The 144,179-nt window shown below is 39.4% G+C and overlaps 3 protein-coding genes across 7 annotated transcripts in view; 1 reads left to right on the top strand and 2 right to left on the bottom strand.

Moving 5' to 3' along the window:
• Positions 1 to 29,002, top strand: part of REV3L (REV3 like, DNA directed polymerase zeta catalytic subunit) — a 128,037-nt gene extending 99,035 nt beyond the window's left edge. For 3 of the 4 annotated variants that reach the window (XM_068938052.1, XM_068938055.1, XM_068938054.1), the window contains exons 19-32: positions 3,398 to 3,513; positions 9,139 to 9,257; positions 10,090 to 10,208; positions 11,272 to 11,413; positions 14,242 to 14,486; positions 15,540 to 15,648; positions 16,475 to 16,681; positions 17,333 to 17,442; positions 19,412 to 19,526; positions 21,253 to 21,390; positions 22,365 to 22,555; positions 23,454 to 23,700; positions 25,153 to 25,362; positions 27,843 to 29,002. In XM_068938052.1, coding sequence (XP_068794153.1) covers positions 3,398 to 3,513; positions 9,139 to 9,257; positions 10,090 to 10,208; positions 11,272 to 11,413; positions 14,242 to 14,486; positions 15,540 to 15,648; positions 16,475 to 16,681; positions 17,333 to 17,442; positions 19,412 to 19,526; positions 21,253 to 21,390; positions 22,365 to 22,555; positions 23,454 to 23,700; positions 25,153 to 25,362; positions 27,843 to 27,983 — 2,209 coding nt within the window. In that variant the 3' untranslated portion in view covers positions 27,984 to 29,002. Of the gene's footprint in view, positions 1 to 3,397; positions 3,514 to 9,138; positions 9,258 to 10,089; positions 10,209 to 11,271; positions 11,414 to 14,241; positions 14,487 to 15,539; positions 15,649 to 16,474; positions 16,682 to 17,332; positions 17,443 to 19,411; positions 19,527 to 19,661; positions 20,080 to 21,252; positions 21,391 to 22,364; positions 22,556 to 23,453; positions 23,701 to 25,152; positions 25,363 to 27,842 lie in introns of those variants that run through there. The other variant, XM_068938056.1, reaches the window with a different exon arrangement.
• Positions 29,003 to 29,262: 260 nt separating this feature from the next.
• MFSD4B (major facilitator superfamily domain containing 4B) lies at positions 29,263 to 41,387 on the bottom strand. Its single transcript, XM_068938057.1, has 4 exons — positions 41,112 to 41,387; positions 40,478 to 40,646; positions 37,229 to 37,345; positions 29,263 to 34,683 (listed from the first exon to the last, which is right to left on the bottom strand). The coding sequence occupies exons 1-4, from the start codon at positions 41,328 to 41,330 to the stop codon at positions 33,449 to 33,451; spliced, it is 1,740 nt and encodes a 579-aa protein (XP_068794158.1). The 5' UTR covers positions 41,331 to 41,387; the 3' UTR covers positions 29,263 to 33,448.
• Positions 41,388 to 45,628: 4,241 nt separating this feature from the next.
• On the bottom strand, positions 45,629 to 129,568 carry SLC16A10 (solute carrier family 16 member 10). 2 transcript variants are annotated; one of them, XM_068938065.1, is made up of 9 exons: positions 129,355 to 129,568; positions 128,711 to 128,789; positions 86,655 to 86,696; positions 84,233 to 84,257; positions 83,366 to 83,510; positions 77,889 to 78,327; positions 55,100 to 55,243; positions 51,833 to 52,061; positions 47,720 to 50,650 (listed from the first exon to the last, which is right to left on the bottom strand). In XM_068938065.1, the coding sequence occupies exons 1-9, from the start codon at positions 129,429 to 129,431 to the stop codon at positions 50,415 to 50,417; spliced, it is 1,416 nt and encodes a 471-aa protein (XP_068794166.1). In that variant the 5' UTR covers positions 129,432 to 129,568; the 3' UTR covers positions 47,720 to 50,414. The 2 variants fall into 2 exon arrangements, with proteins under 2 accessions (XP_068794165.1, XP_068794166.1); XM_068938064.1 differs by lacking the exons at positions 84,233 to 84,257; positions 86,655 to 86,696; positions 129,355 to 129,568 and having other exon boundaries at positions 45,629 to 50,650; positions 128,711 to 129,101.
• Positions 129,569 to 144,179: the final 14,611 nt, after the last annotated feature.

Below are 144,179 nucleotides of genomic sequence, written 5' to 3'. Positions count from 1 at the left end.
TGAGAGAGTTGTCTGACTGAAATTTAGACATCTGCCTTTCATTGTCTAGTAAACCTGATCTCTGTTTATATTAAATGGAAAGACTAGCATCTCATTCTGCAAAAGGAGGCTAGCGAATATGAACGGTTCATCCGGAAGGGTCTTTTTTTTTCCTCCATTGACAATAAAGAAACTGGCTTATAAAACTTGAAATGCCTAAATTAGTTGAAATCAAACCCTTCCCTTTAATGTACATGCAGTTGGGAAGGAAAAGCAGAGTAAGTAATGCACTGTAAAGTGATGCGGTATGACTCAGTAACTTGCCATTTTAGGCAGTCCTTAAATGACCTGTACAAGCAGTATTCTGAGTTCAAAATTAGCATACATTTTTTTTCCATCTTTTGAAAGGTAAACTTTGAAACCTAAATGTGGATTTGCATAAGAACTGTTTAAAATATGTAATTTAAGTTAATAGTTAATAGTAGCTCAATAGTTAATTCTCACAAAAAAATGCATGCGTCTGAGAACATCATAAAAAATTAGTGTTGGCTTGGCTTGCCTTGTCTTCTAAAACTTCTCATCTGAAGCAGACCAGAGGAACAAGTCTTAAGATTATACGCAGATGATATAGAGGTCTTTTTATCCATTAGCTTAAAAGTGAATAGAAATACTAACTTGAAGTGATGAAGTGTTGTATTCAGGTGCAGTACAAACAGGAATATTTGCAAGAATAACACAATAGCCCACTAAAATTTGGTTAAGTAGGGCGTGAGGTAGGTAATGCTCCTCTTCTGCAAGTTAAAAAATACAAAGCAACTTTCCTTCACCGCAGATGGTAATTGCTAGTGTACTTCTGGCAACTTGCTGCCTCCAACAGTATGATGGGGTCTGGTAATGACTTAAAAGACCAAGCCACCCGTGGCATAATGAATACAGTTTTCTGTACCATGTAAGCAGTTATTCACAAGTTTCTCATTCAAGTACACATCTGTCATGGAACCCGTCTGCATAATGTCTTGCTCTGCATAAAATCTACAAGTATTTTCTGTTTTGGACAACATGAAACCAGTTTTCAAGTACGATCATAAATTACTGTTTCTGTAATGTTTTCCTTCATTTTGAATAATCAGTAACATTTTGCAATATGCTAGTACCAGAATAGTCTAGTTGCAAGAATTAATGTGAAAATGTGTTAATTTTTCAAGTTTACTTTATGACTGTTTAAACCATTACATAATTCCTTTTTATTTCAAAGCTTAGATGGAGACTATTCATAATTTTGGAATCTTAATTGGCAATCATTTTGTATTCTCCGGAGCAGCAAGTGGTGATAACTCTTTTTGACATCGTGATTCCGTTGCTGGAAGGAGCTGCAGGCTAGCTTTATTCATTTGTTCGTAAGAAGTTCCAAGTAGCTTTGTTTTTGTACGGCTTGCTCTGGGTAGAATAGAGTTCAGAAATGAGTACTATATTTCCTTCACTCCTGATCATTGTTTGCTCTGTCCAGAGGCAAAGAACTGTTCATTTGACGTGAACAGCAAATAGCAAAATAGCCCCCAAATTCAAAGGTCTAGTCTTTAAATATCTCTATAATGCTGTAAACTTAAAATGTACTTTAAAATCTTTTGCTTTAGCCAAAAAATGTATTAAAGCTTTTCCTTCACGGGTGGAAATAGGTGGTAATACAGATTTTGTAATTTATGCTGGCTGATGCAGAATCCCAAATTCTAATAAAAACAGCCCCACTGAATCAAAAGTCAGATCATACTTTTTTCCGTTATTATTAACAAAGATTTCGTGTCCATGGCAGAAGTGCAGAGAACCTCTTTTTTGAAACTAGTCTTAGAGTAGTTGCTACTTTAAAGTAAGTTGTCGTATACCTTTGGTTGGGACACACAGCCAAGGAAGACGCTTTCCCATTAAATGGAAGTCTGTAGCATCGTTTGTCACCTCTATGATATAACTTTAACTTAGGATTTGGGGATAGGGTATTCTCCTATATCTTACAGTCAGCAAATGTTGGCATTTTTTGGTCTGTTTAAGGATGCAAGAGGTACAGCAATCTTGCCCATAAGCTGAGGCCCTTGCCTGCTTTTCCCAAAACCCAAGGTCTACAAGCCTGCATCTTGTTGCGGGGTTAGACGTAGCCTGTGGCACAAGACCCTCAGGTTATTTTCTTCTGCCTCCTGAGGGCATGCCATTTGCTCACTCAGTGGCATTGAATCCTGCCTGCTGTAACTCAAAATGCCTTGACTGAGCTGCATTGAAAGATGCAGCTATCCTTCCCAGTAAAGCCACTTTTCTTTTTGTGGTATAAAAATAATAGAAATACGATGTTGCTTTGGCCAATCCCTTTCTGCACAGCCCCGGAAAATTATTTGTAGCTTCTTATCCTGCAAGGGACCAGCTTTCCAGGTCATGACTTCTGTTTTTAGTAATGCCTACTTGAAGGGCAGGTGATACAGGCTCCTCTAAGCTAACTCCTACCTGAGCATTGACTTCAAAGTCGCCTTGATTGTCCTTCTGTCTGGCCAACTCTTCCCTGAGCCCTGAGTGGGAAGATGGGCAGTGCTTATGTCAGAAAACTCTGCCTTTTCTGTGTCTCGTACCTCAGCCAAGCAAATTTTGCATGAGGTGCAGCCTAAAATGAGCTGCTCTTGTGCCTCTTACAGAAAGAAGTTATTTATCTTAAAACTAGAGGGGTTTAAATAGAACTGGTGATTATGGTTGCTTTTCTCCATGTTTCAGTTTTGACAGCTCACTCAACTGCGAATTGTAACTTTCTCAATAAGAAAAGTTACCATTTAGGACCAGAAGTGTCCTCTGGTTATTATAAACTACATTGCAGTATGCATGATGCACTGACATTTGCAAAGCATTCAGTTATCCTAGTAGCGAGTTGTGTCTTTTCTCAAAAGGCTGTTGCTCAGGCAGCAACAGTAAAAGCATGAAAACGCTTTCCTCAAAGGTGGACTTTTCTATTTTATAAGCGAAAGTAGTACAACAAAGTTGGAAGCTACTAGGCTGTATTTTATTGCAAATCTGTCTCATGCCAGTAGTCAGGTTGTGGTTATGATCAATGTAGTATATCTAAAAGCTGATTAGATTCAGATAATCTTCTTTATTTCTAAAGACAGAAGTAATGATATAAAAAAATCAATTGCTTTCCCAATGACAATACTCTTTCTAAAGAATGTTTCAGTTGCACGCTAAAGAAAATCATGCAAGTTTGCAGGAGGGTTGTCTGTATTTCAAATGTTGTCTCCTAGAGTAGATGCTGCTCTAACAGAAATCCACCGTGGCTTGCTTTTTTTGGTTAAAATCGTCATGACTAGAATGAAATCCTGTTTATACTCTACTCATGGAAAATATTTTCTTAAATAATATGAAGATCATTTTCCTTTTTCCCCCTCTCCAGATATGACCCAGACATTTTGCTAGGCTATGAAGTCCAGATGCATTCCTGGGGTTATCTCTTGCAGAGGGCTGCTGCACTAAATATTGATTTGTGCCAGATGATTTCGCGTGTACCAGGTAAGTTACTGTGTAGGACTTCAGTTCAGTTCCACGGAAATGCGTTGAAATATGTGAGTAAATTTAAAATAAATGCAGGTTAATTTTTGATCTGGAACTCTGTTATTGTTGCTGTTACATAGTTTTAGGTATAATTACAAAAAAATAAAAAATTGAAATACTAGTGTGGTACTGGTTGTCACTGTTTTTTTGAATTTTGAAATTCCTTGTGTATTCCACTTCTGGGTATGTCCTGTATCCATGAATCTAGACTCATTTTGAATAGTTGTGTGTGTGTGTGTGTTTCTTCCAGGCCTCCATCTTGCATGCCAACATCTCGAAATAGAAAGCTTAAGCAGAGCTACTGAAACTCCTCCCCAGTGCTGTCTTGTTACCATCACTGATGAACAATCCTGTTTTCTGTGCGTTGTGTTTTTTTCTCAGTCTTAGTTCTAATTGTAATTCCAGAGAACAAATAAATTACAGAAAGCTTTGAATTCTTGGAGGTTCTCCTGCTACAAAACCTTCTCTTCCTTCTCCTTGGCTTCAGTCATGTGCAGATGTCTTATTCAAGGTACACCGACCATAATCATGATACAGTTTCTGTGACTGGGACAGAAGGACATAAAAATGTTCCTGAGCAGTGTTCTTCCCAGGCAGCAGCCCTGCAATAAAACCTCTGCCTAGATAGCTGTTCTGGTACTGCGGGGAAACATTCTTGACCTGACTATTGAATTCTTTCCTCCAGCATTCAGGAAAAGAACTGTTTTTCCTTGCAAATTGGAGGAAAGTTATCCAGGAGAATGGCAAGATGATGTCTGTACTTAGCAAGTTAATAGAAACTATAATTCTGAAGAGTGGAATTAGTGAACTGCTGTATAAATACAATACACTTGAGAAGAATCAACATCGCTTTTGTGGAGTGCAGAACTGTCTTCTCAGAATTGTTGCATCTCTTTGCAGCTATCCAAAAAGATGTGTATGAGGGAGATTTGATTTTAAAAAACAAAATCCCCTCTGCCCAAGCAGCTCTTGACGGGGCTCTTGCTGAAGATCTGTACAGAAACTACGTCGCCACAGCATATGAAGCGCTTGCCTGTGATTGTCCTATTAAAAACTTGATCCTGTTGTTCAGTAATGATTGAAAAATCAAATGAAATGTTAGGAATTATGGAGAAAGGAAGAGAGAAAACAGAATGTATATGTAGGAATCTGTAATATGTCGGCACCTTAAATACTGCAGTTCTGGCCTCTTCTTCACTTCTCCCCGTTCAAAATGGTTATGAGAGAACTGGGAAAGATGGAAAGGATAATCCAGAGGTGGCTAGTGACGAAATAAGGTAGGATTACAACAAAAATGAGGAAGGAAGGTAGAAGCCTATAAAATCTTGAGAGGTATGAAGGGAAACAGTGATTGATTGTTCATGCTCTTTTCCAATACAAGAAACAGAGGGCATCCAGTGGAACTAGCAAATGGCAGATTCAGAACCGGAGTTGATCCTTCCCCTCTGGGTTATTGAACTGTTGAGCTCATTGCCACAAGGGAGTATGAATGCTTAAAGTGCACATGGCTGCAAGAAGAGGTAAAGTCTTGGAAGAAACAGACATTGGGAATTGCTAAGTATGAGAGAGCAACGTCTGGCCCAGGAAGCTACAGATAGTTAGATCGTGGGAGAGTTCTCAGGAGGTTATAAATATATGCTTCCCCTATTTCTTAGGCACCTTGTTTTGACTATTGATAGAACATGACAGTGGGCTACATGCATCTTTTGGGGCTGACCCAATAGAGCATCTTTCGTGTTTGCACCCTATCTGTCTGACTAGGAGGGCATGGTGTTTTAGAGAAGTTGGATATCAAATACATTCTGTAAGTGATTCCATCTTACTCCAGCTCTTTTTGTTTTACGAAGTTTTACAACTTCCTGGTTTTCTGTGAACTCTTAATAATAATTTTGGAAATCCCTGTCAAGTTAGAGTAGAAGTATTCTCACAAAGTGCATACAATTCTCCAGTCATTCATTGATTTCTGGTAGCTTCAGGGTTGGAAATTAAGGTTTTAGACTCATCTAGAGCTGCGGCAAGACCTTTACCTTCGTGACTTGAACATTCTGCCGAGTTCACTTGCTCATTCCATGAGGTTTAAATATTTTTTCAATTTTTTGATACCTTCAAAATCTTTCGATACCGTTGACACCTGTAATCTGTTTAGGAAGGGTCTAAGTAATAGATACCATCCAAACCAACATGCAGGAACAAGAAAACCTATTGAAAAATATCTCTTCAGTTGAAAGTTATCAGCCACTGGATGTCAGTGAATTTCTAAATGCTTGATTTATAGAAGCCAGAACATGTTATAGTTTAATTACAGATTGGCTAACCAAGGTCACAAATTTCCCTCTTCAGCACAAAGATCTCAAATTTATTCTGCTAGAAGAGTAGCTGCTTGCATGAACCTTGTCATTAAATTCCCTTGATAGGTCAAATTGAGGCAGTAATAATGCCCTTGGGTATAGTCTTCAGATGAAGGAGGTTAAGAAGAACTTCTGACCTCTTCCTCTTCAAGATGTGCGGTCGTTGGTTAGAGGAATGGTAAGTATTATACTCAAAGGTTTGCTAAACCTCTGAAGATCACAAAGGTCTACTGCCCTACTGAAGAAGTCTCACTCAACAGATCATCTTTCCAGTTTGGGACAGGTAACTAGTGTAGATCACAAAGGTCTACTGCCCTACTGAAGAAGTCTCACTCAACAGATAATCTTTCCAGTTTGGGACAGGTAACTAGTGTCTTTTTACCTTCGTTTCCAAGGTGGAGTTACAGCTCTTGACTTGCAGGACAGCTATGTCTGCATTGCAGTTAGTGCAGAACCAGCAACGAAGCTCTCAGTGCCCACCTCCGTGATCAGAGCTGTTATTTGAGTTACTGGAAGTGGGATACACATGGGCAGTTCCTCGAAGAAGAAAAGTTACCTCTCTCTCTCACAACTTCATGGTTCTTACAGGTGTCGTCCCCATGTGTTTCACAGTCAGTCATCTTTCCCTACAAACACAGAGTCCCACGCAACCTGGATTCTGTTTAGTGAAGGAATGGAGGATTGTAACCCTTCATGTCTTTGGCCGTAAAGTTTCAGAGGGCATGCAGGACGTAGGCATGGTCTCCACAATACGTAGGTTCTTGTGCCAGGTGGTAGATACACACCCAGAAGTGGAATACATAACAATCACATGTTTCCAAGAACTAATGTTATTGTAAGGTAAGTTACTATTCTTTTTTGACTGAACGGCATAGGAAAGCTAAGGAGATGTTCACACTGACAGGATCCTTCTGAAAAAGCCGTGCCATAAGTGTGGGCTTGCGTGCATGACCGTAAACATACAAATGTTGTGTTCTCTGTTGCTTTGTGGCCTCCTTGTCCACGGTTTTGATCCCATCTGTGTTCCTCTTGCTTTTCCTGTGGTTCATGTTTCCCTCCCTTCTTCACATGCTGTATTTTCAGAACAGGAAACTTCTGCTCATTCAAGCAGTGTGCTCCTCTTTACTCCTATTGAAATAAAGATGGAAGGTACTTTTCCTTCCCTTTCCTTTCCCTTTGTTAGGTTTCAACCTAACAAAGGAAAGTTGGACTTCTCTCTGGTTTTGCTTTATTGGCTGAGTCTAGTGCTGCCTCTGCCGTTTAGAAGTGAACCATTCATAAGTCATTAGGACGCACTACGAGAGAAGTGAGTAGTATGCCTGTGCATAGTGGCACTTTTTTGTGTGTGCACTGTGGCCTCCAGTTTCCTCCTTTGCATCACAGCTCAAAGTTAGGGAGTGGGTAACCGAGGATGAGAGGATACTTTTTTTTTTTTTTTTTATTTCATCTCTCACACCAAGAAGATAGGAAGAATGTCCAATTCTGCTTCTCAGTGCTTTGTTTCCAAAGAGACTCTGGACATATGTCCCGCATCAGTCGCAGAACGTTGTTGACTTTTGTAACTCATTGTATGCAGAGTCTCTTGTTCATCAGGGCAGCAGTTCTCTTTTGTGACTCCTATACGCTTAACTTTAGCAAGACATGAAGTGGGCTAAAGAAATGTAAGGAATCTCGTAGACAAATCAAAAGAGGAGAACCAGGATGCCGTTGGGGAAAATGAGTGGATGTGAACAAAATAGGACGATTTCTGCTACTGGTAGAAAAAATTTTTTAAGGGGAGGGGAATCAAAAGCGTCTCACTTTCGCAGGAGGTCGAGCATATAAAATAAGCAAAAGAAAAACTGTTGCTGCTTGTGCGGTTCTTCTCCATTCAGACCCACAGAGAGGATTTTTTTTTTCCTGTTTAAAAATCTGAAACAATAAGGAAGTTAAAAAGATGGCATGCATTTTGATAAAGTGTATGAAAGGCCTGTTAAATTTTGTCATGGCTCTGATTTATTGATAAGGTCAGTCAATAAGGAATAGGAATTTTTAACTGTATTTTGATATGATACACATTTGAAAGATCAAAACGAAGATGCTGGTCTCTATTACGTTGTGTCATAGCAGCCTTGCAGAATTTCAGAGAACATTCACTTTTGTCATCAAGGGTAACTATGCTTCGTGGCCATCCGAGGAACTGGTTGCCCAGTTCTAATCGTTATTGCACAGCGTTGTGTATCGACGCTTTTATACTCTGCCCAAAATGCTATCTGTTTTTTGTTAGTAGGATGCTGTACAGGGATATCTGATAAATGATTTCAGACAGAGAACACAACAAATGTTTGAAAAATTGGGGTATGAATTTAGATTTATGGGAAAGTTGTCTCAAGATGCCTTCTTTTCTCCTAGATTAATAAGAAGGAACAAGACTGGAGGTGACAGTTTGTGGAGGTAGCCCTAAAAGCGCCTTGATAACTATATGAAAACATGCTATTTTTTTGCTACTGAATTTTAAACTGTGCTATGCACTTTGAAAATAGTTGTCTAAACTCAGGAGAGAACTCCAGAGCCGCAGGTTCACTGAAAAAAAGACAGTTTTAAGAACCATACAGCAAAAAGACCGTCTTCTCTTGTGCTGTTGTAGTATTTCAAAACATTAAAAAAAAATAAAGCGCCAAAGAGCGTGTCTTTCCTGTGCTGTAGTCACCAGTGTCTTGCAGAAAGAATGAGACATCTACTTCTGTCTCTGCATTTGTTGCTTCCTGTTTCTTTCTCTCCTTCTTGCAGTATCCAGATCTGTGTCTACCTGCTCCCAGTGTGGTGGTTTCACAATATAAAAGGCGCTGAATTTTCTCTCCCATGAGCTGATTCTGATTGTGCAAGGTCTCTCTGGGGCAGAGATCGCTTCTTATTTTTTTCCTGTGTGTTGTGCACTAACGTGCATGCAGCTAGCTCTCAAGTAACGTTCAGCATCGCTTAACCAGTATGTTCCCTGTGGGAATATATTGCCGTGGACCGCGCTTCAGCAAAACCAGAGTAAGAGTTATCTTCAGAGGGATCTGCAAGAGAGTAAAAACGTGGAGTTTTATTTAGAGATTTTGTGGGGAGTGGTAAATAAATAATCTTGAACGATCAGTAATAGCCCTTAGGAATTCTTATTTTTCTAGAGAATTCGAATTGTCAGAGGGATAGCTTGATCTGATGTTGACTGTGCTATAACTTGTCTAAATATATTCTCTTTTAATGTCTTTAGATGATAAGAAAGAGAACAGATTTGCAGCTGAGCTAGATGAATACGGGTCGGATACAATGAGTGAAATACATATTGTCGGGAGAATTGTCCTAAATATTTGGAGGATGATGAGACATGAGGTAAAGTTTAAAAACAGTTTAATGTGCCTGATTTTTTTTTTCTTTAATTATCGTAGACTTTCGGTTGAACTTTTCTTGTAATTTATGTTAGGTTTTTTCTTTGTTTGTACACTCTTATTTTCCAAACAGAGCTGCCTATTACTTTGTGAGACATGGATTTTATATATCACCAAAACGTAAAACACTGAAGCACTTGTCTTTCAGCAGTGTTTCTTAATAGCAGTCCTTTTCGCTTCTGTGTTGGTCTTGAGAACAGCTTACATGTTTCAGCAAGCCGGCTAGTATGATGCTTTTACTAATTAAACACATGAACTTATTTTGAGCTGTCAGACCTACTCATTATTTTGCGGTTCATGACCTTAGGTTTAATCTTTAACTGATTCGGTCTTAACAAACTTTGTTCTGACCAAATTCAGATTTGGTCTTGGTAACCTATCACAAAGTAGTTGGAGTTGGAAGGGGCCTGTGGAGATCACCTGGTCCAATCGCTCCACTCAAGCAGGATCAGCTAGAGCAGGTTGCCCCGGGCTGTGTTCAGTCAGGTTTTGAATATTTCCAGAGATGGGAGACTCTTACCACCTCCCTGGGCAACCTGTTCCAGTGTTCAGGCACTCTGGCAGTGAAGAAGAACCTGCTTACTTAATTCCATGTACTCTTTTCAGCTGGTGAGGGATATTCTTTCCCGACTTGTAAATAGTTATGGACTTATGAACTTCAAAAAAAGAGTAATAATTTCAAGTCATAAATTAGTTGTTAAAATTGTTCAAAAGCATTAACTTTCCTTGACTGTGAAAGATTACAGATTTTTACCACATCCTTTGTTTTTTTCTAGGTGGATCTAACGAACTATACTTTTGAAAATGTGGGCTTTCATGTTCTTCATCAGCGTTTTCCTTTATTTACTTTTCGAGTTCTGTCTGATTGGTTTGATAACAAGACAGATGTCTATAGGTAATGATCTGTTGATCCATTCTTAAGGGAGTTTGGGATTTTTTTTTGTTTTGTTTTTGTTTTTTTAAAGGCAAGATTCTTAATATTGGATAGATATAGGCTAAAATCAACATAGAAATAATTTAGCTCAGGCACTGGAAGAGTCTAGATGCAGCAGTCTAGATGAGCTTATCTGTTCTGCTGCTTTCTATTGTATAGTTACATGCTCAACATTGTATCGTTTTTCTATTTTCCCATTTAAAATACACAAAAACAAATCAGTTTTTGTGTTACAGTTTCAAGGTATTCAAATAGAACTACTATTTTTGAGTTCTATAAGGTCATTATTTTGTATATAATTCATCAGAAGGGCTTCTAATGAATTGACAGGTTTCCATTTTATTTCCTACCAAGGAACAAAGCTAAGCTTTAAGTATAGTACAAAACAAAATACAAGATTTTATACATACGTGTGTGTGTGTATACACATATATACACAAATATGTATATGTACACATATATAGGTATATAAAAATACGTATCGCATGTATCACACTGAGCTTTAGTCTTCCATGGAGCATTTTGGTATTGTGGGGTATGAACAGTTCATAGTACTGTGAGAGTATTGATCATGGCATACACACAATAATTTCTTTAAAACTTAAATACATATGGAATAGATGGAAACTTAACTGAGATTATGAATTTACATTCAGCTGTTTTTTATATATATATAATTTTTATATATATATATATATAATTTTTTTTAAAATATGGAAGATTATTTCCACAAAAGTCTGCTCAATTAAAGAAACATTTAATCAGATGAAGAAGAACTCCAGATTCTGTTTTGCTAATCCTTTAGGGCAGTAAGGAAAACAGTGTATAGCATGTCACATTTTGTGGGTGTCTTAGAGTATGTAAGCCTGTGTTTGTGTATGTCTCATTTTTGAAAAAAGCATGAAAATGTCCTATGGAAAATTATATTTGCTGATCTGTCACAAGCTATCATAAAAATATATTTTTCTTAGGAGAAAGAGCAGCACTCTTCTGACTGTTTATAACTACGTGTTTGCTTTCACAGGTGGAAAATGGTTGATCATTATATTAGCCGGGTCCGCGGGAATCTCCAGTTGTTAGAAACACTGGATTTGATTGGCAGAACAAGTGAAATGGCAAGGCTTTTTGGCATTCAGTTCTTACATGTGTTAACAAGAGGCTCCCAGGTAAAATTTTGTTTTCCGTACACTTCCCAAAAGCAAAATAGTCTTTACAAAATGTTTTAGTCCTTCAGTATCTTTTCAGTCAGTATATGTATTTTCATAAGGTCACAGAGGACAGTTCTGCATAACATGAAATTGAAATGTCAATAAAGTCACACATTTCAAAAGCGGTAATAATGGATTGAATAATTTGTCTCAGAGGTGCGTCAGTTAAAAAGAGCTAAAAGTGCCCCAAAAGTAGTGATTCTAGTAAGTCTCTTCAGGAGCACTGAATTTTCCTTTTGGGTTGATATTTTTCACACTTCATCAGAGGTTGTAAATGAACTTTTTTTTTTAAAAAAAAAAACATTGAGAAATATAATGGAGCTTGTTTGAGAAAGATGAGGCTATTTTCTTCAATGATAGGCAAAACTGTATAGGATATGTGCTAACTGACGCTTCTCGTGAAGCAGACATCTCAGATTTTACCCTAAGACAAGAAGGGCCCTGGCTTTGTAATGTGCATGTGTTAAGTGTTCTGTTAAAGCCGAGGAAATGTCTCTGGGGGACCACACTGCATCTTCCACAGTAGCTTGTTCAGCTTGGCGTGTCACATAATAATTCTTTATGCAAGTCAGCAAAGACAAACAAAAAGCCTTGTTGATGTTACCGCAGGACTCTGCCCAAATACATCTTTGGTGCGAAAGGAAAAGGATGGGCCAGAACTAACGCACCAGAAATAAAGGCAGCCTTGCTCTGCAAGGCAACGAGGAAGTGTGGTATTTCTCTGACACCCGTTTTAGATTCTTATAGCATCAGAAGACAAGGGGACAGGGCGGAGTGAGGTTTGTGCTGCTCTTTCTTTGGGACCCCAGGAGACTCCCGTGATTGCAAAAGGCTTGTCTTGCCCCGGTTCTGAAAGACCAGACTAGCTAAGCCCTGTCTGTCTTCTAAGGGGGTGACGGGGTGGGGGGTTGAATAGCTTTGGGCCAGGTTAGCTTCCTGGACTGACTTAGCATGTGACCAGAAAAAGATTGGAACGAGGGAAGAGAAATTCTCGATTAGGGACAGGGGGAGGGTGGGACTGGCATCCTGCCAGCGTAGATACGCTTCAAGTGTGGTGACTGCAGCCTAGGAAGACTCTCCTCTGCCTGTCGTTTTCTCAAACGGCTGTGAGTGGGAGTGAGCGACAGAAACAAGCTGCGTTTCTCTCCTGACTGTTCTTTTCCCTTCTGTGCGCGAATGTTTTGTTTTCATTGAAACTTTTAAAGACCACAAAAATGGCAGTTGCAACAACTGCCAGTCACCTCAAATCATTTTTTTGCACACAGAAGAATGATCACTGCCTTTTTGAAGACATTCCTGTTCTCCTTTGCTGAAAAAGATGTTAAAGTGGAATAATACCAAGAAAGGTTTTCAGATATTTTAACTGATTATCTTTCCATTTTTTATATCTTCTATTACGTTTTCCAAAACTTTTTTTAACGTGATTTTTCCGTGACTTGATTACGCCGTCTTGGGATGCAACTCCATAGCAGCCTAAACCCCTCTAACGCGGGGTAGTCATAGCCACTTGGATTCTTAGTCGCGTGGTTGAGGAACTTGATGTTGCTGAAAACGAGGGAAAAGAAATGAGCTCTTGCCCAGATCCACTCCCTGATGAGCTCACCGCGCTCCTGAGCTCGTCCCCGGCACGCAGGGCTGGCAAGGCAGGGGAGCGGGCGTCAAGGAGGCAGCGGCAGCTTACGGGACTGCACAACCGTGCTTCCAGTGTGCCGGTGTTCGCGCCCTGGCCTGCGTGAAATGTTTGTGAGGTGACAGGGGCTTGTTATGACTTTTGGTTCTGTAAGTTCAATTGTAACGTCCAAGTTAATGAGGCCTAACCCTTTTGGTGCCGTGACTTGAATATATAGTGCATCAGGCAGAAGGCTTTTGAATAGCGACTGACTTGCTATACTAAGTGTATTTTAGGATTACGTAGGGTCGTTCTTTGGTGTTTCAGGATTTTGAGTCCTTTGCCATCCATATATATATATCATTTTCAGCTATTGTGTTTTTCGTTCCGAGTAGGAACAGTGGGTCTCTGGCTGTAAGTGCTTTTAGAGCCTGACTAGAAACATTTGAGTAATACGTAAATAACTGCAGATGATGTGGCCACCTCCCTATGTGACATTTTGTGATGTCTTGAGCAAGATAAAGTACTTACCTTTTTTGATATTTTATCCTTCCTGTACTCCTTGTGGCATCATCAGGGAGTGAGCACGATACCCAATGGAGTGAATTAGACTTCGGAAACAGACTTAAATTCTTCCTTCTGTTCTGTTGCTGCCGAGGACATTCTAGTACCCTCACGTGACCAAAAACTTGGAGGGCACAATTATTTGCTTAAGCGACTCACATGTCATGTCTCTGTTTCCTTGAATGTTGACATAAAATTTCAGTGCAAATTCCTATGGAAAATGGTAAGCAAAGTATCTGTACTATACCTTGTTTTTTTCGCTCTTCTGCAAAACCTTGGTTCAGAATACTCACTCGCTGGGTGTAGTGTAGCAATATGTCTCGTTGCACATTTTATACTGACCTGGATGTTTGTTTATATTATAAAGCAGAAGTACTGGATTTAGCCCATAATTAGGGCTAAACGATGCAGAAAGGCAAGGAACAGTTCCATTGTATGTGATGGAGAGTATACCTTAAGAGTATGGCTATATACTTTGGAAAACCAGTTGTCTGCGCTTTAAGTTCAGGAAAATATAAGTGCATATTCCTTGGGTTTTAATACACCACCAGCATGCATTCTGCATTTTTTAAATGGTAATTAGAATGACTATTATCCAAACTGTGTTTTGCAGTATCGCGTGGAGTCTATGATGCTGCGTATTGCAAAGCCAATGAACTTTATTCCTGTGACACCCAGTATCCAGCAGCGAGCTCAAATGAAAGCCCCGCAATGTATTCCCTTAATAATGGAGCCAGAATCGCGTTTTTACAGCAATGCCGTACTTGTACTAGATTTCCAGTCGTTATATCCTTCTATAGTGATAGCATACAACTACTGTTTTTCAACCTGCCTGGGACATGTGGAAAACTTGGGAAAGTAAGTTACTTTTCTTTCTCTTGCAAGCTTTGATTCTGCAGAGACTTGAGCATCTTTTGTTAAGACACTGAGAAACCCCCAGCTGATGTTGGAAACAATGGACATAGACAAATAGTGCCATTTTTTGGTTACAAAACAGGGATGCTAAAGATCTGCCTTGTGCACGCTCACACATATATATGTATATGTATGTATACATGCCAATATATGTATATTTTTAATTAAATACAGTGTTAGGATTCCCATGTTCTGTTCTGTTAAAAACTGGAACTCTGTATGCATGTACCTTGTGTGTATGCATCTTCCATCAGTGTAGTGATGTTAATTTTTGATATTACTTCCAACTAAGTTGGAAGTTGTATAAATCCACTACACATTTTTCAAGATGGACTAGTACTATTCCACTACATGTTAAAAAAATTGTTGTTTTTCTCTTCCAAGAGTTTTGGTTCATTCTTGTCTTAACTATTCAAAACGAAAAGCTAGAATGAGTTATTCTGTGTAGCATATCTTATTAAGCGCAATGATTTTTTTTTTAATTGGAAAAAAGAACTAAAATCTCACTGCTTATTATAATTATGTTTATAAACGATATGTGGAAGAATTGGAAGATACATGCAACAGTTGCTAGGTGTCGCCATCAGATTTTCAACTTTCTGGCTTGAAATTCTGAATGTGTAGGAAGAGATTATATGTAATGGGTTACTCAGTAAACATGCCAGGTTTCCGTGTTGGATTATGGTATGACTGTGTGCTGCACTACCCACTCAGCATTTGGAAATAATGCATAGAGCAGAACAGAACTGATAATTTACTTTATGTGGAGTTTAGCCGTGTATTACTGCTTTACTCGCTACTGCTTTACTGCTTTACTAGAGCATTTTGCACCTAGCTAAGAAATTGTAAGTGACAGTATGTTTATTTCTACTGGAGACAGTAGTTTTGATTCCGTTCTTGTTGGCATTATCTGTATTTTAATGTGAGCTGACGCTTTTGCTTGATCGGGCCGTAAGTGAATGAATCATCTCCATATTTAATTCTTCCCTTTGTTAGATATGATGAGTTCAAATTTGGCTGTACATCTCTGAGAGTACCTCCAGACTTACTGTACCAGATAAGGCACGATATCACAGTGTCACCCAGTGGAGTGGCTTTCGTCAAGGTAATGATGTTAGTGCACTGTGAGATTTTGCTGCATTAAGAACAAGCAGAAGGGTTGGGAAGAAGTTCAGTCTCTCTTTTCCCAGTGTTTGTTTGTTATTCTTCAGAGTGCTGAACTTCTGTCAGTTCAGGAAATAAAATGTCATCTTTATGCTTTCGTTTATAGTGAGGGCTCATTTCATCTACAATTAAACTATATTTTACTTGTACGGTTTGGAGGTCTGGCAGGTAATTATCTGTGTGTAACACTTCATTCTTCTGCAGCTGATTAGCAGAATGCTTTCCTAGAAAAAGAGCCGTGGTTTGGGAGAGGAAACTCCCTGACTTGAATGTTCTCGTTTTAAGTTGTGAGTACTGCTGGCTGATTTATAATGACTTAATAAACATGGCCTGGATCTCTTACGAGTAATTAGCCAGTCACTAGCATTCATATATTTAATGTAAAACAAAAACTTTAGGTAAAGGATGCTTGCATAATTTTTAAAAGATAGTATTCCTTCGGAATTTAACGTGGAGAATCAAGAGTGTTAAATTATTGAAGTCCCATTGTAATTAATGTGGTTATCTAAACATATTGCATTGGCAGGGCTGATTAAAGCAAACAACAAAAAATTCTTTACCCTGTCCTTAGGAGCTTTGCCTGTATTGCAGGTTGCTTTTATTATTTTTGTGAAGAGCCAAAACATTGGTGCCTAGGGCACCTTGCTAATTAATTTATGTTCTTATCAGTGATTATCATCTAACAGTTCTGGGTTTTACTTCTACTCTTAACTGTTTAGGTCGGGCTTTCTAACCTAGTTCTTTTCTTTGTTCCTTTATTTTGGCAGCCTTCAGTAAGAAAGGGTGTGCTGCCAAGAATGCTAGAAGAAATCTTGAAGACAAGGATAATGGTGAAGCAGTCAATGAAAGCTTATAAGCATGACAAAGCTATAACTCGAATGCTCGAGGCTCGTCAGTTGGGTCTTAAATTTATAGCTAATGTTACATTTGGTTATACTGCTGCTAATTTTTCTGGAAGAATGCCATGCATTGAGGTACGTGTTGCAGATAAAAGTGTAGAAAAAAAGTGTGGAAATGACGCTATTAATTAAGTATAATCAGATAACATAGTATTATTATTTGAAATGTATTTCATAAAAGTGGGGGGGAGGATTATTTGTAGTACTGAAAATCGGCAATTTGGGATTTATTTGTGGCCTTTTTTAAAAAAAAAAAAAAAAAAAGTCACTTTTCTTCTTCCCATAGAAGAGTATTTAGAGTTAGCGGTTTTTTAGACCTCTCTCCAGAGATTGGATTAGAGTTCTAATAGTCGAAGTCAAATAAAATATTGTAACTGTTTCCTGCTTGTTACAAAAGAAGGAATGAGCAGAATCCAAAAACTAGAGAAAACAATCCTAAGCAGTCTTCTCTTACTGCTTGTGTTTTTGGTGTATCTGAAGAAGTGTAAATCAAGGTTTTGTTTTTTTTTTTGATTTTCATAATTTTTGATTGCTCTTTCCTTAATTCTTGACTTTTTTGGATAATGTAAACAAACTTTTTTTAATTCTTTTACACCATGAAATAGATTACATTGTCTCAGTATAGTGATTTTCATAGCTCAAGCGAGGGTTAGGCCATGTTTACTAAGAGCAAGTAGTGATTTTAGCAATAGAATAAAAATCTACAGTTTATCTTTATCTTTGCAGCTCGGAGATAGCATTGTCCACAAAGCCAGAGAAACGTTGGAGCGTGCTATAAAACTGGTGAATGACACAAAAAAATGGGGTGCTCACGTTGTGTATGGTGATACTGACAGGTAATCGACAGTCTGCTTCTTGTGATGCTTTAAAACTATAGTAGGTCGTCATAGGTGTATTTTTCTGTTGTCTTCCAAGGTGGGAAGGGGGATTTCCTCTTGTGATAAATGCGTAGCCAAGACCTATTTTGAAGTTGCCCAAGTTATCCAGGCTGGATCTAGACTTCCTCTTTTTGGTTTGTGAAGCTGTTCTCTCGGGAAAGTGTGAGTGGGACGGCAGCTCTCCTGTTGTTGATGCTGGGCTCAAGGGGCCGTTTCCAGTCCCTGCCGTCCCTCCAGGCCCTCAAAACGCAGCTCTGCTGCTGGGAGGGGTCAGAGCTCTGCTGGCACGTTCCCCGTGTGACGGTGGTCAGATCGGATCTGTGATCTGCACGTAATACTGCTCCCATGTGGAATATTGCTGTGTTACTTTAAAACAGAGTGCGCTTCATAATTATTTTGCAGTCAAGGAACATCATCATTGTACATATCCTTAATAAATTTAGTATGTCTCTGATTGATTGGCTTACAGTAAGGAAAATCTTACAATGTGGAAACAGATTTACCAGTCAGAAGCACAGTGATAATTTAGAGCAAGTAGGAAGAGGATTTCTCTTATGTGAAGTTTTGACAGCACTTAACTCAGCGTTTTTATCTAATTACTCTCCTCTTGTTCATAGGGTACTGAGGATCAGCACATTAATATTAACCATTCTGCTTTGCCTAATGCAGTATTAGCTTTTCAGCTTCCTTTCTAAGAAATCAGATTGCTGCTCTTTCCGTCTGTTTAATAATGTATCTTCTCATTTGGCACTATACTGCTGTGTTGTTCACGTAAGACGCATTTTAGCTTGTCAGTTGTCTTGAAAGATGTATATTCCTTTCCAGTCATCAGGAATTGAGTTGTATGGTTTTCATTACCCTGGAATTATTAGTCGTAGGTTTTTGAAACCAGACAAGTGATATTGAACAGAGTACAAGGTCCTTCTTTGGGATGCTGCTTACTGTCTTGCAGAATAATGCAAAGTAAATTACCTGTATTTTCCTGGAGCTTCTTTCAGGACTCTGAAAAAGCCCTTTGAGGGTTTTCTTTCTTTCTGAGTTATGAGAAATAGGAAGGAGAGAAAAAAATCACGTTCTTTTCATGTGTGAAACAATATAAGGCTCTTTACTGAACAACAATTTTTGCGCCCATTTTTGATACCGTTTTTATTTTGCAAAGCAGAATATTTATGATTTAGTAGGCATTGCATGTTAATACTTAGAGGAATGCAGTATTTTTGACTTCAAAAGTGGATCAATTCAGAAGCAGCCACCAAAGGATATGAAGATGGGATTTGGAGGCCTAAAATACATTATATTGATATATCTCCCCTTTCTTAGTCAATCACTGATCTTGGTAATAGCCATGCTCTATGCATATGCATCTGTGGTACTAGACTTGCCTCATTTTCAGTCGTGGAAAACAAAGCTGATGAAGGAATATGATTTCTCTGTCTGCTTGACCCTCCTTAATAACTTGTGAATCCAGTGGCCAAATTTAGACAAATCTGATGAGGCACTTAAAGTTTCAAAGATTTACAGCAGTTTCATATATTTAAAAAAAAAAAAAAAAACACCTGATGGAGAAAGCAAGAAAAATCCTCTCTCTGCCCTTACTGGAAGAAAGAAGCAGCATACCCAGATGTGTGTGCAGTTCTCTCCTGAGCAAGGTCTTGTTCTAGTAAGATGCAAACCCTGAAGTTTTTCAGTGACTAGAAAGGTCACGTTTCCTGCCTTGCCTGAGAGCCACAGCATTCACTGGGCCGTTGGCACTCCTGATCTCATGTTGAACATGGTCGTTTCTCAGGTTGTTGGCCTTTCATATAGGGTGGGAAGAGAACTGATAACAGTGTGTGTCTTTTCCTTGTCACCAGGAAACTGTGGCTTAAAATGTCAAGAGCTATGCTGAACGGATTTGTTCTTATTTCTTATGTCTAATTTCTTTTAGCATGTTTGTACTGTTGAAAGGAGCCACTAAGGAGCAATCTTTTAAGATTGGTCAAGAAATTGCTGAAGCTGTAACAGCAACAAACCCCAAACCTGTAAAACTTAAGTTTGAAAAGGTAAAAGGAACATATTTTACTTTGTTTGTTGGGTGAACGCATTGTTGTCCTAAACAAATGTGAAGATGAAGGGTTTTTCTGGACGCTGACTTAGTAAATGATCCACAACAGTCATGTGCTTTACTCTTTCTGCAGGCGTATTGCCAAGCTCCTCCTCGTGCCTTAACGGCCTTGTCAGAGGAGTGCCGCAGAAGGAACGAAAAAGAAGTATTCTCCCTTCCACAGCAGGGTGCCTGGTGGGCCATTGCCCTGGCAGCACCGGGCAATTCAAAGTTCCCTACTCATCGAGCTTTGGATCTGTCTCCCTCAGTTTTGTATTGTATATATGCAAATCAAACAAATGTCTGCCATTTTGTAGAGAAAATAAACACCCATCTCTTGGAGGGGTGTCAATGCATTAATCGCTAGCCTGTTGTTTATTCTTCAGCAACCTTTAGCACGCTTCAGGATGTGTCCATGTGACACTTGCACATATGAAATGAAAAATCGGAAACATTCCTCCAGTAGGTTTTTGGAACAAGTACAAATGACATCAAGACTTTTATAGAAGAGCAAGGCGATGTGGTAATAATTTTGATGGAAGCGTATCATTGGAAAATCATTAGCAACCAGTTCAGAGGCTGTAGGCATTGCAAAGTACGTGTCTGACTCAGCCGACTGAATCAGAATTCATGAGCAATCTGCCCGTTGTCACTGAGAGAACACAGGAGAAAAATAATAGCAGGAAAGGTCAGGATGCTTGTGGAAGACACAGCTGCCTTTCCTCACTGGCTAATGCCCAGGGACCCTTCCCACTTCTCTGAGGTAATTGTGTCATTAAGCTGAGGAGTTATTAGTCAGAAAAAATACTAGACTACAACGATACACTTCAGTAAATGTCTGAGTGCTTCCTTTCAACTGCCCTTATCCACCTGTGGTCAGAATATTGGGTCCTCTCCTAGGATGACTTCCTAACACAGGAAGAGGAAACCGCTTTGTATATGCGGCCTCATAGCTGCAGCTCTGAAGAAGCACTACACCTACGTTCAGGGCCCTCTTCCACCTGAGGGAACCTGACCTTGCTGCCTCCCCTTCCCGTGAGAGCCAGGAAGCTGTGGCATTATCCCAGTAATACTGGGAAGGGACTGTTGCCCATTCTTGCTTTTAAAGCTGTTGAGGAATGCTGACGCAACCAAGAATGAAATAAGAGGTTGGAGAGAACAAACGAGAGCGTGGCTCTAACGGCCGTTCGTGAGGAAACAGTTCTCCAAGCACAGGCATCTGAAGAACGTGCTTTCCCCAAATCAAGATACTGATTTCAGGCACCCCATAATTAGATGGTTTGAAAATAGGAAGTTCAAAAGCTGCTGCTCCTGCTAAGAAAGGTTTTTTTGTCTGATGCTTAAAATTAACTTTTAAGAGGGAGAGACTGCTGACATTAAAAATGCTCGCAGTTGCAATCCAGAAACGTCAGAATACTCACAGTGAATTACACTGCGTGTCACTTTTAATCTGAGCTTTGAGTTGCTTATCCTTTACAGCTAAGTAGAATGAAGTGATTTCAGAATGGAACACTGCTGAATCCCCACTTCCCCAGCCATCCTTTAACATTACTTTGAATTATTTTCTTGATTTTAATGGTTTAAAAAACAAAACAAAGTATTGTTTATAAAACCCTCCATGTGCAGAGCCACCTTATATTCCCAGCACATGTTAGATTGGGCTGTCTTCTTTTTAAATGTTGCAGGTCTACTTGCCATGTGTCCTGCAAACTAAAAAGCGGTATGTGGGTTACATGTATGAAACACTGGACCAAAAGGACCCAGTATTTGACGCAAAAGGCATAGAGACAGTCCGAAGAGACTCCTGTCCTGCTGTGTCCAAGGTAACATACTCATGCATTTCTTCCTGAGTATGCTGTTATTTCATTGTATATTTGCACTTGCTCAAAGTTTCTAGCCCTTGAGAGTTGTCTGAGATTTTGTCTGTTTTTTTCTGGCAATAAGTAGTTTGAAAGACACATCTGCAGATCGTGTGCAGCATTTCAGGGGGCCTTGCAGTTTTCACCTTATCAGCTTATCTTTCAGCCTCTAAAAACGGGCAGAAATCATATCAGAGTGCACACAGCCCTTATCTGAGCCCCACCTAAGTTCTTGAGAAGACTATCCTGTATCAGGTCCACTTTACATAGTAGTAAGTACAAAAAGTGAGGCACACTAAAAAGGCTCTTGTTAATCAAATCAAAACAAATATGTATCCTAGTAAGAAAAGTACCCACTTGGGAGGATTAACTGCTTCTTTTTAATCCCCTTTTTTTGTTGACATGGCCAGAAAATCATGGCAAAACACTTGAAATGACAGGAAAAACTGTTTTCTTTCTTACTCTAGAGATAAAGTGAAACAATCTCAGCTTGGGCAGGGATAATGTCATGAAAGATGTGAAATATCAGAAAGCTGATTTGAATGAAAGTGGGATTACATTAATTTATTTAATATTGTCCAGTGTCCCAGGAATATTATTCTTAATCCTTAACATTTCTAAATGTAAGTTACTGTTAGTAATGCATAACTCTTCCTTAGAAAAAGAGCTAGTGTGAGAAGAGAATATGTGAACTGGAGAGTCGTATGTGTGTCAAATAATAAGTTGTTGTCAAAGAATAAGTTGTTCCAGTGATGGGTTTATGAATGTCTTTGAGTGGAAGACAATTGAGTGGTGTCATGTTAACATTCTAGTTCAAATTTGATAATTTTTTCTAAACAGCATATAAATATTTCCATGTAATTCAGCAAATTATATGGAATAACTGATTTTGAGTTAAACGCACACGTTTTGCTCACCTTTCTCCTTTGGTTTTCAAGATACTTGAGTGTTCTATCAAGCTGCTATTTGAAACTCGTGACATAAGTCAGATCAAACAGTACGTTCAGAATCAATGCATGAAGTTACTAGAAGGAAAAGCCAGCATACAAGACTTCATCTTTGCAAAAGAGTACAGAGGGAGTTCTGCTTACAAACCTGGGTCCTGCGTGCCAGCCCTGGAAATCACAAGGTATTGAGAGCAAGAAGTGCTGACTGTAGGTTTTTCTCTCGACCTTTGTACTGCCGAGTTAGAGGTACCAGTGCAACGTCATCTTCAGAAATTGCTGCAGCAGTTAGTGAAGAGAAATCAGGCAAATGGAATAGTCCTGGAATCAGTTTCTTAGTGCTGGAGAGAGCTACACATGATCCAGAGTAAGGCCTCTTGTCAGGACAGCGTAACCAAGCGTTCACTGCTGTTGTCTGCAGTTTTGGTTATGTACAAGGGCTTGACTCTCCATGGTTACCTGTTGCTCGTGGGTATTAGACATTTTACGGAACAAATAATAATAGTGATGTGTGTCATAGTGCTGTCAAATATGTTATGAGGCATAACTTTTCGTTTTCAAGAAAGTAACTTAAATATTTCATCCTGTTAGTATTTTTTGTTTTTGTTTATCGGTAACAGATATTACGAGCTGGCACATTTTACCAGTTTCACCTTGCTTGATACAAAACATCTTCAAATTAAGCTGTATTTTTTTTTCCTAATAAAATAAAAGTGATGTCATAGATTGATTCCTGCTTCTAACTGAACTGAGCCCTTTGCTTTTTGGGGACCTGAGCTCACTTTAGTACTGCAGCTGCTCTTTATCAAGATACCCTTTTAAGGAAGAGGTAACCAGAAAGCAGCCTGCATGCAAAGCCACGTGACCTGAAATGGGATGTAGCTTTAGGGCTCATATTCCAGGTTCTAAAATCTGGGTCTGATCATGAGCCAGATTAAAACAACTTGATCCTGTGCTTCATAACAGGGGCCAACTTCGCTCTTGTGGAGATCTGCTAGTATGATCAGATACCAGAAATTTCACAGATGTTTCACTTGCTTGTAATTTATCTCTGGATGCATTATAAAGGCTGTTTTTAAACAGGAGAATGCTTGCCTATGACCGTCGCTCTGAACCACGAGTTGGGGAGCGAGTACCCTATGTCATTGTGTATGGGATGCCCGGACTGCCTCTGATCCAGCTGGTGCGACGGCCCGTTGAAGTCCTGCAGGATCCCAACCTGCGGCTGAATGCCACTTACTATATTACCAAACAAATCCTGCCACCGCTGGCTAGGGTATTCTCGCTTATTGGCATAGATGTCTTCAGCTGGTATCACGAATTGCCAAGGGTAAGTGTGTTTAAAAACAGATAAATTACAAACACAATGTATCTCTATAGGGTTTAGTTGTATCATACCTTTTAATAGAATGAGATTTATGTGAGGTAACAGCAAAGATTTATTTGTTTTTCAAAGCACTGATTTGACGCCCAGACACGCAGACGTAGAGCATTAGATCTTTGGGGTGATTTCTTTGTTTAATAAATTTTTTTTTTCCTGCTAACCAGTCTGCTCAGGGTTTGGTCTTGGCCACATTGTCATTTTCTATCTTCTGACCCCTCCCACAGCTCAAAAGAGTATTTTGCTGTGATTGCTTATTTTTAGCAATACTCCTGTATGCATCCATCTAGCCATGTCACCTTTTAACTCTATCTATTAGTAGACATGGGAACTCTTGTTTTTCCAAGATATCCCAGAGATATTTCATCTTCACAGAAAAGGTAGCAGTGCCCAAGCAGCTTGGAACACTTTTGTTTCTTAATTATTATTACTGGGAACTTTAAACTAGTTATTTCCAAAAGTTAAGAAAATCATTGATGAGATACAGGAGGAATGTTAACTGGATTTTAGCTTACAGCCCCACTGCCAAAAGGACATGGAAAAATCAGTGTATTTTGTAGTTTGGTTAATGTGTTTAGCGTAGACTTCGGCAGCAGGGTAGTGCATCACGTTTCCCACTGCAGGCTTTTAATATAGCCCCAATTTATTTCAATTCTGCTTCTTTCCTGTACCTTTCTGATTGCACTGTGGACAGCCGCTTTTAAGTATCTCCAACAAACTGCTTGAACGAGGCAAAAACGGTCGTGACTTGCAAGGCCAGGGGGCTTTGAGGGGGCCATACAGAGTACCGCAACCGAGTGTTGGAATGGGAGACCAGGAGGAAGGGGAGCGAGGGGCAGCATAAAACAAAAATCACGCAGGACCAGCAGTGAGTGTGGAGGAAGAATCACGCTGGGCGAGGGGGCAGCTGTGGAGCTTGGTCCCTGGAGATCAGGGGAGCAGCGAAGCGACGGGCGGCAGCTCTGTGACCACGGAAACTCCAGGAGGGGAGGCAGCATTCGGAAGGCAGCTGGGGAGCTGCAGCCAGGGGCGTCTTCAGATGTGAAGTAGATCGGCACCTACCAAAAAAACAACAGCGAGAAGCAGATCTTGTGAGATGAGATCAGGACTTTAGCACGTGCCTTCCAGTTGCTTCAGTTGTTCCGTTGCTTCTGTCTCCTGGTGAGCTTCGCTATGAAATAGGTTGCGAGACGTGGGTGGGCTCGGTTCAGCACGTCAGGTCAGGGCAAGCGCTGCGCTCTTCAGACTGATGCAATTCATATTAATGATTCATGTGTGAACCCCATGCCCTGCAGGCTGCGTTACCCTTTCATATTCCTTTAAAGAAATCAGCTATGTAATCCAGGAATAAAGCAAGGTGCTGTCTTGTAAAGTTCCTCACCTCTTAATTTTTTTCAACAGATTCAAAAAACTGCCTCTACTGCCCACAGTGAGCTGGAAGGCCGAAAAGGCACAATCTCCCAGTATTTCACCACCTTACACTGTCCCGTGTGTGATGAACTGACCCAGCATGGGATCTGTAATAAATGCAGAAGCCAGCCGCAGCATGTGGCAGTGATTCTCAACCAAGAAATCCGAGAGCTGGAGCGTAAGCAAGAACAGCTGGTCAAGGTATGATGAAAGCACTGGCAGATGTCTGTCAGCCAAGGATACAGAGAGAGGCTGGAATTTCAAAGCAGCCTGTTACTGAATACCCTCCACAGAAATAGGAAGCACAGTCCCAGTGTGAAGCCCGTTATAACTCGTTCGTTTTTCTCATACCTGTGTTGCTGTTAAAGGCAGCATAGCAGCTGTTATCGACCTTAGCTTTGCGTAACAGTGAAGCCAAAGGGAGGAAAAAAATCAGAACAAAAGAAGCTTTTCTCTCTCTCTCTTTTTTTTTTTTTTCCTTTAAAAGTATCTTATAGGCTTTTTAGGTTCCTTTTTTTAGTGACAATGATGGAGAGTAATAAAACTACATTGAAAAAATCCACCTTTGCTGCTAACTACTGATGCTACAGTTTAGTAGTAACGAAAAATATTTGTTCCAGGAAATTAGCTGTTTTTTGTTCCGCTTCCTCTTGATAGGGAATTTTCCAAATTGTTTTTTTTTTGCCCCTTGAGCTAGAAGTCAATTAAGAGGGAAGCCAACTGTACTCGTGAATATATTATAGCAAGGCACAAAGCCTCACCTTGCAGAAGCATATGCACACCCTCACCTAGTTTTTGTGCTGTAGTATTTTATAATTAATAAGTATTTTTGTTAGAATTAATTTTACCACTAGCGCCGAAACATTTTGAAGACTTGCCGGAATTGCAGGAATATAAATGTTCATGTAGTCTGGGCATTGATTAGCTATGTTCCCATGGGGCTCTGTTGCTAGAAAACCGCTGTAATTCACAATTCATAAATATTATATTACTGAGAATTGGACTTTATTTTCTTGCTATATTTCATTATATTTGTTCTCACCTCCACTGCAAATGGCAGTAGCGAACAGTGATGCATGCTCTGCCGTTTTCCTGCGGTACTCTATACTTTTTACATTGTTTTTGTTTTGGAATTTAGCAGAATTTGGCAGATTGATCCAGCACCATGAAAGGATTAATAGTTTTGATCACAGCATTCTCTTGTCTCTTCAAAACGCAACAGAGCAGCAAGGTCCGGGATCCAGTTATAGTCAGCATATGATTACTCAGCCTCTCCGTAAGAGCATGTGAAGATCTATATATCCTTCGTAGCTTAAATTCTTGGCTCTCTTAAATTATAAACATGCTAGAGCCAGCAGAAAACTGATATGCCAGTTGAGTGCCACTGAATCATACAGTATTTTAAAACTTGGCTTAAAAACTATTTGCCCTATCTTAAGGCTATAGAGTTCCTCACTTTACATGAACTGAACTTAGAAAATGTCTTGAGTACTATATAGTTTGCATTCAAACCAGCCACAGCCTCTTTGGAAAGAACTAGGGTGGACTGTCATTTCTGGCGTGGTTCTAGTGGTTACAGATCTAGAACAAAGGCCAATTTAAATCCCGTTCCTCTTGTTACAGTTTCAAGTCAGAGGGCTGGTATCAGTGCAGCCAGAGTGGCTGTTCCTCTACAGCTAGCATTAGTTTGCATTTCAGTTCTTCAGTGGTTTAATCCTGATACAGTTCTGGCTGAGAGTTGCTGGTGCCTTTAACAAGGAGAAAGAAATGGAATTAATTCTAAAGGAACTCTAGGGGATTCTTTGATACAATTTTGACTTGGAGTTGCTGAAACTGTGCAAATGAAGAAACAGGAACGTGGCTGGAAGCAGAGTTATGAGTTCTTGAAAAAACTGTTGGGATAGGCAGATACTGGAAAAGAGTAGAAATAAAAGAACAAAGCAGGGACTCCCGTTAACTAATTGGACTGTATAGCCACATTTGGAGAAACTGTGACTGCTGTTGTTTTTTTCAGTCCTGTATCTCATATCACAAATATTTTCAACTAGATAGAGAGTCAATAACAAGTAGTTCCGTGAACAAGAAAACCAGTGTAACCTGTTTGCCTATATATTTCTGTCTTGGGATTGATTAGTTTACTTTGACTGGGGAAGTGCAAGCTCTAGTTGAAGCTTTTACTGAAACTGGAGCATTACGTCTCTATCTGACACGGAGGGTAAGTGCAGAATAACGGACTACCTCTTTTTTCACTAGTGAACATTTATATGGGATCACTTTTATCATAAGTGTAAAAACTGTCCCACTTACTTAAATCCAACCATTTATTTAGCTTTTTTCCCCAAGTGCCACCACACGTGAGTAGAACCTAAGTGGTAGGACTGAAAACAAGCCCGGCAGTCAAGCTGTTGTTGATCTCTGCCCAGTTCACAGTAGGTGACGTCAGCCTGCCAGGTGCTGGCGTTGGCAGGAGAGAGGCTGGAGCGGAGAAGTGAGCTGCCCGGGGTTAGGGAGAAGCTTGGTTGGCTGCCTGTAGGGCCGCACCTCTTCTGTTGGTTAAACCTTCAAGGACGTAGTAGTCCTGAGTGAGTGATTTATTTATGTTAACATAACTAAATTATGTTAGCCTTATTTATGTTAAATTTAAAAATAACATGTTTTGCTTTTTTTTATATATGCTCTAGATATGCAAGAACTGTACAGGCTGTTTTGATCGACAGATCCAGTGTGTCTCTCTGAACTGTCCAGTACTTTTCAAGCTAACCAGAGTAAGCAGAGAATTATCAAAGGCACCGTATCTCCGCCAGCTACTTGACCAGTTTTAAATGAACTGTGTTACAGGATTCCAGGTGCTATTTTTTTTTTTTTTCCAGTGTTTACCACACTAAGACGATTGTGCATGGTGCTTTTTCAAGTTTCATCTAGTCCAGGATTTCCATGTTAACTGTTGGGTTTATTATCTGAAGAATAACGAACATTTAGCCTAACTAAATTAAAAACCGCGTTTGTTGATCTATGAATAGCTCACTTTTTAAGATGTAAAAATTCCTTCTTTCTTTCTTGTTTCTAACATACTGTTTTATAATGCTGATGTTGAAATAGCTATGTGTAACATCTTGTAAATCCATTTCAAAGTAGAAGTCAAGTTTACTTCCCAGAGGAAGGAGCACTGAAAAACCTCTTGAAACGATAAAACCATTAGTGTGTGTTCTTGGACTGTCAGTATCAAGACGTGTTACTTATATATTATCCATTCACTTTATAATTTTGTCTGCGAAATATTTTGTAAATACACTTTTTTACTTTTCAAACAACTGAGTAAAATAATGTGCAATGACTTTTATACAGATAATTTTAAAGTTGGTTGGTATATCTCCTCCTAAGTTTTGCTTGATTCCAAGTAGATTGTTATTTTGATCAGACTGTGCAAACAGTAGTATCATGTGTAGCATTTTGAAACATTATTTTCTAAAAATTGCTGTCTTGCTTTAGCTATTAATGGGGCATTGTGAGGAACTGTGCAAAGACATTTTTTTGTTACAAACCTGTGGGACTGTTGCAATACTTTAAATATAAAATTTTATTCCATTTTTGCTTGTTTTGTATAGACATTTCTATTGCTTCTAAATATGCTTAAAATATTTTCTTTCCTTATGTACTGTACAGTTAAATCTTATTTGCCACCATCTTGACAAAATGTGTATTTACAATATTTGTATAACTGTATAAAATGGAAAAGGAATTATGTGGTCAGTGCATTGTTTTCTAAACTGGAAATCATTTTGTTTTAGAAGTTAATAATGGAAACCATATTAAAGTTGAATAAAACGATATGGTGAAAATCTGTATGCTTTTTTTTTTGCACTCGCATTTGCGGTCAGTCTTTGTCGCCCTCATTTGGCACACCAGCAGTAGTAGCATAAACAAGAGGAGTCTAATAAAGATTTAAGAATTCACAGTTCAGTTTCCAGCGTAAGCTTCATGATCTAAAGCCTAGGTATCAGTTCTTGGAGGCCTCCCCAAACGGAACAGAAAGGAATTATTTTGTACTACCATTAGTCTAAGCAGCAGTAAGTGTTATATTTAGAAGTCCAGAAGAGCCTTCAAAAATAGAACAAAACTTTATTTAGAAAAAGGAACCAAAGTGTTTTTTTTCCAATTAAGAATTTATTACATTCAAGAAACAAGTCAGTCTATTAAATTTCACATTATACAGTACAACCCACACCAAGCAGAATAAAAACTATTAATATACAACAGGACACATAACCAATTGCTATGAGCTTTATGCAAAGTAATTAAAACCCATCAAGGCACCAAATGCTGCCAACTTCTGCATTCTAGCATTGTATGGTCATTTATAGAATAAAAGTGCAAGTGTCAGGACTACTTCCTCAGTGCTTGCAGTACAATCCAGCGTTTGACAGTGCTTCAGGGATTTAAAAAAAAAAAAAAAAGACACTTAACTGTAAAAGGTTACCATTCAAATTAGAGTAAATGGGCATGTTAAAAACCTATTTCTGTTTTTTTAGAGCTAACAACATGAATCTTTCTTACTAAATTCAGGTCTCGACCCCATTGATCACAACACATAGATGACTTCTTGTCCTCAACACATAGATGACTTCTTGTATTTGTGTTTTGCTAGCATAATCAAGGCAATGGGCCAGTAATAGTTTACTTGAGTAATTCCAACTCTAAACACATAGTTTAAACTACGTATTTTAAGTTTTATAGAGGATCTTTAACATAAAAGGCACTGTAAACAGATCCTCACTGTAACTGTATATGCCAAGAAGCACGTTACTTTCAAAAGTTTAACATTAAAACTAACATACATTTTCGACACGATGCCTCGAGCAACAGCCAAATGCAGTAACTCTAGCAGCTGCAGCCTTATTTTGACCATCAAGCCTGTCTAACTGCTGTGAACTAGACTCTTCATGGGAAATGTCTTACAGATCTGTTTTTAAATCTTAAATTGCTTACAATACATAATTTTCATTAAGGGACAGCCTCCCCCCCCCCCCCCCGGACACTAAAAGCATGCTTTAAGGGTAAGGAAAACAAAGGATAAAAGTTTTGAGTTTCAAGTCTCAAAGTTTCCAGTTTGAGACCAGAAATGCTTAAGACATTATGGCTTCAAGCATGCTGGCCAAGACAAATCAAAATTTAGATGTCATCCGGACAACAGCTTCTGCGTATCGTTCAAATATGAGTCTATATGACACTGGTCAAGATAATTATGAAATTAAATTCTACTGTGTCTTCCTGGCACTATTTTTTAGATCTTTCATTTAATTGCTGTAAAAGAGAACTTTTACCTTAGCATTCGAGACAGTTGCTTCATTTCTACTACTCCTGGTTTTAAGGAAAAAGAACAATAATGTTCCAGTTAGTTAGTTAGTTGTTTTTAACTTTAAGTAAGTAAGTGGCTCATACAGCAATTAATACACCCTGCAAAGTCCATTTTGCACAGTAGTGTTTTTTTTTTTTTTTTTAATAGCTGTTGCGAAGACATTAGTCAAACACAAATAAGCACATTCTAGTTAGAGGTTAGCGCACATTTCTCGACAGGGCTTTCATTTCATTTCCCATTTTACTACTTGATTGATTATGCAACACTTCCTAGCTATCCCTGAGAATACTTAACTTGCACTACATTCCCATTCTGAATGAAATGCCGAAGAATTAGAGTAGAAACTGGAGAGTTGTTTAAAAAAACACCACCACCACCACCACCACCACCACCACACACCCACACAAAAAAAACAAAAGACTTCCTGGTCACCAGGTGGATTTCTTAAACTAATTTTCTTTTGGTAACATGATCTCAAGTATAAGGGAACTTTAATAAAATAAAATAAAATAAAATTATTCAATAGTTTCTCCAACAAAAGTCACAGTAGCTCTACTTTGAAATTGCTAGTTCCAATTCCTTCTACTTTAAAGAACAATCCAACCAAAGCTTTTACAAGTGTAAGTATTTTGGTAAATACTCCAGCTAGGAAATTGTTGGTGTCTTGTAATAACTTCTCAACCACATCGTTAGGCCTCTCGCTGTTCAGATAAAGCATATGGATTGTAATTACAGCAGCAGAGCTAGGTCAGAACCATTTCTATATTTTTTTTGTTTGTCCTGCACTGAACTCAAGTTTTTGCCGAAGGATAATCTGTGACATCCCTGGGGTAGAGGGAAATCCCACAGAAGCAGAGTAAAAGTGCTTGTCACTTCCCCTCTCCCTTCCCTGCAGGATTTGTCCATACCATCAGAGACCACTCCGTATTTTCTAAAGGTAAAGCATTTTACAGAGTGGAGAAAAGAGAAAAGAGAAAAGGAAAAAAAAAAAAAAAATCAAGCAAGGCAATCAGTTTTACTCTACCCTCATTTAAGTCAGTATCTCAGCCATGCCATTTCATTTATGATTATCCAAGACTAAGTTAAACACCTAAGTCCGTACAGACTTACTCCTGTTGCTTAAATGCAGCCACATGTAGCTAAAACAGGATTTGGTTTGATATGTAAAAGCATTACTTTAAGCAAAGAGAACTCTCATGTAGCAAGTGAAACAAAACAGTACTTTTAAGTGCAGTGTCATGCATGAGACTGGAAAAGATGCCACAGAAGTGCATATATGCATGCACACATGCACACACCAAAAAAAAAGAAAAGAAAAAAGAAATATACAAGGAAATATACAATGATATTTAAATACAATGACAGCAGAGAGAGAGGGAGGTCCTTAAATATATTCTAAGATGCAAAAAACAAAGAAGTATGAAACTTTTCACTGCAAGTTGATTCCTGCTTATCAGCTTCTCAGAAGACAGTAAGTCACTGTATTCTAGGTTGAACACTCAGAGGACAAGAGAGAGAACAAAAACAAACAAACAAACAGACCTCAAAATACACTAAACAACTAAGATCCCGTGTTGTTACATTTAAAGCTATTTTGTTAGTAAATTAAAGCTCTTTGCAAGAAAAATACTAAGAAAAGTAAGTGCAAAGCAAAAGATACTAATATATTTTGATCACATAGCCATTAAGAATACTAACCTAAACGTTTTGGTTTCCAAGTAGACAAATTGCAACACTATTGTTTCAAACGCAGATTTTGCCATTAGCTACTTCATTTACTCTTGCTCAGAAAGGCTGACAGGCTTGGTCCTTCTGAGCTCCTCCTGGTTAGTAGCAATCAATCCACAAATATAAACCACTGCTTCTCCTCCGGGAAGAATCTGCCTATGAGTCATTATCCAAAGAAACAAAAAGGAAATGGCACCAATCCAACTCGTACAGGTACAGTACGGTCTGAAAGGATTGTCTCATCAATAGTTCTATCTCATTTTCAAATTTTAATACATCCATATATGAAAGTCTTGGCACAGGAAGCCAGAAAAGTTATTCTAATTTGTGCAACTTGCTTAAAAATATTAAGTTCCTAGGTCAATACCAGAGATTATCTAATTATATATAATTTTATCATCTTAATACATTTGGTGATTTCAGTGGTAGTGCAGTAATTAAAACAATCACAGATATTTTAGACTAGTTAGATTTGTCATCACTGGTTAACAAGCAAATCAGAGTTAAGCATTATAGTAGATTAATATGACCAATTTTGTCCCCCTTCCCCTACACTGCTTTTAAATGACCCTTAGGACAGGTTCTACTCTTAAGAATTAATCTTTAATACTTTTTGTCTTAGTAACAGAACCAGAAATTCTGCAGTTTGCCAATAGGATATCTAATTTACAGCCACTGGACATCACCGGACATTTAACTTGATTTCCTGGTTTGTCACGCAAACTTTCAGTGCAGTAAGAACATTCTTCCGTCGTGAAGTAAGAAAGTGCAGAATCCCAGATCACAGATTTTTCTCATTTCTGATGAGAATGTTTTGTAACTTAACACCTCAGAATTGTACCCTTCATCCACGCCCAAAAAAGCAAGTGGTCTGAACAGTCCTCTTTTTTCCAAGTTAGTTCACATTACTCAAAGATCATCAATTATTTAAATGCATGCCTCACATTTAGAAAAAATCTCTTACGTTTTAACATTTTCAGTATTTGTCTATAAATTTTATCACATTACCCCAATCACATCACCATGGACTTTCCCACTCGAGAATACATAGCTGCAGACTGAAAATAAGAGGAGAAAGGACTGGACAAACAGAAGTGGAAACACGTAACTCTGCGCCACTGTAAGAAGATTCTTGAACCACTTTACAAGAACAGCTACAATCCCATTGCATTTCCCTTTTTAGAAAAAAGTCATTTTTCTACTTCAATCATTCTTCTCCCGTTCAACATTCACCTTTTTTAACCCCGGGGAGCTACCAGCAACCACTGGAGAACTACCCAGTACATCATCTGAACGTGGCTGGAGGGAGGCTTTGGCTGGAGAATCCCCTGGTACCTTACGGGAGGTCTCTATCACAGAGTTTCTCAGTGTATCATTCATTTCTATTACCTCAAAGTCTGCTTCATTCCATTCACCTGCGTCCTCCTCGTCCTCTTCATCTTCATTAAGTCCAGAGTTTGACAATAAAGCTTTCCGGTCTTCGCTCTCACTCATTTCTTTCAAATCACTCTCATCAAGAGAGTTGGCTAATTTGTACATCACAGGAAACAGTATGACTGTCATTGCAGAAGTTCCCAGTGCAGTATACATAATCACAGGAATATGGTGAAATTTTCCTTGAAGATATCCAACCACTGCAGGAATACACATCTCGCCCAGAGCAGCACCAACCACAAATAAAGAAGCAGATTTTCCTTGTATGACAGTGTACTGTTCTATCCAGGAAATGCCACTGGGAAAGATGGTAGCCATTGAAGCTCCATATACAGCAGTTCCAGCCCAAAGTGAAACTGGGTATTTCGCAAAGAACGTCAGGCACAAGGAGGAGACAGAAGAGCCTATGATACTCAACACAATCAGAGTACCGGGGTATAAGCAAGCAGCACAACATATTGCTACTCCTCTGCAAGCAGCAAATGCACCCCAGAAGAGAGAATTCAAAGCAGCCGCTTCATTTTCCTTCATCTCAGCAAAGACCTTTGCGTAAGTAAATATGTAAGAGCCATAAGTGACCTCTGCTCCCACGTAGCAGAAGAAGAATACGAACAGGAGAAAAATAAGGGCATAGTGGTATTTGGCAGTTACGTGTTTCTGCAAAGAAGCCTTCGATTTGTCTCGAGCTGAGCTGCTCCTTGAATACAAGATAAAAAAGAAGAAAGAAACAAACAGAAGACAAGTCCCTATAACAACATAGGACCACAAAAAATCTGCACCAAGATGGCGTTTCAGCGCTGACAAAGTTGATGCTGTTGGCACAGACTTCAAGATAGACTGGTTTGTCTTTTCATCTACTGGAAGGTCTTTAGATACAGAGCCTCCCAATGCCATTTTAGCCAGAAGTGGCGCCACAAACGCACCTACTGCAAAACTGAAGTGTAAGGCCTGCATATGAGGTCCGGCTTCTGTTCCCCATGTATTCAGTGCAAGTATATTGCCACCTGTGGATTGGAGAGAGGAAGATTCAGTCATTTCAGGCTGAAACCAGATACTGGTTTAAAAAAATAACCAAAAACAACAACAAAAAATACACAACATTAATATGCTGCTAATCAGTCTGCCAGCACCACCTTTTGCGACCCAGTTTGTATGTATTCAGTTTGCAATAACGGCAGCTTTAGCAAATACAATGTGCAAAAATTACAGTTAACTAAAATTCTGCATATAAGCACCTTAAATCTGCATGCATAGTTGAGTTTTAGGAGGGTATTCACAGCAGTCAAAATAAAAGAGCCAGAAAGCAGCTCAGTCCAGTAACAATGGCTGTACTTAATTATCCTGTTTGACAATTCCGCTGTTTATGTCCCAGTATAGCCGTATCTGGCTTGGCCAGCCATTCCCAGCTCTCTCCATTTTCCTCTTCCAGAGGGTTTAAACTGAAGATTCCTCAGCACATCAAGCAGTCTCTAGTAGCGCTACTCCTGTCTTCCCAGATCATCAGTCACGCTCACATGTAATTTGTAGCATTTTTCAACTTTTTTTCAAAACAGCAAAGCTAACTGCTTCTCATTTCTATAAGTTTTAGAGACAACAATGCAGCATCCTACAAATCAGAGCTCTCGTTAAACAACATCTGAGGAAATATCAAGAATCACTTGCTTCTGATGGGCAGAGACTACCCCAGCTGTGTTCAAATGACCTGTGGCATTCCCAAAAGCAGAAAGGAGTACCATAATATTGCTGCAGAGGCCAAACTACAATACCTTCATCTCAACAACAATGCTAGACAATAGGATCCAAGATCATTTTTAAATAGCTTGAGAGTAATGTGGGAAAATAAGAACAGGAATCAAATTCCTAGGCTACACTACAGCAACCCTTGTCACTCATGACTAATATTCTTCCAGATTCCTTTCCATTCTGCTGCCTTGCCTTTAGCTTCTCCCACTACTGCTGCTCGGGCTAGGAAGTATCTCTGTCTAAAAGGTCTGGCTCTGAGGCAGAACTTACTCAAGGAATTTTTACAATAAACCCATAAGATTTTCCCATATGAAGAATTTTTAAACCAAGTGCCAGCTATGCTGATCCTACCAGGGGCAGCAAGTACACCTCTGCATTCAGATTACTTAGCATAGCCTGTGCCACAGCCATCCATCTTTTCCACTACTGGATCCGATGTCATGCTCTCTTTAATGTTACAGAGCTCTCTCAGATGCCACAGAATTATGACAGACGGTTCATATGCAAAGCCATCATTTCACTATGTCGCCTACCAGCCAAGCCGCTGAAACAAAGCCCTGCCGTGGATTCTTTCACAGGGGTTTGGATAGGGAGGCCAGCACATTAGCCAACGATTACTCAGAAATAAGCTTTCCCCAAAGCAGGTCAGCCAGATACAGAAGTATCATGCTCACTAGTAAGCAAACATGAGCTTCCTCAGCAAGCCAGAAAAGTTGGCACGCTGCTGGCACAGCGCAGAAAGGGCACCTGGGGACTGGCCTCCTGTTGCAGCTTTACCACCACCTCCTGCTTAAACTCCAGGACACTCCACCACTGGGCTATTTCTGGTTGTATCTTGACCCCCCCATCTGCATATAGCAGTACTATCCGGGCATCTCCTATTCATGCTTTTACCTCTTGCCATGGCCTCACCTCCTGACCCAAACTGCCTGCTATAGCCCTACCACTAGCTCATCTTTTCTTAGCCACACCCAACGAACTAACACCTAATTTCTGTGAGAATTGTTCATACCTCTAACATAACTGACCTTCCTGACTGCACCTATAGGACATTTGCTTTGTATCTTCATCAATATATGTTCCTCCAAAAAGGAACCGGTTTTGAACAGGTTTTGAAGAAAAGTGTTTCTTCAGGGCTGTCTCTAGTGTGCACGCACCACTGACTTGCAATTTGGGGTCAAAGAATAAATTTGGACTCCCAAACACCTAGGTGATGCTGGCCAAAGGCATCCAGCACCCGTAATTCAAAAAGACCAAAGACATGGCGCTGTCAGTGATCTATAGTAGTAAACGTCCGGTGTGAATCTCAAAGTGCTGCCTGGCCAGGCTGAGGTTGCCAACTCTCTCATACAGCAACTGCCAGCATCTTCCTCTCAAACATCAGGGCTTACTCAGGACAAACTTTGTTCCATCTAGCACTAATGAGCAGGTACCCAACCAGCTTGCTGTAGATGAGTAATTCTAAGAAAACACTGTTTTAAGAGCAACAGCACGTGGCACTTCCCTTAAGCTTATAACTGTCGTGTGAGGCGCATGTTGGTCTTCTACAGGAGGAAGCAAGAGATACCCAGCTTCCCAAGCCAACTTGCCCCAAGCCCCAAAACCAAGCAGGTCTGTTACAGAGACACAAACTCTGGAAGTCTCAAGAGCAGAATAAACCACCAAGAATCCTGGCCAGATACAACAGCTCCCCTCTTTTACTTCAAGATGTGTCAAATGCAATACTTCAAGCAATACATCAAAATTGTTACTTGTAAGTTTTCACTCAGTTCAGTGAAGGAACTAATGGATCAAGAGATCACTTACCTGTGTCTAGAATCCCCATGGAACCTCCAATAACTGACATCAAGACAGTCAACAGCAGGGATTTCTTACACCAAGGTATGCCATAAAGACCAATTGTTGTTCCAAGCATGGATAATGCTATAAAATTAAAAAAAAAAAAAAAACAACAACAAATAAACAAGAAAACCCTAATATTACAGCTTCAATTTTAAACACAAAACATACAGTAAACCACAACATACAAATACATTGATAATTCTTAAAGCTGCAGATGATCCTATTAGGTGATGTAACCTAATTACCTTAATCAATTATCAGCAGAAGTAATCAGAAAAAAAAATATATATATATATATATGTATGTTCTCAACAGAACCATTTTTCACTTGGAAAACTGGAGTTTTATCAAAACATAAATACTTCATAAAGCTGCACTACTTTGCTAAAGCTTTACTTGCAAGGAGAGTAACATCTACAACATTTTGATTTAGAAGTGTGCTTTGTGACAGAAGCATAAGTGTTTTTGGACAATATAAAATTTTACTTCTGAAAACTGCAAAGCATTAAATTTGACTCCATTTAAAAGGAAGACAAATTATTAAACTCTTAAAACCCTCTAAAGTGGCTGCCCCGTGGTCAATAAGCAACTTCCATATAAAAATGTCAGTGTTCCTTGATATTCTGTTCCCACATGAGGAATGTATTCCAAACGATTTCTAGAATATCAGGAGACATAACTACAGTATTTCAAACCACAAGGTTAGTTGACACGGATTAACTATATCAGTTTTGCTTTATTTACTAAACAGACAATACACCCATTTGAAAAATATTTTAGAACTGATGGAAATTATTATTATTATAAAAAAATTGGGAAGAAATTCAGCAGTTGACTTCTCTGCTTATGATCACCTTCAAGTAAAATATTCTGCAAGTAATATCTTGAATATATAGTATTAGATTTTTAGAAAGCTTATATTAGTTTAGACTATTATTTTTCAGATCAATGCTTAATCATAATTCTGGCAGATACTAAAAATCAATGGGGATAGATGCAATTAAGAATTTAGGTTAATTCCGCCTCCTCCCCCCAAAAAGAAAAGAGCAACCCAGAACCCTAGTGAGGTACTTGAAATACATGCCTCAAAACAATTTTAAAGGCTAGCATGCTGAGCTGCACAGGGAACAGCTAAAGATGGGGTGCATGCAATCCACGTTCTCAGATGCCTCACACAGAGCTGAAAAATAACTTTGCAACAAGTTCCCAGGTGTCCACTTCAGATCTTCACCTGAAGATCAGTACTTATAAGCTTCCTGACAAAGAAAGATTATGTTTTCAACTTTTTCTCTGTGCAGTAGCAGAATTTCAACAATTGAAAAGTGGGAGGTACGTTAACCACATGAGCAAGAGCATCCCTTACAGGCAGCCCTCAGATGACAGAAACAGGAGAAGATTCTGTAGTTCAAACTGTATTTTTGCCATAGGTGCTACCAAATTGGAAGGGGCTGAGAAGATGGAATACATTCTCCAAGCACTGTTGACAGACAGCTACCCTATGTGATAGATCAAGAAAGCAATACTAAACTGCTTCACATTAATACTCATTTCCACAGGTGAATTAATGCCATTATTCAAGGTAAAGTCTCAAATGTCAGAGACAGACAATTCTGACCTTGATGTGCAAAAAAGATCAGAAAACTAAAGAGAACATTCTTTGTAAGTATTCTGAATCAAGGCAATAAAAAACAGGTGGGAAAACAAATAAAGCTGGAGGACATCTTAGAACGAGAACAAGTGAGAAGGTGAGAAGAGGAAAAAGAAAAAAACAAAAAAAGAGACAGACATTATATGACGTGACTGTTCATGATAAAAGAAGGCAGGCGTATGGGATAAGAAGAGATTTAAGTTCACATGCTAGCAATGGAAAATGAACCTTCCCATATTCTCCAAACCAACCTTGCGATTACAGCACTGTCCTTAAGGGAGGCAGTTAAGGGAGGGAGAGTTATGTTTGAATATCCCCAAGGAAAGATATGGGAGGAGAAGGAAAAGGAAGAACCCCAGGATCTTCATCAGCCACTAACTTCCAGCACAAATGGACACACTGCCATCGTTAGGTATATTTTAAAAGAAACCGGTTGCCATTATTGCCCTTGAAAGGAAAAAGACAGGCTTCCAGAATTTCAGCTGTGCTCTGAGAACCCCTACCTGGAAAAGCCCCTTAACGTGACTCCGTGAAAGGAGCATCTAGTTTCTAGATTAGAAGTGTGGCAGTTTGCAATTTAACAGCTTAGTAGCCCAGCTTCACCAGAACTGAGACAGTCCTATGCTCATACAGGAAAAAAAACTTACACGTGGCGAGAAAAACATTAAGATCACAAACCATAGTTCCTATAAATATTTGCATGGCTAGGCAGCAATGGAGCAGCAAGCTTTCAAGATCACAAATAATATTTAAAGTCTTTCTCTTTAAATAAGTCCTAATTCGACTCAATCAAAATCTCTGTACTTTTGCCAGGTACACAAAGGTGAACCCTTCTGCTGAGCTTTAACAAAGGAGAAGAGTTTTACAGTAGAGCTTTCCCTACAGAACAGCACCTCAACATGACTGTAGTAGCCTTCAGCTTTGTACAGGCGAAAGCCAAAATAGTTTTTCCCCCATTTTGTTTATACATGTCACAGAGTGACATTATCAAATATTTTATGCTCCAAGATGATCTAACATATGATCAAGTGATCTATATCATTTGATAAAGAGGGGAAAAAATCCCACTTGTGTGCGCGTGCACATGCATGCACGTGTGTGTGCAAACCAAAGGCACCTTTTGGCCAATCCAACCAGTTTCTGTCAACTCAAAAACAGCTACCACTATCAGTACGCCCAGAAGCCCATCTACTTGGAAATAATGCCATGCAGCAGTAATTGCTGGACACGTATGGAGTCAGAAACCAAACAAAGTGTAATTCTGTAAGACTGAATGACAGCTGCAAAAGCACCACGTTTTATGAAGAAGAGTATTACATGCCAACAGGCATCAGATTCCTATTTCTCAACACTGCTGTATAAAACCAACAAGTTTCCATAAAATACTACACAAACCGAAGAGACGCTGACCTGAAAAGTTTCCCATCAAATAGTGTTTCACAGCCAATGATCTCACCATCAAATTGTTGCAGCATAATTTAAAACAGTACTTTAAAATACATCAAGATTCATATGGGGGGGGGGGGAAGGTACTCAGAGACATCTGTTCTTCTCCACACACTTACCTAAGAGAAGATGCGCATTCATGCAGTCAAAGAGAACCCCTCCAAGCACCGACCCGCCAAGGTAGCCCAGAGAGCGACCCACAAAAATATAGTAAATATCACTGACGTTTTTATTCACGTTGTCAGCCAGATTTTGAAAGGTAGGTCCTAGGACAGCAATACTCATACCCTGGAAAATATTTTAAAGGGGGTTATTTCGCACGTGATTTTTAAACCAGCCGGAGGTTTCCTCAGTCCCGTCTACGAATGGTGTGCGAGTGCTTGGGCGACAGGGGCCGGAGCGAGCCCGCCCCGTTTAAGAGCGCGGCGGCGGCGGCGGCCCGGCAGGTGGCTCGCACCGCAGCGGCGGTGAAACGGCCGGGCGGCACAGCCGCGCCACCGCCGGGCACGCGCGCGGCAGTTAAACGGCCGGGCCCGGAGGGGCGGGCCGAGCGCTCCAGGGACAAACCGACGCGACGAGCGTCACGGGCAAGGCGGGGGGGGGGGGGGGGGGGAGGCAACCGGCAGCGGAGACCGAGCGCAGAAGCGCCGGGTGACAGCCGACCCGGCACCCTGGCCCGGCGCGGCAGGCCGCAGCGGCGGTGAACTCGCGGCGCCGGGGCGCGCTTCCCCTCCCGCCGCCCGCCGCGCTCACCAGCCCCAGGAAAGCCGCCCACAGCGCCCCGGAGATGCACCACCGCAGCGCTGCTCCTTCCCCGCGGCGGCCGCCGCGCCAGCTGCCGCCAACCACGGCCACCTCCGCGCGCGACGCGTCGGAGGCGGCGAGGAGGTGCGGCGCCGCCGGCCCCGGGGCAGCGCCCGCCTCCCCCGGGCCGGCGAACCGGACGTGCTTCTTCCGCTCGGCGCCGTCCATGGCTGCTCGCGCCGCAGCGCCGGCACCAGCGGCCGCTCCGGCCGGCGAGGGAAGCCGGAACCGCTAAGCCCGCCCCCTCGCCTCGCGGCGCGGGCGGCGGGAAGACTACAGTTCCCGGCGTGCTTTGCGGCGCAAGGGGGCGGGGAGGCCCCCCCTTCTCCCCGTGCTCCGTGTTAGGCTGTGAGGCGAGGGAGGGCAGAGGGGGCTACGGCGCGTGCGCGCGGGCGGCCCTGCTCGCCGGCGCTCCCGTCACCGTGGAGACGGGCCGCGGCCTCGTGTAGAAAATGGCGGCGCCGCAGCGGAAGGGCGGTTGGGAGCTGGAGGACGGCTTCGTCCGGAGAGCCTGTCCCTCGCCGCCGCCGGGGCCCGCTGCTCGGCCCGGCAGCAGGGCGGTGGCGTGTGCGGGGGCGAGCGGCCCCGGGCGCCATGCCGCCGGCAGCTGCCTTTCGGCCAGCGCCTGCGAGCCGCCGCGGGGCCTGCGGAGTAACGGTAAAGGTGTTGGCGAGCCGGCGGAAAAGCTGCTGTAATCAACCGCTTTCTGATCTGCGGTCGTGACCCCTCTCAGCTAAGCCCAGCGATCCGCTTTCGGTGGTTTGAACAGGTGCGGTCGTTAACTTCACACTCACCTTCACCCGGGCTGTGAGAGAGCTTAGCAAAGAAACGCTTGCGATAACCGTTTTATTTAGCGGTGGTTCCTCAGCGTTCCCCAGCCCTTCATCTGTCACTTGGTGACAGTATGCACCGTGTGACTCAGGAGGACAGGGATTAAGCTAAAAAGGTGTCTGATTCCCTTAAGCAAGTGGCTCAGCCAGCTGTTCCGGGCGGGGCCCTTTCACAGCCTTGGCTTTGGCCTGTGTGTTTCCCAGACTGGTGAGTCAGACTGCAGTCTGCACAGTACCAAAATGACTAGCATCCCTGCCTAGCCATGGCTGTCATCTTCAAGCTGTGATGTCTGTATGTAAATGCATGCTATGTGGCTTCAATACATGTCAGCAATGTAAACACTGAGAATCTGTTGCTTCAGCTAGACTTTTCTGCACTTGCCTCTTACCTACCAGTAAAAGAGGAGGAAGATACATACTCTTCTGAGGGGTACTGCTACTGCATCTTAAAATAGGGGCTCAGTTTCTCCAGGCCTACCAAGACAGCAGACTTTGGCCCATCTATTTGAACAGAATTTTATACTGATTTTACCACTTAAAAATTTTTACATAGCAGTTATCCAAATGATTGCTCTATGTGACAGCCATTCTTTTGGTCCAACAGCTAAGGGCTAATGTGGTTGTCCCCTCCAGATTTTTTTAAATGTATTTTTTTCAACAGTTTTCCAGTTGGCAACCCTTCTTCACTCAATTTGTAACAACTTTTCTAACATTAAGTTAAAGGTAATTAACAGCTAATTCTAAACACATGTATGGCAGCATCCTATAATGGCTACAGGTTGCATCTTTTCTTTGTTTTCACTAGTGCCTGAGAAAAATGTAGCCTTTCCACAGGTGCTATGCAGCAATATCTCCTTCTAATAGATAATGTATCTGCAATCTCAGGCATTTTTTTAAAAAGAGCAATTAACAGTTATTAAAAAAAAACTGCTTAAATAAAAATAAGTGTTATGTGGTGATTAATACATAAGGTTGCATAATGCAAACAGTTAAAGTCCTATGCTGTACTATTTTCCTTATCTTTAGGAGACGATTAAAAGCGAAGCCACATGAGTACCCTTTTCTCCTCTTGGAACTGTTGCAAATTACTTCAATACTGGTCACACTTATGTCCGTGCCAGGGTCAGTGGCAGACAAAGGCGGTTTTTCGCATGTATCAGAACACTTACGAGCTTTCTCAGGGAGGTGGCAATCAATCTGTGTGCCTAGTTTTAAATCCCATACATTCAGCTATTTCAGTTATGAGTACTTAAGCGAGGTGGGCTAGTCCAAGAGCACCCTACCTACATCACTCTACTTTGCTATGTAAAACTGAGCTTTTGCTCAAACTTCAAATGGTATTTATCCTTTGATCAAATTCAAGGGTTGAAAAACTTCAGTCATACAAACTCTAGCAGCTTAAAATAGCCAGAAAAGGGGGATTTATGTGCAGGCCTCACTCATCAACACTTTAACAAAATAAACAATCAGAATAAACAAGTTTTGAGATAGGCCTCAAAATGTAACACTTCAGAAATGTCTTCTACAGCTACTACAAGTGTGTTCAGCCTACCATTTCTGGAAAAACACATCTTAGGTGAACAGCCCCTAGGAGGCCCATAGCTTTTTCTTATTGGTAAAAGGTCTTTGGCATACGGGCCAAAAGCAGGCCTGATTACTACACAGGAAGTTTGGGGAAGCTGCACCTCTTGAGTGTATCCACCCATCAAGTTTTGTGCTCCTTAATACAAAACTAGGTCATTAAAGATTGACATGCCTGGAGGGCACAATGAGCACTCAGTGAACACAGCAGATGATTCTTTCACAGTCTTTTTTTTTTTCGGTCAAAGTATCTATGAATCTAATTTGTTCTCACAGCACTACTGTGTGCACCTTGGATCAGACACAAAACAGTTACTTTTTTAATGCCTTATGACTTGAAAATTGTTTTGGCCTCTTAACTTAGCATAAAAGGTCTTTGTCTTCTATATTGCATGTGTCACATTGTGCTTATAAATATTGCCAAGATGAGCATACTTGTGGGCTCTCCTTTTAGCCTGTCTTACAGCTAAATTAAAACACTCTTATCATATAAACTTCTACTACTTGCCAAGAGTCGTTAACAGGCTTTTAAAAACTGTCCTATAATAACTAACTGTTTCACGTCATTGTTACTGTTCAGCAGTGAGGTGCTACTGCCTGGAAGAAAGGCTTTAGGGATTTGCCTTTCAGAGAACGTTATTTTCAATCTCCCAAGCAGCTCTCTGAAACATAATTCCCTGAGCTGGATATATGTATATTTAATTCTCCAAGCTGTTCAGAACAGAAATGTATACTAGAGCATAACAGCCACTGTATGTAGATTCTGGCAGCCTGATCGTGTTTCTGCTGGCCCTGGTTAGCACGTTGCAGGTACAACTCCAGTTCTTACCTGAGAGAAAGGACAAAGGCAAATTAAAAAAAAAAAATCTAGCTACAACAACAAACCATGCAAGAGGTCATTTAAGCGTGGTTGTTCATAGCCGTGTTAATATCTGTGCAACTAGCGCAAAGTCTTAGTATCAGATTTCTGCAGCACACTTCTAAACTTTCATAGGTGGAGAATATTTCATACAAAAAATTTTAAGTATAAAATGCAGCATAAAATATTTATTTTCTGAAAACCATGCACAAATTTAAATCATATTCACATATGGTGGCATTTTCCCTTTTTAATTAGCCTTCATGATACACTCTGGTATAAAAATAACTTGCTGGAAAATGTACAGAAGTATTTGAGAGGTACTCCATAGGCTTCTTTCGAAGAACAATTCCCCCCCCTTTTAGGTTTCACATCTTACAATAAGGTTTTGTACCTTAGGACTATACAAACAGCAACAGCACTTAGGCTTTTGTAAAGCTTTCGGGCACCTTTTTCAAATTTTAATTTCAAATATTAACGGACCAGATAACGCCAAGATTAATGGGAATGTTTACCCTTTATCGTCAAGTATGATTATTAAAGAAAAGGAAATATTTGGCCCTACTACAAAAGGAAAGTTGAATTAACTCCTGTGATTTACTGAAGCTGTCAGTGAGGAAACGTTTCATACTTCATACTGCCAAGGTAAATCAAGGTGAAACTAGTGGTAGGCCAGTAAGTGATCAAAGTTCCCCTGAATTACACTGGCAGTTTATTAAGCAAAACATACTGAATTCTTTTAAAATGCTATTGAGGTTTATTCTACCGTCGTTTCCCTCCCTCCCTCCATTTCACTTCTGCCTTTTGTGAATGCAGCTGTTCTATATATTATCTTTAAGTCAGATATATTTTAAAACAATCTTATTAAACCGCAGAAGGGAAAAATCCAGGGGATAAAATTTGCAGAAGCACGTAAGTAACTCCGGAAGCCAGTAATTTAGGCTTATAAACTGTTGTTTTTAAAATGAATACTCAGTACAATTAGAAAGAAATAGGTTTTACCATATATTAATTCCAGGGTAAATGTAATGGAGATGTTCTAGTCCAAATATAGTTTTAATAAACGGCATAAGGGCTTTTATGTGAGTCTACACATGAGACTCAATAATATATCATAACACAAAATCGCTTTAAAAAAACTGCCAGTTTAACAGGAGAACAAGACCTAGAAAATGATACATGCGATACCAAATGGGGCACTTAAGAACTACAGTTTTATTCTGAATAATTTGAGACTGATCACAGTTATTTTAGCACTATGGAAAACATTACACATTCATTTCTTATGCTTATAACAAAGCAGAATTTTAAAGAATGGAGTTAAGGCTAGCAAAATGTATACCCTTTAATATCAAAAACAACATACAAAATGTGATGTCTATAAAGATACTTTAAATGCGTCAGTGTCATCAACAGTAGCACGCATTTTAGTATAAAATATTATCAGTCTAATCTTAGCATACACAGTTCTGAAATGTTAAAAATGTTGACACAATATATAAGACTAAAAGGCATATTAAAAATATGCAAAAGTTTAATAAAAACCTCACTCACTGTCTGGAATTTTAATGGTGCTATGTTTGTCAATAATGAAACACAGGAATGGAGATTATTACTTTTCCTCATCTATTAATCTCTAAACCTTTTCTCCCACATTCCAGTGCTACAGCTCCTATAGTAAATGTGCAATGTTTGTATGCCACGGTGAAAACATATTGTATATATACATACACACACAAACACAACCTTGTAATATCAGAGGGTCAGTTCCAATAGAAGAGTTAAGATGCCTAAAAGTCAGTTTCTGAAACACTGAATTTTTAGCCTGCAGCTCTCCAGAGTGAGATCCAGACCCCAGGTGTGGCGGCAGCTCCACACTCTGCTCCGAGAGGACTGTTGAGCCCCTCCGCCTGGGCTCCGACAGAACGAGCAGCGAAGCAGAAAGCAGCCTGGTGCCCACACGGCGAGAACACGGCTGCTCAATCTAATCCTTAAGGACAATCCTAAAGATGGCGGCATCTTGAGGGACTTCATTCAGGGCTGCAGGGAAGCATCTCCTGTCCCTTTGGCATGTACTACCTGATGCAAATAACAGAGCAGGGTGTTTTGGCTTTCAGGTGGTAGCATCCACCTTTTACGTAATAAGCATGTGATCTGAGTATTCATCTAACACACATGATAACTGGGTTCAGTTTCTATTGTCTGAGATGACTCAACCTCAGTCTCCCACCTCATGAAAAAGTGCCTTGTCTGGCTCTGGCTATTCAAAGGTTTAATGCAGGGGGGAAGTCTGAGAAAGGAAGGCTGAAAAAGTACTATCTATATTCAATATGGTATGCATCAGCTTTTAAAATCCAGCGCCTCTAAAGGGAATTTAGGAATGTGTATGCCCAGACATGATGCATAAAGAGCCAAAGGAGAAAGATGCCATTATTTACCTCATCTGACACCGAATATACATATACATCTTTTCATATATAACAATGACCATGATTTAAAGATGACCATGATGAAAAATGACATATTAAATTACAGCACATAGAGCAGGATTGTAAATTTCACCACCCTGGCATCTTCAATGAACCTCTTTCTACCCAGTTTCTTCTGAAGGTTACCCTGAAAATATTTAATGGAAAAAGGAGGACAATAATTCTGTTTACAGGACGGGAGAGCAACGTCTATGAAAAGCACTTCATGAACTGCTTGTTTGGTTTTTTTTTAAACTGATGTTTTAATTTTAGAATCAATCTCCAACTAGGTTAAAACTAGCATAAATTAGGTCATCAAAATATGAGCTTAGTAGTTTTCATACAAATGGATTTTCCCACCTAAAATTAAGTTCTGTGATAAAAATGTATTTACATTTACTCAGCCAAAATTAAAATTGAATTTCTGGTGCTTCTCTGTTTCAGTTTTCAGAATAAACACCACCTAAGAGAAAATTCAATGTCATACTATGATTTTTGCATAAATGGACTAAATATTGATTGTTGTATTGGCTTTTTTTTGGCGGGGGGGGAGAGAGACAGCTGATCTCATTTTTAAAACTTCAGGGCATACAGTATGCAGTATATATCTCAATAAGTTTCTTAACAGTTAACTAGCCTCACTACTAACAATTTGAACTTTACTTCAATTCTAAATTAATCTAATTAAACTTTAGGGCACAATCTTGTTACAATTAGGACCAATAATGAGCTTTTCCTAATGGAAACGGACAGTGACAATGCTAACAGAATCATCTCTGAAATACAATTTGCTTTCTAGCTTTTCTGTTTTTTTTTTTTCCTGCAGTGTTTCCAATTTTACTGTTGTAAAACAAGCACTGACATCTGAAATAGGTTCATTATTTCAACATCATCACACAAACGTAACTTCCTTACTCCTAACTCTGCATCCCCCTCCTGTGGCATCCCAAGCAAAACAGCTGTTTTTGACATGAGTCAGCCATCCCTTTCATAGAGTCTTTTTTTTTTTTTTTAAACATTGTCTTTTATCTTGTAAGCATTAACTTACATTTTTAGCTACTCCAGTAAAAGAATTTGCATTTTTCTGTATGTTTTTAAACAGTTCAGCAAGAATTAATCCTTACCAGTGTTACACTATTTCTGTATCATTTATAAAATTTAACAGCAATTATTTTGTATTCTATCCTAGATCATTTATAATAGATACTACAGAGCACCAGGTCAGGAAGATGCCACAGTTAGGTCAAGATGTCTGATAACAACAATTTCAAATTGCATTACTGCTAAAATGCAGCTTAATTTTTGGTTAAAAACCCATAAAGGTAAAACATATGAAAAATAAGAACTATGATAAATATTTATCTTTATGAAACTTTTCATAACAAAGCAATATGAAATAAGAGGCTTTCATCACACATACGAACATCTTTTACATTGCCCAGATAGAAGATAATACTGAATAACACATTCTACAGAAATATGGCAGTCAGGAACAGTGTAGGCTGTTAACCTCATTTCAGTAATGAAGGCAGCATTTTGTAGTTATTTTAATTAACAATACTACTAATATTTTACGGAAATTTTCAGAAGTACTTATGACATTCAGAAGAACAAGTCCCAGTGAAACATAAAGGGACCTCTGTTCTTAATGTGCTTTTTTTCCACTCCCAAATCTCTCTCATACACCTCATTATCATTTCAATTCTTTTAAGCCTCACTCTCTTGGGGCAGGAATCGAAATCCTCCAAGATAAACAAGGTATGAGCTCTGGTCTTCAATAACTAAGATGCCTGCATGATTACGTTGAAAAGATTTTTGAAAATTAATGTATGTAAAGTTTCTAAGTAATAGCATTGCTAACAATGTTTTACATCACAGATGTACATGGGCTTTCTGAGCAAATTAATACAATTCTGGAAGAAGGAAAAATTACAAAAGACGTTGCAGGTTCTAATTTTAAAATAATACACCTCTAGCTTATGTAAAGAAAACTAGTTTTAAGAAAATGCACGTAAATGCACGTTTAGTCTTAGGATCATGTTTAGTTTGCCCTTAGCTAAAGGGCACATCTACGCAGGACAACAAAAACTGTTGCTGTTGAACGGACCTGAAATAAAGCATGTTTAAGTATTCCATTGCAGTGCTGATCCATATCCACAAATAAACAATGCACTTGGAAGTGTTATATGATAAACTGAAAAGCACAGTGTCCTCATCTCGGACAACGTATTATGTTTTCAGATATTTTTCAGAGAAAGAGGTGTTTCAAAAATATGTGCTTGACAAACATTACATAAAATCTAGGAATATTTAAGTAATGGGAATATTTTAGTGCGTTAAGCAAGTAATACGGTATGCAAAGACATTTCTTTATATTTGAATAAAATACGGCGCTGTATCCTACATGCAATTGAACATAGCTGTAAAGACCCACAACAAAGCTGCATGTTCACTTAGTGCAAAAATCTTTTCAATTTTTGAATGTCATTTTAATAGCTCACGTGTATATCTCCACATGTTAAAACAACTCAGTATTATTGCACTTAGAATGTATTCTTTAAAGCTGTCTTGTGTGTAAAAACTAAAAAAAATAAGAACCTAAAGATACAACAGAAGAATTGGAAATTTAGTCTAATTCACAATACTGCTTCAAAGTACTGCTGTCAGTACGATTTCAAAACTATCAGTTATTTTGAAGTTTAGCTGAAAAAAAATACACATATATGTTAATAGTACAGCCTTGGTAGAAAAAATGTGGCAACAATCTATCATTCAGCAGCTTTACTTCTGAACGTATTTGCTTTCTGAGCTTAGTTTGTGCATATTCAAAACCTGTACCTATGACAAATTTCATCCTTAATATTCTTTGTTCATGATACTGTGAAAAGTTGTATCAGTGCAAGAAGAGGTCAATGTTTTAAGCAAACTGAGCATGCTGGAGTAATAAGAGAAAATAAAAGAAATGTTTTGTTTAGTAATTTAGCTTTCTAATGCGAAACGGTATCAGCAAGAGTTAAAGGGAATCAAAAAGATGTATATTCACATTGATGATGTGAACAGAATTTTGAGAGATTTTAAAACAGCACAGGAAACTTTAAAAAATAAATCAGTCATAAGAGCTCCTAAATGTTCCAGTATAAACACTCAAAGGTGTTGCCTGCATTGGATGGACCATATAATTATTGAAGAGTCCTGGATCAGTGAATCAAAAACAGCTTTCACGCTTCCAGAAATATGTTCTGATGAATTAGAAAAATATGCTCTTCACACACAGAATCACTATGCATGTACACACTAATGCTATAAAACTTCAAATACCTTGAAAACGTGGCTTGAAATCAAATGCAAGGACTCGTCCAAAAAAAAAAAAAAAAAGCATTCAATGGTATAAAAGATTCTTGCAATTTGAGCAATAGTTCAAAACTCCCTTAGTATCATTATATTTTCAGCCAAAACCTAGAATCTGATATAGCTTTTGTAGGAGAAGGGTAGCCTAGTAGAGGAAAAGCAAGCATCAAAAACCAGATTCCATTTCTTTAACTGGCTTTTCTGCAGTGTCTGACACCAAAGTGCTTTCATTTTCCAGCATTTTCTCAGTCGTTTCTCCATCAACAGTTTTTGCTCTTTCTTTTAACTTCTGCCGTTCATGGACCCATGGGATAAAACATAATATAGCGCCGCCAATAAGGGGAGGAACTCCAGCCAGGTAGAATGCTACGTCATAGGTACCTAGGTGGTCACGCAGTAAACCTGGAAAGACAGAAAATTATCACTGATACACAATGGAGCCTTGGGAATCCATTAAAAGCGTGTTCATTCTTTGGACTCAAAAAATTGAGGGCTGGCACAGATTACTATAATCACTAATCTGACTACTTGAAGGCCAAATATAGGCATATCTTTTTAGAAAGGTATTCCAGAGTTGATTTAAAGGCTTCAAGTATCGAAAGATTTATGTTACCACTCAACTGCTTAATTACCATGCATTGTTAAAAACATGCATTGTATTTCCTATTTGAATGTTGTTTATTTCAACTTCTCCAGCATCTGAAGCTTGTAATATCACTGACAAATTCTCACTTTTAGTAACACCTGCTTTTGATCAAGGTGCCTCTTATTTTAGATATACTGCACATATTGAAAAACCTGCCTTTTAAGAAGAGTCTACCAGGAAATACAACCTCCTCCAAATAGCCAAATGCTAGTTAGGTAACAAAAGCTGAGATAGCGTATCCAGAAATCATCTGGTTAGTCTATTCTAGCTTTAAAATCTACTCTCTATAATGCTGCATAGTTCAGTTACATCTTACTAAACACCTTTCAGTAGCACTCACAAGACCTTAGGATAAACTATGGTCAAAAATCATCAGTGGTAAAGATTTTAGCTTAAGCAGTCTTCACCTCCCAAGAAACTTTCATCTTTAAAAACCTGTATTTTGTCAAGCAGTCCTCCATTAAGGAATGAAACAAAAGCCAGTGCTTCTGTTTAGAAGAAGCAATTAAAGTGACTGGTGCTTTTATCCTCATAACTGTTTTTACATGAGTTAAGTTTTGGAATCCAGTTAACTTTCAAATTCTAACTCGGAGTCCTGTAACACAATCAAAATCTAGGCTATCCACTCAACAGTACGGAAAATGTCAGCTCCTCAATCCAATCTGGAAGCCTCTATTTCTTTTGAGAGGAATCATTTACCTCTGCATTATTTAATAAAAAAAGATCGAAGCAAACTTTAAACAATAACAGTATATCAATAACTGAGGAGCAGCAGATAAACTCATCATACATTCTAGAGCAAGGCAAGAGAAGACATCCAATTTAAATGCACGGCATATGACGCAGGAACAGAAGAACTGGCAATGAGAAAAAAAAAAAACACCCATACAACTCTAGGAAAATATTTACAGCTATCTACAGACTGGGTCTGCACTTACCTGCAATGGGTGGACCAACTGTCATAGGTATTGACATGAGTCCTAGTAGAAATCCTATGGCTTGGGAGACATCCTGAGCACCAACAAGCTCAAAGGCAATAGGAGCCATAATGCAAATGAAGCATCCATCAAACAGGCCCATGAAGAGACAGACAGCAATGAGACCTCCAAAGACATGGCACAGTGGAATCATCATAGACATCAAGCCAATGAAGAAGAATGAGGTCACCTAAACGTGATCAAGGAAAAATACAAAAACATATTACATCAAATAAGCCAAGATAAGAGAGTAGATGGAGCTTTCTTGCATTTGTAAGCAATTAAACTGCCTGCCCCTATTTCCTTTAGGATAAATATTAGCACCCTCCATGGATAATTACCGTCAGAAGTTACAAACCAAGATAAAACAAAAACCTAGGACTGTCACAGCATACAGTCAAACTCGACCCATTTCACTTTTTTCCAATGTCTTTTTCATTACCTATCCTGCAGTAGACAGATAATGAAGTCATTTCTTGCGCACTGACATTTTTTTTAGAAGTTACTCTTTAGTATTTTTAGAAATAAAAGCTGCAAAGGATCAAAAATTTGACATAGCCAAAATACTCCATAATTAGGCATCTCACAGTTGTCATTAAACACTGTAACCTAAGTAAAAATATCAGTATTACTATGAGTGATTACTTCAGGGTACTTATAGTCAACAGAGGTGGTTTTTGAAAGTCTCATTTCAATTTTTTCACATCAACCCACCTTGCTGTATTTATAGTCTTATCAGCACTGTATTTAAGATTATTCTTTGTAGTAAGTTAAAGGAATCAAACTCCATCTTTCAGCAAAATGAAGCAGAAGTTAATCAAAAGAAAATCAAAAAAAAAAAAAAAAAGAAAGCAAGCTTTGTTTGTGCGTCATCCATAGCACACCACCTAATTGCACAAACAGGTTTTCCAAACAGGGTATCTGCATTATGCATTCGTCACCTGTAGACCATTAAAACAAAAACAAGGTTACTTAAAAACTACACAAGTTTTCAAAGGATAAGTGACATCAAATATATGAGTTCACTAGGAAAAGTCTGCAAGCAGACACCTGGACAAGACTTAATTTTTAGGACAGCATAAAAAATTCTTTTAGGTACTGTATGTTATTCAGCATACTAAAAGAAACTGTTGTGAAATATCTGCAGTATGATATACAGAAACAGAGACAATTAAGGAACTGGGTTGCTTATAGAAATGTAAGGATAAAGGTGAAAGAATTCTTAGTTCTTCTGGGAATTACATTACATAAAATATAGAAGGCTATTTAAGGTGAGTTTATATCTAAGAAATAATGTGGTTATCCGTAGATAAACTGCAGAAAAGATGTCGTTGACCAGATTCATTTTTAGCCTATTATGACAAAAGAAGCACTAAAAACAATCACTAAACTCTTCAGATCAAAAAGAGAGAAAGCATCGTTCTCTTACTAAACGTGATTTATAAAGCAAAATTCAACAAAAGAGCTCCTTAAGAAGGGATTCAGAAAAGGAAGGATAACGGTTAAATTTGCAGAACAGACCTGTTCATTAACCAGTGTAAGCTGTTCAACTATAAGACTCAAATTCTAAGTGGAAATACAATTTCATTTGCATTTGTCAAATTTAATTCTGAACCAATTTTGCAAGGAGAGAGAGTACTAGCTACACTGCATTCAGTGCTGGGAAAGACTGAAGATTAAGAAATACTGACTATACAAATATTCATGTTACTCTTACTTATTCAAAGCAAGATTTACAGACAGATAAAGTTGTCTCTCTAAACCAAAAAGTTATGAAAATAAAAGCTTTTTGGCACAAACTCTCTCTAGGTCCCCTACAAATTCTGCCTTTGTTTTGTCTATAACCATCACGTCTGCAACACCACCATCATTCAGCTTAGAGATACAAATGAAAAGAACGATGATATGAACTGTTGGACAAACCTGAATAACACCCATGAGATGTGGTGAATAGTCATTTTCACTCCTAAAAATGCTGATTTGAAACAAAAGAGCTAAAGATGGAGACAGATGCAGCACATGGCTTAACTATGGGGAATATGCTTTCTTCCTGCCTATAATTAGTTGAAACCAACAATACTCAGAAACAAAAGTGTCAGAATTTATACCCTAAACAGAAAAGTTATCGGTTTTTAGTTTTAGTCATCTGAGGAAAAAAAAAAAAAAACTTTCAAATTTTTTCTGCAAGTTTGACATGTATCACATAGAAAGAACTAAAGGTATTTGTGCCTTGTAAATCATATATATTTCAGTGTTGCCTTTTCACTGTTTGTCCTAATAATAATGAAGTTTCCTAAAAATGCAACAATAGGTAGTGAATCAATCCAAATGAATGAGATATAGTCCCAGTCTTTTACCAAGGAGGCTAAGTATATGTAACTATGGCAACAAATGCTGCATGTTCAGAAAGGTCCTTCTCCAGTTTTTGTTTTCAATGATGTAGTACAGATAATAGCCATTAGATGTCTCCCTTGTTATTTCTCTTTTTAAAACAAACTACCAACAACAACGGTCAAGAACACGTAAGCTATTACAACTAAAGCTTTTTTAAAAATCTGCACTACAGCTAGCACTTTCTCAAAAAATAACGTTTATAAGTGTGGAAGAAAAAACGCCTAGCCTCCTCCATCCCCAAACTTCAGCATTTCTGGAAGCTGGAAGAACAGTAATTTATTTTCCCCATGTGACTATTTCTACTACTCTCATCACTGAAGATGCCAAGTAACCCACTTCATTCAGCAGAATCTTCTCAAGTAAGTATCTCTAATATTCGCATAGCATGCAATATGCGCAGGACATACTTGCCACCTAGTTATCATCCAACCAAGATCAAGAACAAAAAATCCAAAATCCTTAGTAGAGGCACATGAAGAAATCTTTCTGTAAAAAACTTGAAATCATGGGATAAATGGCAAAGCAGAATCTAGAGAATGCCCAAAGGTTTTGTCCCTCCCATGCTAAACATTAGTGTTTCATTCTCAACTGAGAACAGCCAGCAGGCAGTACCTACGTTTTATTAGCATTAAAAAAAAAAAAAAAAAGTCAGCAATAGAGATTCATGAAGTTTACAATGAAGGCCCCTTGTACCAAAAGCCATACATTCAGTTTCTAGAAGTTTGAAATTTTTCAAATTTGAATACCCAGTTAATTCTATTTACTTACAGCACCTGCCAACAAAACCTTCAGAATATTGTTTTTATATTCCTTCACAATTGTGCGAAGACATACCTGTAAATAGACCTTTTTTGCACCAGGAATATAATCTGCAACTCTGCCGAAGATCAATCGGCCAATTCCCGAAGTAATGCCCAGACACAGCAGAAGCACCTCTTCTGGCACGCTGTCACCAAATCTGTCTTTTACATGCTTCATCTGTTTAAAAAGAGGAACGAGAAAATAAATTGGCTTTAGAATGAAAAACAGGAGAAACCTTAGAAAATTTGGTATTAAACAGAAGTAATCCATGAATCTCTGAGACTTAAAGAACGGCTACAAATAATAAACTTCCTTATTCTGCTTTTACAGCTGCTAATATATTTTTCCACTGGCATACGTGTCAAGTGTGATATCAATAACACCAATCTGAAAATATGTTAGTTTATTCACAACTATCGGAGAACTTAGTTCAAGAAAACAACATGGCTACATCTAGCACAGAAATGTTCCCCCAAGCACATACATTTTACTAGCAATAGATGTAACCTAGTGTGGAACCCACAAAAGATGATCTCTACAAGAAGCGGCTGCCCCACTGCCCAGGGCACACCTGGAGGTCTAAAGGCACTGAATGATTAATGATTATCATGGCGGTACTGTTCTGTGCATTAAGACAGAGATACATACTACCAAATTCGTAACAGTTCAGGGCAGAAGCAAGAAGCAGAGGGCCAGAGAGCTGGAGGTCAGACTCTAATCCCTCCAGCCTTCAAAAAGGGCAAGAAAGAGGATGCCGGGAACTACAGGCCTGTCAGCCTCACCTCCATCCCGGGAAAGGAGGTGCAACAGCGCATCCTGGAGGCCATCTCTAAGCACGTGGAGGTCAAGAAGGTGATCAGTAGTCAGCATGGATTCACAAAGGAGAAATCATGCTTCACCAATCTGATAGCCTTCCATGACAGCGTGACTGGCTGGGTAGACGAGGGGAGAGCAGTGGACGTTGTCTACCTCAACTTCAGCAAGGCTTTCAACACCGTCTCCCGTAACATCCTCACAGGCAAGCTCAGAAGCGCAGGCTAGAGGAGTGGACAGTGAGGGTGGACTGAGAACTACGGGCTGAGTGGCAGAGTTAAAAGGGTTGTGACCAGTGGCACAAAGTCTACTTGGAGGCCTGTAGCTAGCAGCATCCCACAGGGGTCAACACTGGGTCCCGTACTGCTCATCAATCAGCTGGATGATGGGACAGAGCACCTCCCCAGCAAGTTTGCTGGGGATACAAAACTGGCAGGAGTGGCTGATAACACATCAGAAGGCTGTGCACCATTCAGAGGGACCTCGACAGGCTGGAGAGACGGGCAGAGGGGAGCCTCGTGAAGTTCAGCGAAGGCAAGTGCAGAGTCCTGCACCTGAGGAGGAATAACCCCACGCACCAGGACAGGCTGGGGGCCACCCTGCTGGAAAGCAGCTCTGCGGAGAAGGACCTGGGGGGTTCTGGTGGACAACAGGGTGATCACGAGCCAGCAACGCGCCCCCGTGGCCGAGAAGCCCAGAGGTATCCTGGGCTGCGTTAGGAAGAACGCTGCCAGCAGGTCGAGGGAGGTGATCCTCCCCCTCCCTCTACTCAGCCCTGGGGAGGCCTCACCTGGAGTCCTCCTTCCAGTTCTGGGCTCCCCAATACAAGCAAGACATGGAGATTCTGGAGTGAGTCCAGCAAAGGGCTACTAAGATGATGAAGGGCCTGGAGCATCTCTCCTATGAGGAAAGGCTGGGAGAGCTGGGCCTGCTTAGCCTGCAGAAGAGAAGACTTGGGGAGGGGGGGGAGGGGGGATCTGATCAATGTGTAGAAGTATCTGAAGGGAGGGCGTAAACAGGATGGGGCCAGGCTCTTCTCCGTGGTGCCCAGCGACAGGACGAGAGGCAACGGGCACAAACTGATGCACAGGAAGCCCCGCCGGAATACGAGGAAAAACTCCTTTCCTGTGAGGGTGACAGAGCCCTGGAACAGGTTGCCCAGAGAGGTGGTGGAGGGAGTCTCCTTCCCTGGAGATGTTCAAAAGCTGTCTGGACGCAATCCTGGGCAACGGGCTCCAGGTGACCCTGCTGGAGCAGGGCAGTTGGACGAGATGATCTCCAGAGGTCCCTTCCAACCTCAACCATTCTGTGATTCTGTGAGACAGTGCATGCAAGAGGGGCACTACAGACTGACTCATCCTGTGGTCACCATGCCAGCCAGAGCAAAGGAAGAGGAGCAGGAACCCCCTTCAGTGCCCACCAGCAGGGCAAGCACTTCCAGGAGACAGTGTAGCAACAGCAGCAAGGAATAAGGCTGACTGGAAGACTGACTTAACAGCTGCTTTGACAAAAAAAAAAAAAAAAAGAAAAAAAAAAAAGAAAAACATGAAAACCCACAAGACTGGTTTGATATATTTAGATTTTTTTTATTATTATTATTATTATTCTTTCTGGTTCCAGAGCCTTGGAAGCACAAGATTTTCAATGTTTTCCTTATCAACCACAAAGAACATAAATTACCTGTATGTAAGATTCTCATGCAATCACTTTTTGAAACACTGCTGGTAATATCAAATAAGCCAATGTGAGCATGAGGAGATAGATAAATGACCTGCATAGTCCTGCAATCTCCCTTTCCTACTTGTAAAAGTACAGACCAACTGGACTGAAAACAGCTTCTGAATAAGAAGCTATAAACATTCAGAGGTGTGAAGAAGCACACTGAGAAAACAGATTTTAAAGAAAGATATGGTAAAAAGATAGCAAAGGCTGCACACTAATTTTTGTTACCAATTCTGATTATGTGCTACTCCCGTATCTATACAATTGAAAACTCCAGTTTTAATAAATACTTACAGAATGAAAGAGTCAGGATTATTTTTTGTCCAGAGTACTAACACACAAGCAGAGCTATTTTTTTTCAAAATAAATAGCATTTGCTGAGTGGTGGTGATTTTCTTAGACATAAATCTTTTTTTTTTTTTTTTTAGTTTACATACCATGGAAAGCCTGTTTAATATTACTTTGCCAAATATTTTTTCTTCCTTTCTGAAAAAAAATCAATTATAAGGGTTTTGTTTTCTGTTTTAAGAATGACTTCTAATTTCAGTTGAAAGACAGATGCTTGCTCTTTGCAGTTTTGAGGGGTTTTTTATTTGCTTTTTGAGACATACTTGGGAAAAGAAATTTCTCTCCTGAAAACATATTTAAACATAAAAGATAAATTGTTTCATTCATTCCCTTTCTGTCAAAGAGGAGAAGAAGAAAAGCTGGTAGTTTTCCCATGCCCATCTCTGTGTGTCTGTCAACACCTGCTGTCCCAACTGACAAGACAAGCATAGGCATCTTCTGTCACTCTTTTCACCTGTTCCACTTTCATATTTCTGCCATTTCTAGCTTGTTTAATTAGCAGATCTGATTCATCCACTCCTCAGAGGCTTTTCAAGAGAGAAGATACAGCTCTACATCTAGGTAACTATGAATGCTCCACTTACAACTGAGTAACTGGATTTCTCAAAGCAAAACTCAGGGGGTGAAATGCTGTGCTCTCTCAGATCAGGCTTAAATGAAATGCCTCCAGAATTCAGACTTCCCTAAATTTCAACTCTAACACAACTGCTCAAAAATCCCTTGATGGGTAATGACTTGTGAACTTCTTCAGCCAAAGTCTCATACAGCAATATTCTTTTTTCATTAGAGAACTTATGCAGCTCTCTATATATGACTAATTGGTCATCTTAGTCTGCAATTTTGAATCCAGACACCCAAAACGATTCTAGACTTGTATTATGCATAAAATTTAGCCAAATAGGTACAGGAATACTGCCTTAATCTATTCATGTAACTGTCTATTGCTATCACGACTTTCACAAAACCATTAGTGTTATCACAATACAAAATGGTCTTGTAATTCCACTACCCACAGATTAAAACATACAGTTTCTTTTCAGGCTGAAGGTGCAAAAAAGTAAAACGGGAAAGACAAACTAAGTGCAAGTCCAAATAAAGATATCAGCAACTGACAGGACATCACTGGATGGGCATATGTAGAAAAATTATACTCGTGCTCATCTACAAGACGACAATTAAACCTTCAAAATTTCAGAAAACTAAAAGCCTGAGTTTATTTCACATACATCCGAGAAAAGAACAGCCTTCCTGATGACGTACATGTCCTTCTATTCTGTTAGTGCCATGGTTTTATCAGACAGTAGCCTTGCTCCAGTGAACAAATCATCTACATGCCTGAACAAATTGATTCCTTCAAAGGCGTGGAGAAACATCCTAACTCTTGCCTTGATAAAGATATAGCAAGAACTTTGAAGAGAACTGTCCTGAAAGGTTGAAAGTTTCAGAATGTCCTGAAAAACAGAGCACGAAATAACCTTGGGTAAGTCAGTGTTTACTCTGTAACAAAAGGACTCAACAAGAAAAAGAGGAAGAAAAAAAAAACAACAGAGGAAAAAACTTGGTTGCCAGACAACTATACAGATATTAGGCACAAGGGAGAGCATTTAATGTAAATTTAATAGAAATACATTTCTGATTCAGACTCTACTGGAGAAAGTTTTACTGATGATCCCAAAACCAGCAAATGAACACCACCAACTCCTGAAATGATCCTGACTCCTAAACATCAACTGCAATCTGATCTTCATGAGAAATTACACTGCCTATAGGTAATGTAGATCCATTTCAAGGGAGTGCTATCATTTTGATATAAAGTAGCCTTTTTTTTTTTAATTAAGGCTTTCCACATGACCATGAAAAATACCTATATATACACATCTTCCAGATAATTCCTGTTTACCTCCTGCCACAAAACAACAGTGATGCTTCCTCTTTCTACCTCTAGTCAATCTTAATCTATGTAATTTGTTTTACAGTCATCACAGTAAGATCTCTGCCTTGGTTGCCATATTTGACTTAAGAGTCCATGAGAATATAATGCAGGCAGATTTCTTGCCAGAGCCAATGGGGTAGTGAACAAAGACAGAATGAAAGAAGTAAGATTATTGTATGAGAATCAGAAAATTTTCTATTCTTCTTTCAAGTAAAGCAGATAAAACAGAATAATCCCTACATCATTAAGATGCAGAGCAAATATAATCTGAAATTCTTCAGTAAAAATGAACAGGTATGAGGTTAACCATTAAGCTCCCTGAATATAAATTAAAAAGGGATAAGAATCCAAAGCTAGATTAAGAAAAATTCAGGTTAACAACTAGGTAGATTCCCCCCTCCCCCCCAACAGACAGTCCTAAACAAATTTACCCCAAACAAAAAGAAATCTCAAAGTTGTTAATATTAAGAGCTTGTGGAGAACGAGTATGATCCCAGAGATCAAAACAGGCAACAGATAGCACAAAACCTAAAAAGGGGAGAAAATCAGACAAGGGCTGTTAACTAATAACCATTTTTTCTATTAGAGTCAAAAATGATAACCAGTTTTAAAATAATTAAACCAGTTCTCAGGTGCTGAGAGGACATATGCCAACTGGGAGGCCTGAAAGATTCTAAGAGAGTGGTGCAAGAAACCATGCTGGAGACTGAGAGGAGCCAGCAACAGGCAGCACAGCCACATTGCAGCATGACAGAGTCCATGCCTTCTGCTCCTTCCCCTCCTCTACTCTACTTGTTTGTCTCTCAGGATATTTCCAGGTCCTTCCTCCACTAATAGCTCCTGGAGATGCCAGAAACTGGATCTCATTGGAGCCGAAAGAGATAGTGGAAACAAACAGGCGCATGGACACCAGGGGATTGCCCTGGCCTGAGCAGAACCAACACATACAGGAAAGAGCACACCTCTATCAGGACAAGCTCACAATGACCGAGAACAAGTTGAGGACTACACCCAGGGATGTGTAAGAACTGAAGCATCACATATACATGAGGGAAGAGAGAGTTAAATCTTCAAATGACTTACCTTTTTGACCATTTTTTTCTATTTTATTATCATTTGCGGTAACAGTCCACAAATTATAATCTTAGTTCTATCAGTTCCTTGTGGCCCTAAAGTAGTGTTTCCTGATCTTATTCTCAAAACTGAACTAGCCCCTGTGTCCAAAATTAACAACTGTTGCTGAGTCCTAGAGAGTTACAGACCTGTCACGTTAACTTGAATTTCCACAGTGACAACAGAATAGTAAACAAAAAAAAACCTATTCATAAACTTCTAACAAATAATATCATAAGCTTAGATGAACATGGATTTGTCAAAAACAAATCCTGTAGAACAAATGTAATTTTTCTTTATTACATGGTGGGTAGCAAATGTTGGCAACAGAGAAAAGGACAGATGTAACATATCTCGACCTTAACTGGCCTTTTAAAATCTCTCAAACGTAACGATTCTCGTGAGTCGGGTTAATACATGATTTAGATAAAATAACTGCAAAGATGGAGGCTCAACTGTTTGGAAAAGCTTTTTTTCAAAGAGCAGCTACTAGTGATTCACTGTAAAAACTGAAGAATATGCCAAAGAGGGCTCTGCAAAAACATGTCCCCAGTCCAGCACTATGTAACATTTTCATTAATAATATGGACAGTGAGATAGAGAATACATTTATTACATTTGCAAATGACACCAAACGATGGGTACTGCAAGCCTTTTGAGGAAAAAGACTAGAATTCAAAATGATCTTGGTAAATCAGTCAAGTAGTGCAAAATAAATAAGATGCATTTCCATAAAAACATTGTATGAGGTAAATAATACTCCAAAAAGCACTGCAAGAGATAAAAATCAGATGCGTAAGTAAAAGATGGGAGAATGACCAGACAACAGCGCTTTCCAAAAGGTTTAGCAAGTTCAGCAGATCAAACTTCAACAAGTTCCAACAATGCCACCATATTGCAAAACCAAAAAACCATAATGGAACACATCAATTCATGAGACGCATGATGCGATATTCCTGTCCCACTCAGTACCAGTAAGGCCTCAGCTGGATTATTATGTCTAATTTTGGACATTAATCATTACAGATGTGGACCAGCTGGACAGAATCCAAAAGGAAGATTTGGCAATAAGCAGAATTTTGATAAGCATAATTTAAGAAAAAAAGATTTAAAAACCCTGATGTCCTTCACTAAAGTCAGTCTGAAAGATACTGAGGTACTCAAAAAATGGGTAGTAAATTGTTCCCGTAATGTCAGTGAGGGCTAGAATGACAAGCAATCAGCTTAAGCTGCAACAAAGGAAATTGTAAGCCAGACATTAGGAAGCGCTTTCTAAACTGCAGGACAACTACAGACTAGCAGTGACTATCTAAAGAGGCTGTGGAGGTTTTTGATACTAGTTAAGGTACAGTTAAAATGAATGAGGTACTGAGATACCTTCAGTTTGATATTCTATCATTCTGTGAAGTGATTTGATCAGTCTACAGTACAGACACAAACTAATACTTAACTGACTGCTTATAACCTGAGGGTGGGTGTTTTTGGTTTTGTTTTTTTAGATCTAGTTTGGTAAAACTCCACTGTACATCTGATTAAAAATAAGCTGAAGGAAGCAATTTCCTGACATCACCTCTTACTCAGTTTAGAAGGGAAAAAAAGAAGTATAACATAAATGACTCTTTTCAACTCATGACACCATTTACTAATGTGATAAAATATGTTCTTTAATCAAGCTATAACATGTAATTAAAAACAAATGTGTTATATGCTATGCCATGATTAAGACATCACGAAGTAGCAAAACAATGGATCAAAGTTTCCTGTAAAAATATGCAAAGTAACAGGAAAATACTCCAATAGTCACTAATGATTAACACTGCATGCACCAGACTTAAAAAATGTATTTGGTTAATTGTTTAAAATACAATTTAACATGGATTCTCAAAGCGGCTAATAGGAGAGCAGCTACTGAAAGATAACAGAGCAAATTCACCCTTTTTATAATGTTAAATTAAAAACTTATATGATGGATTAATTTTTTTCAGCATGCTTAATAACTGAAGTTGCAACATGAGTCTGCTGCTACATGTCCAGTTTAGTCTTTCCCTGACTTAAAAATATATATACATCTATTGTATATTCTGTATCCTGATGATAATGCCTTGGCCTTGACTTCTGAAACAAATACAAGGTCACACTTACCAGCCTAGCTAAATTAATAATACCCCCCACCATCCCCCCCCCCCCCAAAAACAACTGATGAAGAAGACTATAACAGCATATGATATTTGTCCAGAAATAAATGCAAATATGTCTTAATAGGAGTGCTTCTCTAAACAAAGAACTATTAGTTACGGTGCTGTAATTCTTCAGTTAAACACCTTATTTTCTTTATTATTATTGCCTAAATTAGAACAATGCTGAAAATACTACAGAAAGCATATATTTAGTTTCTGACAATTCTGAGACAAGCTCTATCGTAACAGTCTAATTTATACGGCTGACTGACGAACATCATCCGTCCCCGGCAAGTAAAGTTTTCCCTGTCCAGTCACTTCTTGTGACAAAACAAGAAGGAAGTCTGAACTACCCTGAGGCAGCTCAGTCACCGCAGTGAACAGGAAGCTGTAAAGTAAACTTCATAGAACTGTTGGATCAGTTAGGTTCAGAGGAATACTTCAGATACCGGTTCATTTGAATTTTAAGTTCATTCACAAAAATAAAGTTATCTGTTAAGACACAATAATTTATTTTCTCTTCTGCTGTGTTTTTTTCTGGATGAAAATAGAAATGTGTAATAAGTGTGTTGCACATGAACATTACCGAGTGCTAAGTCTTTTTTCCCGACCTTTGGTTCCGTTTCTAGCACAGAGGCAGCTTATCAGGAGAACGTACTTTTCTCAGTTCAAGTAAAATAGAGACATTTATCTAGCAGAACTGTGACGACACCAAGACATCTGCTGGCACAGATATGCTGCAGAAATATATATTCCAGCAGATATTACACTGCCAACAAGTTTTTTAGTGTCGATGTCTACCCATTTATTCAATATTGAAGAAATCAATTGGAATGAATCAATGCTGACTTCCTCTATATCCTCAAAAACATTCTGTCCTCTTTCTCTTTATGCTTTAAATGACTTTTTTTTCAGTTGAGTAGCCATCGTACTTACAAAAAACCCTATTGCTAATATTTCCACTCTTCAAGTGTACTTTTTTCCACAAAACAAAACTTTATCATGTAGACTATATAGCTATAAAGCAGCAACTAGTATTCATTTTTAAAAGGCTATACTGTAAAAGGGATATACAATTTCTGTATTTTTACATCACACATCTTTTGTGGTTATCTCTACATAATAAATGTACTAAATAAAATGGACTCCTAAATTAAACTGAAATCTACTGCTATCCACTTTAAAAATAAACTACATTAGGCCTTTGAGTTCAAAATTCTGCTCCTCAAGTGATGAAGGAAACTGACTGACTGGAAAGACGACTTCTGCCAAAACACACAATAATCTAGGAGAATCCATTTCACATAAAATGCATTGTCATCTTTGCCTACTTCTATTAAATCAACATGAATCTGCCAGTTTTGTTTACACAGCAACACGTATCACCTGCTTCTTGGAGTACCGTCTTATCGCTCAGAGCGTACCCAGACTGGAGATAAAGGCATTTGCCTTGCATATTTCTGTAAGCTTCAAAGCTCAGTTTAATTTCACAAGCTTCTCACAGATCAACCTAACGCAAATTTAATCTTCATTAATTACTGATGAGAATGAAGAACAATCTACACAGCATCATCACAGGTGACCATTTTTATCAAAACCAAATATTTATGCATCAATCAAAACCTTCAAAATACAGAGCATATAGAAAAATACTTTTGGCACAATATTATGCAGTACTTTTGTCAAAGATCTGGAAGAAAGTAAAGGCAAAATTAAAGTTTGAAAAGATCAGAAATTTGAATTTTAGCAATATCAAGGTCAGTTCTAGAGTGATCTTCGTCATATGCTAAGCCAAACTTACCCGACCGTGTGTTTCAATGCCAGTAAACACAAAGCCATATTATCTAGGCACAAGAATACAGGTCACATTTACAGAAGTGTGCACTGTATTTTGAAAAACAAATCATAAACCCATATTTTGGGGCACCATAGGTAGCAAGCTGAATGTAAACTTTCAGTTCGCTTTGTGAGAGAACAAATAGGACTTGCTGTGTATTAACCAAGTAAATGGAGTAGTAAAATGGAAAAAGGGAAGTGTCAATACCATTGTAACAGAACATTAGCAACACCTTTACTGTGCTAGTTGTGGTATTCACACTTCACAGAAGAATGTATTCTCTTAAGATGCCTACATTAGCCAGCTAGTCTTCCTAATCGATGGAAAAAAGGATGCTTTTTGAGATGCGGTTCAGAAGCCTGACCCAGACGCTCCAAAGTGCTCTCTGGATGAGGTTCTCATTCTTCAGACCATAAGGGCTAGTCAGTCAGAAAGGAAGGTGCTTCAAGTCAAGTAACGCAATACCCCTCAAACCGAAAAAGGTGGTTCTGAAGGACAGCTACAAGAGCCTTCAAGGTCTCTGGAATCTGCCCTACTGAAAAACTAAATATGTTCGTTATCTTTATTTCATGAGAGAGCTCAGATAGGAAGCTATCAGATCGGAAGATGACAAAGACAAACACTGGAAGCTGGACAAAAATCAGCATGAAAATAAGTGGGTTTTTTCTATCAGGGAAAGCAATTAGCCTAGGAACAATTAATCAAGAGTTAAATTAAAGCTTTTGTAAAAAGGTCAGTTTCCATTTTACATAATAATGCTGTACTTCAAGATAATTTTTCAAAGCAACAGTAGAATTAGCAATAACATTAGTGGATTTGATTGTATGATTCGTTTGTGTCAGAAAGGAAAGCAGGTGTAGTCGTAGTCCCTTTTAACCTAAAAATCTATGAACACACTTAATTTTTTTTTTGTTATATGTCTTGAGGAACAGCACTAAATACAACTAACCTGGAGCGAGCTCAATGGTGAAAAATATAGGGGTTTATTCATTTACTTACATAACTTTTCAGCCAGAAAATGCTGCAACACTATGGTCAAATCTTCTTAGACAGGTTGACTTCCTTACTCCACAACAGAACTTGTGCTACCTTTATCAACTCTTAGGACTACAAACCACAGGGCTTAGGCAGGTAAATTCAAAATACAGATTTCCCGAGCCTCTATTCGGCTGCCACGTAATTCTGAGGGCATCCATAACGCTTTAACTTTAGAGACCTACTAGTGGACATGTTCATAATCGCTTCAGCTTTGACAGGACTGAGAGAAGTGTCTGTCTTATTCTATTGGGGATACACAGAAAAACCTTCTCTGAAGAGTCTCAATCCTAGAAGGCATTCCCAAATATACCGCTACATGTCTACCAGACCAGGGTTCAGATAAAATGGAGCAGTAGTTATATTTTACTTTAAAACACAACAAAAAGATGATAACGATAGTGCATCCCCCTCCCTCTTTTTCAGAGATCTAGCCCTTTCTCAGGATATAGGGATTTATGTTCAATTCCCTTTTCTGCCTGGAGGGATCCCAAACCACATCTCCCTTTTCCTAGGAAATACTGTACTCAGTAGTAATGACTTAAGTATTAACTCAATCAGCAGAAAGGAGCCTGAATAATAAACCATGGCTTGACGATTAAAGGCAACCAAGTGGAAAGGGAAGAGCTGGGTTCCAGGATTTTGTAAAAGAAAAATGCTCCTGGAGCAGAAATTGAACACGTAAAAACCGGTCTGAATTTGACTGAAAGAAAGTTCTTCACTTAATTCTGTATGAGGATAGTAGGAAAAAGTCAATTGCGATCCGAGGTTTATGAAGACTTGCGAAGGTTGAAGATTTTAGTTCAGTTCAAGCACCCAAAGATACAAGGCTGAGCTCCACCATTAATATAGCATTTTCTAAAAAAACAGGAGAACTCACTTTAGAACTTTATTCTCTAACTTTGAACTGTATACCCTGCTTGCTACTGGAATGGTTTTTTATTATTCAAAAGTATATTACCAAGTGTGCGGTTAGAGACAGATACAAAGGAAATCGTAATACAACTCACATCCCTTTCAAGTCTCCTAATTCTGCATAGACCTGAGGAAGACTGCTATGCTCTTTTCCTTCAACAGCTACTTATTGCATATACCTGCGTATACCTACCACCTAAAATAATACTTTTCCAGTAAACTTTTATTTACTTTTACTTCTGTCAAATAATTTGATTTCTTCTTTCCAGTTTCTACTTTTTCTGTACATGATTTTTATTCTTCTCCAATACTTCTTTGGAAAATACAGCTTACATATACTTTCATAACAATTACAAATATAAAGCAGGAAAATAATTTTCTCCCTTTTTTTTGCCCCACCCCATATCCAAAAATGGACAATCTAGTCAAGAATAAATACTGCCAGATCAACATCGAGGAATACTGGGGAAGAAATGGGTGCACAGGATAATTACAGAAGTGGATAAAGGGGGAAAATTTCACTAACCTGGGCAGTCAAATTGCAGCAGATGTTGAGATCTGAAGGGAGATAAATGCAAAGATTAGAAAAGCAAGTAAAGCACGGGGAGCCACTGAAGATCTGGGGGTCTAAGAAATACCTGCTTAATAGTTACACCGGACCTTTACAAAATCAGTGCCTCGTTAGTTTTTGTGTTGGGGACAGAAATATGGCAGATAAAGTGGAAGAGAAAGACAACAGTGCTAAATTTGACAGTCATGCCTGTAGTTTTAACTTTTTCAGATTATCTACCATCTAGAGAAATATCTATCCTATCATTACAAAACAGACTAACAGCAACTTCTGGGAAATAAAGGACGTAGTAGACTTCAGGAAAATGAATGACGGAAGAAAACTGAGGAAATGAACAGCTTTCTCGAACAGGAGCTGAAGAAAGCAAGTAAACATGGTGATGGAGTTTTTTTTCTGCCTTCCAGTTTTAGAGTAAAAAAAATCTAGACATACTAATTAATTATACATTAAACATTATTTTTAAAGTGGCAAATTTATGAAATAATAGAAGTGGTTCACAAAAGAGAAACCGTACTTACCTTACAAGAACTGAATTTCTTCAATATGTGCTATTTGTATGTATTTCCCACTGTGGATATGCATGTGCTTTATATGTTTAGGTTTAGAGATTTTTGGTTACTAGAGTCCATTCAGTACACATCATACTTTTCCATCATCCTTTGCATTCAGGCATAAAAGAAAGCATTTAAATATATGCTTCTACTGTCTCCACTATGGAATCTTGGGGTATAGGACTTTAAGGCAGAGGGAAGTAGTGCAGGGTTAGGCATGTGCATGCCAAATGCACAGCCTGAAGAGCTGCAGTTATTGCAGGGTACCTAACTTCTTTCTACTATGACTCCTTGAGCATACACACATTGCATTGTGGAGAACACAAAGGAACTGCCGCCATCTATGCAGAGATGACTCTTCCAAGGACAACTGAAACACTGTCTTCTCAAATGAAGAGTCTCATTAGAGATTTCAAAGTTGATAATGGTTAGGGAACGTGACATTTGCAGGTTGGCCTTGAGAAATTATAAAAATATGTGAGCAGTGTTACGGATGACGACTTGGGTCTAGTGGGCAGCACATTACTGCAGTGAGATTCATCCTGACTATCCCACAGCTTGTCCAGACACCTACACATCAGATCAGATCTACTTGGAGAACCTTGGGTGGATATACCCTTCATTTTCCAGTATGGCTATCATTTTTTAAATGACCCAAAAGCTTTTGATTGGGGGGGGGGGGGTGGGAGGGGGAAGGGAGGAGCAGGGAGTTTAAAGGCAGAAAGTGGCCATTTTTCTGAATGCACAGAATGGAGAGACTATTTAGCCCTGAATAAATAAGGCCTTTTAGAATCTGAATAAACTGCAGTGAATATAGTCTTCAAAGTACATAGCAAGAGCTTTGAATAAGTTCCCAGGGAAATTGCAGGTCCAGAGGATCTCTCCTAAGAGCTTCGTTCCTCATTCCCCTCCAACTGAGTTGATGGCACAGGAAGACATTTTTCATTGACAAGCATTCTAGGGGACACAGGCTCCAAAAGGTATGAGGACTACACTGATGGTGCACAGCAGAATCAGACCTCTTGTTAGCAAGAACACGGCATATCAGTACTCCACAGTGAGAAAGAGAAGTCAAAATGGCAGATAAAGAACATAGCTTAAGGACAAAAGCATGCTAGTTCAGTTTAAGACAGCCCAACATGGTAAAACAATTGTTTTGCAGGAAGGCAAGGATCTTACACTGCAGAGGCAAAAGAAAAATCAACTCGACTTGGCAACAGAAACCTGCATCATCTATTATCCACATGAATAAGCCCTCCTGTCCACTGCGCTGTATCTAAAATGACAGAGATGCCAACTTTGCTAAAGCACAGAAACAAAATGGATGTTCCAGCAGAAGATAGGCAATATAGAGCGGTAGACAGTAGCGGTTGCTATCTTTTTGTCTGAGGACAGACTGTCCGGGCATACCAACTAGGCCTTGCAACTTCAAGGTAACAAATGCAGAAGATCTGGAAACAGACTAAGCCACACAGAGGAGAGGAAAAATAAGTCCATCTGAAATGTTATATAGATAAAAAAAAAAGTTCTTGTGACTTACAAAGTATCTGACAGAGATTCCAACTATCTCCATGTCTGTCTCAGGAATAAAAGAGCTGGTCCTCATCAGAATGGTAAAGAGTCAGAACTCCACTTAGGCAATCTTCTCAGATTGAGACTAACCATTTTTATTTATTTTAAAGTTTCTCTAGGACAGGCAAAAATAATTTCTATTTTAAGTGCCTGTCTTCTATTCTGACGAGATATATATGAAATAAACAATCCAGTTCCATATCTTTAAAGCCTTTGAAGTCCTGATCTTCTCCTCTTAATGACAGAGGAGAGGATTTCAGCATTGCCCATAATTATCTTTAAGCACAGAAATAGGCTAGAGAAAGAACACATGAATTCTCAAGACAAGTCTTTTGAGTTCCAGGACACCGTATCTATCACTGAAACCCACAGTTACCTGTGACCTTCCCCCAGTAAGCTCATCATCAGCACCACTGTGCGGACGTCAAAAGAGTCTTCCTCACAGACACTTACTGAACTCTTCCAGAATTTCAAGGAAGACAGAAGCCTAAACCTTATACACTGTGATACCTGCCTATTCACTAGGCCAACTTTCAACAGCCCACACATGTCAGATACAGCCTGGCACACGGCACAATGCATATTTTTATTGTTGCGTGTCAATTAATTTTGACCTGTGAGCTCGAACAGGCTCTGAAACTTACTGGAAGAGAAGTATGCCCTGGCAAATGTGGAGACCAAAGAGGCCACAATTAACTTCATTATGCCAAGAAAAAAGGCTTGACTTCTGAGGTTTAAAAACCTACTCAGCCTTGATGATCTTGATCAGGCCTTTAAATATTTCACCACTGAATATTTTCTGTAGAGCACATCTGTTTTAATTAGTCAGCTACCTCAAAGACCTTGGTTGTAATCCTCAAAGCTGTCAATAATTCAAATGACCAGCACCCTGTATTGCTAATGGCTTTGACTACAATTTAAGAAAACTCACACGTGGTAGTACGATGGAAAGGTGACATCTTGAAAGTTAAGAAGTAAGAACTAATCTCTCCGTTACACAGAACGGATTAAAGCAACTTTAGTTTGGAGAGGAACAGGTTTCCCCAAGTCCCCCAAACCTATTCTTTTTCAGAGCGGAAAGTGAATAATTTCCTATTTCCTAGGAAACTTCCTATTGTAAGAAGATATCATTAGCAGGTCAGCTGAAAGACCACGGAAGGGAGAATGGAAAACAGGTAACGAACTGAACCAAAAGAGGTATCCAGATGAAAGGGAGATCAAGATAAATAGGCATGTTGGGTAACGGAAATCCAAATGCCCAAAGAGGACCAAGCAGTCTCCAAAGGGTAATGTAGCAAGGCATTCTCAATCTCTCACAACCGCCCAAGAACTGAGTGGAGTGGGGATGACCAGGCTGGTAAGAGAATGCTTGTCATCACCGGCACTACTTCTTCCCAGGTGCACAGAATAGTGTCCACTGCTGGCAACCAGGCCTATTTGCCAGCTAACGTCTGCAGTTTCAACTCCTTCACTCTACAATTGCAAAGTTTCCCCAAGAATCTGAAAGGCAGTTTAGCAATAGAGGTAGTGAAGCTCACATATTTTCAAATAATGTAAGCGGCCAGCAGAGCCTGAGCGTCTCTATTGAAGAACTGTCCAGGAGCAGAGATACCATTTTGAAACATTTTTTAGCTGGCCAGCTGCTCTGCAAACTCCCCTTACTTTTCACTCTGTGATACATTGCTTTTCATTCTGTGATACCTTTTTTCAATATAGTTGGTGAAAATCTTAAGAGCAGAGTTCAGGCTGACGCTTTGCATCTCAGTGGCAATTTCTAGAATCCAGAGGCAGTATCTACACATTTATTTCAGGAGGTAAGCCTGTAATCCCACTTCTCTGTTCCTTAAGGGTCCATCTGAACCTATTCCTGGTATGTGAGGATTCACTGAAGCAGTAAACTGAATCTTAGTATCCACCATGGAGGAGAATAAATTTAGTAGTTAAATCTGGCTACCGGCCGAGTGGAAACAAGGGCTTACTCTTCCTCCTTTTTTTTTTTTTTTAAATAAGAAAAAACACAAGTTCCCAAATACGAAGCACACGGAGACAAAGAACACACGCACACCATACTGCTAACCAAAAATCTCTACATATACAAACATGCACCCATCATGGAATATGAATGTGGATAAGCATCAAAAGGAAAAGTCAGATTTACACAGTGAATTAAGAACTAGGCAGCAAAGCACGGTGAACAATACTGAAAGCTACCATTTTCTGAGCTGTTTTGACTTTTTTGTTTTAATGAAGGATACAGGCAATGGCAGGGCAACCTTCACATTGCATATCAATTACATTCTGCAGAAGTTAGGGTGGGTGGCTTTTTATACAACTCCACAAACATATTTAAACAAGAAGCCTATTTTTCCAAATAAAATTCAGGTCATACTTTACAAGTGCTTGTTTTCTTTATAAAAAAATACTTAGATTTGTATAGGACAAAATTAAGATAGAAAGGTAAACCGTATCAGTGTGCATTTTTCATGCACTGCTTACCACTCAGTTTTTAAAAGTAAAATGTGTAACAGCTATTTGAACTGAGTATTTTGTTTAATGGTCTATCAATGGGATTTGTCTAATGCCATCTAGAAATTGGAATGCTTGAACAAGACAAAACTCCTTCGTAAAACAGATAAAATGTTTGCCCCATTGGTATATGGAAAATAGTAGAAATACTAAAATTTTAAGTACACAGCACTGGGAATTCAAGCCCTGATTATTCAACACAACTTTTCATCCTACATTGAAAACATAGGATTAAAAAAAAGGCTGAGCACTCCAAAAAAGGAAAGACCTACCATTAGCAACAAGATCCATTTAACAACAGGAACTGCTAAACTGAACCACATCTTTGCCTGAAACAATGACTCTGCACTGAATTTGTGCAGATACTGTAAATATTCCAAGGCAAATTAGCAAGGAACTAAAACATTGTACAGAAAGTGTTAGAATAGCATTGTAAGTCTTATTAATATTCCTAATACTGGCTGACTACTGCCATCAAAACATGAGATAGTACTGATCCACATTTTGTGTAAACATGTCATAACTGATACCGTCCTAAAATCCCATAGAACCTACCTTAGAAAAGACTGCAGTGACAGCACCTATTTTAAGCAATAATGCTTTTCATCCAGCTAAATAAAGCACAAAAAGCAGGAGCATCTCTTTTAAACTACTTAGCATGCCTTGTGTCTTAAATCACATTTTAACAAAGACGGCCTAACAAGCTCATATGAATTAAGGATGCACGATCCTGAAAAAGGAGGTACTCTTCGCTTTTTTTAAAGGGTAACGAAGAACAGCACTGAAATGGTCAATATTATACTGGCATCCCTGGAAAACAGAAGTCCTCTGTTTATTAACAGAACAAGCACGGCACAAGAAATTACACAGAGCCTTGGTACTTTCAGACCCTTTCAGATACACTTCCATCATCTCCTGTAGTGAAATGATCTGCATTAAAAACTGCTTGGAAAGACGTGTGTCAATCAGAGATTTCTGTTGTGGACACACAATTTAAAACTGAATGGACTAAACCAGCTTTTATTTGGCTCTAGACAGACATTAAAAGAAAAACTTCCTCAATTACTGGATTTAAAATTTAGAGGATTAACAACTATTTGATTTAGTAATCCCATGAATTAGTTCCTTGATATGAAAGCTACCTAGCATACCATATAATCCATTTCTTTAGTTTTAGTTAGGGCTTCATTCACAGACAGGTTCTTTTCTCTTGTTCTACCAGCTTTTACTCTATCTAGCAAATATGGTGAGGCTGGTACATTTTTGAAGACTTGACTAATTCTATTATTCCAAAGCCTGAAACTAACTATTATTTGTTTCTTATAATAAGTTTCACAACATGCATCTTCCTTTTCAACATGCTTCAGAAAATACAAAAGAGACAAAGAAAAATCAGTGGCCTCCAAAGCATTCAGAGGCCCTGCCCGGACCTCGCGGGCTCTTCCACTGTGCCAAGTCACCAGAGAGCAGCAGACGTGCAGCGACCGTAGCGTGCAAAGCCTACACCTTTCCATTACCACGGCCTCTGTGACATACAATAACCCACCACTGGTGCGCTCTGCGGCACCGGTGCTCATTTCACCACATGCTCAAAAGCATCAAACACAGTGGCAGGGACTGCCTTTCTAGGCACGGAAAACAGGACTTGATAAATAAGGGAACCTAGACTGAGGAATAAGTGGGCAGGAGGTGGCTGATGTAGGAGGGAGGAAGAATCAGGCTAGGCATCCTGGTTTGGCTATTTTAATGGAACTCTGGGAGAACTAACGGATGCTGATTTGTTGTTTGGTGATTCATGGAAACACAAAGTCCTGATTTAGAGTGGCATGTGGGTTGAGGAGATGGTTAGGCATAATTTTCTATTTGGATAGGCCCAAGGCAGCCATTCTCAGCTGCAGCCAAGGCTCGTATTTTTACTTTCAGAAGAGTAATTTAAGATTCCATCTCAAAGTCTTTCCTGGAGGGCCACATATACATTTGCTTTCTCAGGATATTTGCAACTAACAGTCTAGTAGCTATTTCCAGACTATTGTAGGCCATCCCTAACGATGGAAACATTTCAGGAGTTTTAGCATAATGAAAGCTGTCACTCACCCAAGCAGCAAATCCCTTTTCCAGTATCACATACAAGTTTAAAAAGATAGTATACAACAGAATAAAAATAACTTTCATTTTCAAAAAAAAAAAAAAAACAGGAGAAAGTAAGCTCTAGTTCAGGAGATGTACCAGCAAAAAGTTTTTTTTTTTCTTTTAGCCTTCCATTTATCCAGGGCTTTTGGAAGTACCATAAAACGTGTTCTTAATCAATAGCAGATAAAACTAGGTTAAAACAGAAAACAAACAAACAAACAAAAAAAAAAAACCAAACAAACCCAGATCTTGAGCTTCCCGCCTGACAAAAGTAGTATCTACTAAAGTTTAAGCATCTGTGTTGAAGGGCAGAATCCATGTTCTTTCTATACTTTATAAAGGTATTCTCCAGCACTGATCTATTCATGCTTTCTCAAATACAGTTCCGCAGAGATTATCTAAAGTTTTAAGCAGTCCTCCTAGCATATATCACTGCCTACAAACTATTAATATTATTCTGAGTGAAGAATTATTATTATTCTGAGTGAAGAATTATTATTATTCTGAGTGAAGAATTATTATTATATCATTTATGTTTTCATAAAAATAAATTCCTCTTTCAAGTGGTCAACTAATAACTTTTTCATTTCTTTTTGGAATGATTAAATTTAAGTTAGAGGGAAGTGTGTGTGCTTAGTTCTAAAAGCAAAGTTGTGAAGGAGTTAAGGTTTACTTAGAAATAATTACAGAAAAGGTATTTTTAGCTGTGAGAATACCTCCTTTTTTAATCCCAGCAGCACTCAGTAGGTTTACTGCCAATGATACTACCTCATTCTCTAACCCAACGATTCCAACTCCTGCACTCTGTCACAAAGATTTCTGCTACAGGGGACAGAGCAGTTCTTGATACATACAAAATAATTATCAAGTAATTTCTTTAACAAATATTATGACCTGCAGGTATTAAACCCCTTTCTTTCTGATCACTGATTCAAGACTGAGGATTAGAAAATCTTAGTTACTTATACTGTCTGGCAGTTGAAATAACACTGCTGTTTACGAAATACAACACCTAGTTTTTCATTCTTACTGGTGATTTACTTCTAACATATGTACTTGCTTTGATTTCAAGATCAGTAGAGCTAGAGATCATTTTGTTAAAGTATTTGTATGTCAAGCTTTCTGAAAGATTAGTGTACACTTATCTACTGGCCCACACACATAAACCAACAGAAATCTGGACCTTGATAGCATAGGTCTACATAGGTCCTTAATCAGTTTAAAAAAACAAAAGAAATGTTATTTGAATTCATCTTGCTTCTTACTATCTCTGTCATATTCGGTGATCAAAGTTTGGTTTAGAGTTCAAGTATTTCATAGCAGGGTCAAGAGTCCTAGGTGGAGAACACTTAGTAAAATGGTACCCCAATCCTCAGAGGATTCTTTGTGTATACCATAAGGTACCTAAACTGAATCAAATTTTGTATAGAAATCTGAATTTTAAATCATCAGATGTTTAAAAAGATTAAGTGGGGGAGGGGGGAGGAAGTTATTTTACATGTATTTTAATAACATCTGTAAAGCCAAGAATGAAGGCTAAGCTTGCTCATGTTTTGAAGCATCTTATTTCAAAGTAGTGGGAACTTACTATACATTATTTAGGAAGATTTTCCTCCCTGGTTTACAGGAGGAGCAGAGAATTAAACAGTAAATTGAGAATTTAGCAATAAGTCAGTTAAAACAAACCTTCAAAACTTGTGGGTTTTTTGCCTCTAACAAAACTTATCAATTAGAAGTTTGTAAGAGATGCTGAAGCCTCCCCTCTCACCGGTTATATACAAAGCAAACTGACTGCTGTTGAAGATGTTATAATATGTTAAGCTCCACTGTTACTCCCTATCTCTGAGGGAAAAAGGCTGAATTTTAAATTGCTTGATATAATTTTGAGGTAATCCTTAAAATACTCATTCTAGTCTTACTTTTGAATAGCCTTATTGTGTTAGTCAAACGTTATATAGGTGTATATCTGTATCTACATATACGTGTGTGTATTTTAGAGGTTCTGCATGACTGCTTGTATGGCCTGTTCTTCAATTTTCTAGAAATGCTAAGATTCATTTATGATGCTCCTTTATAGCTTTCTCTAACTTTTGTCCCTTTTATTGCTCTGAACACTGTTTTATTCTGGGGCATCTCCATAGAACTCATCATGAGAAATTGCGTAACGTGTCAGAATAGTCTTTTCATCTGATTGAATTAGACTGTTTCAAAAGACGGTTCCTCATTTTAAGGAATAAGGTCTACATATGGTAAAATACTGTAACAAGAATCAGCCATAAATAAAAGTCACAATTTATGGCCTGTCAAAAACAAAGCATTCTCCACCTTTCGGATTTTTTTTCTGAGTAGTGACACGTCTTATGCAGAATCAGTAATTTAAGTAACATATTACCAGAACACAATACCACCACCTGCTATATTGCAAGCATGCTCATAGGATTTTAAGGAGTTGGAGGGGTTTTTTTTAATAGAATTCGAGACGTTTATTATCATGAATCTTACTGTACTATCATGAATGAATTAATAAAAATTAATGTGATCCCTCTGTTTTCACTGTGGGGAGCAATTTCTACCCATTCATGGTCTTTACAAAATACTCTTGACTATGAGGATGTGCAATGGTCTAGATAGCGCATCTCTTCGCAGTTTTGGGGGGAGGGGGCCCCCTTTTAAGCTTTTAGGTTGCAAATGCATCATTTCAGTTTTGACAGCACCACCAGGATGCTGTTCAAAAATAATTCACCATTCAAATAAGCGCCAGTTAAATGCAATTCATGTAATGCGTCTCTCAGTTGCATCAAAATTTCTTAAATTAAAACACAAGGGTAGAAAAATTCTACTAGGGAAACAGGTTAACTTCAGAACATGCACAAGAAATGCCCGATTGACAGCTTTCTTAGTATCAGAAGCTAAAGTTGCATCAGTTACTGTAGACAGTAATAAAAAAGCAGCTAGAACAGCAGCTAGAAGACCTGGATAGCAGGATCAGTTCTATTACTACTACGGTGGTAACCTAAAAGCTAAAGTTTGAGGGGCAGACATAAATCCTAGTATTTTGCTTTTAATAATCCTACGAAATGGTCAATAAAATCTACTCTAAAAATGCACTTTTTAACAAAATTATCTTCATTTAAAGGAACAAAAAATAGAAATGGTGCCCCTTTTCTGTTATACACTTCTTCCCCAACTGTTCCTCTGAAACGTGCACGTATTATTGGCAACATTTGCAGGCAAGGGTCAAAATAATAAGCAGTTCTCCTCTTCAGCCTCTTCATAATAGCACAGAGTCCTTTCAAATGTCTCTTTTCATAGCTAAAGTATTTTAAGTGTTTCTTTCTATAAAACCTTTGGTTGAGAACAGGGAACTAAAATTTTACGCCGCTCTGACTAGCAGCTCTCATTAGAGCCCTGAAATCTCTTTTAATCACAAACAGCGAGAGAATTACAGTGTCATGTTTCTTCCAACACAACTTTCACTTGAACTATTTCTTCCTATCACCATTTTTTTCTTAGCCTAGGACACAAAGGGAAGTAATTGTGCTTTTAAATACATCAAATGTAGAAAAGATATGCACTTACCAAGTGAACATAAGGCACAAAGTATCCGAAAAGTGCAGCTGGGATCCCAAATGCCCAAATTCGGTAACTTGTAACTTTGAAAACGGAGAAATTGAATATCTTTTTTTCAGGAGGAAATCTGAACTTGCCCTTCTTCCCTTCCTCTTTGTCTTTGGCACCGGAAACAAGGGGTTTGTACGTAAAGCCAGCCAGGAACAGAACGAACATAAGGATGCACAGGACCCTTAAGGTGTTGTATAGGCCAACTGAATCGATCAAAACTCTCAAGAGGAAAGGCAGTGATACTGTGAACAAGCTGCTGCCTGCAGTGACGATGCCATTCACCAGTCCAAGGCGTTTCTTGAAATAGTACCCGAGAACAACCAACGATGGCTGGTACGCAAACGAGCAACCACAGGCAAATACGATTCCATAGGTGAAATATAGAGGTTCAATGGTGCTATATCAAAAGAAAAAAAGTCCAGAAAAATTAATTAGTGTTTTGCGCAGCACTGTATGGTCACATTCAACTATTACATGGAAAAATCATCTTTCAATGAATTGAGATATTCACAGAAATTAACAGTTTATATGTACTTATTGTTGAAATATACTGCATCAGCTTAATTCAGCAGTTCTTCGGTAGAAAAAACTACAATAAAACTTCATTGAGTAAACGAAAAGCAAAACTGTATTTAAGCAGAATAATACTGAACAGTCTGACTAAAAATAAATTTTAAAAATCATAGTTAGGGTGAATTAGTCAAATACAAGTTGAACCTTTTTTGGGTTATTCTTTGGGGTTTTTTTCCTCCCTCCCCAATGAAAATTGTATTTTAATTTTGATTTACACATTTCTATGCTGAGCTAGCAATTCAAACTCTTCACAAGCCTAGGGGAAAAAAAAAGTACTCATATTGTTTATTATGAAAATACAATAGCAAAAATAGTAAACATTATCAATAGCGGAAAAATGTATCATCAAAACACTTTTGAGTTTTGTAATACAATGCACTATTAGCAAGAGATAGAAATTTCACGTCTTAATATATTTTTTTTTTTAGACAAATAAATCCCTTTTTATTTAATATTCTAAATTCAGTTTTGATACAGGTATCAGATAGGCTAAAAAAGTAACAGGGAAAAAAATCCATTAATAAAAAACGAAAGAGCTCATATAAAGGAGGATCCTAATTGCAAGGTTCTCCACCATTATCATCCACTGTCCAACATAACCGAAATGAAGCAGGGTCATTGCATGAGAACACAGGTTCTTGTGACATGAAAAGGTACTTGTTCAAGAAATCTTAACAGTATGAAATAACAGTGTTAGTATAATTAGTAAGTAATGTAATATTAATGATTCAAAGGAAACATTTTTTCCATTTAGATGAAGAAAAAACCAACATGTGAGAAATGTTATTATACAAAATTTCTGAAGTGACACTTGATGTTTACATTTTTTTTTAAATGCTACCTTTTTAATGAACCAAGGGTTCTTTTTTAATCAGCTACACCTACTTTCAAAGTAGCTGTTGAAAGCCAGTTAAATTGTGTTAATAAATACATTAAGATCGCTTTCATTTGGGGTTTTGTGGGTGGTGCTTTTTTTAAAAAGAAAAAAAGTTGAGGAAACACTTGAACAGTTAAGTAAACTGTGTCTCCACCAAGTCTACATTCTCAGTAATTTAGAAACTTACTGCGACAGTGACCTCAGGCTTTCTATAGGGCTTTTAAACAGCTATTTAAAGAGGCAAGTAAAACCAGAAAGGGCTAAAGCAAGACAGCAGAGAACAGCTGCAATCAATCAATGCAATGCTCCACAGAAGCAGCATTTTAAGAATACCCTGACATTAGAAGTTCGAGTTCCTCCTGGAGGAATTTAAATTTTGCTATACTTCATCACCATCCCTGAATTTAGGGTTTTAGCTCCCCACCCCCCCCCCATTAAAACGTCACAAGAAACTTTCAGCAATCTTGCAATGACTAAATAGCTAAAGTAACACAAATTATTTTAAACAGTAGTTTAATCTGAGTTATACTGATCATGTATCAGTCAGCAGCGTTTGAAAGGACAGTTACGTGAAAGAATCAACAGCTCAATCAATAAACCTATTTTTGCTATGTGCTGAGGCCTCCAGTGGCAGCATCTATGCAGAATGCCATATGCCTTTATGTGAGAGAGCAGACCTGCAAGGAGGTGGTCTTCATCCTCGCTCCTAAGCATTTTGCATTACAGAGCATCTCCCCTAGTTCCTCCCACTCCAAAAGCAGCAGCACAGGAGCAGGGGCAAATTCACAAAATCAAAACAGAAAATTTCATCTTCTGGCCTGGATCAGAATGTATCTTTCAGAAAAATATTTAACACGTTTTAAGTATTTCAGGCAATGGTGAATCCATAATTCTTACATTCAACCCAGAGTGTAATTACCTTCCCTGTTAGGAAACTTTGTTTTAAGTTAAGCAAATTATCCCTGAAAATTTTACCCATTTGGGCTTGGGTTTTCAGGGGTGGTGCTTTGTTTTGTTTTGTCTTTCAACAGTAAAAAACTGTTGCAAAACCTTTTTTTCCAATCGCTCCGTACCTATACATGAGAGAGCCTGTTCCCAATTCCTAAATCGTTTTTTGTGATTCCAATTTTTAATCATCTCCTTTGCTGGTTTCTCACAGCTTATTCCATGCAGCTCTTTTACTGAGTAGTTAACATCAACCTCATGCTTCCAGATGACCAATATCTTTCAAATTCTACCTGTGATGGTGAAAAACCTTTTTGTTACCCTGTCTCTTTCTTGTTATTTCATTTCTTATATCTTTTCTGGAGAATCTATCATTACTGCCTGTGCATCTAGGAAATCTTTTGTACACCTAAGGTACACTCTTTTTAAAAGAGTGTGAATGAGTGTTTCATTTAAAGAGTTTTTCATCTTAGGATGTCAACGGCCAGCACTCTTCTTTCCATATCATAACTGGCTTTGCAAACTTCCCATCCAATCGCAGAAATTCTTAGAAACTAAATATTTAGCCAACACACGTCTCTCACCAGGAACTTTTGTTCTGTGCGTTATCGTGAGAAAGAATATTTGTGTAACGTACAACAGTTAATAGTGTTGATTTCTGCACTACAGTATCAAAGTATAACATTGATCATGTACAGAGCAGCCAACAGAAACAACATAAGGGGAAAAACTCATTACCTTTATCAATGGAAAATGTCCAAGAAAAACAAAAACAACAGTTACAAAATGAGAGGAGGAACGTAATATAGTAAGGACAAAGAACTTTTGCTTCCATCTGCAGATTCATAGTTCGCAGCAAGAAATACATGAAAATTTTAATATTTAATAAAATTTTTCTTGTATTACATATACTCTTACATCTCAGCTTCCTAAGAGAAACAAATTTATATTAAGATATCAGTATGTAACAAAAGTACTAAGTCATATCTACATTTATCTGCTGTATGAAATTTCACTTTTACAACATTGACCTTTTCTACATCTGATCTATATTCACTTAACTGATAACATCATAGACATAAATCATTTTATAGTCCAAGTAACATAACAGAACACCAGGAATACACATTAGCATGGGATTTACTTTAACAAGAATTCAGTCCTCCAAAGCACACGAGTGCTCCTCAAATTCTAAAACAAAGTTCAAATAAGCTAAAATGTTGTTTTTAAATTCTTTACAAAACAACTTCCCTTTACATGCCTTTTCTATCTTGTTGTTCCAGTAGATATCAAGGAAACACATAAGGATAACAATATTTTGTTCAAAGGAAGGAAGCAGCTTGCCTTTACCAAGAGGTTTTATCTATAATAATGAGGCTATTTTAATATGAATCAATTAACACAATATTGGGAAGCAGAGAGGAAGAAAGGTTTTTCAAAGATGCATTCTTTTAGTCTTCACCTCACATGTGAACTAGACATCTCAAGCTTCTGAAAACTTATATCAGGAAGTTTTTTTGTTTTTAATAAAATGAATTAAGCTAAATATTTGCACTCAGATTAACTAAAGCAAAAAAAAAAAAAAAGTAACTTGTTCAACTAACAAGGCAACAAAGCTTTCCTTTTCCCATAAGTATGAGTTATTCTCAGAACACATACAAACACTAATCTCAGTACCTAAACTAGAACTACCCAAATTTGTCTTCTCTTCCTGTAAACTTGTGAATATGTTTTCACATAAGGACAGATATGCCCAAACTAGATGTATCAGGTTAGGCATAGTGCCACATAGCATGGATATCCATCTTCCAGATCACAGCCAGCTTACATTTATCTGGTTCAGAGCACAGGCACAAAACCACATTGTTGCAAACCTATCTTCACAGATATGCTTTCACCTACGTATGAAACCCCTTCTGAATTTTGCTTCTGATTGCCCTTCTACTTACTCTGGTAAGGGTGGAAAAGGGCAGACATAAGTAGATGTAACTGTAGTTTATTCACCTGCTCTTTCCTACTCTCTTTTTCCTACTCAACTTCTAATGATGACTAAGATAAATAACTAAATTTCCTGCTTCCTCATCTTCGAGTGTGTACGTCCAACACGTCCGTTGCTCTTATATTTCTTAGAATTTATTCTGCAAGAGTTACAAAAATGCACAAAATGAAATATTAGCTGGGGATGGGAAACGCTCAACTACTGTGTTTTAACTAAATAATATCTTCTTGATAAAACCACTAAGCCTTAGGTATATACGATTATATTAAGGCTTTCACTATGTCAGCGTTTGGCAATTTGACCAGTAAAAATAGTGAAGAAAACATCTAATTTGACTGGAACATTAACACCTTCATGGAAGTTATCGTGTATTTATCAACATTAAAATAGCATTTTAAAAGCAAATAATAATAATACCTATGTACCTGCTAAAATACAACATACATCAAGAAGAACAAAAAATACAATACATCTGTCCAAGGCAATCTTGTTTAAGCGCTCACCTCATAGCATCAGTCTTGCTGTTGACATTTAAAATAGTAGCTGCTATGAGGTCACATTCTATTTTCAAGTTAAAAGTATGTCTTGGATTTCCACAAAGATCATGTAGTTAGAAAGACAATACAAATGAAAAATGATAAAACAAGGTTTCCACTCCACAGCTAAGGGATAATATGAAGTAGCACTGCTTACTCCTTCATACTCAATTGATGGTACCAGCATTACCTCAAAACACTGTAACATTTATAAAATACTTTGAATGCAAAGAAAACACTATTTGTAAAAATATATATCAAAACAAAACTTAATTTCGCTAAAAAAGTAATTGATCAGGAAAAGAATCCATGACCAGTCTGGGAGGCTGCTGCATCTGTGTACTTAATATGCAAAATAAGGTCTCCCTCTACTTTCAGAGAGGGATGAAACACTGCAGCAGGCATACACTTGATGCACTACAAAACTTACGGTTATGACAGGAGATTTGCAAAGATGCCACTAAGGAATGAATTTGAAATTCCATAAGAATTTTTTTTCTCTTACCTTACAAAGGAACTTGAAAGGAGTCCAGCAAACCCCACTGCTGCGCCAACAACAGCTACTTTTCGGCAACCAAACAGGTCTGTGAACACGCTGACTATCGGAGAGCAAAAGAAGATCATCCCCATTGACAGAGAGCTCACCCATGCTGCAGAACAGAGAAAGGTAACATTTTAGAAGACAGAAGTGATTAAAGCTTTCAAGTATGATTTGCTTTAAGTCAGTAACATGAAATCATATACAAAAGTGAAACAATTATGTAACATTTCAAATATATACCTAACATGGTAAAAATTCAAGGCCTGACAGATTTACATAATCAACTAATTTAGACATTATCAACTCCAGGAACGCAATTAACGATGGAAATTATTATTATTACTTTTTTTTTTTTTTTTCCAAACACAATTATTCCCCAATGTGAATACTGGTTTAGTCACAGAGGCTCCATAACCATTCTGAAATATATTACCATACATTTCACTTGATTTAATTCTAGACTTTAATGACTTTTAGCAGCTAGGATAGCTGAAAAACTTAATGAATTTTTAACTTAATTACAGAAATCTAGATCATACCACTGAGTAAATTAATATTAGCAATTTGCATATAGCTTTTATACTGTAACATATAGGCTAGGAGTATGATTTTATTTTAAAGCAAAAGAACTGTGCTAATACAACCGCTTCCTTAAATGATGGGACTGCCTCTGTTACTGCTTCAGCTCTACAAACGTTGTTAAAGCTGTACTTTGTTTATGAAGAAATCTTTAGATCTTTAAGATTCAGTTCAGGTGAGTACACTAAAGCTTCAGCCATAGAAGTCCTTGTTCTTTTTTTTTTTTTTTTTAATCCAAATGTACAGAATCACCTGCTAAAATATCTTCAAGCAACTTCTGTAAAAAAAAAAAAAGTATTTGATTCATTTTGAGTTAAAATCAACTTTCTACTTCATTTTGTACAGAGTCATGTATTTAAAACCACGTCATTTACCAGCTACCATCTAACTGTTCTCCCAAAGCTGTGTTAGTCATGCTATGTTCAAAAGTTCTCCTCTCAGGGCACCCAGCACATAAAGGCAAGACAATGTTTATAACAAATGCTGTAAATGTATGTAAATATTCCCCTTAGTTGTGCTTCTATTCAGAAAGAGCAAAAAAAAATCTGGTGTAACTGGGTAGTGGGAAAAGCTCCTGATGCAAAGATGTATTGGGAAAAAAAATAAACTTCTGTTTGAATTGCCTAGAAAATGAAAGAACTCTTTATCTAAAACAATCTGGAAGAGGTTATACATTTGTGTAACTGTGGCTCCATTTAGAACCCCTTTCCTAAAGACATAGTTAGATAAACAATTGTGATTCAGTAACAGAGAGACATAAAGTTATCTTAAAAAATATAACCAAGAGACCTACGGAAGAATATTTAGAAGGAAACATATCAAGATTTAGAAGCAGCGTCGTTAAAAGGCTGAAGAACCCTACCCATTGATGAAGATCCCATTGTGCTAGGCACTGTACAACGGAACAAAACAAACAAGCAAACAAAAAAAAGTATTGTTCCTTCATCAGAGAGTTTACAGTATAAATGAAAGCCAAAAGAAAACAGATAGTTAGAGAAAATCAGAAACGCGAGTACAAGAAATAACCCTTATTTTACGGTAGAGAATGATCTCAGTGAACCATGACCTAACTGTTTTTTGGGGAGTTTTGTTTTGAGGGGATTCTTTTGTGCACGTAATAAACATTTTGGCATTTCAAGGAGCAATTAAAAGAAGAGTGAGGTACTTTTACGGATATTTATTGCAGTTCTTGGTTATGACAAACCCAGACATCATCAGTCCTGCCAGCGCGCGCCTCTGCAGCAGAGGGGACACTAACCAAAAGACGAGGACAGAATTTATGAAAGGTCCAGCCTTTCTCTTCCTTTGTATTCAAGTAAAGCTCAAACGTACCCTGGGCATGGCAAGAGATGACTTAAGAGACCTGCCTGCCCTGTGCTACAGCACAGATGGCCCCTGATATCGTTAAGACAACAGCGCACCAACTGAAATGCACAGAGAGGAGTCGAAGCAAGTAAACGCTCTCTCGCAGACTGGACACCAGCCAGTTGTAGAGCTCCTAGAGTCTGCAGAACTCCTCATTTCTTTCTTTACCTTCCCCAGAACAAGGCACACGGAGCCTCCAGCTCTTCCACCCAAAGGAAACTGAATACAGTAGGGAGAATGCCCACAGCTTTACACACATACCGCAGCTCTGTCACACCGGACTTCCCCTGACACCACTGCATGACGTGTAGGGCAGGACTAGGAACCACAGGCTACCTATGCCAGCTGGGGTATCAGCAAGGCCAAGACAAAAAGCAGCTAGAGCTTGAGAAGCAGGCATCACAAGATGACAACACCCGCTGTAATCAGATTAGCCTTGCTAAGAAGGTACTGAGGAACAGCTGAAACTCCTGCCAGGCTTTCTGCCTAGGTACAAGAGGACACAAAGGTGACAATGGCACTGATGCAGCTCAGCAGAGATTACTGGCTCAGAGTATCCAATCTCACATGTACCCCCACCCATGCGTACAAACGGGAAGAAACTGGTCAGCCAGAACAGGGTTTAAATAACTTTCATGAAGTCACAAAATAAATTAATTCAGAGCGACAAATACAGTCCAGCAGTCCTAATTTCCAATTAGTATAGGCCATGATTCAAGTAGCTATCTCCTTGGTTTAATCAAGTAGTTTACAGTACTTCTTAATAGCTTATAGAACTAATAATTAGAATATAAAAGCCTAAAGGGAAAACATTCAGCCCAAATTACATCCGATTAGCAACATGCTGACTTTGTATTTTCATGTTTCCAGATATTAATGAAAGAAATATGCCTTTCTTGTCACTTGATTTTATTTTCTTCTTGTTACGGCACTGCCAGGCAAAGCCTGAAATGAAGGAAGGGTTCCACTGATTTTCAACTGAACAGACAGAAAAGAAGGACAACAGCATTATCATCTGAAGCTTTTCAGAATGGCATTGTAATCATAAGCGCAGAATTAGGAGCCAGAAAAATTTTATTTTTTACCCAATCAAAAACAAAACCACATACCCCCTATCCAACCATGTTATACCATTTAGCTACCTAAAAAGAAACGGGAGCCTTTTAACTTACTTACAACTGTAAGTTCATATGATACTCTTAGGTCTAACAAAAATGTAAACTACAGATATATTTTGGGGATGTATTGTATATGAATGACTTCATTATTTCACCAAAAAAAGTTAAGTTAAACTTCACAAGATGCATACCTTCTGAAATTTACTGTCTTCATCCTTTGCGAAAAACTCATCCTTAAAATAAAATTTAAGATATTTTAACTCAGAACAGCACATGTGCAGATCATATTAATTTCTTAAAGGCAAACAAGTCTTGTTACAATATCTTGATCACATGAAGACATTAAATATATTCAACAGACTCAAGTAACTTTAAATTCATCTTTGCTCAAATAAAATGTTAAGTGTTCTCACACTTTTTTTTCCTTATAAAAAAGGTGCACAGAACTGTCTTCCACGTTTTTAAATATAAATTACAATAACCATCCCAAACAAGTAACATGAAAAATTACAAATGCAGCTTGCCAGAATAATGAGAGCCCTCTAGAGCGGTTATTATACATTAATTAAAACACTTCTCCTCCAGGCTACTGGCTGCTTTCCTGGCCACATGCTGGCCATATTCCAGAGCTGCTAATTCAAATACTAATGCAGTACCTAATTGCTACATATGACTGCATTCGTATTTACACATAAAACACTTTAATTGCCATAAAAGAAAAGTTACTCCTCCTCTAAGGATTTAAGCCTTCCTCAGGCACTGGAACTTAAGATTTAACTCCTCAAAATACGTAACTGCATAATAATCCATTTCTGACGTTCCCTAGAAGATGTAACACTAGTTACTACTTAAGATAAAACACTGAACCAGACAGTTTATTGATAGGATCTGTATCGAAAAATTATGTTTCTATGCCATTCAAGCATGCAATAGATTACAGAAGAATGTATTATTGTAACCAAATTAAGAATCACAGTTGCCACTCCTTTGCTTATAAGATTTCATTACAAATACATGTCATACAGCTGTAATCTGAGTATATGTTCCATTTTTCTCTTAATTTATTTTATTTCTCTGTTTGGAAGTCTATGGCTACACCACGTACTCCACAAACACACTGCCATTTTACCATGAGTTTGTTAAAAATCAGTCATATTTAAAATAATACCTGTTGTCTTTGGCAATAAGTATAGTATTTATTATTTTAGTGTTCTGAAAATCATTCCCTTTTCGTCAGAGCTGAATTATGTAATATTTACTTTTGTACCAAACTATGAACCAATGTGTCAAACCTTTTAGTTCATTGGCTGAATTCAAACACTAGGTCTTATAAGACAGCTTAATAAAAAAAGCATTCATAGCATATCTCATTAGAACGTATCATCAGGCTCAAATTTAAATGAAGGCTGCTCACCCATGAGCAGTATTTCTCTTTACATCAGATTTTTACTATGCATTACAATAAGGATATCCTCTCAGGTTTATCCTCAGAACGTCTTTCAAGTGGTTGGCTTAACACAGCAATAACAGTTCATTTTTTAATGAACTTCACAAGATTTTTAAAGAACCTTCCCTCAGGAATTTTCAGGTTGGAGACGGGGAATAAAAAGGTGTTGTCTGGAAGAGAAGTGATATGAGGCAAATGAGGAGAAGAATATTTTAATTGAGATCTGAAAATCCACTCAAAAAAACATTTGGTTTCCCTTCGTTAAAATCAGATATACGTATTCATACAATTCACGCAGCAAACCCAAGACAGCACTATAATTACAGCTTACTGGACAGATCGCAGAGTAATCTGTTAGGCACCACACACACTAAGTAAGACTGCAAGTGAAAGCAAGCTTTTTGGATTTCACAGAATGGCAGATTCTCATGCACACAGATATATAGCTCTACGCTATTTTTAAATATTCACTAAATAAGAGTAGCCAACTATCCCCTAAACCAGTGCCTTTACTCGCTGTCAGACATCCTTTCCCAAAATCTGTTCTCCTGCAGTCCTATTACGTAATCTGCACTGTAGTTCAGGCAGTACTATACCGCTAATGCTTAAAAGTACAAGCCATAATGATGCTGGCTAATGAAAAATCAGCACGTTAACTCATAATGAACAGACACTACAGAGTCAGGGACATGACTCAAACTGGTTCAGACTCCCTTTCTTCATTGAGAAAATGAAAATAATACTTCTCTCACTTACTAAAGAGAATATATAAAATTCTTATAGCTTGCTGGTAAGAACTCTTTAAAAAAAAAAAAAAAGAGTGCGGAGGGAGCTGACAGACATCATTGCTAGGTCACTCTTGATCATCTTTGAAAGGTCACGGTGATCAGGAGAGGTGCCTGAGGACTGGAAGAAAGCCACTGTCATCACCCAAGTCTTCAAAAAGGGCAAGAAAGAGGACGCAGGGAACTACAGGCCTGCCAGCCTCACCTCCATCCCGGGAAAGGAGGTGGAACAGTGTGTCCTGGAGGCCATCGCTAAGCACGTGGAGGACAAGAAGGTGATCAGTAGTCAACATGGATTCACAAAGGGCCACCCTGCTGGAAAGCAGCTCTGCGGAGAAGGACCTGGGGGGTTCTGGTGGACAACAGGGTGATCACGAGCCAGCAACGCGCCCCCGTGGCCAAGAAGCCCAGAGGTATCCTGGGCTGCGTTAGGAAGAACGCTGCCAGCAGGTCAAGGGAGGTGATCCTCCCCCTCCCTCTACTCAGCCCTGGGGAGGCCTCACCTGGAGTCCTCCTTCCAGTTCTGGGCTCCCCAATACAAGCAAGACATGGAGATTCTGGAGTGAGTCCAGCAAAGGGCTACTAAGATGAAGAAGGGCCTGGAGCATCTCTCCTATGAGGAAAGGCTGGGAGAGCTGGGCCTGCTTAGCCTGCAGAAGAGAAGACTTGGGGAGGGGGGGGAGGGGGGATCTGATCAATGTGTAGAAGTATCTGAAGGGAGGGCGTAAACAGGATGGGGCCAGGCTCTTCTCCGTGGTGCCCAGCGACAGGACGAGAGGCAACGGGCACAAACTGATGCACAGGAAGCCCCGCCGGAATACGAGGAAAAACTCCTTTCCTGTGAGGGTGACAGAGCCCTGGAACAGGTTGCCCAGAGAGGTGGTGGAGGGAGTCTCCTTCCCTGGAGATGTTCAAAAGCTGTCTGGACGCAATCCTGGGCAACGGGCTCCAGGTGACCCTGCTGGAGCCAGGGCAGTTGGACGAGATGATCTCCAGAGGTCCCTTCCAACCTCAACCATTCTGTGATAAGAAATACATTATTTTTAAATGATGATCTTGTATGACTAAATACAGGAGGAGAAGTAGGAATAACGTGTTTAAAAAATTGTTCCAGTCCGTTATCGATGTCCACCTCACGCAGTGAAGAGGTTTTGTGTGAAAAAAGTAGTCTATTACTACAAAATCAGGACGCAGAGTTAAGATAACAGCTTAAATATCGGCACTTACTAACTTCTGAATGCATAACTTTATAACTTAAATAGTATTTAAGAGATTTTCCTTGCATTTTACTACAATAATTTGAGGAAAATAAAGGACAATATTTACAACATGTAGCTAAAACCTTCATGCTTCCACCAAGTTATATGATTTAAGTAAGAGTAAGGGAAGCATGTATTCGCCCAGCCTCAAACCATTAGCAGCTGAGGGACTTCCTGTTTTGTTTGAAAAAAAAAAATTCGGACATTTCAATGCATTTTTAACATTCAGACGATTTCTCTTCCATGAATTTCCATGTTCTTCTGGAACACTTGTGCATGTTTAGCATCCACAACCTGTTACAGCAAACCATTCTGTCACTCAGCTACAGACTGCGTGTGAGAAGGCCTTCCTTTTCTATTTAGGGTAATTTACATACAAGCATACTTTATACAGCAAAGGAGAAGGATGGCTTGCACAAGACGTTTTGTTACGAGTGTAGCTGGGGAATTTGAGAGACCTCTGAAAGGTCTTCACAATCAGGGAGGTCCCAGATTGAAGGGAATGGCACATATCACATCCATCTTCAAAAAGAGCACTGAGAAGGACCTGGGGATCTACAGGCTTGTCAGCCAGACTTCACTCAGTCCGTGGAAAAATTATGGAACAAATACTCCTGCAAGCCATTTCCATGTACGTGAAGGACAAGAAGGTGACAGGGAATAGCCAGAATGGATTTACCAAGTGCATATTCTGCCTGACAGTATTTAATATGCAGGCAAACAATAAGTTTCTATGCTAACATAGCTATTTGGATTAGTCTGCTATGCTGAAACGACTGCCTGTGTGAGTGAGGAAAGAACAGTGGATGTCATTCGCCTCAACTTAAGCATTGTTGTGCACGTCAACCTCCATAGTATCCTTGTAGCCAGAGATACCGTGCGGATGGGCGGATTATAATATGGGTGAATACTGGCTGGACCGTAGGACTCAAAGGGTTGTGATCTGCAGTACAAAGTCCAGCTAGCAGCCAGTTGCGAGTGGTGTTCCTTAGGGGCCATTACTGAGTTCATGCTGCTTCACATCTTTACCAACCACCTGCAAGATCATTACTGCCCTTTTCAAGCCCATGGATGACACCAAACTGGGGAAAGCAAGCAATATGCTGGAGGACAGGGCTGCCATTCAGTGGGAATTCAACAAGCTCAGTGGGCCAACAGAAGCCTCATGGAGTTCAAAGGCAAACACAGAAATCCTGCACCTGAGATGCCATAACCCCATGCACCAGTACAGGCTGAGGGTCAACTGCGAGGAAAGCAACTTTGGAGAAGAGACACAGAGGATCTTGTAGACAACAAGTAGTTCAACAAGCTGAACCTGAGCCGGCAGTGTACCCTTGCAGCAAAGGCCAACCACACTTCGGGCTGCATTTGGAAGAGCATTGCCAGCAGGTCGAGGGAAGCTTTTATCATCCTGCACTCAGCATCGGTGAGACCACAGTTGAGAGTTCTCCGTCCAGGTTTGGGCTTCCCAGCACAAGACAGTTATTGACAAACTGAAGCAAGTCCAGCAGAGGGCTACCAACACGCTCGCGTATGTGCGGTTGCTGAGAGGGATGGATTTGTTCAGCCTGTAGTTGAGAAGGGTGTGGGCTGGAGGGGAATCTAATTACTGTCTTCAAGCTTATTACAGAAGATGGAACTAATCACTTTTCAGTGGCACACAGGGACAGGAAAAGGAGCAATTGACACAACTCACAATAAGGGGTATTCTAATTAGATATTAGGAAGCAATTTTTCACCATGAAGGTAGTCAAACACCATAATGTGTTGCCCAAAAAGGGTGTGGAATCTCTCTTCTCGGAGATATTGAAAAATTGAATGGACAAGGCCCCCAAGCAACCTGATACAACTTCAAAGTTCCATTTATTTTTGAGGTTAGTCCTGCTTTGTAAGGGGGGGGGGGGTGTCAGACCAGATGGCCTCCAGAGTCTCCTCCAATTTAAATTAGTCTATGATTTCATAATTTATGGAGGAATTCTGTTTTGAATTCTTGAAAACTTGGAGTACCAAGGGTTATGTTAACAAACCCTAGCAGTTTGTCAGGAGAAAAAACAAACAAACAAAACACATACAACACCCCCTCCCCGCTAGGCTGGAAATGTTGGACTGCACAGCAGTCTTGATTTTGTCTTATGAACACGCAAAAAGTCCTTAGGGTAAGAAAAAAACAGGACTAAGCTGTAGGAGTAAGACAGTTTTTCTTTCCTTAGGAAAGGGAATGAATTAGATGGTATTCTTTAATTTTAAGCCAAAAAGGTCCTGATAGGCAGTTCTCATGAAACCTATTCACCTTAGAGGTTTAAGCTTCATTGTTCAGAAGTACTGCATCTCTCTTACTGATGCACTATTTCCATCAGAATTGTTTCCTTCTTGCTGCCTATGCCTAGAAGCACAGGGTTACCCTTTGGCGTTAGGCACACTAAATTCATCCTCTTTTATCCACTATCTATTTTTTCCTCTGGAGAGAGGAAATTTCTAAAATATGGAAGTTTTAAATGTTAAATAACTAATAGCCCAACAGAACCACTAGGCCCACCAAGCATCACAACATTCTCACATGACCACAGAGCCCTTTAGATCAGCCTCCCAGAAGTTACAAGCCCTTCCTATCAATTTTTATCCAACCCATCACCACCAAAAAAAGATGTCAAATGCTTTGGTGCTACATGTTATGCTTACACATGCCTACAAAAATTGTTTCAGAGACTGCTCTATAGCCTCTGATGAATTACCAGGGATTTCACTAGAATACTCTCATGTTCATATGCTGTAGATATAACAGAGGGAAAGAAACCTGACTTGCCATGTAGTTGTTCCATAACTGTGCTAACCATGCCTCAAAGAACAGTATGTCACAGAATGGTTGAGGTTGGAAGGGACCTCTGGAGATCATCTCGTCCAACTGCCCTGGCTCCAGCAGGGTCACCTGGAGCCCGTTGCCCAGGATTGCGTCCAGACAGCTTTTGAACATCTCCAGGGAAGGAGACTCCCTCCACCACCTCTCTGGGCAACCTGTTCCAGGGCTCTGTCACCCTCACAGGAAAGGAGTTTTTCCTCGTATTCCGGCGGGGCTTCCTGTGCATCAGTTTGTGCCCGTTGCCTCTCGTCCTGTCGCTGGGCACCACGGAGAAGAGCCTGGCCCCATCCTGTTTACGCCCTCCCTTCAGATCCCCCCTCAGTCTTCTCTTCTGCAGGTTGTCAGTGGAGAAGGAAAGCAGATTTTGAAATGCATTTATTTACACATTTAGAATTCCTGTTGTCATCAACATAAAAGTGTATTGCTTGTTCTGTTCATAAAGATCTACTGATTCCATTAGAAAAAGCATGCATTTAAGGCCTAAATGTAAATTTATAACAACACTGCCACAGGAAGGATCCTATACTCTGAACTCAGGTTACATGACTATAGCCTTCAGTTTACTTACTTCCCAGTGCACGGCTTGCAGATGTCTGAAGTAGGTTCTCCCTTAAAGCAATATCATCAAAACCCAGACCATTTAATTTAAATTAAAATCCTAAAATATTTTGGGCAACAAGAAGGAAGTTTTAGCGCAAGGAAATAACATCACTTTTAGACACCAAAGCTATCTTGAACAGGCTGCAAGAATCAGAATGATCTATAAAGGATCTAGTCAGAATTCCACGAACACACTCCAAGAGATCATTGCTAATACACAAGGTTTATAAATGAGGGACCAGAAGTATCTGACATGAATATAAGACTTTTTTTCCCCAGAAGCTGCGCAAAAGACTCCTCCTTTTTCCTATCCTTCGGAAATAAGTCTATTATTCAATAACCTCATTACTGAAAGATGCTGAGAATTATAATTAGTTGGAAATCAAGAACTGTATCCCAATAAAGATATCTTTTAACAGAGACAATTACCATAGTCAAACCATTTACTGTCGCAAGCATGAATGTGTAACCTCTGTCTGTTTTCAGTAGACGTAAGTCTTTATCAGACATAGTCTGAATTAGTTTATTCAGAAAAGATGAAGCTCAACATAGATTTTTACAAATATCTGTAAGTGTCAGTATGCTTATGCATAACATCTCTTCTTCAGTATATACGCCCTCTTGATGGTCCAAAATTGCCTACCTATTTCAGATTGTTTGTATGTGTCATTTTGATCTTGATGCAACAGGGCAGAAAGATGACTAAATTTGCCAGTAAATTGTGAAGTTAGTAAAAATAAGAATGTCTAATGCAAGCAATAAATAAATCAAGTCATGACATGTACTGATTTCATCCAAGGCTTTACATACATTTTATGTTCTCTGGTATGATGTATAATAAATACATGAAAGACCAAGTGCCAGAAGAGATTCATGTATATCCTTAATACATCGATCTTCCCCAAGCTTGCCATCTACCCAGGCAGGGATACACCAGTTTTACCCTCTGCCTTTGTAAGTAATGACAACACAAGATCAGAATGTCTACTGAGATCTCAAGTCTATGTGAGCATAAGTGGGGGGGGGGGGGGGGGGAAGGGGTTCAAAAAGTATTCATGCACTGACAAAACGTCCAACACCATTACAACCACCTGATTACTTAACTGCTATTTAAGTTACCTAGTTACCCTCACTAATGATGGTCATACGAGCTTAGGCAGAGTTTGGGGGGCTTTTTTGCTAGCTGTTTCCCCTTCCCCTTTTTAACAAAACAACAAAACAGATCAATCAGTGTTGCTGAATCCAAAGTAAGTAATGTAGGAAACTTATGACATTTTCTTCAAACTACAGGACACAAAATAGGAATCTGAAATGGCTGAAGAAAATAAACTTCCTTATATGCAAGCACCTTCCAGTACTACAGGGATTGCAGATCTTCTAAATAATTAAAAAAAATTAGAGGAAAACAAACTAAAGTTGAAGTTAGTAAAAGCTAGAATAAAAAAAATGCACTGTTAGACAAAATATTTTTGATAGAGATTGTAAGTATTAAACCTTCAGGATCCTTTAAAGGAAGGCTGAAGTCAATCATTAACAGAAAAACACATGCATTTGGATTTCATGGCAAACTGAGCTTGACCTTTGACACTTAATAAAGTCTGAAAATGCTGTGGTAGGAAGAACAAATAAGGAACAGATTGATAAGAAATGCCTGTAATCACTTGTTTTTCCCTTTAGAAGTCATGTAAGAATGTTTTCTGCTGACTATCCACAACAGCTTTTAAAGCACAACATAATCATATTTTTAACTAATGTTCTGAAAAAAAAGTGAGTTCCAAACCTGATTTCCAGCCTTGTTTTCCTCTTCCCTTCCCTCTCCTTTCCCCAAAGTAGCAATGGTTTCTTATTTTTTAAAGTACTAAACTGTTGAACTGTAAGGAACATACTCTGTTGTGGTTACATTCTGCCTAAGAAAGCATGAGCTATTAACATAAAAGATGACAGCCTTATTTGCTAGAAAGGACTAATCCTAACTGCTCTCACAACCACATCTATATCCAAAACATATCTGCAACTAATTATGTCATTCAATGGTCTCATGCTTTACTCCAGACCCAAATCCTGAAATTCTTAATGAAGCCAATCCTTTTCCTCCTCCTTACTCACCCCTCCCCTCCACAGCAACACCAAGTACTTGCATTGGGACAGGACCTGCAAATCAAGATCGCTATTTAAAAAGTGCAAACATACATTTCACTTCTGCAGCATCACGAGTCCTCGTGAAAACACAACGATGAAGATTAAGACAGACAAGACAGAGAAAACCTATTTCACAAGCAAGTTTGTTGCAATATTTGAAGTTTGGGAATGCAATTTGCAGCCAAGCAGCTAGCAAACTAATCCCAGCTTTTCACATATAAAGATCCCTCTCAATCCATCCAAGTTGTCTAAGGAACTCCATCCAAATGTAGTGAATTGGTTAGCATCTTCGAGCCAGATTATAACAGCATGTGTTCTCTAAATACATCAACCTATGTTCTCCCTTATCTTCTGTAGGTCTTTACAGAATAATCAACCTTAATTCCAATCTTAAATCCTTATCTTCACTGTATTAAAAGGCTCAAACAGCTGTTACCCAAAAGATCACCTAATGCTACCAACCACCATTCCCCATCCAAAACTAGTAATTGAGAGCATCACATTCTGGGCTTGGTAGGCTAATAACAAAGTCACTACTTGCAGCAGGAGACAGATTATTTACTGTCAAGAAAAAAAAAAAATACACTAACCAAACCCAAAATATCATTATACAGAGCAAATAAAACTGAGGAACAAAGTGCTTTTAGGACAAGCCATTTAGATGCTATAACCTTTTGCATAGAAACAAAAGTGTTTATTTTTAAATAGAACATGTCAATCCAGAGAATGGACAGGTGTTCAGAGGCACGTGCAACTATTTAGTATTAAGAGTACAAACAGTGAACAGCAGTGTACAGCAAGATCCTGACTTTGCACGTATAACACAATCTTGTGGTTGAAATTATGAGGAAATCTGTATTTGACTTAAAGGTAAAATAACATGACACAAATAAGTTCAGTATGCTTATCTTTTATACGCAACTATCTAAAAAAAAAAAGTGTGAATTGATCTATCTCATCACAAATGCATTGCCAAATGGAATTAAGTCCAAAAGTGGACTCTTAAAACAATGCCATAAGAAGTAAATGTAGTTTTCACAGGTGGGGGGGGGGTCATGTTACATGCATCATCTTTTCTTTCTCCCCCCATCTCCCATTCCTTCCCCCACAAATACCGAAAACTCAGTAGATTAACAAGGGCATGTTAAGTTTTTGCACGGCAAAAAATGCATTAGAGTAGTCTCATTTTTAGAGGATTAACTGGAAGAGGAAATCATATTGAATAAAAAGCTTGATGAAAACAAATACAAGAAAAAGCCTATATGAGAGTAATTCACTATGTCACCATGTGCCCTTTATATCAGTTACACGCACATGTGACTCAGCTTGCGCACTCTATAACCCCCATAACCAAGTGAACCAGCCACTGCAACTTTTGATCTTGTTTCTCTACCTCATCTCCCTTCAAAATTTTCAAGTCTACCAATATTACTTACTGGGATAATAAACTTTTAATTAATTTAACGTTGAACTACTTCGACAGTTATTCACCTGATTTCTCGAAATCCAGATGCTCGTGCATCTAGAAAACCAGAACAAAGTTCTACTTCATATATACAAAGTAATTTTATCCCAGATGTACAGCAAAATGGACAATCCCAAATGCTTTTGAGTCACTGCATATGCAGTATTTCATATATGCAGCTAAGTCTGACATAAATCCAGGACACATTAGCTACAGCTTGTGGAAGTATCTGTTTGCAGATTTGGAGTTTACATCTGTGCCCTCTAGTCTAGTATCCAGATCGCAAAAAAAAAAAAAAAACAAACCAAAACACAAAGAAAAAGATTGCGCATATTTTTGATTCTACATAATACCACCAAGATTTTGACTAGAGTTTCCAGACACTTGCTTCAACACAAACAAACTAATGGTTAGCACTGCAACTACTTTCCAGTGCTGATAGTTATAATTCAGATGACATTTATATTTAGTGAAGTACAACAAGATTTATTTTTAAACAAAAAATTTCTTGCTGGTCTGCCGAATTACAGTCCCCCCTCTTCCAGTTAAAAGCGTGTTTTTTCTTAGGAAGCACTATTGAGTCAAATATGAAAGCAAACACTTCCTCCTCAAAAATATTTTTAAGGGATGCGTAATTATTTTAAGCTCATAATCTGCAGCTGAAATTTTAAGGTTTACCAAGTTTATCACATGAAAGTACTTTGAATTCAGTCTTTTGTAGCCATTTTCAGACATCTACCATTTTACACTCTCAACACCAGGTACTTCAAAAGCAAGTTCATCTTAAAAGACACACAAATGGGCAAATAATTTGACTACTTGTGCATCATTTTATAATTTCAATATGACAGTATTTCTTCTGAGCCAAAATTCTATTCACTTAAGATACGGCACAAATTCGGCTCTCCAGCATCTGCTGCTTCATAGCATTTCAGGCTATCTCCTTTATCATGCTGTATTACTTTTAAAAAGTGATTTTATTATATTTAAAAGATATCCCATCAGTTCTCAAAGTACTGAATGCTTCTACAGAAAATATTTCCTTAAGGTTTTCCAAATTTTATATAGGTAAAATCTAGTTGCAAAAAATAAAGGAGCAGTAGCACGCATATAAAGCATATAGAAAGTAATGATTTTTGGAAGAAAATTTGTTGTTTAATTCAAGAAATACATCTTTCTGTTCAAATCATATTCCCACTAGCTTACTTCTTTTACTTGGCCCTACCTATGTAATGGTCCTTTCCCAAAACTACGATACATATTCTTAGCTAATAAGTTAAACTTCGATGATACAACTCTTAAAGATGCTTCTGAAGAAAGAAACTTTCTACCAGAATACTGCTTGATAAGAATCCCACTATCTTAAAAACCAAATCAATGGTTTTACTAAGTATTGCATTCTGAGAACTATCAGAAGTCCAAAGCTCTTATTTAATAAGCACGCTCAACAGCACAAAACTCAGCCAATCATTCTGCCGTTTCATTTCCTCCCCCATTTTTCACCAATGCCTTTAGCTCTTCAGATTTCTCAGTGGCTGTATTAAAAAGAGTCTTTGTACCTAACATGAACAAACAGACAAGTGCACACACTATCTAGTACGAACTTTCTCTCTGAAATCCTGGATTAAAACAGTTTTACTACTTCCTAAAGGTATTAACTTTTTTTTTTTTTTAAATGGATGAACTGTAAAACTTAGTTCAGAAAACTGCTAGAGTCAGTCAACCTCCTACACTGTCTCATGATGGCTGGAAGAGCATAGGGGAGCATCAATGACATACATACTTCCTAAGCATTCACTAGAGAATCTTATCTCAGCGCTTGTTGAAAAGAACCCTAAATCCACCACACAGCAATTGCAACAATCTTCCTTAAGCAGGACAAATCTGAAATATTCTTTCCTACAATAACTCAGCTATTTTTGTTGTGTCAATGGCAAGAACTGGCATAGGACAGATTTTTTTTTTCCTTCTATTACATTGCACAATAGTGCATTATATAATACTATACCAGCATAATGGCTGTTAGTATCAATATAGAAAAGCACTGAAGTTTTTCTGCTGAAGGATCACCGTGAACATTGTATTGAATCTTTCAGATGAGCGTTTTAGATGTGTTTTTATTTTATCAGCTTACAATCTAAGCACCTAGTGTGGCTACTAGCATTTCAATAACCATACTTACATCAATGTCATCTCCAAAATAGCACCCACACTAGATCATTAAAGAATTATAGCAATTTGCCAGCTTCACAGCCATAAAACTCAATTCTAAACAAATGAGGGAGCTATTACTTCAACATTTCTAGTATTAAGGGGAGGGAAGGAAAAGGCTAAAAATAATATTAACCCTAATAAAAATATTACATGATAAAAAGTAACTGGCATTAGATAGTGTATATGAATACTGCGTATATAATACACATACATACTCCTTAGAAAACAGCTATACTACACACACAGGGTTTTTTGGCTTTCCAGAACATAGAAAAAATAGAAAACTTTCAGCTTCAGTAACGATCTGAAAAGCTTAAAACACAGGGCTTTTTCCAGTGACACAATTTTTAACTTCTGAGGGAAGAAAAAGAAAAAACAGAACAAGGAAAAGCATTGTCACATGTATGAGAAAGCAGATCCATCATGCAAGATCCTGAAGAGAATCTTTAAACTCTATTGCTCACACCCTACAACTCTAATGAGCTTGGTCTAATGCCTACTGCAGTCAGACATCACTGCTGAGCTTAACAGGCATCAGATTGTCTTCTATCAAGCTCCACTTCTGCATGGAACTTGAAAGAAACAAAAAGTTATAGTTCTATTCAATACAACACCCAGCCCTTCCCTTAAGGGCCAAGCTCGTTTTTTCAAGAACTTGCACTTGACACGCAAGAACAACTAGTCCTTCCACTTGATTTGAGGAAACAGAAGCCAGTAAAATGGCGACCAATGACACAATAAAGCTTAGCCAGGCTGTCTAGACAAGATAAAGTTTCAATTTTAAAGTTCAATTTTAATTCCACCATCTTAAACAAAGGACTTCGCATTTATTAGTGTCCTTTCCGAAGTAAACCAATTCTCCTGAAGAGCTACTGTAGCACTAATTCCCAGCTAACAACACAGCTGACTAATGTGGCCTCAGAAGTGCTAAGCTGTATTTCTGCGAACAAAGAGGGCTTCTCAGTTGCAATAAATGAATGCACTTTCCCTTCTGTCAAGTTGATGCACCAGAGGCCTCCCTGTCAGTTAAAATCACAAGTGGCTCTTTTATAACCATAAAACAGTTCTTACTGGTATTACCCTGGCAAAAAGAAAACCACTGGGAAGCTCTGCACTTCCTTCCAAAGACTCTCCAAGTGCAAGAATAGTTGTTCGGACATAGAGCGTGTTTCCTTGCAGCAGCTGGAACACAAATTAGAAAACCCAGCAGCTGCTCTAAACAACACTGGCTAATAAACCAAAACATTCCAAATGAAACAGGATAGCTGAAGACCAAAGTATTCTAAGTCTTTTTTCAAGATTAAATAACAGACTTTAGTACTGATCCCTAATCACAAATATGGAAAACTGGCCCACGTAACTTCACCTTGATGGCACAGGATGGTGTAAGAACCTACGAAATATTTAAATTGGCATTATGTAAGAGATACTGGAAAGAGTCTTTCAAAAAAGGTCCCAGCAGATATAATCAAAAAGTGATTCCAAAAAAACACAACTATTAGCACATCTGGCTGTGAGCACAATTTGGAAGAACTTTCAAGTAAGATCACAAATAAAAATTTCAGTCTAACAGACTATACAAGTAATTAGCTATGGGATATGTGGACAGCAACAACTAAATTAGTATTTATTTTTTAATTATTCTGAAATTATTCAAAACTAAAGCTTATTACCAGTGCTCCTTTAGCTCAAAAGCTTCACAAAGAGCAACTATGTTAACAGTAAACAACCTGAGCCAGCCCAAATCAAAACCAAAAGGTAACAGGGCCTGCTTGCTTTCAATTCACCCTGTAGACAGTGAACACCCTGCAGACAGCTCCTTCCAAAAAAGGAAGGAGCCCTTGGCAGTTCAAACGTGGTAAATACTCCATTCGGTCCTCTAGGACTCCATCTGCAGAAGAAGGTAACTGCTCTTCAAAGATGTTCTTGGAGCCAAACAAGAGAAGGAAGATTGGCTGGGCAGGGAATGAGTACACAGAGCCCGTTAGAAGAAACATATCTGGAGGCAGAGGGAAATTGTAATGAACTTGAGCAGGTTAAAAGGATTTGGCAACAGCAAATACCACATGCATGAACAGGATAGGATCCTGAGATACCAAGAATAAGAAAAGGATTAAAATAATAAGCCCACACAGCTAAAGCTGGTATCACAGCAAAGTCTTGAGCTGCTTCTGGCACTGACAAGGCAGAAAAAGCAGGAAAAAGAGGGATAGAAGACTAGAAAATTGTGGATGAGAATTATATCAGTTTTAATGACAGTACAGACACTAGGTCTGATGAATGTATTTTGGTGATTTAAGGGGCTAATGCCAAATTAGGAGCTGCTAGGGTATAGAACAGAGACAAGGTGCTCCCTCCCTCTCTTTTTAAAAAAAAACGTAGAGAAATTTTGTGATAGAAACACTAAGACTGGTATGATTGAACAATGAATGGGAATGTCTGGGTGTGGAAGCACCAGAAAGAATGGCAGAAGGGCCTTAAGAGCAGTATGCCTTCATGACACCTAGATTAATAGATCAAAGACCATAGTCTATCTACATACCAGCTCTTCAAAACATCCAAAGCAGGAAAACAAAGAGAGGAGATTACAATAAGGACCATCCTACATTTATGCCAACAAAAAGGACAGACTATAGACTCAAGCCATTAAGAGATAATGCTGGGAAGATAAAGAACAGGACTGGAGCTGTAAAACAGCCAAGATCAGCAGACAAAAGACAGGGAGTAAATTCTGATGACTCAGAGGTGGAGTCTAATCACTGGCATCTTTTAAAGGATTCAAAAGTCGTATCCCGAACTCAGCAAGCGGCTGCCAACTTGTGAAGAACCCAGGAGACATTATAAGAATTTGAGAGCAGGCATCTCTTACTCTTCATTTCACTGCAAGGATTTCAGACCACTCAGACACGTGCATCTTGATTGTCTGACTGCCAGGCAGGCTACTTGAACACATGTGTCTCAATCGTTACGAGTAGTGGGTATTACCATGTGAGCGTATGAAAGCAATTTAGTTTAATATCACCCTCCCATCTTATAAGGGCTCACATTGTGCTTTACTACATCGTTGCAACATTGTCACATGCACACATGGGCCGGGGTCGGGGGGGGGGGGGGGGGCGGGGGAAGAGGAAGAAATGGAACAGGTAAGAGAAAAATGATACTGCAGCAGCAAAGGAAATAGTCCAAACCACTTGCCCTCATCTAACCCAGGCACTAGGGAATCACATATACTGTTCTTTCACAGACCGTTTTGTTTCTGACCCAGCATATCCCACTATTCAACTGGGGGGATGACTGGGTTGCAGGAAAAATTCCTGCTTTCCTAAATAGCATATAATACTAGTGGGGGTGGGGAACACACTGATAAAGCAATTTAAACATCAAATCACTTCAAATTCAGCACTCATGTCTCCCATTTAATTAATTCACTCCCTGGGTATTGCTGGTGTGCAAGTCTCTCAGTTTAAAGACAAATTCAAACAACTCCATATAGCAATTCAATAATGTTGCATTTGAACATATTCTCAGATGGCAACTTATATGGCGCTTACCATTTAGGCTAGACAATGCTAGGTACCCTCACTTGCATCCTGAATTTCTTAGGATTTCCTACTCAATAAGCCCAATGAAACTGACAAGAAGAGTAAAACTTGTTAGAAACCAAGTGAAAACAAAAACAAAGTAAAGCTTGTTAAAAGAAAAAAAAAGTAAACTAATTAAGGCAAAAGTTTGATCTAATAAATTACTCTCCATGAATAAAGAACAGCTTGTCAAAATTCATAGTCTTTGCTCATGAAACTCACAGCTGGAAACAGCAGGGATATTTCGGGTCAAGAATGAGGTTCTCTGGCAAAAACTACACAAAGAGTTTGTGCATAGCTCCTGCCAACACCAAGCTTAGCTTGAGGCAAAGCTGTTACTTTCAGGAGCACTGAACTGACTCAAAATCTTTTTAAAAGGTTTCCTTACTAACACTATCTACTAATGAAAACAAAGTATTCTGATCGCTCTACAACCAGTTTACTTTCAAGGATATTAGGCTTCATATGAGAAATTACAGAGACCTTGAAATGAAAGAAAGAATAAAAAGAAACAGAAAAAAGAAATAACCAAAGCTCTCTACTATTTAGCTTCCTTAACTAAATGCAACTAGGGAGAGTCTCACAGAAGACAGAGGCCAAACTCAGTGCTGATGTTTCTGACAGAAGGCCACCTGAGTATAAAACAGGGTTATTTCTGCTCTCATTGAGAAGCCTGCAAGGAAGAAAATTCTTCTAAAGTGAGACTATTCCCTCTCCCCCAATCAAAAAATACCTCTACATAATCCTGCCAAGATAACATGATGCTGCTATGTGCTTCTCAAGGTTGGTCACCTTAGGTTCCCTGAAGTACTGAAGTAGTACTGAAGATCCTTCTGGGCACAGGCTGGTAGGAGCTTCATGAAGAATATTTATCCTACCCTTTTATATCTTTAATACAGCCAGATAAAATAGAGTATTATAAAAAAATAACAGATGATAGGAAAAGATCTTTTTATTCTCGTTTGATTAAAAAAAAGTAGCATCTCTGAATGACAGAGACACAATTAGGAATCACTTTTAAAAAAATGAATCTTTCTTCTAGGTGAAGAAAGGCATTTCAATAATTGACTGGAGAAATAGTATTTTAAAATATATATTTTATGCATATGTTAAGGAAATAGTCTTCATTTTTTAAAATTCTACCTTCTTTATTTTATAAGACAAACTTTTTGGAGGCTTCCCTTCCTCCTCTTCTAGAGCTTATTGTAGAAAGTGATAAACCAAAGTGCAAGGATTTGTTCACCATATTCGTCTCCTTTGAAGCAAGGCCTCCTCAAAACAGATACGCACAAGCTCATGATATTTATGCAGCTACCAGAACCTTCCAAATACTTATCGTTCATCAAACAATCAAGAATACTACAATTAAACATCTTTTGAATGAAAACATTTTTAAAAAAACAACGATTAAAAGTCATCACTCACTGAGAGTATTTGGATAGGCTAAAGTAAACATACCATTCAAAATAGGTTTGATGTTAACTGCTTGGAATTTGTTAAAACTTTCAACAAAAGATGCTTAAAGAAACAAAGTTTTCAAAGGACAAGAGGAAAAGCCCTCCGAGGTACTAGTAACTGGCTCGAAGAAACAAAAAGAGGTCAGACTCACACACAGACAGCAGTTACCAGCAACATCCAGGGCAAATTTGTGTCGAGTCCCCCGTTGCCTGATATATTAACAAGTTATCTGGAAAAGGGAAGAGGACTCAAGTGACAAGATTTCTCACCTTAGAACAGAGAACTCATGCAATCGGCCGAGAGCTATAGCATCATGGATGACATGGGAAGGCGAATATGAAGTGAATTTTATTTATTTCTCAATAAGACAAAAACAGGGGTAGGATACTCAAAGTTATCAGAGAGCACATTTAGAACCACAAGGAAGTGAGAGTTACAAACAGAAAACAAATCAATTGTGCATCCTTTACAACAGAGTGTTCTGAGGTCCAAAACAGATAAGCGACTTTGAAAAAGGCAATTCATACAGGGCAGGCTTCTCTGGCTTGCTAAGTCCAAAAACCATTGAATGGCCAAAGAGAAAAAGGTATACAACAGGAAGGACCCCTTTTAATCTTTGTAAGTATTCATTACTTATTAGTACTCGATGCAGAACACTGGTTTAAATTTGAAGTGTGCTTATCATTTTACACAATTCTTTTTGCTTATGCATGATCCCTATTCACGCAGTGTGCAGTGGTATGTTCTCTCTTCTTCATTAAGCATTGAAGCCATATGGCTTGTTTTATGAGCGATAACATGGATGATGAAAAGGACTTCACATTTCAAATCTGTGGACAATACCACACTGAAAAGAACAACCGATATGCTAGGGAATAAGGTTGCCAAGTGCCAGAACTTCAACAGGCTGAGAAACGGGCCAGCAGAAACCTCCTGGAGTTCAATGAAGGCAAATGCAAAGTCCTGCACCTGGGATGGAAAAATCCCACAAACCCATACAGGCTGAGGGTCAACTGTCTACAAAGCAGCTTTGCAGAAAGGGACATGGTGGACAAGCTGGCTCTGAATCAGCAGCAATGAAGGCCAATTGCATTCCAGGTTGTATGAGCAGGAGCACTGCCAGCAGGTTGAAGGAAGTGGCCATTCAGCGCTCATGAGACCATACCTGGCGTAGTGCTCAGTTTTGTGCTGTCCTGTACAAGACATGCATTAACAGCAGAAGGCCATCAACATGACTGGCAGGTGGAGCACCTGACGTATGAGGAGTGACTGGGAGAACTGGGTTTGTTCAGTCTTAAGGAAAAAAAAGATGGGGCGGTGGAGGGGAAAAATCGTACTGCTGCCTGCAACTACCTAATGAAAGGATTTACAGAAAACAGAGTCAGTGTCTTCTCAAAAGCAATAAGACAAGAGGTAGGAGACAAGAGGGAACACAGGGCATTCAGTTGGATACAAGGAAGCAATTTTTCACCCTGAGGGTGGTCAAACACTAGAACATGTTGCCCAGAGCAAGTGTAGAATCTCTGTCCTTGGAGATGCTCTAAACTCAACTGGATGCTGACTGAACTTGCTTTGAGCAGGGGGATGGACTAGATGGCCTCCAGAGAGCTAATCCAACCTAAATCATTCTATGATTCTATGAATACAGACAGCTAGAGTGTTGCAAAAAGACTGGAAGTGAAATAAGGCTATTTTATCTAAATCTGCTGCCAGGACACTCGAAAGGAAGGGTCACAGATCTTTCTGGGAATTAATAGGACGCTCCCTGCAAACACAGCATTATAAGTTGAGTTAGTGGAACAAGTTTCATACAAATAAAATCTCCTTTCCGTAGCTACCCAAATACAACTAGGAAGATGAAAAGTAATCATTTATTTTTCTTACTTCAATAATAAGTGACACATTTTTTAGACTACTCTAAAAGTTTGTCCTAGAATGGCCCAAGCTGATAACTGTAGATAAAACATTGATTTAAACTACAGAATTTGTGCCAGAAAAAAGTCTTTTTACATATTTCTGTCAGTGTGTTCTGATTCTCTTTGGCTTTAATTCTCATTCTGCTGAAGATGCTTATTTAAAAAACAATGAACAGTTCAACTCAGGTACTCATAAAAAACTCTATGATCAGGTTTAGCACCAGGACTTGTTTTTCTGGGCCATATTCCTGCCACTGAGCACACTGATACAACTTAACCACTTGTAAGTAGCAACAATCCAATTTCTTTCACAAATAAGTCATATGTTCAAGAAAGCATCTGAACATTTGTGTCCAAAATGCAAATCACCACAGCTTCTTATGATACTATGTTCCCAGACTGCATTCAAAAGGTCTGCGTCAAATATTTTAAACAACGCAAGTCTTGGAAGCCTGAGAGCATGTGAATCAACATTCTTTGATAAGGAATCTGACTTGTCTTAGACAGCAATCCAAAACAGTTGCAAAATTAGTACTGATTTATTAATAACATAAGTTCTTAATTTTAAATATTAATAGAATTCCTTTTCTCCAAAATCCCCCCCAGACAGAAACCTAGACTACGTTAGGATTAAAGACTGAACCATCCACCATAGCATGTGCGCCACTGGAAAGCTAAGAGACACATAGTAAATACAAACCAAAATAAACTCTTCATCAAATAGTATGTGGACACCAGAAAACTTTATCTTAGTAACCAAAAAAAAAAAGTGAAAACCAGCATCAACAAGGATACCAGAGTCATTTATGCTGCATGTCATGTTCATAGTTTCATTTGGAAATCTTTGGAATCATCTGATAATTTGCAACTTAAGTGGCTGTTTGATATCAAAAAATTGTAATTTCAGGGCATGAGTCTTTCTTTATACAATGGTGCTGAACAAATGCTCTAGTCTACCACCCAAGCACTTTGGTTTATCAAAATAAACCATGTAAGACTCTTATGCATATATATGTATAAATTCTTAGGCACACACACCTCTAAAATTCAGAAGTTGAACCATCTTGTTTTATGCTCACCAGAAATGCTCCTTCAAATGTGCAGGAAAGGTATAAAATAATTCTAAATAACTCTGAGGTTTCTTGGTCAGCAGGAAAATGTGACTAATAGTAATAAAAAGATATTCAGAAATATCAAATCAAGCAAGCTTCTAGTAACAGCGGTCCAGGAAAGCAGAATGCTAATTAGGTACTTATGAACTGGAGAACATCTTTGGGAAAAAAATATGATTCCACTTGTTCCATTTCTGCTGTGTTGTGTGCACCACAACATCCTCAAACACTGAAAAATGCCAAGAATAAGCCGTTTTCTAGTTTCCACATGATAACTGCCACTGTGCATGTGACAGCGCAGGACCCATAAATTCCAAATCATATAAGATAGACAAAACACGCCACTATGCCACAGTTTATTCAAACCATTTTCCAATCAAATTTAATTTTGATTACACTAGTCAATATCAATATCAAACTTCACATCTGTAATGGCAAATACACATAATATTGTCCTCTTAGCCTTAGTGAACCAGTTTCCACTGTCTTCAGTTTCTAATGAACAGAACACTGCAGCAGTGTCACGGGAGAAAGAGGAGTCTGTGCAAATAGAAGTCTGTATTCAATTCCGCTTATCTTCCTAAGAATGTGTGTTGTGTATTCACAAACAGAAGTCATGTACAAAACAGCTTTATATTTGTAAAGAAAGTTTGAGTTATTACAGATAGTATCTGTGACATCTGACACTACGTATTTTTTCATCTGTACTCTTACTAACTAGTAGGCCAGCTGAAGGTTGACTGTTGAGGAGTGCTCCCAAAGCCTCCAAGCCCACCCTCCTTCTGCCCCCAGGGCGCACTACAAGTGGGTCTCAATAGCTTTTGGGAGTTCTGCAGAGTCATTAGCACTCCTCCCACCCTCCCTTTTTTCGGGGGGGGGGAGGGGGGCGGGTAATATACATGCTTGCCATAGGCTGTCTCAAGAGAGGAAAATATGCATATACACACACATCCTCTTTCTTACTGTGCTAACAAAAAAAGAAAAAAACACCCACACATACACACACAGCAGTAAAGTCAATCCACAAAACAGTCTGATTGTCTGATCTCATGGCTAAGTCTAAGGAAAAGCTCTTCAAGCTAAGGTTTTGGGGTTTTTTGTTTGTTTGTTTTTTAAAAGAAGTAGAGCTAGATCTCCAGCACTAACGGGATCTGTAACTAGAAAGTATTTACGATTGTGGAAGATGATACTGCTTCAGTCTTTGAGGGTAAAGGAAATTTAAAAAGGCATTTGACTTCTTGCTGCATAACCACATTCAACTGAATAGAGCCCTGTGGTGATTAAACTTTTTTCCCCCCCCGCTTTCATTTTAAACATCATTTAGGAAAACTAATTTACAGGTGTTTTAACATGAAAATCTGTGACAATTCTAAATAGAAGTATGACTTACTGAGATTACTTTCTCCTTACAGAACATTATTAATAATGTCATCATCTGACAAATCTGCTATACTCAGACAATTTGACAGTAATTAAAACAAAAGGAAAGAGATTAACTAAAAACCTATTTCTTTGAATTGAGGACATTTCAAGCAAAGAACCCACTATGAAAAGACTGTCCACAGGAAGGAAGTCCAATTCTCACTGATAGGCAGAAATTTAGTGTATGGAACAGCTATTTCCAATCTGAGTAAAGGAGAGCATTATTATCCCTTTGCCAGAACCTCTGAGGAATTTCAATCAAAGATGTAATATAATAAACACTGAGATATACAATGCAAGAGAATCAGAAGGAATATCATATCATTTGTGAAGATAACTGCAGAATAGTAACTTGACAGAGACAAATATACATTTTAAAACCTCAAAAAATGCATAAACTGTCCATAGCACTGATGTACAGAGATATAAGATATCTATCAGGTTGAAAAGATCCAGGAATCACTGAAATCACTCCCGAGTTATCCTACAAAGTACAAAACGTTAAAGAAATTATGCCAACAGCAGTCCATTCTGAGAGAATAACTTTTTAGGGGGATTTAAGGTTTGTTTCTCTGACCATTTTGGGGCCTTGAATGTTTCCAGATGGGGGGAGGAGGGAGAAGTCTGCCTCTAAACAAACAAAGGGAAAAGACTCCAGAAGATAAAAGCAGTAGGGAGTGTAAGGCTACTGAGCAGCAGGGATGCATAAACCACCACCATCTTTGAGGCTCTTTTCCGAAGACAAAAGAGTAAAGACAACCAGTGACAAAGAGCATGTCTTTCAAACAGCAACACCTTAGAGACATAAATCACCAGTCTCAGTTCTCAACAAGAACATGAGGATTTTGAAAGTTAACCTGATCAATCTATGTCAAATCAAGGAGAATGAGCAAAATTACATGCATGATGTATTGTCACAGTGGAGACAGTCTGGAGCTAAAAAACATACACTACCTCGGTGTCCGAATTGCAAGACCAACCCAAAAATGAGTAATTACAAACCCAAAATGTTCTGGTCATAAACAGGGAAAAAACACATACTGCACCTTATTTCACATGTCCTAACTTTCTACTGATGAAAACATTCACAGAAGTTTCAATCTTTAATTTAAACTTTGTCTGTTTCATATGTTGTACTAAAATTTGTAATGGGAGGGGAGAATAGGGATAATCTCCCCATGCTACATATACCACAGGGTTGAACTGTAATGGCTGAGAAAAAAAAAAAAAACACAAAAGCTCAGCTTCTACTCCTTTATTATTAACCTTTTTAAATAGTTCACTAGTTCTGACGGTTCTATAAACTTACAAAATTAATTTCTCTAAGAGCAAAGACCATCTCCTGCTCAGAGAGTAATTATCCAAAGATTAGTGTTCGGTAATTCATTTATTCTCTTCAATGAGCAGAAATAATGGGGATTGGATTTCTGTGACTTTAAGGAGTTCATGCTCAGTTGCTACCAGATGCTCAAAGTCATTGCAATGAATCAAGGCAGGAAAAATACATTAATTGGATTAAGTGTTACTTTTACCCTTTTTTCCTTTCTGTTTGAAAACAGAGGACATTTTACCTCATCTAATAAAAAGAAATGCAAAATAAATGTAATAAGACTAGTAAAATAGCAGAGCAGTAATTTCGGTTTCCTGCATTTCTTCTCTCCTTCGACTGCTAGCAAAAGCAAAGAGTTGCAAACAACTCAGATATAGCAACTGTAGAAACCAGTGCTTCACGGTGGAGATTTGCATCAGTATAGTCTTGAGAGAGCTGACACATACAGGAAGTCAGAGACCTCACACCTTGCTGCTAGAGATCAACAAAAACAACATACCCACAAAAGAAAAATTTTAAGAGATAAATTGTCTGTCGAACAATTTTACTTAAGGGGAAAAGTGAACAGTTTCAGAAAGAAACAAAATTAAATCCTGGTCAGACCATTTTCTAAAAGGGCTTAATCGAGCAGCACTGATCTTTCCAGAGGCTGCCCAGTACATGCCCAGTTAGAAATATGAGTTAAGAAAAGCAACAAGTGGGCCTGCATTTGCATAAGGGAACCTACACTTGGGGTTGCCTACACCTGGTTAAACCAAAACCAGAGGGCATGTTGTTCCAATAATCTGTTTTCATAACAACTGATCTATTTTCACAGAAACTGGAAGAACTACTAGCATTTGTACTGCAGAACAAAAAAGTAGAACACCTACAAAAGTGAAACAAATGATAAAAACAAAATAAAAATAGTAATTTTAATACATAATATATATTCAGCATAGGTAAAATGAGACTACTTATGTGAAACATCAGAATTTTTTCTACATCAATCAGCATACATGTCTAGTCTTTAAGATTCAGTATTTCAATCACACTACCGCAATCTAGTTTATAATACTGACATAATCTAAAAGTATCTATAAATTCTACATAATAGCTGAATGTCTGCATTATAGTCAACTAATTTACTTATAATGCAGTTTCCTTCTAAAAGAGTCCCTAAACTTCATTTATGAGTATTCAGTCATCTTCATGAGATATCATTTACACGTGACCAAGAGTCTCAAATAGCATATTAGCCCAGCCAACATTTCAAAATTAAAAAGGTAGCTGACTGGCAGGTGCCAACTGGCATCTCCCAGATACCTTGGCAGAGCGTTATGCCCTGCCATGGCAGCTTTCACAGGAGCAACACATTGCTTTAGAGAGGCGGCAATTCTTAGTTTCCAGCTCCTACCAAATGTGGGGCTCAGCATGAATTCACTCTCCCAGAGACATAACCGACTGGTGTTATCTGGCCTCTGTGCATGGTAGAGGCTCTGGAATCCTGCTGAGGTCAGAACTGGAAGCCAAAAGGTTACAGAAGAAAACCGATGGTTTGGGGAGGTGGTGGGGGGAGGAGGGGAGTGTCAGAGTGAACAACTCTATATCTTGCCTCTGAGAGCATGCTTTAGAATTCTACCAGTGTTAGGTTGATAGACAAACTACTTCATCCTTCCTGAGGTCCTTGTACTGACTTTTTTTTTTTTTTTTTTTTTTAAATACAGCTTAAACTTCGCACATCAAACCACTAATGACAGTAATCCCTGGAAAAGCTCCCTATAATTGCCTCATAATCAGAAATGACTGAAAACATCTACAATTATAGTCTAACTATTGAGAGCTAGAGAAATGAGTTCAAGCATTCCATTAAATGCTGAACTATAAAATATATTTACCTTCACTTTTGAGAAACAGAATCACGCAAAAGTGTTGGCCACAGAAACTCCAGAACAGCCTGTTTTCCAGAAGCATATGAACTAAATTCCAGAGTGACGAGAGGTTAAACCTAATACAGCATCACACAGATGGCAGTTCAGTGAATACAGCTAAATTGCTACCTACACACATCACAGGAGTATCAGACAGTTCTATGGGCATTGTTTTCTCTACTGCTCTTACCAGACTCAGATAAACCTAGAAAGGTAAGATAATAAATAACTGCATTTGTAAGTGTGATTTCTTACTAGCATGAAATGGCTTGAATAACAGGGAGTGTGCATCCTGCTCCTCAGAACCAAGAGTATAGTACAGATTTCCCATGTACTCAGGAGTGTATGACAATCTAGGTTTTGTTATGCTTCCCAGCAGAAGTGGAATGCTCAGACTTGATGCAAGACGCTTGGGGTAGGATTCAGCTTGCACAATAAAGCACCCAAACGCAGATGTCTATACGTGAGCAAAGTGTCAAAACTCCCACTACACTTAGTGGAGTTCTAGTCAGTAGAGCTAGGGTAATCTAGAAATTTAATCAGCCCACCCTAAAGTAGATGCCTGTATCTAGCCAGTAAAATAATTCTCCAGACTCCAGGGTGTTCTGACGAGATCTTTACTGACTATAATCTGTAAGGTGAATCCCTCACCTTGCCAGTTCTTCCCTGGTAGATCACCACTTTCACATGTTTCGCACTGCCGGCTGGAAACATCTGTTACCCAACATTCCAACAAAACAGACAAGCAGAGCAAAGCAAAAACACTAACAAAAATGAAACACAGCACTCATTCAATGTGATGACCTAACACAATTGGTACCAGTGCCAGGCTACGTTGCATCCAGTACAGCAACGTACCTTTCAGAACACACCAAAGCCCTCAGGCCTTCACATTTGCTTCAACAGTCCTATAGTGACCCCGATGATAACAGGAAAGAGACAGGAGTGAAAAGCTGGGGAGTGGAGGAAAGCTATGTACAGCTATACACCTATGTACAATTTTAGCCCCTGCCAGAAATAACTGAGTGTAAAAATGCAACCACAATACCTCTAAAACTGATATTCATTAATTGGAGACAAGCCTATCAACAGACCAGCCCTAAAAATCCTGAGGTACCACTTCCTATCCCAAAAAAATTCACTGCTTATAGAATTTCAAGGGACCTGCACATGCCTAGGCTAAACCAATCACACACAGAAAACACTTTAAAATTACAAAATGACTTCATTTAAAAAAATGGAGGGGGCAGCCAACAACAAAAGTAACTACCAAGACGAATTACAGTACTAATAGCAAAGTGTAACAGTAATTTGAAGTGATATAAGTCAGTTTGGAAGATGAGCTTATAGAATCAGGCAAATAAATCTGTGTGGGTGCAGCGTTCTCACTAGATGGCATTTTAGAAAAACGACATCCCATCTTCAGAATTAGCACTTTACTGACAAATGCTGGAAGCTCCTCCTCCTTTTTTCTTCCACATTTACTCTAGTCCCAGACTCTCCTTCCCTCCCTTCAATCATCTCTGCGTAAGCACTGCTTATCCATTCCTGCCCACCTCTCGGCTGGGCAGAGACAGGAAGTACTTCTGGTGGTAATGCCATAGGGAGGCTGAGAGAGAAAACAATTTAGCCGTTCTGATCCTTCTATTGGGAATTTTCAAGTTAAGATAGAGCTATGAACGAATGGAAAAGCTATAGCTCTGGGTTCTGCTGAGTGTCTGCAGAGTTCTGCATGAATTGTTCTGTAATCCATCCTCAGTACTGTTATCTGTACTGTTCCAGTAGAGACCAATAGAGGAGAGCAATTTCTGTGATTCAGATATCACAATTTGGTCGTAATGACTCACACCTCATGCTGGCTTTCTTTTGTGGATGTCAAAGAGAACTAAAGCCTGAAATGGCAGAGGCTCAGTGCATGTTAACAGAGATAATCATTAGACATATTGGTCATATTTAGCTTTAGAGATGGCAGGTAACAGTAGTGTAGACAAGGTGATTAGTTCGTGAACCTACTGCTGATGTGATTGCAACTGATTACAATCCACACTACTGGAGAGAGTCCAGCAGAGGGCTACAAAGATGATGAGGGGACTGGAGCATCTCTCCTATGAAGAAAGGCTGAGAGAGCTGGGCCTGTTCAGCCTGGAGAAGAGAAGACTGAGAGGTGATCTGATCAATGTGTATAAGTATCTGAAGGGAGGGTATCAAGAGGATGAGGCCAGCCTCTTCTCCGTGGTGCCCAGCAACAGGACAAGAGGCAACAGGCAGAAACTTAACCACAGGAAGTTCCACCTAAACCTGAGGAAAAACTTCTTCACTGTGAGGGTGACTGAGCACTGGAACAGGTTGCCCAGAGAGGTAGTGGAGTCTCCTTCCCTGGAGATATTCAAAACCCGCCTGGATGTGATCCTAGGAAATATGCTCTAGAGGACCCTGCTTGAGCAGGGAGGTTGGACTAGATGATCTCCAGAGGTCCCTTCCAACCTCAACCATTCTGTGATTCTGTGACTAGTAGATTCACTGGATAACCTCAGAAGTTAAGTAAATTCTGCCTTTTTTTTTCTTTTAGACTTATTAAATGTTAGATTTTGTCCATGTATGTTTTCTTCTATAAAGTTAGATTGTTTATAAAATATTTAAAAGATAATTTGCTGAAGTAATACATGTTCAGCTAAAAAACTTAAGAATTCAACATATAGCTGATTTGTCAGACTTTGATGGAGAAACTGAACTTCTATCACACAACATCTATTACAGTAAACAAAACGTATTTACAAAACACATACGAAAGCTTAACAAGAGTCTAAGATAATATCTGTTGCAATTATCATGCATAAAAGGAAACACTGAAATAATAAATGATCACCTACTGGAAAGGTTTTCTTGCAACATTTTGCTACCAGACCTTCAGCTGGAAGGTCTGAACACAGTATACTAATACACATCATCTTCCTCAAAACGACAGCAATAAAAAAGAATTAGCAAACAAAAATTCTCCAAGGAAATATGAAGATTTCAAGGTCCATTAAGAAAAAAAATGGAGAAAACAATAAAATATTCCCCACTATGCAGCCAAATAGCATGAAATAACCCAAAAATGAAGCAGAAAAGTTACTTAAACAACTTCATGAAAGAATCAACCCTATTTTAATACTTTTTTTGTTTCTCTGCAATCTTATTTTCACTGAAAGGAATTTTAAAAGTCATAGCCTGAAAAACAAACGCATTGAACAGTGGTAACTTCAAGATTAACATTATTTTAAATTAAAAGCTTACAGATGCTTTTCGTCCCATTTTTTGGAAAAAAATTATATAGCCAGTTTTACAACTCTCAAAGGTAGCATAAATGACATGGCAATATGCCATTTTCTTTGGTTAGTATTAGGAAAAGTGACAAAAAAACAGAACAGTTAGGTCATACTGACTAAATTTCTGACTGTGGATACAGAAACTAACACCACCCATATCAATCTTGTGCAGTCCTACTCCAGCCTTTCCGCTAAGCCAGCCAATTCTGTTGTTCCCCCCAGGTACGCTTTTTAAGGGTCAGTGATTTCACTGCATGAAACTAAATAGGTTCATTAAACTGTTGCACTGTGAACAAAAGATTTTGATAGATACAGAGGTGTAAAAACTGTTGATGCTCCATATGTCAATTTATAAGAATTAGGGTTACTCTGATAGGATTAGAAAATACATCTCAAGCTTGCACTTTTTATTTAAGCTTCCAGAAAACTTCCTAGTGTTGATTTAATTTTCTGCATCACTGCCTGCACCCAGCAGTGTCAGAAATTGTAAATTGGGAGTTTTAATTTCTTTCAAGTCCAGAATGCAGTGCTGGGTTTTCCACTCGAAAGCTTTGGAGAGCCTAAGCTACATGAACATTTCAAAGGTAGGAAACAATCTGAAGCTATAAAAGAATAAATGGCAATTTCAAATTTGCTTTTATATGCCAAACACAAAGGCTTCTCTTTATAGTACATTTCTTCAGTTTTGACACATGCATACAAAACACCTCACATCAATAAGCAAGGGATCACAGCCAGCATTTTAGTAAATGAATTGAACGGAAACCCAAAAGTCATTGCATAAATTGCACTTTTGGATTTGAAGATAATAGTTTATAGCAACATTACAGTGACCTTCAGAGTAGGCTGCTACTCCAAATCGTGCCACATACCACCACTTAAGCATGTCCAAAATAGGCACCATAGTTGAGGTTCTCTATTTCAGTCTCATTAGCTTTGAAATTAATAGAATCTTTAGCTATAGCACCAGCACCATACCTTCTCTCCTCTTTTTTGAGAGAGGAAAAAAATATTTATGCTGTGTATGCAGCACATATAACAAACAGGGTATATATGTCATTCACCAGTTCAAACCACTCTGAATCCACCATAGTACACTATAATGACGGAGCAAACTGTGACAATAAGTAGGCCTTCAATCTCACTTAGGTAACTTATTCTAATCCCATTCTGAAGTAAACTGCAATAGTACTTGATGTCGTAATGTTTTAACTATCTTTCAGCATGCTTAACCTACACCATAGGATCACGCTACCGTTCAGGTAAGCCCAGACTGTTTGGCCCAAAAGCTCTCAATAGCCCTGCTGCCTTCAATAAAAGCTGGAAGCCTCTCGAGCATATCAAGCTGGTTTCTCTTTTACACCAATGTTACTGTTATTCAATTGCTCATTCTATATACACTACCCAGCTGCTGTTCAGACTCTGCTCTGGAATAAGGTAAGCAGCTCCTCAAGAGACATCTGAATAGGACATGCCTGGATCCAGAAAATAAACAAGATAGATCCATAACAGTCAGTCCAAGGACAACACGGTGCTCTGCAGTGCCAACTATCAGAGAGAGCACAGACAAAAGCCTCCAGAGATGAGGCCCATCTCAGCATTTACTCAGAATCATTTTAAATGAATATAAATGCTCCCTTTTCTTTCTTTTGAATTATTGGCTCTTAAGCAGTAAATGCAATACAGTAAGAGTTCACACTAGGATTTTTCCAATAACAAGAAGGTTTTATTGTTGTTCTTGCTGCACTAAGAAAGGGCATTTTGCATAAGAGCAGCATACACAGCAGCTTCCCTATCTTATACACAAGAACAGTGTTTCTGGTCATCATAATGAACATCCAATTATCAAAGCTCTGCTCTGTTCCAAAGTCAAGGACAGGTCGTTCTTTCTAGACTGCAGAAGCAGGAAGCTCAAAAATCAGTTTTTAGACTGTTCTACTACAGTCAATGTTCTATCCTTGTTCAGTTACAGCATTGACAGAACATAAGCAGTTAAAACAATTAAGTGTTTTAATAGAAACTATTAGCTATGGCATTCATATTTCAACATACAGCTTTATAATGAAGAAAGATAGATTTTAGGGACTTATCCAATTCCATTTTTACTCTATTTAGATCCTTACTACAGAAGCATCTTGAACAAATGGTTAAAACCTGGGCCATGAGTCAGAAGACAAACTTCACTGCCCTTTTACCAAGTCATTTAGTCATCTGCAAGATCACAATAACTGGAGATTAAGGGAACTAAATGAGTAGCTAACGTGTTTTAAATTACTGATTATTCCCCACAGTATCTTCTCAAAAGTGTAAAATAAAGTAAAAACTATTCTGGAGTAGCTTGGCATGCTTAGAGCTCGCTAAGACATAGCCCTACTGAGCAATGAAGCATAATGCAGAAGATTGCCTGCTAAAGAAATCATTATTTCTGCTTATTATACCAAAAAGGCAACAAGAAACTTGCCTCACAACTCAGATCCGCACCACCTACGGGAGACCAATCATGTCCCACGGGATTATAGACACGCTGCAGATAATCACAAGAGACCAAGCTCAACATCCCCACAGTTCCTTCCTGCATGTGGGAACTAACACTGATCATTTTTAAATTGGTCCCATCCCTGTGAAAGCACTGGTATTCTAACTCAGCTATTATGAACAAGTCATCCCTGTCCAGTTCCCACACAAATTAAAGGCAGGATATAAAACAGAGCTACTGTTATTGTAGCAAATTAAATTTCTAGGGGTAAAACAGATAATATAAGATCTTGAGGGAATGTTTTCTCATAGCATTATCCTTTCCGCACATATTTGCTGGAGGTTACTACAGAAGAGTAAGACTGCTTTAACTGTATATTCACAAAAGAAAACAAAGACTAAAAATCTGTGGAAAAATATGTGAAGAGTCTATATTATTCCTTCTGTCACAATGTGTATTAAAAGAAAGCAGTTATATTGCTACTGCTGCATTAGCATGGATGCAAGTAATCAGTACATCTCCTTCCTTCCATGCAGTTCATTGGGCAGAAGCAATTTCAAATCGGTCCACTACTCTGAACATTACAGATCAGTGTTTATTGAAAAAAACCTTATTTTCCTTATTAATACACATTGGTGTAAGTTACATTTTTATCAAGCTTTGTCATTTCAAAATATTAAAATCCTGCATCTCAAAATCCTAAGTTACTTATGAATAATTCAGACTGACAAACCCTTTGCTTCACTATGATGACATGACATTACATAAGTATTTGGGGGGAAAAAACATTGAGATCTACACAGGTATTCCTGAAACTAAACCAAATAAATTTTTGGATACCATTTATTTAAAATTAGAAGAGAGTATTAAAAGTTAACATTTAGCAATATAAAGATGCTCTTATGTGAGTGCAAATATTCTACCAACCTCCAGCCAAACGTTTTATGATTATTAAAAAACTAAGCCATAACATACTACAAATGAAAAACTGAAATACAGATCATAACAGCGATTATAATAGTTTCCAAGAGCACAGCAATCCTATAGCTGAATCAGAACTACTACCCATTTCCTCAATTAATATTATCTTCATGTCGCTCTTCAAACAGTATAAGCTATCTGCATAAAAACTTCAAATCCCTTTAAAAATACATTTCATATGATTGTAGAACCCTCATATTATGGAAAGTACTGATCTAGGCACCTTAATACAGATGCCAGTATATAGTGCAGCTCCCAGAGCACTGCTAACAGAAGCAGCCGGACACAGCAGTTGGCCAACAGAAGGGCATACAGAATGGGGTAGCAGCTCTTCTCAGAGCAACCAATGGCGATCACGCACCATATAGCACAGTTCGGAGCAATCACTGGAGCAACTATCCCTGCAAGGTCAAAAGCCTCAACCCAGACGATGTTCCCAAGGGAAGAGGATGCTCTACAAATCCGGGCTGCAGCAGTATCTGCAGCTTCTCACTAAGGCTGGGGCAGCAAGAGATGGGCTACTTGCCTGAAGGAGGTGTGCAGCCATAGAGGATCTGTGTCACCAGGTGAAGGAGCTGCAGGAGGAGGTCGGCAAACTGTGCAGCAGAGATGATGAGAAAGATCGATCAGATCTTCTCCAAGACCCTGCAGCTTCACAAAGCCTGAACCTCCAACTGTCCTGAAGGAGGAACAGATAGCCTGTGCTTACTGGGTTGGAAAATGGAGATTTCCCATGATGGCAGCGGCTGGAAGCTTGTGACTTCTGATACCAGGAGGACAGTTCCTGCTCCACCTGCAGATTTGCAGCTACTAACAAGGGGCTGAAGGCTCTCTCCACCCCAGCATGTGAGCCAGCTCATATAAAACTAGTAAGTGAATAACTAGTGACTAACAACATTTAAACTTCAGGCAGGCCTTCCACAGCAGGCCTCGTAAGAGGCTATAGAAATCAAACAACGAGAGAAGAGATGGAACATTATCATGACTAAAATAGAGTCTGGAAACAAAATAAACACTAAGTTAAAAGATGAAATCCTCATTATGGTTAGACAAACACCATAAAACACTGGTGCATCTTGTTAAGGCTAGCCCCAGGGTCTATTAATAAACAAACGTTTTCCTGACTTCCTCTTTAGACAGCTGTTATTTAGGCTAACTCAAAATCAGGAAGAGTTTTGAGAAATCTCAAAGAACACTAGCCAAGATGGATGAGTGGGAAGAAAATGAGCAGACTACAGTGGCAAATTAAACAAAATGAAGTTGAAAATCAAGGAGCAATCCACACTGGAAAGCTTCAAAGTCAACTATTTAAACTCCACATAGTGCAGGTATTCCCAGAGACATACAAAAGGCATTATAATAAAAAGCAGCAAGTGACACATTAGAATATGTGAGCAATGCAATAGAGAACATAATGCTATCACACTACATCATACCATGCCATAAAACACCTCATCTGGAATACAACATACAGCACCTTTCTTCTCCATCTTACAGGATGGAAGAACCTTATATTGAGTCTCATACTATTGAAGGATTAGACGCGATGCCGAAGGAATAACATTAACTGAAATAATGAAAAAAGTAGACATGGAACAACACTGGTAAAATTTGAAAGATTTACCCAAGGAAGAGGCATAAGGAGATGCATGCATGAAAACATACAGAGACTTAAAAAAAAGTATCACACAAAAGATGAGAGCTTCTATTTGCCCTATCTGAAACAAAAGAATCTCCAGATGGGCAGGGAAAGCTAATAAAAGCAAAGTTTCTCTTCCTTTCTCTCTCACCTACAGAATTGTAAAGTTCCTAAATGGAATCAGACCTGAACACAAATGAAAAATTAAAAAGTGTATGTACATATATCACAGAATCACAGAATCGTTTAGGTTGGAAGGGACCTCTGGAGACCATCTAGTCCAACCTCCCATGAATTTCATTTTTTAAATCCTACGTTTCGTTAAACAGTAGTCTGCTTATTTTTTCGTGTATGTTTGTCTTCATATCTACCATGTGTGAGGTTCTTGCATCCTCCCATAAAAGGATCCAATATCGGGCATTCCAGAGGGGGACAGGGACAAAAAAAGGCACTGCTCTATAGACTTTGAGTTCAATCCAATATGATTATTCTTATAACTTCCCCTTGCATAATTCAGGGATTCCTTCCCCATTTCTTCTGGCTTTTCTTTTGTTTACAGTTTAATAAGTATCCTCAAACACAATTAACTCCAAATGCCTGCCCCAAACCACTATCTGAAAGCAGAAGGGCAGCTGATAGACCAGCAAACTACCTAGACATGGCATCTTCAAAACGTAGATGGGGGCTGGAGGGAGAGAGGGAGAGCAATAGAGAGAACAGTTTCTTCTGTTACTTTGAAATCTTTACCCAAGTTTTCTATCTGCATAACAGCCTAGGCATATGATACTGCTTCTTTTCTGGATTAGAAATGAGGGCTCAATACATATATTTTACAAACACCATTAAGAAATTGTCATTTAAGGAAGAGACGGGAAAGAGGTTAAGTTTTAACCCTATTGTAAGAACCCTCAAGCAAGACTTTTCCCTAGGAATTAAAAAAAAAAAGCCATAAATAATTATTCATTAAAACCCCTACCCCTCCCTTTTTTTTAAGATTTTTTTTTTAATTATTTTTAACCTCATGCTTAAGAGCCTTTTCATTATTTACTTTGGTGACTGTAACTAGACTAGCACTGCTACAGGCAAGCACTAAGCTACCTTTAGCTTTTTAGTGTTGCAACAATAATGTAACAGCTTTAACATAACTGTTTTTACTCAAAGGGTTATATTAACAGCCAATAAGTTCATACTGTACAATATTAAATAGCATTTTGGTTTTGCCCAACTTTTCATTTCACAAGGTACAACCAAACCTTTGCATTTATGTGGTTTCAGTTGAAGGAAATTTTAGGGTATATAGTTGTTTCCTGCCTTTCAGGCAAAACAACACACAACTTGAAGCATGCACACTTAACATGCAAAACAGTTACAACAGGCAACTATCAAAGAAAGTTGGCTCCCCTAGAAAGAGAAATTCCATTAGTCTTTTCTCCTATTGCTCTGGGGGCCAAAGAGTTGCTTGTAGACCAACCAACCCCTGAATCAGTCAGACTGTCGTCAAGTCTCCCACACATCAAATTTCACAGAATGGTTGAGGTTGGAAGGGACCTCTGGAGATCATCTCGTCCAACTGCCCTGGCTCCAGCAGGGTCACCTGGAGCCCGTTGCCCAGGATTGCGTCCAGACAGCTTTTGAACATCTCCAGGGAAGGAGACTCCCTCCACCACCTCTCTGGGCAACCTGTTCCAGGGCTCTGTCACCCTCACAGGAAAGGAGTTTTTCCTCGTATTCCGGCGGGGCTTCCTGTGCATCAGTTTGTGCCCGTTGCCTCTCGTCCTGTCGCTGGGCACCACGGAGAAGAGCCTGGCTCCATCCTGTTTACGCCCTCCCTTCAGATACTTCTACACATTGATCAGATCCCCCCTCCCCCCCCCCCCCAAGTGTTCTCTTCTGCAGGCTAAGCAGGCCCAGCTCTCCCAGCCTTTCCTCATAGGAGAGATGCTCCAGGCCCTTCATCATCTTAGTAGCCCTTTGCTGGACTCACTCCAGAATCTCCATGTCTTGCTTGTATTGGGGAGCCCAGAACTGGAAGGAGGACTCCAGGTGAGGCCTCCCCAGGGCTGAGTAGAGGGAGGGGGAGGATCACCTCCCTTGACCTGCTGGCAGCGTTCTTCCTAACGCAGCCCAGGATACCTCTGGGCTTCTCGGCCACGGGGGCGCGTTGCTGGCTCGTGATCACCCTGTTGTCCACCAGAACCCCCCAGGTCCTTCTCCGCAGAGCTGCTTTCCAGCAGGGTGGCCCCCAGCCTGTCCTGGTGCGTGGGGTTATTCCTCCTCAGGTGCAGGACTCTGCACTTGCCTTCGTTGAACTTCATAACATACTTCCAAATTAAACCCTTGTTTTGACATCAACCTCCCAAAAGAGGAAGAAAAAAAAAAAAACGCAGGGGGCTATCAGATAGTTATTATGCAAACAACATTCAGGCCATTGAAACCAGTGTAGTGAACCAGCTAGGGGAGCTGACTGGCTGAACAACAAAATTTGTCTGTTTACTTCTTTCAATTTCAAAAAACTATGTTTTGTTACAAGGCATTTTTTACTCAGACAGGATGAGGTAAGAACAAAACCCAGTGGTCTTCACAATTTCACATCAAAAATTGGGAGTTAAAGGAGATGGAAAACTGGATAGAGAGGCTCTGGACTTCAGGTGCACTAAGGTTAGAACTTATCCAACTTTAAAGTACAACAGCTACTTGTCCAAGTCTAAGCTTATCTTCCTGCATAGTCAAGGTAGAGAAAAAAAATGTTTTTCATTAGAAAGCAATTTACCTAAATTAGACATTTCAACTTAAAACGAAACCTTTATGGGTGCTTGTTCCTTTCAATTAAGGATAAAGGAAGCCCCACGAAACCAGCTTCAACACCAACAGCTACTTTTCAGATACTTTAGGGAAGATCAACATCTCCCTAACCAAGCAACTTATTGCAAGTTAACCTGCACTAAGAACAGGAAAAGACCCCATGCAATGTGAATTCCAACAAGATGAAAAAGACCACCTAACTAGCAGGCACAAGGCTAGTCAGTCTGCAAGCTAGTTTTTAGGAGTGCAAGAGAAATGCTCCAGAGCTGGAGGCATAAAAGGGGTGTGCATGTGTGTGTGTACTTATAAAAATAGTACTGGTATTAACTACTCATAGTCAAGAAACTGCTACCTTCAATCTCCCTTTTTTGAGCGTGTCATAACTTCCACTATTCCAGTATTCTTTTACATACATGTTTATACTCATATAGCTAGTCAAAAGAGAAGAAAAATATGACTGCAGCTGAATAAAACTGATCATTATTTTATACGAAGTTAGTTTTCAGCCAATCAGCTCCCCTTGCTGGTTCACTGCAGTGGTTTCAATGGTTACACAAACATGGGAGGGAAGGCAGACAGGAGCACCAATATCCATCAGCTTAAGTTTCTGTGAAACTGCATCCTTAGTTTAGTTGCACTTCAATCCTTACTGGCCAAAGCGTTAAACAACAGTACCCTTTTCTTGGACCACACACAAGTTACAATTGCTGTACTCCGATATCTTCTGTGTTCCAACACTTGAAGTATTTCCTCTTTAAAAAGAGAGGAGTCAACTGCTCTTTCACAGCCCATGTGACATAAGCAAATGAGATACTGTACACAGTTTGCCAAGTTTCCAATTTTATTGGACACCACATCCCATAGAACGAGAGGTGAGAAGAGTGGTCCTGAAGGACAATTTCTGAGCAAGCTCTTGTAGAGCAAGTTCTCGAGTAAAAACAAAACTGATTTATTTTTAAATAATCTCTGAAGCAAAGCTCAAGAAGACACTATAAGATTCAAATAAAGGATAAAGGAAAGACTTCTCAACTTCATAAAATTGTCCTGTTTATTTAAAAAGCTAACCCTGACCAGCAAAATTACATTACTATATACAGTAATAGTTCAATTGCTCTCAGCATCACTGTTCTCATCACCTGCAGATCTCTATAGTCACCCTACATCATCTTCAGATTATCAGGCATTTGAGTTATGGCCTGGACGGAGCAAGAAAAGCAGAGTTCTTCTCCCTTCCATATCAAACCCATAATAATCCAATGTCAATAGTCCTGATGGTGTTGATGTTATTAAGCATTAAGCTAGCTCAATAAACTAGCAATCATTCAGATATCCAGATAAATGACCAAAGGCTGCAGCTTACAGGGTCAAACCAGGGTAGATATATACAAGCACATGGATAACCAATTTAGGCCAGCTCATGTGTTGTCTTCTAACTACACTTGCTAATACAAAACAAAAATGAGGACACATAACACTAGAAAGAGTATACAACCACTGCACAGAATTATTTGCAAAAGTGATGGTGAACAAACATTCAGAAAGTGGTCCAGCTAAGTTACAGAACCCGCACTGCGTACTGCAGCAAAGGAGCAACCAAAGTGCAGAATTTGTACACAGCAGTACCATCTCTTTTGCCACTGATCTCTTAGTATGCATTTACCTTTTGAAAATAGGCATGTGTGCATACACACACACACACGAAAACATGTACTAGAGGCATCTGTCAAAAGAGTACAACGGAAGGCTAAGCAGGGCAAATTTCTTTAACCTAGATAACACGGGATTGGTTCAGTGCTCCAAGTGCCTCTGCTGCAAACACTAACAAGGTGAGAAACTAAGTGCCCTTCTTGCCAGAACTCTGGCCTCATTCAATCCTTTCACTTCAAGTACTATCAGACTATAATTGCTTTTGAACATTATAGATCTATTACAGATCTGCACTATAATCAAAAACTAAGAGCTGCCTATATTTTGTTACCACTGGGTCTACTCAGCTTGTTTCTCAAACACTGCGAGCTTAAAATAGTAAATGGATTAGTTGCCTGAGACTTCAGGGGCATCTTTTTAAAAGTTTTGTATTTAAAAGTGTTAGGCGCTTTTACTCTTCTGCAAGATGCACGAATTAACTTTTGACCAAAGGAAAAACTAGCTACACAAGAAAACCATGGAAATGCTTTCTTTGCTTACATAGTGCACTGTATATAACAAGAGTTTGACTAATAGGATTATCAAAATATAATGTATTAATGTTCAACATTTTTCATCAAAAATACAAATTTAGATGCCCCTCAAATAAATTTTTGAATTCTCTGTAACACACACAAGTTCTTCCATTAACGCTCCTAAATCCTGCAACAACATTACTTGTTGTTATTCATGTTATTTACCCAATGTTGATGCTGCACTCTAGAGACAGCCTAGCTGCCTTGCTCGTACTCGTGCTTGTCTTGCAGATGAGGAACGGGAAGAGTTGTGTCTTTATGTCTTTGTCCCTCTGCCTCCTCCCACTTTACCTTACACACAGATAGACATACATGCATCTATTAAAAAAAAGTAGCATGTAGTATAACATATTTAATTCTTCTTGTGAAGACAATACATGGCAAGAAACAACTGCTGACATGTCCCAAAAGAGCAGACAATTTAGCTTCTGGCAACAGCTAAATAATTTTTCAGTACAAAATGTTGAATTTTGTGGTATTCTGGATAACTGGAAGATTCTAGACACCTGGGGTCCCAAGAGAGGTTATCTGGGATATTCATGCCCCTCAAAAATCACCATCCAGATTTTAACAAAACAGCTTTCTCTCAGAAGGGTTAGACTATTAGACCTGATATCGTAAAGCAAATTCATGCAGCATATAAATTCAGTTTTCAATTTCATTAAAACTGACTCTAAGATCAGTTTTCAGCACCAATTTTGAGTTATAACCACTCTAAACACAAGAAACTAAGTAGATTAAGTACCATAATCAATACCATAGGAATGATCAGGCTATGGTTTTTCCCTTAACACCAAAATCATGCTGACTTTATCCTATTAGTCATCGTTTTTGTTGTATAGCGTGCCAGCTAATTTATCAGTGTTCAGTAAAAACTGAAGTGCAATTTGCCATTTTTGACCATAGCTCCCCTTTACGGCAAGCTAAATATTGCATCAGAATTGCTTTAGTTCAGTTAACTCTTGGTTGTATCACCAACATAAAAACTGCTCGTCTGCTATTTTTTCATGCAATGAAGTTCAGTACTAAGAAGAAAAAAAAAAAACCCTGCTTGACAGATGCTGCTTATCCCGCTCCCCAGATTCATTAGGGTTCTAAAACGAGAGGCACCTTTGTACCTGCAGCTCTGCTGTTTACAGGAGGCACCTTTGTACTTGCAGTCCTTCTTCACACGCACACAAGTGATCTAGCCTAGCCAAGGAAGCTATGCTATCTGGTGCTGTTCCCCCCAGCCTGAGCCCATACGGACTTTAAAAAAAAACAAAAAAAAACGCTTCTCCTTTACCCAAACCAGAGCATGTCTGACCAAGAACAAAACAAAATGCCACTGTAGCTTCTTTTAATTTTAAGAGAGATTTAAAAAATAAATATTGCAGGAGGTGGTGACTGCATCCACCAGAACTCAGGACTCTCCCTGCTCTTCTAGAATGGATGCACGAACAACTAGGCTATAGCGTACTTGAGCAAACCTTCAAACTCTGTCGTAGTGTGATTAGCCTTCTGGAAGAGAAGATATAATTTCCAGTCCCCTTCCTGCTGATTACTTTGACTACTATACTGCTACATAACAAGTCATGTTTTCCAAGTATGAGAACCCTATCTTGGAAGATCATTACTTGAGAGCCTGAAAAAACAATTATGCTTCGGTACCATGAACGGATAGAATAACCACCACATATATGTTTTTGCATTTCTGTGTGGTCAACAGCTTCCATCTGAATATGCAAATTTTTACAGCACCCCATCTGAAAAACCTCATTCTTCACATGTATAGAATAAGGAGCCTAGGCATCTAATTCTGTTTATTCATTTCCCTTCTATGAAGTAGATACTGCAACACCCAACTTGTAGACCTACATGATTCCTAGCTCAAACACTTTTGCTGTAGACATTAAAGATGATCACAAACAGTTTGAACACTGGAATGCATATCATAATGTTCCACGGTAGCTTTCTTACTCACTTCAGGCTAAACACTTGCCTAATTTTCTACTTCAGACAGAAATATTTTTATCAAGTTTAAAGTCAGGGGAGGAAAACAAGCTTCTTTCCCCCCCCCCTAATCTGAACTTTGGGCCCAATTTATCCTAATATCCAGGAAGACATAATTACCAAACTTTCTCAAAGATCTGTAGCACCATTCTGTATGGTGAAAAATTTCTAAAAACTTGCACCTCTGTAGGGTTATATAGCTGGAACATTTTTAGTAGGAAACAAACTTTGTTATAATAATATACATTATCTTTTGTACTTCTTTAAGTTACATTCTAAAAAAGTCAACTTCACTGTTACTCCCTATAATAAACTATAATTATTCATTACAATGAGTAATTAATTACTCATTATTATTGAGAGAGCTGAAAACTGCATATCCTCAACTTAAAGTCAAAAGCATAAGAGGCTTTTCAGAGAGAATATATGTAAAATAAGGGAGAAAATAATATTTACCTTTGAATTATTGTATACTTATGTGTCTAGAATGATTTGGATCAGCAACGGCAGACTGGAGATTTGATTGTGATAATACTGTTACATCTTTAGATTTTAGTAACTTTACTGGTGAATTCTGGAATACTAGTTACATCAGTAAATCTGCATATCAAAATACTAGTTTGGGCAACTGTTAAGCCCACTCTTGACGTATCTTAAGTGTCACTATACAGCACCGTTAATTAATTGTGCGGATTAACCTCTAGGCTAGCAAGGGGGAATTAAAGTTTGCGGGACCAAAATCACGCATCTTCCCCATAACGCACGATGACAGGTATCTAAAAATACTGGTGTGGAAGAAGGCAGAGTACACCTGCTTCTTCCCTTGCAGCTTCTTCCCCGAAGCCTCAGGAGTGTTCCCACCCAGCTCCTCGGGCCAGGCTGGTAGCTCACAACCTCCTCGCACACGGGAGAGGGGGGCTTCTCTTCGTCTCCATTAAACAAGCATTTCCGAGTCCCTCTACCAAGTCCCACGTGCCTGTGGCAGGGCTGCGCTTCCATCCGCCCCTCCCCTCCTACCCCTAGGGACTTATGCGGGCCAGGAGGGGGGTCTCGGCCCTCTCTCGACCACCACCACCACCACCACCCCCCCCCGGTGGTCCTGCTACGGCGAAAGCGAGCCACCCCCGGGCCTGCCCGGCCCGGCCCTGGCACTGGCCCTGCGCAGGCACAGACACTGACACCCGGAGGTGCTGCACTGCAGGCAGCCAAACTTACCGAGCGGGGCACCGCTCCCAGCCGGGGTGGGGAAGGCCCCCGGCAGAAGGAGGTCGGGAGTGACCGTCACCCCCTTTCCCTTTCCGCCCTTGCACCGCCTTCCCCGCAGCCCCTCACCTGTTTTGAACGCCAGCTGCGTGTCCTCGGCGCTGCCGAAGAGCTGGAGCATGGAGACGAAGAGGACCCCGCACGAGTTCTGGATGCCGAAGACGGAGCCGTTGCACCACATGGCGGCCAGCATCACCACCCAGCCCCAACCGCCGTCGGGGGGCTCGGCCGCCGCCGGCTCCGCGCTCCCGGCGGCTCCCCCCGCCGCCGCCGCCCGGGCCCCGCTGTCGCTACCCGGCGCTGCCGCCGCCTCCAGGCTGCCGCTGCCCGGGCACCACTCGTCGCCGTTCTCCCGCCGCGGCTCCGCCGCCGCCGGGCAGGGCAGGGGGGCGGCCGCCGGGTCCCCCGCGCCCTGCGGCGCCAGCTGCTCGCTCACCGGCGCCATCCTCAACCGCGCCGCGGAGCGGCTGCGAGACCCTCCTCCGCTCCCCCGCCCCCCCAAAACCACCTCCCGCCGCCGCCTTCCTCCTCCTCGCGGCCTCTCAGCTGTCGCCCGCCCCCACCGGTTTACTCCCGCTTTACGCGGGGGCTGCGGGCACCCCGCGCGCCTCCCCGTGCGCTCGCGGCCGCCGCCGCCGCCCGCGCCTTTCCCCGTCCTACCCCCCCCTCCCCTCCCCTTCCCTTCCCGCCGCGCCGCGCGCCGAGGGGGGAACCTGCTGCCGCCGCTTGATTTTAAAAGGGGGGCTCCCGCGGGGGCGTTAGCGGCACGAGGGCTTCTCTCCGCTCCCATTGGCTGAGGGAAGGGAGGCGGGAGGGGGGGGGCCGGGGAAGGCAGGCGAAGCCACGCTGCTCTCCCTCCCTCCTCCCCCCCCCGGCCGCCGCCGCTGCCGCCGCCTTCCTCTTTGCCGTTTCAGCCGAGGGGGTGGGGCAGGCCCGCGGCGGCGATGAACGCTCGTGCCGCGGCCCCGGGGCGGGGCGGGGGGCGCGCGAGGCTTGAAGTCAACGGTTAACGGCCGCCGCTCGCGCAGGGCGGGAGGCGAGCGTCTCGCCGCTACACACACACACGCGCGCGCGCGCGCGCGCTCCCCTCGGCAGCCTCCTCAGGGACGGCAGGAGAGTAGTAAACAAGCCCCTGGCCTTGGTCCCAAGCTTGAGTTCCCCATGAGAGAAGACAGTTACACGCAGCAGTGCCCTGCTGCGGCTGCCCTGCCCGGGCAGCGCCGCAGCTGTGAACTGAGGTGGGGTGGGGGGAAGCCTACAAATCCTCCCCCCTGCTGTAGGCCAACAATAACCCCCCCAAGCCACCCCGCAACCGCTGGGCGAGGGGCGCCCTTCCTGCCCCCCTCACCCCCCACGCCATGCCGGCAGCCGTTGCTCGCCCCTCTCGGCCGGCGTGGCCCTGGCTGTCCCCCGGGGCGCCCTGCGGGGCAGCTCTGCCCATCCTCCCTCTGGGGGAGAGGGCTGTCGGCCCTCGCTCCCGGGGTGACCTGCTCCAGGGCCCTCAGGCCATCCGGAGCAGCTTTCTGGGACAGCTTTACCCCTTCCCTTAGGCTGCCCTTGGCACTTTGCCCACAGCCAGGAGTGACCGTGGTGAAACTGTCCTCCTCCCTATTCCCCCCCTCCCCCCCCGTTTCTCTTCTTCTTTTCTCTAAAGGAAGAGAAATGCTGCACTTGAGACTCCTCATGAAATGTTTCTCCTTTCCACAGAGGCATCAATGTTTCCTCTTGCCCTTTCCTCCCCACAGCCAACGAAGTGAGAGCAGAGGGAAAGCTGAGGTCAGGAGTGTTAAATGACAAGCTTTTTGACCAGTGACCCTATTTGCAGGCTCCCAACTTCACATCTGTTTGTGTGTTTGGCAGCTACTCACGTTTTAAGCAGTTTGGGCCTGATGAGGAAGAGTAGTTGCAAGAAAATCAGCAGATTAAACCTGGGTAATTCTTTCTTCCCCATGAGACCTGGAGAGATTGAAGCGATTGCATTCATATGTCATTCCCATTTCTTCCATCAAAACCTTGGCTGCTGCTAAATCTGTTACGCCATTCGACTCTTGTGCCTGCCCGTTAAAATCTCTTCTTCCTCCTTTTTTTTGACCTAGAATCTCTCTCCCTCCTACCTACCTCACCAGTGGCCGCAAGAGGAAACAGAACTTTTTCCAAAATAAAGCATGGATTCGTAAGACCGTGTCTTCATCGGCACAGATTACTTGGTCACTCTCCACATGAAAAGTGGCTTTTCTTTAGCTCCTGCTAAAGAAAGAAAACCATATGGTGACATAATGAAAGAAATGTATGATAATGCACATTGAATAGAGATCAGCTTTAAGAATGCTTGGCTTTTGGAATTACTTGTCTTTTGAATTTTTATTTTTCATCTTTAGGGCCCAACAGATTGCTTTAAAATAATCTGCATACTCCTTTTGTCTTGTTGACCGTGCCCATCTAAGGTAAACACACACAGGTTGCACGTACATTTACAACAGCAGTAGAATACGGGAAAATTAGAAACCTCTAGCAAAACATAATATGGCTGCATAAAATAAATTACAACCGTCAAAACAAAGAGAACTTTTGGCTGACCATTGTACACATCTGTTCCCCCCAAGGAACAACGTTTAATGTCTATGAAAAACCAAAAGCCTATCATAAGATTAAATATGCTCAGAATAATTCATAAGCAATTTAACATGCAAAAGTTAAATGTTAACTTTCTCCATCAACTTCGTCCAAAGGCTGTTGACCAAATTTTTTTCAGCTTTCTTACAGTAAATAAGACTTCACCTGCCACATTGTAACAGTTTCGAATAGTTAAGACAGAGCAAACATTTTTTTGGAACCAGGCTGAGTCTTCATTACTTTTGCCAACGATGATTAATTTAATTAAACTTGCACAGAAATAAGCAAGAGCAAAATCCATGATCGAGTCGTAGTATTACTGATCAGTAGGAGCCCAGTTCCACACTCACTTAAATATATACCTAATTTTTAATTGGACTCCTTGGATTACTTCAAGTACTTTGTGAAACGGGGGTGGAGGGCATGAATTATATAGCACGTAGTCAAATTATCTTGAAGCAAGAACCATGTGTTTCTCTATTTTTGGATAGTGTCCGGTTAAATATAAAACAAATTCCTTTTTCATATGTTTTTCAGTATGATATTTAGGTCTTGCAGTTTCATTTTCCTGTTTCCTATAAACACAGTCAATGCCCCCCTCCCCTTTTAAGGTAAAGGATGTGATTTTTTTTAAACCATTGTGAATGCGTTGTGTGCAACTTCTACTTCAGCTCATATTTTTGAAGATTGTCTTTTCCAATTGTTAAGTGTTGCTGTTCCCCTGATTGGTATGAAATAACTATTTTCTCTTTCCCCTGATATCATTGGGAGGGGAGAAGGGCACAAAATCTGATTCTCCAACACACATGCCTTTTATAAATTTGATGTATATAATTGTTTTGCACATTCCTACAGTAATCTATATCTTATTGACTTACTGCTGTTTGTCTAAAGTCAAACAATATGATTTATATTACTGGGAATTAGAGTATGTGGGGCCTTCCTTTACAGTCTCTTTCTAGAACTCTGAACTTGATATGTAGGGCAATTCTGTACCATTTTACTCTTGGGTACACTCTGTTCCTATCAAAAATTAAGTCTCTTCCCTTTCAAGAGAGGTCTCTTGAGATCTGAGCTGTTTCCCTAGCAGTTCCCAAGAACAAGAACAATGAAGTGTCACTCTTCATAGTCAGGTGATCTTAAATCCTCACCTTCTGTAGAAAATAATAAAAAAGAATAATTAAAAAAGACTATTTGAAAGAAAAAAAAGCTACCTCAGGGCAGATATCTGGAGGAACAGCCACCCTCATGGTTCTGTTATTTGAACTCTGCATGATCACAAGAAAAACACTTTAAAATGAAGGGGGAAATGAAGGAATACACAGCAGAGAATCTCTGTAAAAATAGAATAAAGAGACTACAGCTTTGTCTACAGATAACTGAATCTATTTTAGCACAATTGCTGTTACAAGTATGAAAACATTTTTCATAAAAGCAAGAACAAAATAGGAAGAAGAGAGTTGAAAAATCAACTCAAATTGGGTAAGCTGAGATATAAGGGTTCTAAGATGTGAGAAATACCTTGGTTTTGTGTAAGATTTGTTCTTGCTGATAGTCAATTACTTATTCTACATATCTAACTAATGTCCTGCAGCTGAAACAACAAACTAACATCAATTCTGCATGCAAAAGACATAATGCTCCTAATAGGCACCTACTATGTGGGTGCTTAGATAATGCATATTTTAGGATCACTATATAAAATGCCAGGGCCAAAATAGGAATGTAGCCTGTCTTCTGTGGGCTCTCAAGAGCTACAGACTAGTAAATGGCATCTTCTGCAACCCTATCTGAAATTCTCGTCAACTCCTTATTAAACATTCACTCACTTTCCCACAAGCTGTTGAAAATAGACCAATATTTCAGTAGTTCTCACATGCAGCAGTCTCTGCTAGTATAAGGAAAGCCTCAACGGCTAATTACTTAAAAAAAAAAAAAAACTAATTACCTTTATAATTCAGGTATGCTGTTACTGATGTATCAAGACAGCATTTCTGTAAGTCATTTTATTTGTAGAGCATTTCAAATTTATGTAGTCATCTGGAAATTTAAAGTACATAAGATGCCAAGTCAGAAGAGCATATATTCAAAGAGTTCAATTCTTCCTTTTTGAAGGAAGAATTCCTGAAATGTGTACCGTAATCAATGAAAAACATATACCTACATCATCCAGGGAAAAAAAGGTCCTTTGTACAATGCTTATCCTGCCCTTGTCAAAAATATTCAACCTTACTTTGTCACAGATTTGCAACAACGGGTACAACAGATGCAAAACAAAGGAAAACAGGTGCTATACACAGAGGACATGGGGCGCACAAAATTATACTTCCACTCAGAGTAATGCATGCTCTTAATGATTAAGCTCTTTTGTTGTTTAATTTTCAACTAGTATCAATAATGCACCTATTCAACAGAAGGATTTGGCCTTAAGTCAGAAAGATGAGATAAACAGGATAACCATTAAAACACAAAAACATATGGTATCACCAACTGTGTGAAGATCAACATTAGATTAAATCCCATTCAGTAAGCAGTATTTATACATCTCTCAGCCAGACAGGATGTTCTACTGATGTTTCAGACTGGGTTCCTGCTGAGAAGTAGTATGAAGTACAGGAATTGCATCGCACTACTGAAGTAAATGAGTCACATTTTCAAAGACAGAAAATAAAGATTTTACTTGCTTTCTGTGGGGAGCTATGGGGGAATCTAACCTTAGGTTTAGCATTTCAGAATTACTTACAATAAAGGTTCCTAAAGGGCTAGTATTTACCAAAATATACATAAGATCCCCCGCTACTTCACAAATAGCTACAGTTTTTTTTTTTTTTTGCTTCTTTCTAAAGAGAAAGAGTGAGTGAAAGAGTGAGAGAAAAGAGCGAGAGAGAGAAAAAAAGAGGATAGCCTAATGTCTGGCCAATGAAGTTGAGAGTAAGCAGCAGGCATGGTTCCCACTTATGCATTTATTTACAACACCAATTCCATACTTCTCTTCAACATTTTCCTCTTTCAGCTTCACCTAACGCACAGGTTGTGGCTCAGGTCGGGCTCTTTTGCAGATTAAATTTGACTTAAATTTTTTTTTTTAATGAAGTGTAAATGAGACAGACTGTTCTCTGGTCAATAGTTAACATTTGACTGCAAATATTACAGGCAGGTAAGTGAAAGAAAGGGATAGTCATTAGCTGTAAAAGCCCTCTGAAGCCTGCAAATCTTTAGTTGCACACAGCTATATTTTTGATTGCAGTCATTTAGGGTAGGATTCCTCTCGCCTACCTTGTAACTATCTCCACTGTGGACATCTGATCAGAGCCGATCATCTACATGCTCTTGGCAGGAGGGAATAGGAAATTTTAGGGCACAATTCACAGGATTTATTTTAAACGTTAACATTTACAATGAGAAGAGTCATATTAAAGGAGCCCAGATAACTAGCTTAGGTGTAGATGTGAGAACGGCAGGCATCTAAAATTTGGTAAAATTAATCTCACCCTCAGATATCAAGTTGAAGAACATCTTAAGCTAACTTTAATTCAGCTACCAAACATGGAACTTGTTTTGATCCCATTGCAAAATGAGGAAGCATGGGGAAAACGTTGTCCTAGCATGATCGTTCACCTCTTTCTTGGCAGTGAGATAACTAACGCTGCTGGCAACACGCTCCTTCAGCTTCAAAGTTAACCTCTCTTTCAAATGAGCAGGAACTGCTTCAAGCCATTGTTTCAGGCTGTCTTCAGGCTTGGTTTGATACCACTATCCAGGTCAAATATTTTATATTGCATCTGCTATCATAAGATCTAAGCACCTCAAAGTTGCTTCCTTTGTTTACACAGATTTAGTATCTTGCAGACCACCTTTGCAATCTCAAGAGCTCAGTTTTGTTTTAAACAAGAACTCGGAGCATCAGAGAAGAGAATGTTTTATCAAGTTAACCCAGTTTGACTGCTGAATAGAAACAGATTTTGGTTGTCTACTCAGTTGCTACTCAATTGACTTTTCACACTGCAAAAAGTCTGAAAAGCAAAGAACTACTCCCTCCACTGAGCCTGCATAAGTAACAAATCACCAAGAATAAAAGTGACACTATTCTTATTTGCTTGCTTTTAAAGAATATTAATTTCTGTTCAAATTAAATACATTCTGATCGCTTATCACTAGTTTCTTTTTGTCATTTTAAAAGTGCTTCTGTATTAAAGGCAAGGGTTCACAGGTGTTAGTGGCCCCATTTCAAGATATGATTTACAACACTGTCAGCATTTTACTTGCCAGATAAGCAAAACTGTGCATCTAAGTGGGTCAATTCAAATACTGAGGCATATTACAACTGTTAATAAAGTCTTCCATGTGGAAAGTGTACTTGCAAATTGAACAGGTTTTTGCAGAGAAATACAAACATCAGTCCTGACATTTTAAGAGTTAAGACTGTACATATTCGCCTTGAAAAACTTAAACTAGGAATGACATATGAAATCTGTGATAAATCACAGCATGCATCATATTACCTTGCAGCTGGCATAGAAGAACTTTCTTTCGTTCTATTGATCTCCTCCCAAAATGTCATATTGATATATAAAAGTTTAACAGAACGGAAATCGTTTCCAATAATTCTTGGAAAATTGTTGTGCTAGCTCTACGTCTATTTCTCGACTGTTATCTGAAATACTGCTTTTAACGTGATGTATGCCACAGCAAAAAATATAGTCAGCTGCAGGTCAATTCAGAACAAATGTGAAAATGATGTCAACCGCTATAGTCAAACCACTGTAGTTCATATTCGGTTTTTATGAGGGTTAAAAATAAGCTTATACGCTCCTTATGGTTCAGTTTTTCCCAGCTGAGAGATTAGTTTACCCACAGTTCGTCCTATCTCTGGTAATATGGGTAAAACAGATTTTTTTTAAAGGCACATGGAAACGCCTCATTCTGTTTGCAACAGCTGTATTTTGCGAGATGATGATTGTCGTTAGTTCCATCAGCAATCACCTCTCTCTCAAAAAGAGAACTGAGTCAGTCCTTGAAGTGACAGGGAAATGTTGTGGTTTCTTTTTAGTTAAATAAATCATTTATTGATGCCTTTCCTCCAAATCTACGTTTACTTAGTGCTAAGAAAAAATAAACCCTACAGATAAGCCCTACGTTTGCTATTTATACCCTATTAAAAACATCCACCCTTACCAGATTAACAAAGTTATCTCTCACTTCAGATATGAAAATAAGATAAATAAATACAGAAAAATATCATGTATACAGCTCATATTTACGCTAGTCAGCTTCCTAAAGGACTACTAAATTTAGCTGTTACTGTCTCCCCCTGTTGCTTAGGCAGAGAACCAGAACTTGTTACCTCCGACTAGCCTCACTCACAAGGGTCACTGGGTTACCAAACTAGCTGGTCTTTCCTAATGCAGCACTTACAGGAGAGTCAGATGTATATCATCCAGATGCAGTAGCTCACCGGTGCTGTTTCCACTCCCTCCAAAATAGCTTTTACATTAACTCAAAGCATGGCTAGGATTAATAGTCCACACAAACTACCATTTATTTTTGTTTTACTTCCCTCTCTGGGAAACTTAAATCACATTTCCCAAGCTAAAATTAATAATCAATTTGCCTTATCGTCGTTATGATCCTTCCAAATTATTTAAAATTAAAGACTGTGAAAAGATATTCTGCATTACAACAACGTGTGATCAGAGATGGATTAAACCAATACAATGTTACAGTTTTCAGGAAGAACTATTCAAGATAGAAAATGCCCATCTGGTTCGGTGGCTCTCTCTGTTTTATATTTTAGTTACTAACATATGACAATTAAAAAAAAAAAGGGGGAGGTATCTTCCCTCCTCTCACTAGGGTGAAATCAAAATCGTTTTAGATGTGAGTTAATTCTCCCCGAGATAGTAATATTTAAAATTAGTGACACTCCATCTAAAATATTTTACTAAGCTTTCAGCTCTTCCAAGCTCTCCAAGTAGCATCTTCTAAACCTTTAAGAAGTTGCCAACTGTTTAAATAATATACACAGAGTACCACCAACTGTTTGAATAATATAGTACACAGAGTACCACCCTTTAAGGGCAAGAGCGTGTACTCAAACGGGGCCAGATACGCAACAAGATGATAGAAAACCAAGCCACTGAAACCACATGAATGATTCCTAAATACTTGCCTCTGATTTATAACCATGCACAAGCAGCAGTACCATAGTTTTAAAATTCACGTTGCTAGAGTCTAATGCGGAATACTCCTGCATACTAGTAGGATGTTACATCAGTAAGACCTAGGGTGCTGTTGACTAGGCGTGAAAGCTGGGTACTCTGTGCTGTACAGTTCTTTCACTTGAGGTAAATTTCCTGCGGAGGACAGCATGATTAATTATTAAGTAATCTCAGTTTTCTGGATCACTGTCCAAACATGCATAGTGTTCTTGCTAAGACAAAGCCACCACTGATATAAGGGGATGATCTTGAAAATAACCTGGGACGCGTATTTTTACACACGGCACGTTTTTTTGACCTTCTCTGACGCAGCCTGTTCCCAGACATCCTAATTCTACAGTTCCCTTAATCTTAAGGCCTTTTGCTAGTCGTACGTCTGCAGGACACCTGATGTACTGCCACCTGTCAGTAGAAAAGCGGGAGCTGAAAGGCTACAGACCCTTTCTTATACATAGAGACGTATAGCCACACAGAGAAGAGAGTTTATTTTTCACACATCATGGACATGTGGAAAAAGTTGAACAAGATAAAAAGTTATTCTGAAATAAGAGTACCTTGCTCACAAGTTACTCAGTTTTAACTTCATGCCGTCTTTTACTTTATACTGTGTAAGCTTGCACCAGTGTAATGAATGGATATAGTTAAACTGCTGCTAAATCTCAGTGTGGAAACACTTACTTTAACGCTTATTTTAAAAACAGCTCACCTGAACACATCCAGTTTCCTGTCTGGTTAGTCTACTTGCAAAATGTAAAGTTGTTCTTCATTCAATATTAGAATGATTGATTCACTCCAATTTAAATATCATTAGCAAAATTGTTACGCAAGTTGCAATTGCCAGATCTTTATGGTTGGTAATACCCCAGCCAAAGTACACACAGCTTTTATTTTCTGTCTCCAGTATGAGTTTGCCAGGCTATCAGTTGGAAAACCATTTTTCTGGTTGTGCAATGTGTCCAGTCATAGCCAGGAATTAGAGACACAAACATAAACCCCCGACACGAGGTTTGACGTTAGTTTTCACAAGAGCAGTGATAGTTCAGGGTAACCTACAAGGGGATCTAGGTGCCCTTTTGTTCTTATTTTGTGCTTTCTGATATGAGGGAGCAACACGGGAGGGCTTGCTTTCTAGCCAAGAGGCATGCTTCTTATAAAGGTGAGATGCCAAACTCATTTTGGGGAACGACGTATGAGATATTAACTGGGAGTGCTAATTGTCCCAGCTTGGCTGATTTCTATTCCCCGGATACACGTCAGCTGGATGTGGTTGCGTCCACAGCCTCAGCCTCATGCACTGCCAATACCGTTGATGCAGATAGGTGCCCCGTTCCTAACTCTTGGTTTCTCCGAAAGATTGCCAGGTATAGATCCCATGCTTAACCCCATCCTGGCCACTGTGACTGTCTTCCGTCCCTTACCCCAGAATCAGCCTTCCTAATTATTTGGACAAATTCCCTTCTGAGTCCACCTTGCTGTTTCCTAATAACATGGTTTCCTAATAACAGTTTTCAGAAACAACCTTGATGTTAAAGCAAGGGGCACCGGCTTAGCACAGGAATTTCTTATCCATAAACACGTAAAAGTTACAGGTTTGTTTGTTTTTAAACAAACTTTTGAACATAGTCCCTGTGGTCTGCTTAAACTATTCACCACCAGCAAATCCTGGGCTTCTTTTGAAGCCTGAGGCCAGACAGCCTCTCCAGACTTCCGGCTTGACTGGCTTGTTTCTGGTGTTATATAGTCTCTTTTACTTAAGGAAGCAGTTTCTTTTGTGACAATGAGAAGGATTTTAACTTATGGCTTCACAGAGCACTGGCCAGTAATGATCTAAATATAGAAGTGCAGATCTGACCCTTCTGGTTTGCCCGTAGTAGCTCAGGAAAGGACCTTGAGTAAAAAGCTATTAATCACTTTCTCAGTCTAGGAATTCATTCTTTGACTGTAGTTTGATCGTATAGTACGATAGAAAAGTAAAACATACTGTTCCAGTCAGTTTGGAATATTGACAGTTTAAAATTAAACCACTAGCTTCTTGAGAGGACTCAAAATTTCACTTCCCACTAATTTTCCTTCTTTGCTCCCTCTAGCTCTCAGTCTCATGTCAGGGCCAACCAGTCTTTGAGCCAGGGAAAGCTAGATGAAGCTTGCTTCATATCCTATTTATGCTTCTCAAGGTAAAAGGGTCACCAGAGAATGCTTTAAGAAAAAATGTTCTCCACGCTTGCACATGACTTCTGCACTCATTTCTGGCCCCATCAGCATGACAGCTACAAACTACTTGAACCTCCTTCCTACCCCTAGACTAAAAATTACCGTTTCTGAGCCATAAACACTCACAGCAGTCCCTAAATACCACATTGCAATTAGCTCTACATAGCTGTTTCACTGTGAAAATGAAAGGAGAATTAAAGGAAAGGGATACAGCTGATATATCTGCCCACTAACCATAGTCCCTACTTGCGGTCTTTTTACATCATCCCTGAATCATTCTCCTTATTCGACAAGGAATCCAGCTCTTTCTGTAGTTTACATTGTTTTGCTGCAGCAGCCTTCTCTGCTAACCTCTACCAGAAGTTTGTCATTAATTAGTTATAATATCCTTAGCTGCATGCTCTGCTTTTCTCTGAAATTAAACAGCTCGTTTCCCCTCGATCTGTAACAACAACAGGAAACACACACATATATTAGATTTTTCTTTAATTTCAGCTATCCATGCTGGTGCATATCAGGACCCTTTGATGTGAACGGAAGCATTCCAGAAACAGTGCAGATTTTGCAATACCTTTAAATAGGATCAAAAGTTCCCGCACTGTGTGTTACTGCAGCATAACAGGGGGAGTTCAGTGCTGAGAGAATAAATTGTAACAATGTCAAGTGCTTTTTCTCTTTAATATATAGCAGCACTTATTTCATGGTCTCAAAAGTTTCAGTAACTGATATGTTAGCAGATGACAGGAAAGCTGAGCTCAATTTTGGGAGGTGTTTTTATACTCAGCATGGCATATAGGAGTCGCATCTAATGCAAACTCCTGTTTCTGGAAGCTTTAAAGGCTGCCTAAAAATCTCGTTCCCTAATTAGAGATAGCGAGAGCAGTAATTGCCATCTGCTGGCCAAGCCAGGGATGGTCTCTGTCCGCAGTTTGCTTCTTCGCTTATGTGGCTAAATTTGGAAATGGACTTGAGCAGAGGAGACAGCGCAGCATGGGATCAGGACAATGCAATTAGCAACTGAGTCTCCATGTGGAGACAGAGGTGGGCACATACTTCTTGGTCTCACTCTGGAAAGGGATGAGAAAAGTGGGGAGAAGGAGGTGGGTTTCAGGGATCTGCGTCTCTACTGTATTTTGCTGAGGCGTTAATTTAAAAATAGATCAAATAGCAAAATGATTGTGCTCTTCTCTTCTGGAAATTAAACTTAGAATTTTATACTTTTGAGGGAAACAGAGCAGTAGCCATAGTTAGAAAGTACCTACTGTGTCTCACAGAGTTTTCTGCATGAGAAAAAAAGAAAAAAAAAAAAGACACATTTCCATTAACAAAAGAGAGAAGGGAGAGGAAGCAAAATCTTGCTGCCGGGAAAGGAAGGCCAGGTCTCCACAAGTTTCTGGCTCCAGATCAGAGCTGGTTAGAGGTGACAGGGAGACATCACAGTAATCCCTACCCATTCTGATGCTGTGTAGCACAAGATAGATGCAGAGTAGGTTTATTTGGCTCCATCTTCTCTGAAAACCAACCATTAGGCGGTAGAAGGCAGCGGTTAATTCCACCTCTTAGTGTCCTCATCTACAGGCTGGACGAACCCAGCCCTTGGCTTCTCCTTGTGCAGCATTTGCTCCAGCACCCTGACCACCCTGGTGGTCCTCCCTGGACTCTCTCCAGTTTGTAAATACCCCATTTGTACTGATGAGAGCAGGGGGCAACCGAACGCAGTACTCCAGATGTTACCCCACAAATAGAGAGGAGCAGTCCCATATCGAATGCAGGGGAATAATCACTTCCCTCAACCTGCTGGCTATGCTCTTGCTAATACAGTCCCATATGCAGTTAGTCCTCACTGCTGCAAGAGAGACTGCTGACTCCTGTCCATCTTGTTGCCCACCAGCACCTTTCTGCAAAGCTGCTTTTTATCCTGCATGTCCCCAGCCTGGACTGGTGCATGCATGGGGTTATACCATCCCAGGTACAGGATTTTGCATTTACGTTTGTTGAACTCCGTGAAGTTTCTGTTGACCATTCAAAAGTGACTTGCCCAGCCGGAGGAGTGCCCTTCAACAGATTGACCGACTTCTCCAATTCGATGTCATCCATGAGCTTCATGGGGGTGTAGACCATTCCACTGCATAAGTGGTTATCAAAGAAGTTAAACAGCATCAAGCCAGTAACCCTGGATTGGAGGAAAGTCACTTATAACTGGCTGCCAGATGGACTTTGTCCTGCTGATCACAAGCCTTTGAGTACAGCAGTCCAGCCAATTTTCACCTATGTTATAATCCACCCATCCAGACAATATCTCCCCAATTTAGCTAAAGGATACTGTGGGAGACCATGTAGAAAACCATGGCAAGGTTAAGGCATACAGCATCCACTGCTCTTCCCTCACTCATACAGGCAGGCATTTCAGCAGAGAAGGCAGGCAAGTTGATCAGGTAGCACGTGCACTTCACAAAACCATACTGACTGTTCCCTGTCACCTTCTTGCCCTTCATGTGCTTGGAAATAGCTTCTAGGAGGATTTGCTACATTATCTTCCCTGACAAAGAGTTAAAGCTGATGAGCTTGTAGTTCCCTAGATTTTTCTTCTTGCCCCTTTTTGACAATGGATATAAAATTTTCCTTTTCTCCTGTGTCAGTGACTGCTTCAAGCACCACAGTCTTTCAGAGATGATTGAGCGCTGCCTTACAATGAAATTGCTCAGCTTCCTCAGACACATCTCACTTGGTCACATGGATTTGTGTATGTCCATTTTGCCTAAGCACTCCTAATCTGATTTTTCTCTAGTGGGTAGTATTTCACTCCCCAAACTCTATTACTAGGCACAGAGACCTGGGAGGCTTTAGAGTAGACCTTCCAGTGAAGGTCAAGGCAAAGAAGGCATGAATAGCTCAGCCTTATCTTCTCTTTGATGCCAGTGTACTTACTGAAACATTTTTTATTGCTTCACATCCTTCAACAGTTTTAGCTTCAGATGAGCTTTGGTTTTCCTGCTTCCACCCCTGCATACCCAGGCAACACTTCTCTAACTCCTCTCGGGCTGCTCATCCCTACTTCCACCTCTGTACACTTCCTTATTGCATTTGAGTTCAGCTGAGAGCTCAGCATTCAGCCAAGTTGGCCTCCTGCCATGCCTGCTTGACTTCCTACATCCAGGGAAGGACTGTCACGCATTTTGAGAAGGGTTTCCCTGAAGATCAGTCAGCTCTCCTGTACTCCTTTGGCCTTCCAGGGCAGCCTCCCACCGTGTCCTGCCTACTTGTTCTCCAGAGAAGGTGAAATCTGTTCTCCTGAAGCACAGGATCTTTATTCCACTACTTGACTTCCTGACTTCCCTCAGTACTTTAACTTCCGTTATCTGAAGGTCACTGCAGCCAAGGCCGCCACTGACCTTCACACCCCGCAAAGCCAGTTTTTCTGTATCTGTGAACAGCAGATCTAGCAGAGCACCTTCCCTATTTGTCTTGCCAAGTACCTGCATCAAAAATTGTCCTTCATACTCTCCAGACATCTTCTGGATTGCTTGCACTGTGCCGTATCGTCCTTATAGCAAGCATGGGGATGGTTTAAGACCCTTACGAGAACGAGGCCTGCAATCATGAAACTTCTTCCAATTGTTCTGAGGTTTCTGGATTTTTCTCATCTCTGCAGCATCACCTGCAGAATTACCACCTATTTGTGAAAGCATTCTCATGTTTAAATGTGTAAGATGGCTTTAATGAATCCAGCCAAAGGCTCATCCAGTCTAGCTTTTTGTCTGACAGGACTAAAAGCTCACATCTACAGAAGACTTTTAAGAACAGGAGAAGCATATAGTGATGCTTCCTCTTCCCCAGCCTCCAGCAAACTGAGGCTCAAGAACCTCCTGAGAGTGTTTATGTGTTTAATACCCTTAGTAGAGTTTTGATAAATGGGACTTATTCTATCACTCATAGTACTTTCTGGCAGAAGTTTCATAGCTTCACTACATATGTGAAAAAATACGTCCTTTTATGTGCCACCTACAAGCTTCATTTGATATTCCCAAATTCACTGACTCTTCCAGTACAATAACTTTTATTTTCTATTAGCTGTCTCCACATCATTCATGAATTCATAGATCTCTGCCATATCCGCTTCTGTTGTGTCTTTCGCAGGCTGAAGACCTGATATAATCATTCTTTATAGAGAAGCCATCCCATATCTTCTGATTATGTTTGTCCTTCTCTGAACTACTTCTGTTACAGCCCTTTTCAAGATGGGGAGACAGGGATAGCTGAACTGCACACAGTATTCAGAGTATGGGCATGCTTTAAATTTATACAGAAGCAAAAAGTTGTTTTCCATTTCTTCTTCCTCCTTTCATAATCTTAATATCTGATTTGCTTTTTTTTGACCATTAGTGAGCACAGTGACTTTTTCACAGAACTCTCTAGTAGAATCCCAAAGTTTCATTCCTAAGTAGTATTCGTTAGCTCAGAAAACCTCTTTTTTTCTTAAGTTGATGTTTGGATTG

Source organism: Struthio camelus, chromosome 3, assembly GCF_040807025.1.
Source record: "Struthio camelus isolate bStrCam1 chromosome 3, bStrCam1.hap1, whole genome shotgun sequence".
Classification (NCBI taxonomy): Eukaryota; Metazoa; Chordata; class Aves; order Struthioniformes; family Struthionidae; genus Struthio; species Struthio camelus.
Note: the sequence above shows the minus strand (reverse complement) of the source record. Positions and strands in the feature narration are given on the sequence as shown.

Coding starts and splice junctions, on each gene's coding strand:
- MFSD4B (XM_068938057.1), bottom strand. CDS start 41,330: ATGGACGGCGCCGAGCGGAAGAAGCACGTCCGGTTCGCCGGCCCGGGG. Junction 40,647..41,111: donor GGGCGGCTTTCCTGGGGCTG/GTGAGCGCGGCG, acceptor AATATTTTCCAG/GGTATGAGTATTGCTGTCCT. Junction 34,684..37,228: donor CATGGGGATTCTAGACACAG/GTAAGTGATCTC, acceptor TCCAATCCACAG/GTGGCAATATACTTGCACTG.
- SLC16A10 (XM_068938064.1), bottom strand. CDS start 129,086: ATGGCGCCGGTGAGCGAGCAGCTGGCGCCGCAGGGCGCGGGGGACCCG. Junction 78,328..83,365: donor CTTTCAAGTTCCTTTGTAAG/GTAAGAGAAAAA, acceptor CTTTTGATATAG/CACCATTGAACCTCTATATT. Junction 50,651..51,832: donor AGTTGGTCCACCCATTGCAG/GTAAGTGCAGAC, acceptor CTGTCTTTCCAG/GTTTACTGCGTGACCACCTA.